The following is a 144,179-nucleotide window of genomic DNA, read 5'->3' on the forward strand; positions in this document are numbered from 1 at the left end:
GAGAAAGTGAGTTTATGTAAATGGATATTATTATTTTATTTTTAATTTTTTTTTGTTACAATCTATTTTTTTCTTTATTTCTTTCTTTTTGCTAATAATGTGTCATTTAATTAAGATTTTATTCTTTTTTTTTAAAGCACTACTATTATCAATTTTTAAATCTCTTATTTATTGACTATTGTGTTTAATTTTTTTTTTTAGTGTAGATGTTAGATTGAAAATGAACACATCAAAATTTATTGGATATGGGTTTATATTTTAAATGTATTCATAAGTTGATTTTTTATTGTTGATTATCCTGTTAAAATAACTCATGACTAAATTTATTTTCAGAAATTCATTTCCTTTGAAAACTAAACAAAAAATTTCTTCTTTTTTTTTTTTTTATTATTCAGATTCAGAGTTTGAATAAATGGAAAAGATCTCATATTAAAAATGGTAATTTTTTTTGAATAATTTAAATATTTATATTCTTTATGTTTGTCAATTCAACTTTAATGCATTTCCAAATCTTATTTTATTTTATTTATTTATTTTTATAATCATTCCAAACCTATTTATGTTTAATGAATCAATATAACCAAAAAAAACAAATAACATGTGAAAAAAATTTAACCACTACTGAATATAATGAGAATTAAAATTAATTTTATTTTAATTCATTTTACTATGTGGGATGATTAATGTAAAATTAGCGTTACCTTTATTTAATATTAATCATTTTGTTAAATTATAATATGCCTTTGTTACTCTACTTTTGGTTGTTTGAAGTAATTCTTAGATAAATTAGCTATTATTTATGTGATAATTTACTTAATGTATGATAGTTTTTTAAAAAAATTCAATAATGTGAAATATTAAATATTTTTAATGATGTGAAGTAAGATTTATAGACACACACTAAATAAAAATATTAAAAAATATAATCAAATAGTAAATTTTATATGGTGATTATTGATTTTATAAAATTCCGTGCATCGCACGGGTGATTACTAGTATATATATACACACTTGTTTCTAAGGCTTAAACTAAAATATTTGTTAAAAGATCATATTTATTTTGCCATTAGATTTTGTTAACGTTTCAAATTCAAATAATAATTAAAAATATCTAAATAATTGAATATCTTTTCAAGACAAAAAAAAAATAATATCTTATACCTATTAGGTTAAGTGGACGAGTTTATGATATGAATTTTTTTAGGGCTTAATTTAGGATGGCTAGCTTAGATTCGATGTTAGGTCAAGCTAAACTTGTGACAACACATATTCTCTTACTAAAGGGAGATTCTATTTACACACCATTAATCTTCTCAGTACTCATCATTAACAAATTAAATTTATATACCAATAACATCCTCAAATAAAAAGACCATTAAAGACAACATGGGGGTCTATTCTACCCATTTAAAAATACAAAATACTATACACACACCATCATCACCTATAGAGTGTAGGATTTAAACATATAAACACTGTATATCTTCATCATCTTCACTATTAGCACACTGCACTCATGATATCATTTGTTATCAATTAGCTCACTTCATTCTCTTCTCTATTATACTTATTTTCCAAACTCAAAACATTATTGCCTTTGAAGATTTAGGGTTTAAAAAATATTGAAATCAGTTAGTTTTGAAATTTTGCACACCATGAATGATACTAAGATGGTTGATTCCGATATAAACATTGAAAATGTTGATTTGAACATTGAAAGTGTTAGTTTATGACTTAACTTTTTGATTTTTTGTTTATCTCGTTCGTATGTTGGGAAGATGAATTTGTTCATTATATGTTCGGATAACTAGAGTTGAACTTTTGCACAATGTTCGATTATTTATATTTGAACAAAACAATTTTGTTCAAAATTTTGAGATTGACCAAATATTAAATGTTCATACATAAAAAGTTAAACATTTTAAGTTAGTTCGATTAAAATAAATTAAACTTTTATTATTTGTTCAAATATAAAATTTTGAACACATTAAGTTTGTTCAATTTTGTATTCATAAACCAGCACTAATTTTTTTGGTTAAATTTTTTACAAAATTTTATACCTACCCAATGTAGCAATGTTGAAACTGATTGTGTTATTGACTACACAAGTGAATCAAGGGTGAGAATGACAACCTAAAACGACGATGAGAGTTCAACACCAATGATGAAGATCAACATCGGCAAAGATGGAAGCCAAAACCTTCCATCAGGGATTTGAAATGACGAAAAGAGACACGATGGGAGTTCAACACCGACGGTGGACATAAGCACCAACGAAGATGGAGGCTAAATGAAACACTCCGTCGACGATGGAGTTCAACAGCAATGATGGAGATCAACACCGGCAAAGGTGGTCTCTGTTTTGAAGATGGAGAGTTTTTGGTGTGTGTAGTGATGTGTATTGAAACAGACAAGTTGTGTCTTACCATAGGGTAGTAATGAAAAATTAAGTTGTGAATTAAGATATTTTTAAACCCAGAAAATTATTTTGTATGTGTACTAAGTAATAGAATGTAGTGAGAATATTAGTGGTATGTAAATAGAATTACCCCTTACTAAATAGTGCAAGTCCGGCCCAGACTGATGTTTGTTAACCCTTAGTTGATATCACAAGGTATTATAACCAAATCACTTTCAATCATAATTAAATGGAACACAATGGATTATAACCAAATACTTTAAAGACTTGTTAAGTTCTAACCAAAATGCTAACAAAAATATATCATAAATAAGTCATAACAAACATTACAATGGATTATAACCGAACACCACTTTAAGTATAATATGAAGACCTCTTCAATCATAGTAGAAATAATCATTATAACTAATGTTGTTATGAATCATAATTACAAAAATAACAATCGAAATCTGTGGTACACCTTAAGTGTGTATTACAAAAATTTTCAAAGAACATAAAGTAACAATAATAACGACAACTTCTTACAAAAATTAATCCTGATTGCTCTTTCAATCTTATCTAATACCTCTCATTATTACATTTTCATGTAATGCAATAATTGCAAATATAGGTCATGTTTGAATTACAAAACTAATAGTGAAGTATTAATAATTTTATTAAATTAGTGTGGTATTCACTATCCAATTGGATTAATATCCATTGGATTAATATCCATTGGATTAATAATCTCACCCCTACCCCATTACTAATAATCCTACAAATTTGTTGGATTAATTATCCATTGGATTAATTATCCTAAACCAAAATGTTAAAACAAACATAGGATAATTGGACCAACGGATTAATAATCTCAATCTCATACTCTAATCCACCCAATCAAACATACCCATAATTTACAGCATCAATAAGTCTATATACACAGAAATCATTCATAGAAGAGGATACAGACCTCTCACAAAGGATAGAACCTATACATGTGGGCCCTACCCCTTGCGAGAGATCTGTGTCTCATTCTATAAATGGTTTGTGTGTTCCTAATATTACTGATATTTGAAGGTCACTTTTTCACCATCTGTATGAATTTGACCTCCTTATAAATTGAGTAATTATTCAAGCTTTTAAAAGAAGTTCAAGAGGTACTCCAAATAAATAGTTTATTTTTTTTATATAAATTATAAGATATGTGATTTTAGGATAGAATTTTGAGAAATAATGTACAAAATTGTCAATTAATAAATAAAACAAAATATTAGTCATAAAGAATGTTAAATAATTTATCATGGGAATTCAATTTATCGAGGCATTTCCCTAAATAAGCTAAAATAGTAAATCAATTCCCAAACTAAGCCTAGTTTTCAAAGAATTTCCAAAATAAGCTAACTTGCGGTTCACAATCGCGATTTCAACATATTCCGCCTGTTTCGCGTGAAAGTTGGGAAATCTTAAATTCGTAGTTACGAAAAGCGATTTTGATTAAGAAATCGCGGTTACAAAACGCAATTTTAATTATTTTTTTTTTCTTTTGAACTTGCTGTTACAAACCACGATTTCATCAAAAAAAAATTTGTTCTGAATTCGCTGTTTGTAACCACGCTTTTAGAAAAAAAAAATTTGTGAACTCGTGGTTTGTAACCACGAGTTTAGAGCTGCTACTCAACACATCACTCACACTCTACACATCACTCACACTCAATATATATATATATATATATATATATTTTTTAATATATATTTATAAGTTAATATATATATATATATATAAATTTTATTTCATAAAATTGAAACTAATATAAAATAATTATTTTTTATTTTAATTCTTAATTTTTTTTTAATTTTACTGTTCAGGGATAAAATTTATTTTTTTTTGATTTTTGGGTTTAAGGTTTAATTCTTAAAATTTATTTATTTTTATTTTAGGGTTTAGGATTTATAAAAAAAATAAATTTTAAGAATTAAATTCTAAATTCTAAACCCTAAATTCTAAACTCTAAAATAAAAATAAATAAATTTTAAGAATTAAACCCTAAACCTTAAAATAAAAAATAAATAAATTTTATCCCTATACACTAAGGTAGCGTTGGTAACATTTACGTTTTTTGTTTATGTTTACAAAAATTTTATAAACTGGTTTCTGTTTATTTTTAGAAAAACATAAATTACAAACGTGTTTGGTTTGAACAAAATGTTTAAAAAAAATTTAAAACATAAACTAAAAATATGTTTGTTCAAATCTAAAATATTTATATTTATACTTATTATTTATGACAGTGGGATCACACATATTATAATTGAAAAAAATTAATTAAAAAAATAATTATACTTATTGAAAAATAATTAAAAAAATTAATTAAAAAAATTAAAAAAAAATAATTAAAAAATTTTATATGTGTGATTCCACTGTCATAAATTATATGCGTGATCCCACTGTCATAAATTTTTTTAATTATTTTTTTTAAAAATTTTTTAATTAATTTTTTTTAAATTTTTTAATTAATTTTTTTAATTAATTATACTTTTTTAAGGTTTAATTTTTTTTTTCAATTAGAATTTAGGGTTTAGAATTTAGAATTTAATTCTTAAAATTTATTTTTTTTATAAATCCTAAACCCTAAAATAAAAATAAATAAATTTTAAGAATTAAACCTTAAACCCAAAAATCAAAAAAAATAAATTTTATCCCTGAACAGTAAAATTAAAAAAAAAATTAAGAATTAAAATAAAAAAATAATTATTTTATATTAGTTTCAATTTTATGAAATAAAATTTATATATATATATATATTAAATTATAAATATATATTTAAAAAAATATATATATATATATGTATATTGAGTGTGAGTGATGTGTAGAGTCGCAGTTCTAAACTTGTGGTTACAAACCACGAGTTCACAAAATTTTTTTCCTAAAAGCGTGGTTACAAATAGCGAATTCAAAATAAAATTTTTTTTGGATGAAATCGTGGTTTGTAACAGCGAGTTCAAAAGAAAAAAAAAATAATTAAAATCGCGTTTTGTAACCGCGATTTCTTAATCAAAATCGCTTTTCGTAACCACGAATTTAAGATTTCCCAACTTTCACGCGAAACAGGCGAAATATGTTGAAATCGAGATTGTGAGCCGCGAGTTAGCTTATTTTGGAAATTCTTTGAAAATTAGGCTTAGTTTGAAAATTGATTTACTATTTTAACTTATTTAGGGAAATGCCCCCAATTTATCTCTTACATCCACCCAGTGCAGTCTAAGAAGTGAGATTACTGTCAGGAAAGAAAAGTCGAAAAACTTATTATTGAATGGAAAGTGGATATTCTTAAATTACTCACCATGTGGTTAAATAAAATAGTCAATAATTTTCTGTTGTTAAATTTATTAATTTTTTATATCAAAACTCTAGAGTTGGACATTTATAATAAAATAAACTTTTAATGTTTAATTTTATGAATATAAATTCTAATCTTTTGCTTTATTTTTAATTTAAATCATTCACATATTCCGTTAAGTAAAATAGATAGAAAAATGATATTTTAGTCATTAAACATAATATAGGTGTACATAAAATTTCTAAAATATTTTTTTGGTTGATTTTTATGACTAAAATACTAATTATTTCATTGATTTTATTTAATGAAATTAAGTTGATGGTTTAAATTGAAAGTAAATCAAAATATTAAGATTTCAATTAATAAAATTAAAATCTTAGATTTTTTTATTACAAGGGTCAAATCTTTTTCTTTTTTTTTTTTGTAATATTCATTATTTATAATTATATTGAACCATTTCAAAATACAAGAATTGTAAAAAATAATCAGCAATTATAAATGTTTTGCAACAAGAAAACATACAAATTTAAGAATAGGAAATCCGATACCAACTGAGACTGTTTATGCTGGAATTTTGAGTCATTAGTTCAAAAGGGTAATCAAGTAATGGATTTCTCTGTGTCTTTTGAATATATATCATTATGCATCATATACCAGCTAGAGATAAAATAAAACCCACAAAATTTTAGATATAATTATGCCAAACAAATAATTTTATGATGATCAAACTTATATCAAATGGTCTGTCATTAATGCATTTATATTAAAACTTTATGAGCAAAATTTATTTTGCCCGCTTGTGGTTGAAGGCCGGAGCACTTTACTCTTTATGATTCAATAATAGGCAAAGAGCTCTCACATAGTTTTGACCATTTTGCACTTTGCCTCCTTACCGTTATAAATTCTGTCTGAAATGACCGAAAGTGTTCCACATTTGTCAAAATTGAGAATTGGCAATGAAAAAAATAGAAGTCAAAGTCAAGATTCAATAATAAAAGAAAAAATGTTTGGTGGCCCAAATTTTTGTGCCTTGAATGTGTCAAAACGACATCGTTTTACACTCAAAACGACATCGTTTTGGGTGTTTCGAGTCATGTTGTTTCGGGCCACCTAGCATTGTCGTAATAAAAGATAAGCATGCCCTTCACTTCATCTTCCTCCCCAAATAATATTAAGAAACACAAACCCTAACCCTAACACCCCCTCTTTATTTTATTAAAAACATAATTTTAATTTAATCATGTTTTAATTAATAAAACCACCTCTTAACTCTAAAATTCAATTTATTTAATCTAACTATTTACTCATTATATATTCCTAATTATTTAACCTAATTGAATTCCTAACTATATCAACACGTGTACTGTATTGTATATGTATATAGACAAAGTGTTGTCCCAAATTTGAATGAATGAAAAAACAAATTGAATGATCTAATCGAGTAGTTTCTTGTTGTAAGATAAATTGATAGAGAGAGAATAAATTGTATGTATTATGATTGATGTGTTTTACAAGGAGCAGATCACTCTCTTTTATAGAGAGGAAAGTGTGGTACATAGGATGCTAACACCGAAAGCAAAAAGTATACAACATCATTGGTATGACAGCTATATATTACACTATATTACACTAACACTATAATACACTAACAGCCCCCCTCAAACTCAAGAAGGATATGTACTAACCAACTTGAGTTTGGAGAGAGTAACAAAACAGGAAAGTAAACTGATAAATAAAATAAAATAGGATAGGAGACACTGTATGGTTGTGTCAAATCGTTGTTGAAGACACGGTATGGTCGTGTCACACCGTTGGAGAAGACACTGTATGGTCGTGTCGGACCGTTGTAGCAGATAATGTCTGGACAGTTTACGAGGTCATGCCAGACCGATGTAGAAGCTAACCGGAATCAATGTCGAGACAGTTTACGAGGTCATGTCGGACCGATGTAGAAGCTAACCGGAATCAATGTCGGGACAGTTTACGGGGTCATGCCGGACGTTGTAGAAGATTGTGGTGGTGCACCAAGGAGGTGACGTAGGGAGTGCGCCATGGGGTGGCTTGGGTGGTTCCCATGGTATATAACCATGCTCACCATGATATATGTATAACCCTTCCTCAAACTCAAATAGGTGTGAAGATAGAAACCTATTTGAGGTTGAAACAAAGGGATTGATAAAGTGGAGTAAAATAGCTCAACACAGAGTGAAGATGTTAAAAAAAAAAAATGATAGAAAGGGTGTTTTTGTTTTTTTTTTTTTTTGGTGTAGAATGGTGAGCGGGGGGAATCCCTGATATGAATAAAACAAGGGGTTGATGAAAGGATGAGTATGGTGATGAAGAATACAATCTATTATATTATATTATATATATATATATATATATATATATATTAGATGGTCATGGGCAATTCGGTGGGTGGCCAAACAATGATGACAGAGAGATGGAATATATTATAGAGGGATTATGAGGATGGTTTTGTGTGGAGGCATACACTTGCTTTATTTGAAAGACAAAATGTAGTGGATGTCAATAAAAATAAAAAGAAAGGAAAAGAGAGGGTTTAAAGTGAGAGAGAGAAAATCTGTTTCTATGGGTGGAGGCATACACTTGCTTTTACTGAAAGACAAAATGTAGTGGATGTCAATATTAAAATAAAAAGAAAGGAAAAGAGAGGGTTTAAAGTGAGAGAGAGAGAGAAAATCTGTTTGCCGGATTGAGAGAGTGGGTGTAAAGTGAGAGAGAGAGAGAGGAGAGGTCAATGGCCCTCTCTCTATCACCTGTGGCAGTGCAGGTGGATCGGTGCAGAGGTGGTGGCTGAGAAGATGAAGCAAAGCCGAGCATGAGCTCATCTCATATATTGCGAGACGGATCGTGGATGATAGTGTGCATGTCACACGTTCAACTTGGCGAGTGTATTGGATGCTTTTGCGTGCCAAAAGCTTCCGAGGACTGCTGCTGCTATGCGTGAGCCTCAATTGATGCAGATTTGATGTCATCTGCGAGCATGTACACTGTAGAGGGGGGTGTCTCATAGGGGCCAAGGTTTCTTTTGTAGAGCTCTCGGCAGAGAGCATGTATAGAGAGAGAAAAGGTGACCAAACAAGTTAGTAGGGAGAAAGATGGGAACATCAGTTCAGGTGAAGCCACTGTGTGGAGTATACAGAGAGAACCCACTGTGTGGCGTCGCGGTTGGTATCACGCCAACATCGGCTGTGGCCGCCGACGGTATGCAAGGTGGCGTGGGTCTTCGATAACAGAGACTGCGGCGTTGCTTGAAGCTGTGATGAAGATGAGTGTTGGGGATGCCCTTGATGACTGGGAATCGACGGCCGGTCTTGGGGCAGAGGAGGGCGCCCTCTTCGAGGTGGAGCTTGAGGAGGGAGTGATGGAAGCGCCGGAGAAAGTCGTCGGAGTCGAGCATGGCGGCGTTAGCGGAGTCGGGAAGGTCAGGGTAGCCCATGGTCTGAGAGGCTCCGACGAGAGCATTCTAGTCGATCTTGGGGAACATGTGTCGAAGAAAATCGGGGTTGAAATCCACAGGCTTTTCGATCACTTTCTGGACTTCGATTCGGAGAGGGAAGCCATTGGTGACCCCCTTGATGTTGGATGATAGCATGTTGTGGGTTAGCAGCCTCATCTCAGTGTGTGTGTCATGCCCATCATTGTTGCAGACATGGTGTTCGACGAAATGTCCCAGAGGGATTTTGGGTTTGCTTCGGCGAGGTGGTGAAGAAGAGTGAAGGTATGTGTAGAAAATTCTAGCGGATTAGGTTGAGGTCCGGCGGGCAGCCAAGGCGAGGTTACCGCCCGCCGGTGAAGCGAAAAATACTAAGTTCTTAACCTAGCTCTGATACCATGTAAGATAAATTGATAGAGAGAGAATAAATTGTATGTATTATGATTGATGTGTTTTACAAGGAGCAGATCACTCTCTTTTATAGAGAGGAAAGTGTGGTACATAGGATGCTAACATCGAAAGCAGAAAGTATACAACATCATTAGTATGACAGCTATATATTACACTATATTACACTAACACTATAATACACTAACACTTGTAATGAATCTATTCTTTTTCTTGTAATGAATCTATTCTTTTAATGCAAACTGGAAATCTCATTTTGGGCAAGGGATATGCGGTGTTGGCATGAGTTGGAGAGGGAAGAGAGACTGTCAGAGACTGGCTGGGAAGGAAAACAGACCGACGGTGGTTGTCGAGGTCGCAATAGTGACTAGAAAAGGAAAACAGAGCTCCGAGATGGGTTACGAAGGTAAAAGGGTTGCTAGAGGCAGCTGGAGAAGGGGAATGGGAAATGAAGAGGGATTGGCTGGAAGTGATGGGAATAAGAAGATGAAGATAAATGGTTTCAATTAGGGTGCAACTCAGGCAGGTTCAGTTGGGTTGGGAGGTTGTCCAAGGTCAGTCTAAGTTGAGCTTAGATCTGTCCAGGCCCGCCTAGGTCTAAATTATAACCCGAGGTTGCATGCCCAAGTCTAACCCGAGTTAAATCCGAATTGTCCGAGTTGTCCGAATTGTAAATCAATTTCAGTTCTTTTTTTTTTATTTATAGAAAATCATTAATACTATCAAAACAAATAATTTATATAATGTAAGAAAGATGTCGCTATAGTAGTCTTTACAATTTATGAGTGAAAATAAAAAAAATAAGATTTTATACTATTTGTATATATAATATATATTCAATATGATTTAATAATCTAAATTATTTTAATATTATGTAATGGCTAATAATTTATATATATATATTTATTTAATATTTTTATATATCTAAATATGTATAATTCGAGTTTTGGATTGTTCAGGTTGTTTGATATCTTTGCCCAAACTTGCCCAAATTTAATTCGGGCTTCTAAATATTTGTCCAAGTCTGTACTGAATTTAAAACTATCTTGTTTAAGCCTGGGTTTTCGGGTTGCTCGGGTTGAGCCCACCCAAATTGCACCCCTAGTTTCAATGGAGAAGATTAATGTTGATAGGAAGTGATGAGGATGAACAGATGAAAGGGTTTTGTCTCGCTCCAAAAATCGGGGATATCAAGAAATATATTAACAAATAAATTCAGGATTTTTCTAAAGTTACGAGTCTAGAAAATGTCACTAATGAATCATTTGGTTAATAACCAAGTAAGATTCCAAGAAAGATCGGAGGAATTAATATAACCTCTCTTCAAAGTCCAATCTCTTTAGATAGTAAAGCTACTTTTTTGACATATCTTAATAAGGTATTAACACAAGATCTAAATGAGTTAACGGAAGACAATGATAAATTACAATAGATATAAGTAAAATAATAATTACAAGATCTTGTCTTAATTACATCAAAGGTTTAAACATTACAATTCCAAAAGCAAGATTACAATACAGGATTTAACAAAATTAGTTTCTAATTCTTCTAGGGTAGCCATACATCTTCAAACGTTTCAACTTCACCTTCGATTGGGTAATAATCTTCAATACCTGACATGAAACGCCATAAGTTTTCAATGCCTAGTAAATGTACACACAATCCGTCCATTTTTCCCAATCCGATACACAAGTACAATTATAACAAGTAATGAAGTATAATATTCAAGTAAACAAGCAAAGGGTTACAAAGTTAGATGTTAGCAATTTAGAAATCTCCCAAAGAGATTTCATCCTCCCAACTGCAAGAATTGAATTCGAATTCAAATTAATTGGTATGTTTCCTCTTTTGCTGCTTTTCAGACCTTATCCCGGATGGCTATAACGATTATATACTGCGTAACGCCAATCGAGAACTTCAAAAGAGATGGTAAAAATGAAGGTCTTGCTTATAACCTCCTTCAACCTCATCCATTATAAATACCTAGAGTCCGAATACAACCGATCCATTCAAAGGTTCCGAAACAACTACTTACGCAAGACTTAACTTTCAATTGGGGAACACTTCTCATCAATCTATACTTGAAATTAACACATTATCATCTCATCATTATTTAAGTGACCCAATACCACCCCATTTATTTTCTCTTTGAGTTAGATGTCTTAAGTTAAGATTAGAACAAGCTATTGAGATAATAATTTCTATATAGATATGAGCATCATCAAAGCACCATGGTAAAGAAATATAGACATAATAATGTAAAAATCATACTAAGGCATACTAAGGCCAAAGAACTCTTTAGTGATATTTTCTAGACTCATAACCTTAGAAAAATCTTATATTTATTTGTTAATATATTCTTTGATGTCTCTAATTTTTCGGGCATCACAGGTTTGATTCAAAATTCAAAACAATAAATATGAGAAATGATTCTTGATTTTGGTTATATGATTCTTGATTCAATTAATCATCTTCCAAAGTTTATTGTTATACAAATATATGTATGTATTGTGCATGTGTATATAGACGTATCAGTTTTAATATATATATACACACATATATATCAGTTTGTATGTAAAATATAATCAAATTATAATTAAGTAATTTCAAATTGAGTTAGGTTTTTTTTTTTTAATTGAAGTAATTAATGTTAATGTGTGATTTAATTATATTAATTTAGTTTTTTTTCCCTTCACATGGGAAGCTAATGGTGTTAAGTTAGAAATTATTTGTATAACAGAAGAGACAGAGAGAAAATAAAAGAAATGGGATGAGGCAAAGTTTAGAGGGGTATTAAAACCATTTTACAGATATTATTAACAGAGTTAAAGTTGCAATTTACTCTAAAATCAAATAGGGGTTGTTTGCCTATATTTCAATCATACGGGGACAAAGTGCTCCAGGCTTAAATTACAGAAGTGTAATGAATTTTGCCCAAACTTTATTAATATGTATCTTTAGGGTTGTTTGGGGAGTGACTTTTTAGTTAAAATAGCTAAAAAGTCAAACCACACTATCAAATTATTTTATTTATTTTTTTACACATCTTTTTTATAAAAGGTAAAATAGTTAATTCCCAAACGAACTCTTAAAATACATATTAAAAAAAAGGGTAAATTATGCAAATAGTCAATGTATTTTGCACGACGTGTCAATTTGCTCCATGTAGTTTCAATTTGCTCGATTTTACCCTTTAATTTAACAGATTGTGTCATTTTAATCCAATAAATAACAGTTGTTAATTTAATTTAACGGAAGGTCAAATAATGTGTCAATTTAATTCCTGTACTTTACACGATGTATCAATTTAGTCCCTGTAGTTTCAATTTTCTCGATTTTGACAGAGACTAAATTGACACATTGTGAAAAATACAGGGACCAAATTGGTATATTGTTTGACTTTCTGTTAAATTAACTTAACAATCGTTATTTATTGGACTAAAATGACACAATCCGTTAAATTAAGAGACAAAATCGAGCAAATTGAAATTATAGGGACCAAATTGACATATCGTGTAAAGTACAGGGACTATTTACATAATTTTCCATAAAAAAAGTATAGAAATATTGTATATTTTTTCTCGCATGTATATTTTTTAATTTTAGGTAATAATCTTGCATGTATATTTTATACATATGGCAAATTACACTAACAGTCCCTATAGTTTGGGACTCGTGTCACTTTGATCCCTAACTTTCAATTGTGACACATTTGACCCTGAATTTTAAATCTTGTTCCATATAAGGACAATTGAAGATACCATTGTTTAATTTTAAGGGCAAAACTGTCAATTTAATAAAATATAAATTAATTTGATAAAAATAAATGTCAAAAAAATATTTCTAATTTTTTTAAAATTATTTTTATCCACCAATGATAAAATTATATAAAATTGATAAAAATTAATAAAAATTACATGATTAATTTTTAAAAATTAATTTTATATGATCATCATCCAAACACATAATAAAAATTAATTTGGTAAAAAAAAAAATATCTAAAAGATTTATCAATTTTACATAATTTAATTTTTAGTGGGTAGAAATAATTTTTAAAAATTCAAAAATATTTGTTTGACATTTATTTTTGTCAAATTAGTTTATATTTTATCAAATTGACGATTTTACCCTTGAAAATCTAATGATATCTTTAATTGTTCTTATTTGGAACAAGATTCAAAATTTAGGATTAAATGTGTCACAATTGAAAAGTTAAGGACCAAAGTGACACAAACCCCAAACTATAGGGACTATTAGTATAATTCACTCACTCTTATACATAATATGTAAAATTTTAAATTTATTAATATGCATATAAAGAGAACAATTTAACATAATCTGAAATATTGTATACTTACAGCTTTGCCCACCACAAGTTGCCCACCACAAGTTGCCCATTGCCTTGGCCTGCGAGTTTGTTTGGGCCAAAACCATTGTGTAAAACTTAGCTTAGTATTTTGGGTTGCAAGTCAAATCGTTAAAAAAAATTCCGTTGAGATTAATCGGTGCCCAATTTGCTTTGATCCTAACCCTTACCCAAGGGGTCATCAAATAATTCATGGATAAAAAATTTAGTATCATTTAATTTGTCCAATCCATCTCATGGCCTGTTTCAGTCTGCTTGACTGTCTAGTTCGTCCCATTTTATAGAAGATAATTTAAGATTTTGAATAAATGTTTGAAATCCAAGCTTGCCCATGAACCCTGACCCGTACAAACATGCATGGATAAATCTAGTCTGACCATTCCATCGGTCCAACTCAAACTATCACATCCAAAATATATATATGTATATATATATTATCCAAAAAAAAAACCTGTTAAATTTAATTTTAATCTATTAAAATCAATAAAGTTCCATTTAAAAAAAAAAAAGATTTGATAACCCATATTATCCTTATAAATTGTACTTTAAAAAATACACAAAACACAATTTGTTAAAATTGAATTTGATAGTGATCGGTGATATCTTCCTAATTCTTTACATATAACATTGTCATAATTTGTTAATTTGGTGAATTTAAACTTTAATTTGATTATTTTAATAGTATTAATTAATTTGATCATATGAATTATTAAAAAAGAAAAAATAAATGTGTAAAACTTAATAATATAAATCTAATTAAAATATGTAATTCGGTTCAGTTTGATTTTAACCCGCAAGATTTGAGCTTACAGATGAGATGTAATTTTTACTAGGACTGGACTCTCCTCCAATCCATGTGATAATTTTTACTAGGACTAGGCTCTTCTCCCATCCATAAACTGGATTAGAGGGTCTTGTCCAAATTCCTGGGGCATTCTGATTCGAATAATTTATTTTATAGGGTTTTTTGTGTATCTCATCTACAAAAAAAAAATTAGTAGATTGATTCTCTTTTGTTGATAAAAATAAATTAGATTGATTTGATATTCGTAAACTATTCAATTTATCACATTTGTAAAAAATATCGCGTTTGAGCCTACCAAATTCAAACGCTTTCTCAAGTTGGCCTCTTAATTTGAGAGAATATTTGAACTTGGTAGACCCATTTTAAAGATCGGTTTTGGCGATTCGAATCATTTACTTTTTAGGATTGATTTAGTAAAATATTTATGCAAAAAATAAAGATGATTGGATATTGGTAGCTATATATTTGAATCATATTTGTTTTAAAAAAATGGACGATAAATGTGATTTAAAATATAGCCATCTATTTTTTATAATACAAATTTGATTCAAACATATAGTTATCAATGTTCGATCATCATAAGTTTTTGCATGAATATTTTACTCAATAAATTTTAAAAGTGAATGTTTCGAATCACCGAAATCGGTTAACAAATGAGTCTACTAATTTCAAATATTTTCTCATATTGACATGAGCTCCTTGAAAGAAGCCAAACCCTTTAAAAACATACTAGTCAAACTTTTTTGGAGACTGCGATAAATTGAAGGTTTCAATTATTGGATCAACCTAATTTTTGTGCGAATAATAAACATGAAGTGCTCTACAAAATTAACGGTTTGAATTATAAAAAAAGAACCCATGGTGAATCCAAATGACTAAAAACACCTTTTAATTCAGATTATAGACTAGAGCGAGCTTGATCCTTTTTACAAACAAAAAAACTAGGATCCTAGAATTTACCTAAAATAAATATGAATAGTAGAAATTAAATTGATGAAATGCAATATTCATAAGTGAAATAAATTCAAATCATTAATTATTATTTTTAGATAAATTCTAAATAGATAATTCTGAATCGGTATGTGGTTTTACAAAATAAGGCCCATAGGTTGATAGAATGTTTGAAAATTGATATTTTTATTATTTTTTAATTTTTTTTTATGAAAAAAGAAATTAATAATAAAAAGTAAAAATGATAATTTAACAATTTTATAGTAATAAATTTTTGAATAAAAATGTAAGGTGTGAAACCTAGCCTAAAGATAGATATGGGTAAGCACATCATCCAGTCCACACAATAATAATTGAACTTTATTAATTAGGTAGCGTTTGGTAACGTTTACGTTTTCAGTTTATATTTACAAAAATTTTATAAACTGGTTTTTGTTTATTTTTTGAAAAACATAAATAATAAACTCGTTTGGTTTGGACAAAATGTTTGAAAATTTTTGAAAACATAAACTAAAAAACATGTTTGTTAAGGCCTAATTTTTTTTTTATTTAATTTTTTTTTAATTTTTTTAATTTTTTAATTTTTTTTTTAAATTTTTTTTTGACAATAGGATCATACACATTATCCATAATAATCATATTGATACAATACCAACCATAGATAAATTTAATAACCATAATAAACCATAATGTTCATAACAACTTACAAACCATAATAATAACATCTCAATTCTTCCACAAACCATAAAAAAAACATCTTCCACAATCTATTATACGCATAAATAATATTTCAATTGTTTCCGAGAGATTCCCAAATTTGACCAGCAATTTGATTCCTTGCATCAGACATGTGACGTAATTGAGGTTGACTAATGTCTAAGTCAATTGGTTGCTGAGAACTACTTCCTGCATGTGTCGAGCTGCTACTATCACCTCCACTAGGCCCATTATCTTCAACGATACGATCTGGATTGGCCCATTCAGCGAACAATGTGTCATTTTGAGAATGTGTCCTTATCCAGTTGTGTATTGTACAGCATGCAATGGGGATGTATCTCTGCGTCTTAGTTGAATACGGAGGCATGTCTCTCAAAATTGGAAAACGAGCCTTCAAGACACCGAAGCATCTCTCAATCACATTGCGCAGTGAGGAGTGTCGGTAATTGAACATTTGCTTCTTGTTTCTTGGTTGTCGACGTTGATTACGAAACTCATTTAGATGGTACCTCTCACCACGGTATGGCGATAAAAAGCCAGGCATATTTGTATAACCCGAGTCGACAACATAGTATTTATCTGTTCAACATGTATGTATCTATTATTATGGGTTGACAAAAGAATATTCATTATAAATTAACAAAATGCCATATAATACGTACCTGTTGGTGGCATTGGAAATAAATTTGTTGGATCATGTACGGTTTCAATGAACACTCTTGAATCATTTGCAGTGCCCTCCCAACCGGCCAATACATACGTAAATCGCATATCAAATGAGCAAACACACATTACATTTTGTGTTGTAACTGTATGCTTACCCCGATATGGTATTTGCTCTGATGCTGGCACCCTTGCAGATATGTGGGTACCATCAATTGCTCCAACACAATCCTATTTGACAAATGACTTTAATAATGCAGGATATTTTACTAAAATTTATATTTCAAATATTCTGTTAGTGATTACCTTAAAAAAAGGATAGAAGCGTGGATTATGTCGAATTTCTGCAGGCACCTCATCAAAATCTGGAGGCCTTATAACTTGTTTACCAAGCCTACACACTGCCTTCAAGACTCGGTTGAAGTATTTGGAGATGGTTTGGCCAGAATGTTGGAATCGCTCTTGGACAACACGATTTCGTTCGTTGTGACCAATTGTTAGCAAAAATATACAAACTTGCTCTTGGACAGTCAGATAACGTGAGTGTTCCAGTTTACCATATACCTTAAGTGCCTCGCACAAATTAATAAATACATCTGGTTCCATTCTGAAATTTTCCTTGGACCTTCTTTCATGGCCATTCAATATTTCTAATACGTAGTCATGTCCTTGTAATATGGACGTTCGGCATGGTCTAGGTTGAAGGTAAGTATTACAATACTCATGTAGTGCTACACACACCAGAAATTGTATATTTTCATCGTCACTGTCTGAGTCAAAACTCAAATCAAGAGCATGCATCGGCTCCATATATATCACTGTGATATAGTGCTGACCCCTTAAAAACAAAAGTATTAGTGATAATGAAAATACATGACATAATGGTCACACAATAATTTTTTCTTTCATTGAATTTTTTTCGGTTTGGTAACCATTTTGTTTGGTCCAATTCAAATGTTGGCTCCATATATTTTAATTTCATATCACTTTAAAATAATTAAAATAACCCACATCTAGTGATGTCCAATTCAAATGTTGGCTCCAATTTATTGGTTATAAAATTGACACGTGCAGCTCACATGCCATTTTTTGTCCTCTTTTCATAACAAAGATAGAAGGCTGGGATAGAAACAAATCAGAACATCAAAGGGGTGGAATGCAGCAATTTTAGTTGAGGGGTAAAGTGACAATAAGCATAGTTAAGGGGGTTAAAGTATAATTTTTCCTAAAATAAAAGTAGACAACATAACAATAAAACTGAAACCAAGTTGCATAAATAATGACAAATAAAATGTACTGAGACATTACCAAAACAGAGATCAATAACACATCACTCACTTCTAACAGTGAGGGGGGTGGGTTCTAACAATAGTATATTCAGAAAAGAAGAAAAGCTCCTCCCTTCAATCAAAAATCAAGGGAAAAAAAAAAACAAAAGAAAATTGATTGCTCACTTTTGATGTGTGTTGTTTGAGACAATCCTGCAAACAAATTGATATTCAAACAATATAATTTAAGTCGAAGAGAGTGGACTGAAAAAAATTGAATATGGTATTCAAATGGTGACGTACTTTAAGCTTGGATAATGACAGAGAACCGATGCACCAATCGGTTCTTGGTTTATCTCTGCTTTGCTCTCATCCATTCAACAAAGTTGTCCAGAATTAAGGGCCATGCAAGTTCAGCATCATAATTACTATGGTCCGGAATTAAGGGCCATGCAAGTTCAGCATCTATATATCTTAATACATGCTTTTTTAACATATATTGAGGTTATTAAAGACTACTCATTAATCAACTATCATTAGCAAAAAAAACTTTTTATAAAAACATGTGAATGATGTTAATAATCCACATCTAGTGATGTTTCATATGACTTCAAAATTGGACCAGATGTTTCATATGACTTCAAAATAATTCATGCCAGAAACCCACATCTAGTGATGTTTCATATGACTTCAAAATTTAGTGAATAATCTAGACACATTGACACATTTCATCGAACAGGTAATGGAAAAAACAATGTTGACAGTACAATGACATAAGAATTTTATATAGAAGAAGATCATACATACCTTGCAATGCAGTGTTGAGAATGCAGTGATACAATGTTGACAATGCTTCCTATGTAATGTTGACAATGCAGTAAAAAGAGCATACTAGTAACAAACATTATATAGGAGAAAGAGCATTCAATACTTTAACCAACCATAAACTACCATAATAAAAATAGCCTGCATACTAGTACAATATTGTAGCAATAATGGAAAGCCTGCATACTAGTACAATATTGTAGCAATAATGGAAAGCCTGCATACCATTTACTCAATTTGATATCTACTCATCTACCCATCTCTTTGCAGTACAATATTAAAAACACCAATAGAATACACCTAACTCTGTTTCCATAATAAATTATTCTGAAAAAAATAAAAAAAAAACTACAATACATCAGTTATCCAACAATACAAGCTTGTTCACAGAATACACTAAGTCTGTTACAGCACAAAAGATTATCCAACAATTCAACAGTTACAGTACCAAATATAAACTTCCATAATAAGTCTGTTTCCATAATAAACTACCAAATAAATTAAACAACACAAACACATACCACACTAAATCTGCATTCTCTCAAAGATTAAGGACCCAATCCCTCATCCTACTAGCAGGCATATCAACAAATACCTCCCTCATTATGGGATCCGATGCAAGCTTGTTCACAGCTTTGGTGTAAGCAGCAGCAGGAATTTCCTCCATACCATGCAATAGTGCCATGCACTCTTTCAGTAATGAACGTGATGGAGTAGAGCCACCTTCAATTGAACCACTGTCATCGCCAACATTAGTAACTGAAGCACTTGTGAAACGCTTTTCCATTAGGTCCACCTTCCTCTTGCTATTTTCACTCATTTCTTTGAGTGCTTCAGAAATATTAGCTTGAAAAGAGCTCCTCTTCTTACTCTTTTTACCTCCCATTTTGCTCTTGCCTTTGCCCTTGCCCTTGCCCTTGCCCTTGCCTTGGCCATCTCCATTTTCATTATCACTATCAATTTGCAATGCATCTAACTCCTCATTCTTTACCTTAAATTCAGGATCAGAACTGGCACTACTTTCAGAAGGTGATTTGGTGGAAGGAAAAGCTAGTTTACCAGTTGCGGATGTGTCTCCTAAGATACGAGACAACTCATGGTAGTAAACCATCCCTTTCTTCCTAAACCTCTTTGCATGGGTATTAACCTACAAATCAATGAATTTGAAGTTAACATGAAGAATTCTCTAATTACATGTAGTAAAGAAAATGCAAAAAGTTAATTAAACCTTGTAAAGGGCTTCCCAAACGTCATCCGGTGCAGTGATAGTAAGTCGCTGGCTATCCCAACCAACACCAGTATGCTTCAGTAATGATGTAAATTTGTTGAACATAATACGCAGCTGATTGTATTTGTTCCGAAGCTGGTCTGTGTTATACTTGTATTGGGTTTTCGCGTTCATTTGATCTCTCAACCTATTCCAAGCTTGTTTCGTGAATGTTCCAGTTATTTTACTCTTCTTGGTTTTCACCTCCTCATCCATAAGGGTAACGAAAAGAGCCTCATTTGCCTGAGGCCATGGACTACTGTTTTCTCTACCAACTTCAACAACATCATCATCATCAATGGGGAGATCATAATGTATTGTTGATGCCATTACCTAAATATTTATATTTATTCATAGATAAACAAATTTCAAAAAAATATGAGTCAAATAAAATGAAGACACATTGAAGAATAAACAGCAGTTTAAACAAATTTCAAAAAAATATAAGTCAAATAAAATGAAGAGACATTGAAGAATAAATAGCAGTTTAAATATCCTTGTGGCATATGCACAAATTTCAAAAAAATATAAGTCAAATAAAATGAAGAGACACAAATAAAAACATCAAGGGGGCATGGCATATGCACATAGGACATATACAAGAGAAAACTAGAGCCTCTATCCAATTCAACCTTATATATGACGTACAAAGTCCAAAAATTGATTTAATGGATGTGTAACTGTCCTAACAATTCAAAAATATACTACAGAAGAAAAACACACAATATTTAACATGGTTTGGTAGAATTTGTTCTATAGTAATGGTATCTAGAAGATGAGAGGAACGGTACTTGAAAAACATCTAAAAACCTGAGTTGAGAAATAATCCCCGTCTTTGCTTACAGATATCCTCTTAAAGTAATCTTCACTTCCATGCTCACTTCTGGTGGTTGAGCCCAAAACAATCTGTTTTTTCTACCCATTAGTATTATTCTTGTCTGTTTGTTTCACATCTCTGCAATTGTTGATCCAACAATTTCATTAGTCCCTTTCTCTCAGTCTCAGTTAAATACGTAATTTTATATTTATATCTTGTAGAGTTCCCAAAATCCACGTCCCTGATAAGGAATAACAACTAAGTTTTTTCACTACTAGAACAGGACCAACAGGTTATAGAAATGCTTTCTCCATGGCATTCATGGCCTTTTCTGTCCTACGGGTTTTGTGTTGTAAGTGTCAGAAAATAACTTGCAAAAGTGGGATTGGTTGGTTGAATTGTCATTATTGAGTTCTGCAGTTGCCTTTTTTTTTTATTTTGTAAATGAGAATTTATATTGAAATATGTGCATCTCTTGTTCATGCCAGGAGACTATAGCTGCACCACTTTTGGCTCTTATCAGCTGTTGACTCTTGATTTTGGCTCCCAAGTGTGTTTACTTTTAACATTCAAGGCTTATAATCTGGCCTTTTTTTCTTTCAAATTTGAATTTGAGCTTTCAGATCTGTTTTTCAACATTACCCACGCTAATCAGATTATGCATTATTGATTCTTCATTCTCGATTCTTTTAAGTTTTGGATGTGTCCCAAATGGGGTTTTTAATTTTGAGAACTCTAGAAATATATTTTCAGTTCTAATGCTCAAGTCTTGACAACAATCTGATTTCATGTCTATGGCACAGGTTAATCAGGGCTCCTTCCAAGGTCCTACAGATTAGGTTTTCCCAAAGCAGAATAGATTTCTAGTTCAGAAAAAAAAAAAAAGATTTGTAGCACAGATCTACAACCAACAAAAAAAAAAAAAGAGATTTCTGCAGAACATATTTCTGGTTCGGGAAAAAAATTGCAGAACAAATTATAGTACAGATCTACGAAATGTAGCACAGATCTACAACCAACCATGAAAGAGAAACTGACCTGAGAGTGAGATCGATGTGGTTCGGAGATTTTGCAAAAAATCTGCAAAATAAATTTGTCGTTTCAGAAAAAAAAAAAAAAAACCACCATGGTCTCTCAAAAATCTGAGATCATTTTGTTGCCATCGAAGCTGCCATCAAATCGATTTCATGACAGATCTATTAACCTACAAACCATAGCAAGAGAGAGAGAAGAAACATACCTAAGATCAATTTGTTGACAGATCTACAAAGATCTGCATGTTTGCAACATAATGTTTTAGAAAAGAAAACAAAAATCGAAGAGAAGAGAGGGGAGACAGAGAGAGAAGAGAGGAGAGGGGAGACAGACAAAGCTCGGTGAACACAGAGAAGAGAGGGGAGACAGAGAGAGAAGAGAGAGAGAAGAGAGGGGAGAGAGACAAACCTGATCTGTGAAGTTCGTGAACATAAATGAGGTGGATGAAGATGAGATATTACCGTTGGACAAAATAAATGAATGAGGTGGAGGAAGATGATATATTTTAACGTTGGTGCTGCGGAGATTTGAGCCGAGATCAAGACGCCCACAATTAAGTTACTGTAGCTCCGCTACAGTAACTTCCGCTACAGTGCCAGTTTATTAAATTAGCCAAAACATGTTTTTTCTGTTTTCGTTTTTTGGGTAAGATTTATAAACTGGAAGCCGAATTATAAATCAAATTTTTTACCAAACGAGTTTTTATCATAATTTTTTAAATTTTTGTAAATATAAACTGTAAACTGAAAATAAAATGGTTACCAAACATACCCTTAATAATTGTTATGATAGTATTTAGGTCAAATAATTTATTTTTATTTTTTATAAAAATAAATAAATAAAACAATATAATAATTTTTTAAATTTTTAATTAAAATATGTAATTCCCGATACGTAGCACGACTGCTAAATTAATACTGACATCACCAGCAGCTCCACAGGCAATCAGCTAGTCAGGTACGCCGTCCGACTCCATTCCATGCCATAAGCTTCCTATCAAAACTCTCTCTTCTCTCTCTACCTCCCGAATTTCCACCTCTCTCTCTCTCTCTCTCTCTCTGTTCCTTGTATATATATACACATATATATTCGAAATTGGAAAGCGTTTGTATAAAGAGAAGAGATCTTCGATTTGGGGATTAAAAGATTAGGGTTTTAACTATATGATATGAGGTATGTTTTTTTTGCTATCCCCCAATTGAATGTCTCGCGGTGGTTGTGTTTTTGGTTTGTTTACAGATACATACTTACATTGCTTGTTTCTGCTCCTAAATACGGATCTCTATGTTAGTCACGCCCGCTTCGATCCCAATCAATGCCCATATACGTATTCATATACGCATATTTTTTCTGTCTATATGTCGCTGGAATTGTGTGGTAGATTAATGTCAATGAAACTCTTGACCACTGTGGACATAAGGGTGTTTGTTAGTGATATAATCAAAGTGAGGAACCTTGGGCCAAAAAAATAAAAAATAAAAAAGGCAGTTTCTCTTGCATTTCTATGGTATTTTCTTTAATGATGTTGCTATGAAGCATGGATACTTTAAAAAGAGAATGTATCCATGTCGCATACCGATACTCTTTGGATATTTGCGGATATGTATTGGATATTTAATTATTTTTTTATTAGTTTTAGAGTATCGGATGCTTAATTTTGAAGTATTGGATACTCCAAGTTATGTATTACTTCTTTTACGAAATTAGAATGGTAGCATTTCTTACATAGCATTATAATATAATATAATTGTAAGGATAAATACAAGAATATTTATATATATTTTTAATAATTTGTTTAGTTCTTTGATAAGAAGAACATAGTGAGTTGAAGTAATAGAATTTGTCAAATTGAGCCTTGAGGTATCCGTATTGTTTCATGCATGTTCCCTATAACTACATAGAAAGTAAGGATTAACGATAGAAACAATAGTAAAATTAAATATCAATAAATAAATAAGTAACTTGAATATATTTTTTACTAATGCAAAAGGGAAAAGCACAAGGACAAGTTGTGGATTGTTTTATTATTGTAATATAAACATATTATACTTGATATTGAAATGAAATATTTACAAAACTCATTGAAAATTTAAAAAGAAAACTAGGTACTGGCTTAAATTAATACCTAATTCTTAAAAGATAAGGGTCATGTTTGGTTGTCTCTCAAAACATGTTTTTGGAGAAAAAAAAAAATCCAAAAACATGTTTGGTTGAAATTTTAAAAAAGAAAATTTCAAAATCACTTTTCTTTCTACTACACAACAATCAATTACTTTTGCTCTCTCCTCTCTCCTCTCTCTTTCTCTATCACTTTTTCTCTCACACCCATCTATTCAATTATAAAAAAAAAATCAAATCATCCCAAACTCCAAAACTATTTTCAAAATATACAACCAAACAAAATTTTAAATTTTCTAAACTCTCTCTAGAAAATTATTTTTGAATAATATCTTAAAACACAAACCAACCAAGGCCAAGTATTTTGCATTATGAAATTACAATGTGGCTTCTCAACATTTTTTAGCTTATGTGTTAGTTTTAGGCCAAGTTTGGCTACAAAGAAAAAAGTGCACTTATTTCATCTTTTTATCTTTTTTGGGTCACATCAATCAACATCTCCTCTCTACTTTTTCTACACATAATACAAAAAAAGTCAAAAAGTGCACTTATTTAGTCTTTCCAAACTAGGCCTTAGTCTAATCAAAAATTTAAAAATAATTATGTATATATCGCTTTGAGGACTCAACTTGTTTAGATCCAAGCTTTTTTTCTTGAATGCTTTTCCAATACTCTAACTACCCTGTGGCATTTTTATTAGCTTCTAGAAATTCCAAATTACATGGGATATTGGACCTAAAGTTTTAAAAGGCTTTTTTTGAGGCTCGCCTTCGGGCAAAATACATCAAAGCTTTGATTTTTAGGCTATGCTCTCCAAAGGATAGCATATATAGTATAAGACATGCGCCTGGTATGCCTTTTGTGTACAAGCATGTGAGGAATGAGTTTGTCTTAGGCTCTTGTTAAACTCCATTTAGTAGATGGTTTAAATATAAAACATAAAAAAAAATAAAAGAACCTTTTTGCAACTATATTCCATGGGAAAATCAAGTAAATGACCAATCAAGAAAAAACACAAACTTAAGGTTCAAGTGAGAAGCTCAATTGCTAAAGCTAAAAATGCCAATTTCACTTTCAATGAGGGCTAGTTTCCTTCTTTGCAATGAAATGTTTGATGCTCTTAAGAAAAAAACATCTACACCTCTATATTTAATTTTTAATATTTTACTATTTTAAAATAAATAATTTATTTATTAACCTTGAGGTTATGCTAAAGGTTAGATGTGTACTCAATCTTTTCGCTCCCAAACACACATTAATGTGTACTAATTGGGTGTTGTTTTAATTTATTTATTAAATATAAAAATTCAAAGTTTGAAATGGTTCTAGCTTAATGCCTTAAGGCTTATATCTTGCCTCAAGAGGGATAAAATGCCTCGCATCATGCATTCGCCTTTCAAAACTTTGATTAGACCAAGGCAATGACATGAAGATAGATCACGTGTAGTTGCATGTTCACAAATCTGTCACAAGCATTGACAGTTTCTTTAGCTTATAATTCCTTGTAATTGAAGGCTTTCCATGATGACCATTTCTTTCAGGTCTGGGTGGCTAGTGGTTACTGACTTTGGAAAGAAGACATAGCTATGAATTTACATTTCAACATTGTCTAACCAGAATGCCAGGCATACCTTTAGTGGCTCGTGAAACGACGTACGTTCCTTTTTAGCCCATTATGTTAGTAGTACTGCCTCAATAATCAAGTAACCTGTCCTAATTATACAATAAGGGATCATCCTTGAAGTGGTTATTCAATTATTTTTTTACTTTAAATTGACAATATATATGTATAGTTTTTTTAAAAGCTTTTGATATATATATATATATATATTTTTGAGCATTAAAAGATAGATATTACCAACCAAAAGAAAAAAATTGAATTGATGGACTCTTATTTGGTATTTTTTGTAAAATATGAGGGAGTTATGTGATAATAATTGGAGTGTGAATAGAACTCTTCATTTATACCAGTTCATGGAACAGGAATTCTCTTTGCAATTGCAGCTACACTAGAAGTGCAGATCAGATGTGCCGCCAAGATTCTCGCGTGCATTTGTCTGCAGAGGAGGAAGTTGCAGCTGAGGAGAGCCTTTCAATATACTGCAAGCCTGTAGAACTTTACAATATTCTTCAACGCCGTGCTATTAGAAATGTAATGTGCTTCATTGCCAATGTTTCTCTCTTTATTGCTGTTTTTGATTTGCTTGGTCTGGCATCATGATTGGTGCTAGGGTCCTTGTACATCAGTGTTCAAACCCATAATTGGATGTAGTGGTGGTGATGGATGTCTTCACAATTTACACTATTGTATTTACTAGAATCTCCTTAGATGATGTGCTTCAAGCTTTCAATATCTTGTTAATTATGCCTTTTTTCTATCTTATGTTTCTGACTGAAGGAACATTATTATGCAGCCTTCATTTCTTCAAAGATGCTTGCAGTACAAAATACAAGCGAAGCACAAAAAAAGGTACAACCTTTTAAACATTATATGGCACATACTTGTAACCAGGGTTTTACACATCGGTTGTTAGCTATTGTATCGGCTGATACATAATGGGATTTTGGACTTGATACTATTATTCACTAATATATCAGCTGATACTGTCAGATATTGGCCAATATATGACCGTATTGCCGATATCAATACATATCTTGATATTGTTATTTAAAACCATTGTAACAATTTTCATTGGTTGTTATTCGCCACTTGCTCAATGATTGTTAGAGGTTACTAAACCTCTACCAAAAAAGAAAGGCACAATCTGTGTGAATGATAATATTCATTGTTGGCTTGCAATAGATCATGACTGCATCTTCCAAATTATGAGTACAAAATCCAATAAAGATGATAAATGTTGATACAATCATATGGATTGACAATTTGATTGTTATTATTATTATTATTATTATTTTTCTTGAGGGTGTTTTATCAACAAATTGGTTCTAATTTAGTAATACATTAACATTATAATTCCAAAGCTACCGTAAGGTTTAGAGGAAACATATCAAGGTTCTCTTCTGCTTTCTTTTGACTTCTACAGAACATATACTTCATATGCCATATATTTATGTCTTCCTTTATGCTTGAGTTACCTTAGTTGTTGGGGATGTAAACTCAACCGAGCCAAGTTGTTGGTCTGGTGGCCTCAACATGTTATAATGTGAGAAATGAAAGTGACTCCTTGCCGGTGCATCTACTAGCAAAACTGTCCGGGTTTCTTCATGTTGGTGATATACCAAAGGATGTTTTGTGAATGAAGTTACCAAGCTTAGTAGGCATGGCTAAAGTTGTTTATCTTCTTCTAACCAGCTTGCTGATATAATTTGGGAGAAGGGCAATAATAAATGTAGAGACATGAAAGCAACCCAAACAATGCAGCATATATTTTGCAAAGCAGGTAGTAGAAATCGTGGGCATAAGTATCAGTATGTTTGCATTATTTTCAAGTCACCTTGAAAGTTATAACTCATGAAAGCAATTATAGACAAAGTCATTCTTCACTCTATATCTGGTCGTTTGTTGGTTGTTGCTGCAACCAGTGGCATACAAATTGAGTACATTTTTCTTCCCTCCTTTGAAAAGTTTTGTCCATTGATCAACAAGTTTGCTGGAAAGTCTGGAAGATTATTTGAAGGAACTGAAGTTTTTTCCAACCCAAATAACACGACGTCATTGATGATATGTTGGACATATTCAGCTTGAGCAACTTCAATGTATATCATTCCTCTGCTATTTTTCTCTCTTCAACGGTGAGGCTTCATTGGTTTCTTGTCGGGGGAGACTCCTAGAAAAGCCTCAGAGTGATTATAAAGACTCTTGTCATCTTTTTCTTCTTTGTTTCATTTTTTCAGCAACTCTAACAAGCATAGCCAGCCCTTCTAAATCCCTAATTTAATTCCCAAAGCCCTATCCCATGGTTCTCTAAACCCTAATTCCAATTACATACCATATAACAGTCTTACAACTTTTTGTCTGGAAAATTCAGCAAGTTTAACTCCGTTGTTTTTTTGGTTCAAAACAATCTTAGACCTTGACCACTTCAACCCAAAATCTGATCGTTCACTCTAATTTTTCCTTTAATCCTAACCTGAATAGTAAGGCCCCAGCCTACCTTTTGATTGTAGGGCAGCTTTCATTGGGGCTCCGTCTTGGATCATTGGCTGTTTGTGGTTGGTTCAGGTAGGACGAGCTGGTGTTTAGGCTTAGCTCAAACTTCTGTGCACTTTGCTTATACTTGTTCAACTTTGATGTAGGACAGTGCTGGATTTTGAAAACAGAGGTTATTTGACGGCCTAAACAGTGAATAATTTAGGGGTTTAAGGGTTAAATTGAAGGCTAATAGGTAGGGGAAGGGATTAGGGTTGATTTGGGGGTGATTGGATGGGATTTTGAGATTGAAAAGTGCACTTTTAGAGGGCTGTGAATAATGATTCGATAATAGTAAATTGAAACAGAAAAGAAAAAGAAAGAAGAAGATAGGTCTAGGAATCACTCATAGAATTTCTTAGATGTCACACCTAGGGTTTGATTGTATCACACAATCCATAAAGAAGTTTCAAAAGCTTTTGAAATTCTTTAAAATATTAACTCTATTGAATTAGAAGTATTACATGACTTTATATAGTATTTTAGAGACTTCCTATTCCAACTATAACCATAAAAAGAAACTACTAAAATATCTTGCTTTTAAAATCAATTTAAAACCAAATAAGAAATATAAACAAAAATTAGTTAAATAATTGACTCACAAGGCGACTAATGGGCGAGACCCCTACAACCCATACCTAGGAATTCAATAAATTATCAAAATACCCCTAAATAATCATAAAATAAGACTAATAATACTAGAAATACGATTATATGTGGTTACTATTGGTTTCTCTTTAAAATTATGCAAAGTTTCAAATATCGTCATTATTTTGAGTTTACTCTTTCTTGAGTTTCTTAAACTCTGCATCAAACTTGCTCCCATTTTTTTCCTTGGTCGACAACAACCCATCGTCTCTTGCTTCTTTCTTCTCTCTTTTCTCCTCTGTCCTCTCTCCCTCCCACGTCCCACGCTCCAATAATGATATTATTAATTTATTACTATGCATATCAAAATTAGCGCTTGAAGCTATGGTTGTGACAATTACATGACACCAGTGCCAAGAATATCAAAGTTCTTATATTATGAAGATTAATTAAGACACATGTATAAGGTGACAATGTAAGCGACACTCAATTTTGTTCAGGATCAACTTGACTAATCTTGAAATTTAGGGCCAAATTGAGCCCATTATCTTTGATGAGCATGTTTGGATGAACCTTTGCTGAGCTGAGCCTTGAGCTATTCATGACTAGTTAGGTTCATTCGCAGCCTTTTTTTTTTTTTTTTGATTATCCGGTATTCAGACCAGTTTACACGCATCTCGACTAATTTCGAAAAACCAATCCTACCGCCTACTTGCTGGGCCCCCATTTAAAGCCAGAGCGAACGCCCTGTATGGACTGGCCCCAAAGAGCTTATGGGGGTTAGTGAGTATTGAATTTGAGACTTAGAGGGATCACATCCCTAGGCCCTAAATTGTGTCCACTAGACCAACTCCTTAAGGTTCATTTGCAACCCTTCTAGCCCTTAGTATTATATAGTGTTATTAAACGTGCGCCTAGGCATGTGCCTAGACCCACGTCCCATCTAGGCCCAAGATTTACGCCTTGCAGTGTTTTAGGCTAAGCGACTTGGATAAGTCACGCTTAATGCGTGCGACTGGGCCAAGGCACAGAAAAGCCCATGGCCTGCTGCACCTTGAGGGCTTTATTTATTTATTTATTATTATTGTTGTTTTGATTGATTTTGTTTAAAATCTGACCATTGATTTAACATGGTGCAACTATAAAAGATCCTTATTCTTAAGTACACATGCCACTACATTTTCAGCCCCAAATCAACGATAGAAGATAAATTAGTCCTAATTCCTAATATCCGAAGAACACTTTTTTGCTGCCTGCTTTCGTTATCCAGTCCAACAGCTCTAAAAATTATTCTTCACGTTGCTATCTTCTTCTTATTCTTTTCTTCGTACATTTCTCTCTTATTCTTTTCTCTTCTCTTCTTCTCTACATTGTTGTTTTCTTCACTTCTCTTCTCTACGTTTCTTCTTCTTAAATTGTTTTCTTATATTAAATTATATATGTTTTTACGTACAAGGTGTGCCTCACTTCGGTAAAGCCTACGTCTCACCTTGGGCCTTGTGCCTAGGCCCCAAGAGACCTTGGCCCCTCGGTGCGCCTACCTTTAATAACACTGGTATTATATGTAGACTTACATAAAGAGCAACTTGCTTCACTTTTTACCTTACATATACATATTAAAATGTTTATAAATATAATTGAATTTTGGAGTTTGAAGAAAAATATGAAAATTTTGCATGGAAGGCAAGTGTCATAAGTTGGGAATGCTAAGTTGAGCGTTTTACTGAAATTAAACATCTTGTTCTTTTAGAAAACATGCCGTAAGGTCTCTAAAACAATGACTAGAGTCAGGCTATGAAGCATGTGTACACCCACATGTATCGGTATTGGTATAGTGTTAGCACCTTAGGACTTGGACACGTAGGTTGGCATGCGGTGGCACCTTGCACCTATGTCAACCATCCAAGTTAGGCATGAGGGAGGCATGACTAAGTCATGGTAACAAGGTGGCAGTGGCAATGCCACAAGACTCAAAGACAAGTGATGCTTCATGTGGGCAAATGCAAGGCTAGACTTAGCCCAAATGCTGTTGGTAGCGTGGGCTTGTTGGGTCAAACATATCAGTGGGCTTGACACCTAGTGGCAGACCAAGACTCACAAATTCGTGGGTCAAACTCAGGAGGGTTCAAAGGCTGACATGGATGGCAGTTCATGGTAGTTACGTTGGCATGATGCAAGGCTGACAGACATGGCGGTCGGTTATTGGCAGTTATGCTTGCAAGGAGTCATGACAAAGAAGGCTGAAATTAAGGATCTGGTTACCAACAGTTATTTTCTGCAGCAGCCTTGCTGGTTTGAATTTACTCTAGTAGTTAGGGGTGTCAATGTGAATTATGTAGTTTATATTATTCATTAAGGATAGTTTAGTACTTTAGATTATTAGGGATTATTAGGGTTTCGTTTATATATTTTGTAATTCTTTTGATTAATCCATATACACAAGTTTTGTCATCTGTTATCATGGTATCAGAGCAAGGTTACAAACAGTAGCATATCTCGCAGGTCATCATCGACCATCGTAGCTCTGTCTCTCATCGCACATCGCAGCTCTCTCTCCTTCAATCGCAAGGCCATCGCAGCTCTGTCTCTCTCTTCGCAAGGTCATCGAAGCAGCTCTTCTCGCAGCTCTGCCTCTTTCTTCGCAAGGTCGTCATCGAAACAGCTCGTCTCACTTGCTGGTTTTGGTTCTGGTTCAATCGAAACCCTAGGAAGCTTCCATTGCTGGTCCCTGGTTCATTCGGAGACCTAGGTTGGGTATCTCGCTGATCTTCTCTCTATTTCGACCTAGCTCTCGTAAACGGTGAACCTCCATCACTGCTCTCTGGTGTATAGGTTGCCGTGGTTATGAGAAGAGTGCATTGCTACTCTTGACAGGTCATTCATCTCTCTCTCTCTCTCTCTCTCTCTCTCTCTCTTCTCTGCTGCCTTTCACTCTGTTTTGAATGCACTGTAGTTTGGGTATACAATATGGCTGATGATAAATTGCAAGCTATTACTACTAAATTAGATGGTACCAATTATTCTTATTGGTCTCATGTGATGAAAAATTTTATAATGGGTAAAGGTATGTGGAATTATGTTATTGGTACGACTATTAGACCTGTGGAATCTCAAGAAACTGAGGCCGATGTTGCTAAATGGGATAAGGAAAATGCACAAATTCTTACTTGGTTTCATAATTCAGTTCAAACTACCATTGGTATGAATTTTTCCAAGTATTCTACTTCTAAACAAGTTTGGGACTATTTGAAGACTATGTACCTTGAGTCTAACTTTGCAAAGCAGTATGAACTTGAGATGTCTATTCGCAGTGCTAGTCAGAAAGATAAGTCTATTCAGGAGTTCTACAATGAGATGACTACTTATTGGGATTAGCTTGCTTTGATGGAACCGTCCGATTTGCAGTTACTTGACAGTTATATCAAGTATCGGGAGAAACAACATCTTGTTCAATTTCTCATGGCCCTTCGTGATCAATTTGAGCCACTTCGGGGAGCTATTCTTCATCGGTCTCCTTTGCCTTCTGTGGATGGTGCTGTCCGTGAGCTTATTGCAGAAGAAACTCGGTTTAAGGTGGCTCATGGTACTCCTGCTTCCCAGTCAGTTTTTGCCACTCCTCTGCTTTTGCCCACCCCATCTTCTCATTTATTTCAAGTTACTGGTAAGCCCAAGCCTCGGGTTTCCATGGATGAGTGCAGCTTCTGTCATCAAAAAGGCCATTGGAAACATGCATGTCCTAAACTTTTGCAGCCCAAGGGTCGTTCATCTGGTTCACCATTCGCTAAGCCGACATTTTCAGGATCTCGCTCATCTGCCGCCTTTTCTGCACCAGTTTCTGAGAATGATCCATCTTCCAATATGCAGTCTATGTTTGAGCAGTTCAAGTCTTTCATGGTGGCCAATCCAAATCTTTCGTCCCAAGCCTCCGCTATGACTACCACTCAGTTCGGTTTGTCTGGTTAATCCTCTTCAGGTAATATCCATACTTCGTGGATCTTTGATTCTGGTTGTTCACATCATATGACCCCTGCTGCATCTCTCCTCAGTAATTGTGTCTCTCCTTCTTCTATCACTATTGCTACTGCTAATGGTTCTTCTATGCCTGTACACTCTGTTGGTTCTATTTCCTGCTCCCATTTGTCTCTTTCTCCTGTATTTTATGTGCCTCACCTCTCACTCAGTCTTATTTCTATTAGTCAATTATCTGATTCCGGTTTTGATGTTGTTTTCTCTTCTTCTCATTGTGTTGTACAGGACCGGGTATCCAATAGGCAGATTGGGATCGGGCGTAGAGTTGGAGAACTATATATCTTGGAGAGTTTGCATGTTCCTCTAGAAGTGTCTTCTACTGCATTGTCTTCTTTTTGTTTAAACAATAAGTCATCTTTGTTTTATATTTGGCATTCTAGGTTAGGTCATCTGTCGAGTGATCGGTTGAGGATGTTAGTTAGGTCTGGACATTTAGGCAATTTTCCCATTAGTGATATTTCTGAGTGTCGTGGTTGTAAACTGGCTAAAATGTCTGCTCTTCCTTTTAATAAAAGTAGTTCTATTTCATCTTCTCCTTTTCAATTGGTCCATACTGATGTTTGGGGTCCTTCCCCTATAGTTACCAAAGGTGGTTCGCAATATTATGTAGCTTTTGTGGATGATTACAGTCGGTTTACTTGGGTTTATTTGATGACTTGAAAATCTGATTTTTACAAAATATATTCTAATTTTCACTCCATGATTCGCACTCAATTTTCTACCACCATTAAAATTCTTCGTTCTGATTTGGGGGGTGAGTATTACTTGTCTGAGTTTGAGGAGTATTTAGCTACTCATGGAACTATTCATCAGTCTTCATGTTCTGACACTCCTGCACAAAATGGTCGAGCTGAGCGCAAACATCGTCATCTCCTTGATACAGCTCGCTCTTTGTTGCTCTCATCTTTTGTCCCTTCTGTTTTCTGGGGAGAAGCTGTGCTCACTGCTGCATATCTTCTCAATCGGATGCCTACTCTTCTCTCAGGCTCATCTCTGTATGAGCGTCTTTTTGGTGTTACTCCCAATTATTCTCTTCTTCGTATTTTTGGTTCTGCATGCTTTGTGCTCCTTCCTAAACGGGCGCGCTCCAAGCTTAGTTCTCGTTGTGTCCTATGTGTCTCTTTAGGGTATGGCATTAATCAGAAAGGTTATCGGTGCTATGATCCTGCCACCAAAAAGCTATATGTGTCTAGGCATGTCACTTTTTTAGAAAAACTACCCTACTATACTATACCTTCCACCCCTGTTCCTATTACTAAGGATGAATTGGTTCATGTTGACCCATTTCCTCCTAATGTTTCTCCTGATGAGTTTGTTTCTGACCTTGAGGTCTCTACTTTGCCTCTTACTAGCACTTCTAATACCTCTCCAGCTACCTCATCTCCAGCTCCCGCTTCTCCTGCTCCTCTTATTGTTTATCAACGCCGCAAAGCACTTCCGAGCTCACCTGTCTCTAGCTCTACTGTCCCTCCAGCTGTTTCTTTGGATCCTGCTCCTTCTGCACATCGCTTCCCAAAGCGAGATCGTCATCCTCCGAACTGGTATGGTTTTGGTAATACATGTTTTTCCCTTTCCTATCAGTCTTTTCTTTCTTGTCTTCATACATATTTTGAGCCCAGGTCTTACAAGGAAGCTTGTCATGATCCCAATTGGATTGCTGCCATGAATGATGAGTTAACTGCTTTGGCTAACACTCAGACTTGGGATTTGGTTCCATTACCTGCTGACAAGAATGTTGTAGGCTGTAAATGGGTCTATAAGGTCAAAACCCTTTCTGATGGGTCTTTGGAACGGTACAAAGCTCGTCTAGTTGCCCAAGGCTTTTCTCAGGAGTATGGAATTGATTACGATGAGACTTTTGCCCCCGTTGCCAAGATGACTACTGTTCGTACTCTTATCTCTGTTGCTGCTGCCCATCATTGGCCCCTGTTTCAACTAGATGTCAAAAATGCTTTTCTGAATGGGCATCTTGCTGAAGAAGTGTATATGCGCCCTCCACCGGGTCTCTCTCACCCTCCTGGTGTTGTTTGTCGTCTTCGCTGTGCTCTATATGGTCTCAAGCAGTCTCCTCGTGCTTGATATGAGCGATTTCACTCTGTTGCCCTTCAGCTTGGTTTTCGCCCTAGTCATCATGATTGCGCTCTCTTTGTTCGACCCACTTCTGTTGGGCTTGTTCTCCTTCTCTTATATGTGGATGATATGATCATCACTGGCTCTGATTACAGTACTATTGAAGAGGTTAAGCATCAGTTGTTTCAGGAGTTCGAGATGAAGGATTTGGGATTTCTTTGGTATTTTCTTGGTATTGAGGTTGCTACTTCTCCTACTGGTTATCTTCTCTCTCAGACTAAATATGCCCGTGATATTCTTTCTCGTGCCAATCTCACTGATGAGAAAATTGTTGACACTCCTCTTGAGTTGCATGCTAAGTTTTCTGCTTCTGATGGCGTTCCTCTTGAGGATCCCACTTTGTATCGCGAGTTGGTTGGGTGCCTTGTTTATCTCACCGTTACTTGTCCGGATGTCTCCTATGCTGTGCACATTCTCAGTCAGTTTGTTTCTGCTCCTCGTTCCACACACTGGGCTGCCTTACTTCGTACTTTGCGCTACCTTCGTGGCACTTTGTTGCAATGTTTTCTGTTATCTGCCTCTTCGGACTTGACTCTTCGTGCCTATGCTGACGCTGATTGGGCAGGTGACATCTCTGATCGCAAATCCACTTCTGGTCTTTGTGTTTTCCTTGGCGATTCCCTCATATCCTGGAAGAGTAAGAAACAATCTGTTGTTGCTCGTTCCACTGCTGAGGCTGAGTATCGTGCCATGGCTTATGCTACTTCCGAGATCGTTTGGCTTCGCTGGCTTCTTTCTGATATGGGTGTCTCTCTTTCTGATCCGACTCCGTTGTATTGTGATAATCAGAGTGCTGTCCAGATTGCCCATAATTCAGTCTTTCATGAGCGGACAAAGCATGTTGAAATAGATTGTCACTTTGTCAGACAGCATCTTCAGGCTGGCACTATTACTCTCCCTTTTGTTCCCTCATCTCTTCAGTTGGCCGATTTTTTTACGAAGACTCATACTGTTGCTCGTTTTCGTTTTCTTCTTGGCAAACTTTCGATGCTTTCTGCGCTCGCATCCTCAGTTTGAGGGGGGGTGTGAATTATGTAGTTTATATTATTCATTAAGGATAGTTTAGTACTTTAGATTATTAGGGATTATTAGGGTTTCGTTTATATATTTTGTAATTCTTTTGATTAATCCATATACACAAGTTTTGTCATCTGTTATCAGTCAATTGCTCGTAATTGATATGTAAATGCCTTTAAAATGCCAATGCATTGAGAGTTTCAGGCAGAGTGTGTAATTTGTACAAATGCTCTTGTATCCTTATATTATCTGGTGGTAATAAAGGTTGGGAATGATTTCTGTAATGTGCTTGTGTATGCTTGTTTGTTTACAAACCTCATTGTGAGTAATTCGTGCATGTTAGGTTGAGACTAAATGCTGTAACTTAGTGCCATTGCAGGCTGAAAATTTAACTCAAAAATTGACCCTGGAACATATAGTATAGTGGTACGTTTGTAATTTTTTTATTTTTATTTTTATATTTGGAAATTAGTCAAATAGTTTAGTTGGTTAAGATTCATTCTACAATTTACATTTAATGCTAAAAGTAAGGTATAAACTAAAATTAAAGGTCATTATATTAAATAAGTTACAAACCAATGCTTAATTTTAAAATCATGCTAAGCATAAAAAAAAGGTTAATGAAACTGACTTAAATTAGAAGAAATATGAGGTACGGTTTAGTTATATATTTGGTACCTCTGGGGTATGGCAAAAATTAACAAGAAACAATTTGGGTATGTGTTTTGTGTACCTGGTACGCTTGCAGCAGTACCAGTACTCGGCAAGTATCTAGTACGGGTATGGCATGTTTGTGAAAGTATCCATGCTTCATCGGTGTTTGGTCTTTAGGTAAAGACTAAAGAGGCAGATGCTCTTCTACACTAAGGAGCTTTAGGCAGTGAATTATAAGATTTTGTGTTGAATCAATGTTGTTTTGGGTTTAGGAAGGGAAGGAGCTATTATAGAGGTTGTTAGGAAATAATAGTGAAACTGATACTATCATGTTTTGGGAATTAAAGGAGGACCTTGGATAGAATGTTGGCTGGAGGTCTTTGGGATCCTAGATATAAACAGTGTGCTTGTATGCCTTCATTAGCCTCTCCACTCCAGGTGGAAAAGTTTTACTTATCTTGTTCTATGTTGGCGAAGAAAGGAATATTCTATGGGATCATCTTAGACTTGGAGGAAAATTATCTCTTCAATGAACTTTCATTCGCTGGTTTCTGTTTACCAGCCAAGTCTGAGGACCGAGTCATTGGAAACATGCCTTTTATAATGATTTTATTTAGAAGATACAATTGCTGTTCCTTCAAGTTTTAGCGTACAGTTTTACAGTAGATGTAGAACACTAATTGATTGCTTCTGTTTAAATCTGTAGGATTCAAATGACAATTTCCTTGTCAGGGACTTCAAATGATGGATTGGAAACTCAAAATTATTTTCCTCTGTACATATTATTGGCAAGGCCAGTTAATAACTTTGCAGTTGCAGAGGTACTAGTGTTTCTAGTTAGTCTTTAGTTAAATAAGTCCTTCCCTTTCCTTTTTACTTGAGTATTTGTTTTGCTTTCGCTGATGTCATTTGGGGACAGAATTCTGCAGTTTATCGCTTTAGTCGGGCATGCATCTTGACCATTTCTACTGGAGCTGAGGGGAAGAATCAAGCTCAAGCAAATTTTATTCTTCCTGAGTTTAACAAGCTGGCAGCGGATGTCAAATCTGGCTCTCTTGTTGTTTTGTTTGTCAGCTTTGGTACACTATAATCTGTATAATTTGATTAGTTTATGATGATAAAATGTAAGTATGCTTTCTGTCGTAACAGTAACTATTGTATTATTTTGCAGCTGAAGTCACGAATTCTGTGTGCGCTACTGATCCAACCAAGAGCCATATGGCCATGACATCTTTTCCATGTAAGATGTGCTTTAGTTAACTTCTTTGTGTCATGCCTCATGATAAATGTTCTGCAAATGCTTAAGAAATTGTAGGTTTCTTTCTTCACTAAACTCCTTGGTGATGTTTGGTACAAGGATATGAACAAGGAGGATTGGACTATTTGTCCTTGCGGCCTGCTTATCTGATGCTTGAGTCGACAAAAGTGGGGTTTGATAACTTATGTCCACCACCATGGGAGTTAAAATAACCCCATTGTTTTTTTTTCCCCTTTTTTTCTTTTCAAGTACATTTGGGATGGGGTGGCTGTGGGGTTGGGAATGGTGAATTAAGGTTTGGCACAATATCTAATGGTTGAAAATCAAGGGGCTCACCTTTTCCCATTTGTTATCTCACCGCCGATCAAACTCTGGACGAGTCCAGATCTAAGTTACTTTTAGAATGGATTGTTCTGGTATGGAGGACGGGAACCAGAACTAATGTGATTACTGTAAGATTTTGAGAGAATTTGTATATTCCATTGTGTTATAATATAAAGAATACATTTGATCATATAGTAATCCTAACCCTAAGACTAAAAAGGAAAAGGAAACATTGCCATATAGGAAAAGGAAACACTGCGATATATATACACAATATACACTACCATATATATAAACCTAACCTAATATATAGGAAAGGAAACACTGCCATATATATACATAATATACACTACCATATATATAAACCTAACCTAATATTCTCATACCCCCACTCAAACTCAATGTGTTTTAGTAGAAAATACTGATGTTGTGTTTAGTTGGGGGGATTTGAGGAGGGATTTGGAAAGGAAAATGGAAAAAGTATGTAAAATGTGAAAAAAGCATACCTATATTTCACCTAGTTTCACACACTTTTTTCCTTTTCCTTTTCCTTTTCCTTTCCAAATCCTTCCCTAATTCCCCCAACCAAATACAGCGTGAGAGTTTGCCAAGAAGAAACTGAAACCGAGCAGTGGTGTGAGTCTTGATAAAGAAGTCGGCAAGTTGCAAAGTCGAAAAAACGGAAGGAAGCGAGATAGAGTTAGATTGCAGATGCTGACTGACAAAGTGACAATTAATCTCAATGCGCTTTGTTCGCTCATGGAAGACAGTGTTATGGGCAATTTGAATAGCACTACGGTTATCACAATAGAGGGAGGTCAGAGAAGAGTAAGGGATGCGCAAGTCAGAGAGAAGACAACGAAGCCAATTTCAACAGTAGCATGAGCCATAACGGGCAACAACAGCTTGTTTCTTGCTTTTTAAAAAAATCAAGGAATCACCAAGAAATATATATGGAAACCAGAAGTGGACTTACGATCTGTAATATCACCAGCCCAATTAGCATCAGCATATGCTACTAAAGCTAAGGAAGAAGTAGAGGACAACAAGAATCCTTAGAAGATAGTACCGCGAAGATAGCGAAGAATCCGAACCAAAGCAGCCAATGTGTAGAACGAGGAGCAGAAACGAACTGACTAGCCACATGAACAACATAGGCAAGATCAGGGCGAGTAATCATCAGATAGACTAAGCATTCCACGAGTTCTCGATATAAAGTAGGATCAGACAGAGGAATACTATCAGTAGTGTTAAGTTTCACATTAAGCTCAATGAGGGTATCAACAATCTTACTGTCAGGAAGACCATCACAGTGAATAACTTCATTAGCATACTTGGCCTATGACAGAAAGTAGCTCTTGGGAGAAGAAGCCAACTCAATACCAAGAAGATACCGCAATGGGCCCAAATTCTTCATTTCTAAGGTGCGGAAGAGATTCTGCTTGACCTCAAAGATAGCAGAAGAATCAGAGCCAGTAATAATTATATCATCCACATACAGTAATAAAGCAACAACACTTGCAGAGGTGTGGAGGAGAAACAAAGCAGAGTCCTGGGTAGAAGGATGAAACCCAAGCTTAGTAACAACAGTCTGAAAGCGATGATACCAAGCATGAGGAGATTGCTTTAGACCATACAGAGTACGCCGAATACAACATACTTGTCCAAAGGAATGTTGAAGGTTAGGGGAAGGACGCATGTAAACTTCCTCAGTGAGATGACCATTAAGAAAGGCATTCTTAACATCCATCTTATTACCCAAAAAATAACCTAAGAGGGGAGGGGGTGAATTAGGTTTCTACAAATTAAAATTAACACAACAGATAAATATAGCTAATGAAACAAAGATGACTTTGACAATTACAATGAGAGAATATCAATTAAGTAGTTTAAGCAAAAATACAGTGTTTGATTTTTCCCTTGATAGATTGTGATTTAGATAAGTAAGCAATTATAACTAACACTTAATGGAAGAAAACTAATAGATAGCTATATGCAATGAATGAAGAGATTTGATGGTTAACACAAGTGTTCTAATAGCTATATCAGTTAATGAATTTAGCACAGTGAGTATATGAGATATAGCTATAACAGTTCAACAAAATAAAGAGATAAGAGAGAGGGAGGCAAACAAATTTATAGTGGTTCAGCTTCAACCAAGCCTACATCTACTTCTCAAGCTTCACTTGAGATTTTCCACTATCCTCTAGCTTCACAAGGATATTAGAAACCTCTTCACAAATGGAGCAATCCTCCACAGATTTTACATAGACTTTCCAAGTCCAAACCCTTGCTCTCTTTAGCTGATTCTCAATCACATTCAAAGAGTCAAGAACACTAAGTGTACTATAATCTTACAAGACTGAAATGGAGTTGTTTTTGCTTTCAAAGAAAGTTATAAGAGTTATCTCTCAAAGATAGATATACAAGTTGAAGTTCTGATTTCTCTGTAAACCTTACACAGGTAAGATAAGCTTAACGCTATAAAGCTCAGTGTATAATTTCTGAGAGAAAAATGTAAACCAAAAATGAAGAACACTTCTTTGAGAATAGATGAAAGATGAGAGTGATGAAAGATCATAAATGATTTCTTGCTTGTGTTTTTGTTTTTTTTTTGTTCAGCAGCAGGAGCACTTCTATTTATTGAGAAGAAATTGATCGACCGTTGTCTGTTGCGTGTGTTGAGAAGATTGAGTGAGATTTTGTTTAAGTCTACTCTACTCAAACTTGCATTCCCCATACAAGATTAGTTGTTGAAGGAGTTGAAACACGGGTCTGATTGTTGGCAAGTATTTTTTGAAAAATAGTCATTGTAGCACAGAGTGGTCGTCCACCCGGATGTCCCAGATGAAGTTTTGTTCTTGGTGGTCATTGGCCCAGATGTTCGCCCGGATGTCCCATGAGGTCCGGTTGTCAAGGTTGTCATCCACGGTCGTCGAGTGTACTGCTAGTCTAACGTCCGGAGCGAATAGAGCTGAAACAGAAGCAAACTGGGCCAAAAAATTCACCGCAGGTCGTCCGCTTGGACATCTGGCCAGTCGTCCCCTTGGACGTCCGGAATGAAATCCGGCCGGGTCACAAAACCACGGCCGGGCTCAATAACCCACAACTGGGTGGTTCTGTAATGTGGTCGGGTGTGCTTCTACTGCTCTGGTGCAATGGTTTGGTACCTATTTTAGCCTCATTTTGTACTCAAGAAGGGCATGATTAGTATATAAGCAAGGATCAAAATATCATGGAATACATTATACTAATTCAATCTATTTCCTTCTTTCAAATAAATCAAAACAAAGTTAAAATATAAACAAAAACAATCATCAAAATACAAAAGGTCTAATACATCTGATAGAGAGGCTAATGACGAACTGTAGCAACAGAAATCAAAGTACGAATAGTAGTCATCTTGGCAACAGTGGCAAATGTCTCCTTATAACCAATACCATACTCTGGGAGAAATCTTTGGCAACCAGGCGAGCTTTGTAGCGCTCAAGAGAACCATCAGAGTGAGTCTTGACTTTGTAGACCCATTTGCAACCAACTAGATTTTTGCCAGTAGGCAATGGAACTAACTCCCAAGTAGTAGTCTTGTACAAAGCAGACAGCTCATCTGCCATAGCTTGAACCCAATTAGGATCTTAATAGGCCTCCTTGTAAGACTGTGGTTTTGAAAAAAAGTAAATAGTAGACAAAAAGGTGCAGTATGAAGGAGAAAAATATGTTTTAGCAAAACCAAGTTTAACTATTTGTTTACGGATGCGAAGATGATACTTACAATTAGCAAGATCAGAGTCGTCAGAAGCGGGGGGATCAGCAGCAGGAGCAAATACAACTGGTAGAGGAAGAGCCTTGCGATACTACTACTACTACTACTACTACTCTGAGGAGGAGGAGGAGGAGGAAATAGACTCATGGGGGTCAGGGGAGAGGGACTCATCAGGTGAGGTAGGACAAGGAGAAGAGAGAACAAGCTCATGGGGAACAGTAGCGATGTACTCATTAGAAGGGACCTTAGAAGAAAATGGATCAATATGAACCAAATCCTCTTTAGAAACTGGGGCTGTGAGAGGAGGAAGTTGAAAGTAAGGTAGATGTTCAAGAAAGGCAACATGGCGGGAGACATATAGGCGACGGGAAACAAGGTTATAACAACGATAACCTTTAAGTGAGACTGTAACGCAAAAAGATGCACAAGACGGAATGGGCACTCAGTTTGATCCTATCTTTACAGGGTAAAAGGACAAAACAAGCAGATCCAAACACACGAATGAGGGAGTAATTGGGAAGTTGAGAAAACAGAGCCTCATAAAGAGACCAACTAGAGAGAAAGGGCGTAGGCATACGATTGAGAAGAAAAGCAGCAGAAAGAACTGCCTCACCCCAAAACAAAGCCGGGACAGAGGCAAAGAGAAGGATAGACCTAGCTGTCTCAAGGAGATGACGATGTTTACGTTCAGTGCGACCATTTTGGGCAGGTGTATCAATACAAGAAGTTTGGTGAATGGTACCTAAATTGGCTAAATACTCACAGAACTCAGTTTTAAAATATTCCCCACCCAAGTCAGACCGTAATAATTTAATAGTAGATCTAAATTATGTAGTGACCATAGACTGAAAAGTACGGTCTATCTGGTAGACGTTAGATTTATGAGTTATAAGATAAACCAAATGTCCTAAATTGTGGTATAGTAGGGACGTACATGTATAGGTAGCATTATTAGAATATAAAGTATCTTCATTGTTAGAGAGGTTTTTTTTTTTTTAAGCAATAAACATGTAATAAAATATGGGAGCTGCTATTCCTACTCCACTTTCTTCCAAATACATTCACTTCTTTGTCCTTATTATACATAATTACGTTAATACCCTTTCACACAAAATACACTCCTTGAAAAAACCAAAATTTCAAGAGGATTAATGTAATTATGTATAATAAGGACAAAGAAAGGAGTCTATTGGGAGCAAGGTGAAGTGGGAATATCGGCTCCCTAAAATATAGTCTATTATTTTTTAAATTAAACATGTTAAAATATATTAGTAAGTGCATCATAACTCATTTATTTACATTTTTTTTTTTTTTTGTGAATAACTCAACTCTCTCTAGATTTTAGTTTATTATATTTGATCTTTTGCTCATAAAGAAAATATCAAAGAAATAGTTAGGAAAAACTTTGGCAATCGCTTTGGATTACTATGTTTGGATTGAGTGATTTGGAGAGAAAAGAAAAGAAAAGAAATGGAGAGATATGTATTTCTCTTACTTGTTTGGATAACTTAAGTGGAGAGAAATGAGGAGAAATAGAGAGAAACGGAAAGAAACTAATTTCTCTTGTAACCCTTATTTTTAATCTTCTCAAAAGTGGAGAGATTGGGAGAAAAAAGAAACCAATGAGTGTGTTTGGTTTTAGTTTTCTGAATTCAGTTTTTTGAAAACTGAGTTTTTTGTTTTTCGTATTTTTTTGTTTTTAGTGAATATTTTTTAAATTTTAAGTAATTTTTTTACTTTTTAGATACACTTTACTTAGATGTATCTAAATAGTAAAATATTTGTGAAAAAATATTTTAAAAAATTAATAAATACACAAACATATGAAAATGTACTAAATTTTTGTTTTTTTTTTTTTGGTATTTAGTGTATTTTTTAAAGATTTTTTTCACAAATATTATACTTTTTAAGTGTGTTTATGTTAGGTGTGTCTAAAAATTAAAAAAAAAAATTGCTTAAAATATTAAAAAAATTCATTGAAAACATTAAAATACAAAAAATAAAAAAGTAGAATTTTCTGAAAAATATTTTTTGAAAACTGGAATCGAACAATATTTTCATAATAATAATTTTGTCCTTGTAAAAATAAAAGAAATAAAATGATTGAAAATATAAAAAGGTTATTTTGGTAATATAACATAAAATAATTTTTTTCTTCTCTCTTATGAAATCTAACCAAACAAGAAGAAGATAAATCACAATCATTTTTTTTTTTTTATTTCTTACTTATCCAAGCAAAAAGGAGAGATATTACAATCATTTCATTTCTTTTCTTTTCTCTTATAACTTAAGTAATCCTTTCTTTTCTTCTCTCCTAGGTTCCCCAAACATAGTGTAAATTCACCATTTTGGAATGAAAGGGGTACCATGTTCGAAATGTGTGTTCCAAAGCATAAACTGCTAAAGTATTAGAGTTTTCTTGTAACCCAGGTCCAAATACAAGGTATATGGTCCTAGGGTGGTTGGATGCCTGGGGGCTAATTGTCCTGGGACATCCAATTCCTTTCTAATCATAACAGTATACCAAACACGATCTTTAGACATATATATCTATTTCATCTACGTATGCATGTATTCTCATTCAATAATAGCATTATTTTGTGCATGCTAGTTTGTTTTACTTGAATGTTGTTGGCATTACTGCTGGTGAGTATATACATCATGAAAGACTAGCTAAAGTTCAATTCTCGAACATCAGTTAACATCTGTGATTTAGGTACACTTTTGTATCAGAGTTCCATTTGTGGTGGATATTTGAAAGGTTTTTCATGAAGACTCTATCTAACCACAGTAGTATAGGATAAATGAAGTTAGATTGACATTCTAACAAGAGAACCTAAATTTTGATCAACGTATTTGATTTATGTCTCTAGCCTTTGCTGTGAGATAAGTTAGCCTCTAGGTGCTGTGCGCCAAGTATCAGAATTTTTAATCTATCTTTCTTTAATGGTCGAAGTCTATATTTATGATACTTCAAAGTCATTTAGAAATGTTACTGTCATTTACTGAAGAAATGCATTGACAACATCTGTTAAGAGTCTTAAGACCGAGTTTTCTTTTGTACCCTAAGAATCCATCACAAATTGATTTTGTGTTATTAAGTACATCAGATTCCCTCATGCAACACAATATTTTCACAAAGTTTCGGACATCTTCCATTTAGCTAATGTTTCTTGAACTTGGGTGCATTTGATTGATGTGAATTTGTTTTCTTAACTGTCTGACTACATTAAGCCTGAATATGGCAGGAATGTCAGTGAACTATTGAAGTTTTTCAGTTCTGTATATTTTGCACAACATGAGTTGCCAAATGAGCCTTTCAGATTCAGTAAAGTTGCCAAAAGGGGCACGACATCTGTTCATAGTTTGTATGCAATAGCAGGAAAAGAACTATATAGACCATCATCAAAACAAAACTTGTAAATCTCTCTTTGCTGAGTGGCATAGTAACATGTTTGGAGAGTGTATCAAGGAACTTCTAGCAACCCAGTAATGTATTCTTTACCTTTGGTTGATCATGTTCAAAAGTTGTAGCTAGTGATATTCAATGATGAAACAGCCAAATTCCCTTTTGTTTACTGGTCCTTGAGCTCAGGTGGTGTTCCTATCCTTTAACAATCACAAGTTGAGAGGTTTCATTCTGTTTTCTCTTTAAGAAAACATATAATGATGTTTTTTAATTGATCAGGATGGAAAAGGATTAAAGAGAAATCCTCTTCTATTGGGGCTATTTCCATGGAATAGGTTTATTACACAGACTGCCCCTCAACTATCACTGAATATTAGTCTATCCGCCTCCTTCAAAATCATACATTTTGACCCCCCCGTCAACTCTAAAATTGTATCATTGTCACCCCTTTAGAAGAGGGGCATTTGTATGATTTTTTTTTTATAGTTGACGGGTCTAAATGTACAGATTTGAAGTTGAGGGAGTAAAGTGAAATTCTGTGAGAGTTAAGGAGGTGTAATGAACCCTAGTTTTTATTACAACTTGTAGGTGTTCAAGTCTCAAGTTGAAAAGACCATTGACATTAATGGCTGATTGTGATATTTAGTGAGCCAATACCTTGAAGGTAATGAAGAAAAATATTATTTACCTTCACAATTGCTATGCTTGTTTCTATGAATTTTGATGGTTATAAGGACATGTTTTTACATTGTCTTAAGGTATACTGTTGGTTGTATTTTACCTCTTTAGTTCGGAATATTTCTGTATGAACTTGAAGTCCACTTTTTCTTTACAAGCACCTTTTTTTGTTGCCTCATTTGGTTCTATATGTGCATGACAGCAAATGTTGAAGGATTGTGCTTACTGGGGAAGATGCCGATGGAGTTACTTTATTTGTCATGGGAGAAATCTCCAAACTTGAGTTTGGGGGAGAGAGCTGAGATGATGTCAACTGTTGATTTGCACTCTTGTTTTGCGAAGGTATGCCCTCTTGTAAGGACTTTGCACGTATCTCATCACTAGGGACACTGGCATTGTGAACATTATTGCATAATAAAGTGACATCATCTTATCCTTTGAAAAACAAACTAAACAAGGGTTATTCGAGATCAGAAATCTGGTTCGATGCTTTTATTTTTACAGTTCGTATTGTTGCTCAAAGAGTTCGTACAGTACAATACCTTGTTGGGGTAAAATTTATACTGACTTGAATTCCTGGCAAATACAACTGGTGAATTACTTAAAGAGAGTAATATTCATATGGACTGGAATGTACAACTCATGTTGCTTGTACAATACGCTGTGGTTAGACAAGTTCAGTGTTCCAAAAAGGAGATCTTTTAAGTTTAAAGTTAACTCAATTTATGAGATTCATTCTGTTGGAACAATTGTCAAAGCACCTAGCTGACCTTAGGGATGCGGCTGGCCTGTGGCTATTATGCTGTCATCAACTTGCTAACTTGATACAAAAGTCATTTGCTATTCTATAGAATATATACTTTGCTTAAATTGTAATGTCCTATATTATTTTCAATTAATCGATATCAAACGAATTAAGAATATTACCTTTCCATTGAAGGGACTAATAGCTTGTGTAGTAGCAAATTGATGAATGGAATTTGGATTCAGAAACTCTATTTGTTGAAGCACTTCTATTAATGCTCTTAGTGTCTGATTTGATAAAGTGCGTATGTAACTTGCCTTCTGCTATAGTTTAAGTAATGTTACAGAAGCTTTTTGATTAATTTCTGCTGAGTTTTGAAAGTTCACGACCTTTCTATCTTTGGTTGTTTACATGCTACCAAACAAACGGAGTTTTGAACCATTGAATTATCATGCATAGAATTGAGTTTTAAAAATATAGGGTCGGTCTAGTCTTGTTTTAGACAGTTGTTTTCTGTTATTTGAAAATATATATATACGGAAGATGCGTTTGGCAAAACTATTTCCCGTGACTGTTTATTGAATAAAAAACATGAAAACAGTCAATTTATTTGTAATGTTTCTGTGTTCTCCAAAAACTGGATTCACGTCTTTTTTCTTTTAGAAAACTTGGAAAACAAAATTTGAAAAGGAAATGAGAAAAATGAAAATGATATCATTGAGATTGCATGTAATAGTTGATAGACAACGCTAGAACAAAATGAAGACTGTATTATTAAGCATAGAGAAAAAAGGTTAGAAAGTGAGCCATATATATCTAAGGTAAACAAACCCTAAAAATTCCAAAGACTAAACTACCCTTAATAATAAATAATAATACCAAAATACAAATATGCTTAACACCCCTTCTCAAACTCATGATGTGACAATAAGAAGCATTGAGAGTTTGTTAAGCAGAAAAGGAAGCGCAAAGTCGCATGAGACTTGGTGAAAAAATTGGCCAACTGCACAGTAGATGGCACAAATGGTAAAGATAGTACGAAGCTGGAGATGATGACACACAAAACGACAATCAATCTTAATATGCTTAGTCTGCTCATGGAAGATTGAGTTATGAGCAATGTGAATGGCACTTTGATTATCACAATACATAGGAGTAAAAGCAAAATGCCAAAATCAACAAGCAACCATCACGATTGTACTCAGCCTCAGCAGAAGTAGCCATAGAACAGTACTCAGCCTCAGCAGAAGAATGAGAAACAATTGTTTGCTTCTTGCTCTTCCAAGAGCTAAGAGAAGTACCAAAAAACACACGAACACCAATAGTGGACTTACGATCTATAGCATCACCAACCCAATCAGTATTAGAATAGGCACGATGATCCAATGACGAGGTAGAAGAAAAAAGCAAACTCTGATGCAGAGTCCTACGAAGATACTGCAAAATATGAAGAATCACAGCCCAATGAACTGCAGTAGGAGAGGCAACAAATTGAGTAACAATATGGACAACATAGGCAATATTAGGACGGGTAACAGTATGATAGACAAGTTGCGAACAAGAACACGATACAAAGTAGGATTAGGCAAACCCATCAGTCGAAGTATAATGCAAATTAAGCTCAAGTGGAGTGTCAACAGTGTGAGTATCAGTCAACATAGCACGCTGAATGACCTCTAAGGCATATTTGGACTGAGAGAAAAGATAGCCTTTAGGATAAGAAGCCACCTCAATCCCTAAGAAATACTGAAGAGGACCAAGATCCTTTATCTCAAAATGATGACTGAGGTGACCTCTGAGAGCAGAAATGCCAACGAGATCATCATCAATGATGATCATGCCATCCACATACAAGAGAAGAATAATCCTACTAGCTGAGGTAGAGCAAAGAAAGAGAGTTGAATCATGATCACCAGTGTGAAAACCCAAAGCAGATACAACAGTAGCAAATTTCTCAAACGAAGTACGAGGCGCCTGTTTGAGGCTATACAGTGCTTTGCGCAGTTTACACACAGAGCCAGAAGGATAAGGCAGCCCAGGTGGGAAGCCATATAGATATCTTCAGTCAGATCACCATTCAAGAAAGCATTCTTGACATCCATTTGGGAAGAGACCAGTGGCGAACAGTCACATCAACAATCAACGTAAGAATAGTGGTCATCTTGGCAACATGAGAAAATGTCTCCTCATAATCAATTCCATACTCTTGAGAAAACCCTTTAGCAACTAAATGGGCCTTATACTGCTCAATGGAAGCATTAGCCTTGGTTTTAATTTTATAAACCCAGCGACAACCCACAACATGTTGACTAGAAAGAAAAGGAACAAGATCCCAAGTGCCAGTAGCATGCAATGCAAAAAACTCCTCATTTATAGTCTGCTACCAAAGAGGATTAGAAACAACCTCTTTATAGGAGTAGGCTTAGAAATAGAGTGAATGAAAGCCAAAAAAGAAAGAATTCAGAAGAATAACAAGAGTTAGAGAAACCAAAATGATTAGGACACTTACGATTTCTTTGAGGAAAGTGAGGAGTAGGAGCCTCATCATCAGTAGTCGATAGGTCCTCAACCAAAGGAGGGAGAGCAGTGGTACCTGTAGATAAGTCACGCCTTTTTCAACGAACATAAGTGTGAATGATAGGAGGAGGACAATGAACATTAGAAGACAACTGAGGAGAAGAGGAAGACAAAGAGGGAAGATCGGAAGGAAAGAGGTTACTAACATACGAATCAGAAGGAATATTATCAGTAAAAGGATCAAGATAAATAAGATCAGACTGAGAGACAGAAGCCAACGCACACGGGATGGAAAAGAAGGAAATATTTTCTAGAAAGACAACATGGCGAGAAACATCAGATGCCTAGAAGAAGGATCATAGCAGCGGTATCCTTTTTGGCCCTCACCATAGCCAAGAAAAGCACATGTAAGGGGTGTTTGGGAAGCCAATTTTAGGCTTTTTGTTAGCTAAAATCCACAAAAAGACAAAATAGGCTGAAATAACTAATAAGACAAAATGTCACATCAAATCCATAATCATTGTACTTTTTCTCTCACAAATATCACATCCAACTACAAACAAATCTAACACTCTTCCCAAACACAAATATTTTAGCCTACTAAAATAGTCAAAAGGTGTTGTTTGGGATGTGGGTTTTTTTGGTTTTTTAGCTAAATTAGTTACAAAAAGACAAAATAGGCTAAAAAGTCAATAAGATAAAATGTTACATCTAAACCATAATTATTTCATTTTTTCTCTCACAAAAGTCAAAAAAGGCAACCCAAACGAACTTTTTAGTTGGGGATAAAATAGCCAAAAAGCCAACCTAACTTCCCAAACGAAGCCCAAAATAGCCGAGTAAAATAGCTAACTTCCCAAACGAGGTAGTAGAATGTGTAGACAACTTAGTGTGTTCAACACGAGGAAGAAGGACAAAACAAGTATAGCCAAACACATGAAGAGAAAAATAATCGTAATCGGGCAGTTTACTATGTAATCATGCAAATGGAGAGATACCAGAGGTCACTTGGGAGGGGATGTGATTAATAAGATGAACAACAATAAGAATAGCCTCACTCCAAAAGGAACTAGGAACAGAAGATGAAAGCAATAAAGAATGAGTAGTCTTCATGATATGATGATGCTTTCGGCTACACCATTTTGTTCAGGTGTTTTAGTACATGAAGACTACTGAAGAATACATCAGATTATAATAATTGAAGAAAACTAGTATCCCGATATTCTCCACCCTAGTCACAACGAAAACATTTAATAACAATAGAGTATTGTGTATGAATCATGGCATGAAAAGTAGAAAAAATAGAAGAAAATTCGGACCGATGTTTCATAAGATAAATCCAACAACGACAAGTGTAATCATCAATAAATGACACATAGTATTTAGAACCCCCTTTAGTAGGAATAGGAGCATGACCCTACATATCAGAATGTACAAGATCAAAGGGAGCAGAAGAAATAGTAGTACTTTTATTAAAAGGTAAAGCAGTATTTTTTGCAAGTTTGCAACCACTACAATCTGAAATATTCTGAGTACTACAATTTCCCAAAACACCTGTCGAAACTAAATATTGTGAATGAAAGCAAGAAATGTGACCAAGGCGAGAATGCCATAAATAAACCCCAGAGGATTGAGAACTAAGACAGAAAAAGGACAAATCAACAGAAGTTGCAGCAAGTGATGGAACATAAAGCTACTCAAGAACATATAGCCCTCCCTACTTACGGCCGGTCCCAATCTACTATCTGGAATGAGGATCCTGCACAACACAACCAGAAAAAGAGAAGTGAACATGATAACCAAGCTCACAAAGTTGGCTAACATAAATGAGATTTAAAGTCTATTGAGGAGTGCAATAGATATACGACAGAGAGATAATTAATCAAAATCGAACCAACGTCTGGCATGGGAGTGTCATTAGCAGTCATAATAGTAGTAGTGGAAATAAAATAAAATAAGGAGGAATCATTTGCCATGTGATGAGTAGCACTAGAGTTAAAGACCCAAGTGGAGCGAGAAATACTCGAAGAAGAAGTGGGAGGCAAACCTAAAGAGGAAGAGACTGAGAGGGTGTTAGGCGTAGTGGCAGAGAGTAGTTTCTGCATGGCATGAACCTGCTCGGCAAGGGAAGTCAATGAAGGACCATAATCCTCTACGGAAGGAACTGTAGCTGCTGTATGTGAGTTCCAACCCTTTTTCCAAGGCACTGGTGACATAGAAGAGCGATCCCTTCTTCCAAGATGAGGTTGAACTAGAATGAGAACATTCAGTAAGTCGAGGACACTGAGCCTTCCAATTACCTTTCTGATGACAAAAACTACATTCATCTAGTGGCGTGCGAACAAAAGAGCAACTCTGATTACTAGTAGGGATGGCTAGCACAATCTGACTCAGTAAGGGAAGTAAACCTTTGTTTGAAATTCCCTTGAAACAAGTTTCTTCAGCTAACAATTCATTCACAACAAAGTCAACAATGGGAATAGGACTACGATGAAGAATGGTACCACACAACCCCTCAAATCTGCTCTAAGTGCCATAAGAAACTGAACCAAATGCTGCTCCTCACGATAGGTACAATATTCTGTATGAGTCCCATAACCCAGTCATAATAGAATAAAACTCTTGGATACTCTTATCCCCTTGAGAAGTAGCCCTAATCTCATGTTCTAACTGATGCCGTTTTGCAAAATTGGATTGAAAATAGAGACAAGAGAGATGATCCCAAATTTCTTTGGCTATAGTAAACTTTCTAAAATGAATACCAATCGATTGATCCACAGAGTTGTTGGTCCAAGTAATGACCTTTGCATTAGTGACTTGCCATGTAGAGAGGAGCGCATTAAAGTTTCCAAGTTTAACATCAGAGGGCATGGAGGAATCACCAGTAACATAGGTCCAGGCATTTTTACCAAGAAGGAAAATTTTCATAACATAGGCCCAATATGTGTAATTATCACCTATTAACAATGGCTTGGAGAGAATTAGAAGTACCACTAGGCTTGATGAAAGAAAGCAAAGAAGGCCTTTCCAGCCAAAAACCAGAGGAGATGGGGCTCTGAATAAGACAACCAACAAACCCGAAACTACCAGACAGGGCAGAGAAGGCTCCAGAACCAGCAACGAAACAGACAGGGCAGAGAAGCCACCAAACGAACTCTTGAAGAGGGACGAAACAGCAAAAGCAGTCAAGAAGAAGAAGAAACATCACCAAACGAAGCAGCAGAACCACTTGATTGGCAATATCGGCAACCAGAAGCTACTTTGAACACACCCAGAAGCAATCCAGCAGTCGTGGTTGTGAAGCAAATAGAGGCACAAATCAATTGGGGAAAAGAGAAGTTGATGGGTGCAGTCAAATACGTGCCTACGAGTTCGGGGGCAATCACGGTGAAGATTTTCAGCGACTTAAGAAATTACGAAGAAGAGAAACAAGTTCGTAGAAAACTTCGCTGGAGGATTTCAGTGACCTGAGACCAACTCCACAACAACAGCAGCAAACGACAACTGTCAGGCATGAATAATCAGCAGTGTAAGGTTGAAGCTTAACCCCTTACTTTGATACCATGATAAACACTGTTAGAACAAAATAAAGACTGTATTATTAAGTGTAGAGAAAAAGGGTTACAAAGTGAGACATATATATCTAAGCTAAACAAACCCTAAAAATGACAAAGACTAAACTCCCCTTAATAATAAATAACAATACCAAAATACAAATATGCTTAACAATAGTATGCCTTCTTTGTACGTTTTTTGTCATTGTTCTTTCAGAAGGTTTTATGACATGCTTTGTGTTCTTAGCATAGTTCTGCTTACATGTAATAGAAAAATAAATGCTGTTTCGTAATTTCTGTTGTCTATATGAAAATTACAGCAAAATACTATATCTATTGTCTATATGAAATTACAGTCGAATGAATGACCTAAATGTTTTTTGCCCTATTGTTGTTTGTGTTTCCATCTGCAGTTAAGTTGTATGGATGAAGACAAATCTATTGCCATTCAGATGCCCCATAGTTCTGGAACTGTGGTTTGTTCTGTGCCTAATCTTTGCTTGATTCTGCTGGGAAATTTGATATTAATTTTTTTATTTTTTTCTTTTGGATAATCATTGTTCTATTGTTGATTACTATTGTCTTTTCTACACTGTATGATTTACTTTAGAATACGCCACTGCAAGTGGAAGTCATCATTTCTGCAGAAGAGATTGGGGCAAAAGAAAAATCTCCATATAGTTCATACTCCTGTAATGACATGGCTACTTCTTCATTTTCTCATATTATACGGTAGGTCACTTTTTCTTTCTGCATTTATGTATGCATTTGACTCATTCTTCCTTCTGGTTTTCAACATTTAGTTTTATCTTTTTGCTCACTGTTTGGAAACTATTTGTGTGTTATTATTTCAATATGTTATTCAAATCTCATTCTAGTTGGCAACTGTTTGCTATTACTATTAATATGGTTCATATGTATTCAATTATTATTATTATTATGGTTCTTGTTTGTTATTATTTGTTACCTCTCCTTGACCCCTTGTGAGCAGGTGCCTTGTGCACTGGGTATGCCATTTAAAAAGAAAAATAAATTTTTGTATCTATTGGGTTCTACAGAGTAGACAGTGTATCCAAGTAGTATGATAAATGATATTTAACCATATGCTGTCTTTGTGTTGGTATGTACGTGAGCACAATTCCTATAAACTTTTTGAATATTTTATAGCATTAGGATTAGTTGAGCCAGCTAACTTTTGGAACATTGGGTCACTTGATGTTATCTGTCCCTTGACACAGTTCTTTATTTGACCATGAATCACTGACAAGAACCAACTTTTCGACCATGAGTTCTTTTTATTATCTATCACTTAATATATTTTAATTAATATTATTATTAAATTTATTGCAAGTGAATAATTGGAATGGCTCAAGGATTGGGAATGTCCCATCTAATGTAATATTTGCATGTTCTTACTTCTGTGGTAAAGAAGTATTGGAGTGTTCTCATTCTCTATACTTCTATAGGAAAATGTCTTAGCAGTTGTCTTAGTGATTATTGTTTTATCTTTTGATGCACTTTCATTGTTAAAATTAATATTGACCTTTCGTTATGTTTTCTGAACACTTCCATTGTGTTCTTGATATTGAACTTAATATTAGGTGGACACTTCAACTTTGCAAACTATTTGTAAAGAAAGAGTTACATATTGGATCTGTAGTGTCTCTTTTAGTGGTTAATCAGTCTTTTTTGGAAAGGGTATGGTCCTTATATGTTTTGCATGCATCAAAAGTAGAATTTTTTTTGTTTTTCTTTTCTTAAATAGAACTCAAGGCAGTTACATGATGTTCTCTATATTGGAAAGAAATTTTTCTTAATTTATTTGTGTTTTGTATGCTGCTGTTTCTTTCCATACTTTCTTAATTCACAAGTAATTTGTTTGCTATTGAAACTGCATTTTTCTTTTTATTGTCTTCTTTATAAGCATTGCATATGGAAATAGTAATTTTGGCTGCTTGTATTTGTTTAGGTTGAGAACTGGAAATGTCATTTTCAACTACAGGTACTATAATAATAAGTTGCAGAGGACCGAAGGTATTTTGTGTTTATTTATTTATTTCTTTCTTTTTTGGGTGGTAAATGCATTTTTTTTTGGCGGGGGGGGGGGGGGGGGGGGGTGTAAATTGCGCTAACCTCCCTTCTGTTTTACTTTTTTATGCCACTTTTCTCCCTTCTGTTAATTGACCGTGAATAGGCTATTTGCTTACCTCTGCAAGTATTTCATGTTTTAGTTCCCATTTTGCCCTTGTTTCCTTTGTGCAGACACCTGTTCCTTTTATAATTACATGTAAAAGACTAATCAACATTCTTTGTTTGATTATAAACTTCATCTTTAACTAAGAGCAAATACTCCCCACTAAAATCAACCTTTTTCGGCGAACTTTTTTTTTCTCTTCTCAATTGATAGAAACTGGAGCTTAAATAATTTAGAGTAATCCCTAATTTTATTCCCACCACTAGTGCCCCTCTCAACTGCATTTTCTTTATGGAGACTGAATAAAAATCAACGAACCCAGAAAATATTGGGTCATCATTTGCAGCTCCATTCTTGTCACCATCATCATTATGATTATAATCTTGGATAAAACTTCGGTGAGTTGATACCCTCCTTTGATCATCATTATATTTAACAGTTTCATTTTTTATTCATCAACTAATCTATGCAAGAATCCACAACATAAAATCACATAAAGAATCTAGACACAGATTACGAAGATGAAACTGAAATTAATAGTTTCAGCAATGATTGGTACATCAAACAAATCTATTTACACCTCACCATTGAGGTGATCTGTGGATGGAAACTTTGCCATGAATATTGACTCTCAATGGTTTTTCTTCTACTGTAGAAAAATTGGGTTTGGGTTCATCAAGCGCAAACAACCATGACCAAACTAGACCCTAGATAGATGTCCATCGATGAAGCCCCCTCCCAGCATAGAGACGGGTTCAGCCCAGTGACACTCAACCCAAACCAAATACCTGCCATCTCTTTCCTTCCTTCCAGTGCCGCCTCCAACCCCACTCCTACCATCTTTTCCCTTCTCTCAGTGCTGCTGCCGAATTCCTCTCTTTACACTCTCAACGACAAACTCCCACCAATCACCGTCCGACACCCCCACCTCCCTTCCTTTCCCCTCTGATCTGAAGCGATTGTGTGCGGCTTTAGTGGGTTTTGGACTAGGGTTATAAGTATGGAAAGGGGTATGTTATAGTGTGGTCAAGTGCATGGTACGAGTGTTGAGAGAAGGATTTTGACCCCAAAAAAAAAAATGTGAGGGTTAAAAATGTAAAATACCACTTTTAGTTAACTCTGTCTATTGGCAAATCTAGTAAGGGAGGCGGGTGTCATTTTAAGAGGTTTCTGTAATTGTCATAAACCTCAGGGGAGGTCAGTGTAATTTACCCTTTATTTATTTTATTTTTTTATATGTTTTTTGTTTCTAAGCATCTATTCAAGTTGTAATGGATATAGTTGATAAATGAGAATGTGCACTATCTGACACCTTTGTGGCTGGTTTTTATATAGACATAGTTGGTAAAATGAACTTTGCAACAAATTGTTTTATATGACACTGTTGTGGTTGGTTCTCTATAAGAGAATTGTGGTATAGACAAGTGCCTAGCTGACAAAGTATGCTCATATCTTTTACCTGGTGGGTGTTACCTATGAAGCATGGATATGGATATGATGTGGAAACAGTGTTATGAAAAAAACATTAAAAAAATAGGATACGAGTACAGCCAAGATACGTTTGTAAAAAAATATTTTTATAATTTTTAGTATTGTATTATACATAAGCTCAAAGCATGGTGATAAACCATTCTTTACAAATTAGGTATTAGTTTAAGAGCTAATGACCAACCACTCTTACTTTTTTTAGTAGGTCTTAATGAAAATTTTATTTCAATATCAAGTCTAAATCTTTTTTTTATTGTTCTCGTACTTTTTCCTTTCATAATTAAATGCGTTATATGCGAAAGTGTTAACTGTTTCTAAAAAGTATAGATGTGGATATGGGATAAGGATATATTGATTTGATAAATTCTGAAAAAGTTGGGTATTACTTTAATTTATCTATTTTCTTCTTCTCTAAGAAGTATGTGAAGTGTCGAGAAGTTATTCATGTATTTATCCTAACAATTATAGTTTAATGTTACGCAAGAATTTTTACAGTCTTATTTTCATGATAGTTCGGATACATGATATAGAGCTAAGAAGTATGGACACGGACACAGTGACACGACACGAATACGACAATGACACGCCGACACGTTAATTTTAAAAAAATGCAGGACACAACACGTGGAGGACACGCATGAAATATATAATTTTATATATTTATTATATGTTATATATATGAATATATCATTCAAAGATAATAAAAAATGCAATATAACACTAATTCTTATAAATTTATATGGTTTTTGTTTTATTATTGTATCTTAAGTTGTTTTGTTCAAACTTATAATTAGTTTCACATATGTATAATCAATAGACACATGTGTTTAAACAATTGACACGTGTGTCTTCCAGGTGTCCAAAGAGTGTCCGGGTCTTTAAAAATATTTAAAAAATAGGACATGTTTTGAAGAGTATCGGACACGTGTCCTAAGAGTGTCCAAAGAGTGTCGGTGTCCGACACGGACACGACACGGATACTTCACCTTCTTAGAAGTGTCCATGCTTCTTAGATATAGAGTATCCAAAAAGTATCTGATCCTTCTCAAAATCAAAGAAACAATTATTAAGTATCAGATATGTATCTACAAGTATCTGAGACGTATCGGTATCCGATATGTATACGAATCCTTGTAGAAGTGTCCATGCTTCATAGGTGATTACCTTTGTTGAAACCCTTAGCACTCACATTACTGGAACATGTAATGGCCTTGGGATACATTCTTATTTTCTGGTTTGTGCTTCTTGGGACCTATTGTAATAAAGGAGTATATTTGGCATCAGCAGCCTGCTTCTGGGGCATGTTCTTTGATAGTCTTTGTTGTCATTTTTGTTTATTTTCATTGTTCTTTTTGAAATCCTCTGTTTGTCATTGTTTGGGAGGATCTTTTTATGCTCCTTTTTCCTGCATTCTTTTCCTTGTTCCAGAAAAAGATTTGATCAAGATCAACCAATTCTAGTAGGCTATATCTTCAGTACAGGAATAAACAAGTGCACCGTGGCGGATATAAAGAGTGACTATAACCTCAGAAATTATTCCTATGATGTTAATTCAAAATCAACAAGTCTTTAAATGATGAGTCAGACCAACTAGCATCAAAACTCTACATATCAGTATGTACTTATGCCGACCCTGGCTGTATAGACAATGTAATCATCAATTGTTGATGGCTCCTGTCTAAATTACTGGTACTTGATTTTTGGATTGTAGCAGTAAGATGAGTCAGACAAACAAGTAAGAGAACCTCATCTGCAATCCATAATGTACCAACACCAGCAGCATGTATCAGCGAGAGTCATTAAGTTACCTGCAGATTCCTTGTCTTCCTTGAGAAATCGATCACCACTAGGTTAGATATCTTGGATTAACATCTTGACTATAGATCTCATTTCTGGCCATTGGAGCTGCATTGATCAACAGATAATGATGCTACACAAATCAAATTTATTTTATATTAAGCGAGATAGATATTCATCCTTACTGGAAACATACACAACATGATCTTTTTAGCAGGAATTGGTTTGATATAATTAGGATTGGCAAATTTCTTAGTCCACTAAAACAGTATGCCTGACATAAAACATGGTGTGCCACAATCCTGAAAAGTTGGAGACGAAAGGTTTGTACCTGTTCCAGTAGAACTTGTCTTAATCGATATGATAAGACACAGAGGTAAGTGGCATGGCTATATAGTTGCTTACATGATTACCTCCAAATAATGCATTTTTTTTTTTTTCCTTTGAAATGCATTTTAGTTTGGTGTCCAGTTGGTTACTTGATCAAGGTTCCCCTGGTGCTTCGTACCTACTGACATGCATGTTTCTCTAGGACCATTTTCAATCCTGCATGTATGCCTACCATCTCGTTGGTGTACAATTAGTGACAAGATCAAGGTCTAAGAAGCACATACATACACAGGTCACAGGTGTGACACGATACAGTCACACTGACATGACAATTTAAATAACAAAAAAATGGTACAGCACAGCAGGAACATGGCAACAAATAAATATATCAATTGGATTCCAAGTAATTTCTTTATACTTGCAATGTGTTTTATGTGTGCCTAAGTAATGTACACGTGTCTCCTAAGGATTCAAATGGTGTTCAGTTCTGAAAAATGATATGATATGTTTGGACTCATGTCCAACATTTGTCAGGGATTGTCCAATGATTGTCATGCGAAACCTTTTTAGAAGTGTCTATGCTTGTTAGATCATGGATCTCTCTCTGCCCAATGGCAGTGCTTACTTCAGCTGCTGATCCCTAAAAACCTTGTGCGTCTATTATGGTTGATTTTTTTGCCTGTTACTTTGGCAACTGTACTGTAGTTGGAGCTTACATAGCATGGAATGATTGCTTGAAGTTTGAGTTTTGGATCTGATATGTACTCTTAACTTGCAGTGACAGAAGATTTCTCCTGCCCATTCTGCTTGGTAAAATGTGCAAGCTTTAAGGTAAACAGATGTTGATTTCTATTCTTACTCCCCCCTGTTTGGATTGAACTGAACAAAGAATATCCAGATTTATGGGTTCATTCTAACAAATATATCAACTTCTGTACAGGGTCTGCGATATCACTTGCCCTCATCCCATGATCTATTCAACTTTGAGTTTTGGGTTGGTAAATTTCAGTAATCTATGATAGCATTCAATCATTTAGTTCTTTCAAACCATAACTATTGACAGCATTGATATTCTCTAGGTCACTGAAGATTATCAGGCTGTAAACGTTTCTGTAAAAACAGATATATGGAGACCTGAGGTCAGATGCTATTTCTTTAATGAAAAGTATCTATTGGAGATTGGTTTTAGTATTTAATCAATTGTTGACATCTGCATAGATGTTTCAGTGCATACAACTATAGATGTGCATATATTTTATATATAAGGGGGCATGTTCTGGCCAGAGTTGCATACTTTTCTTGTTGAGAAAAGGTTAGTAAGGTACAAATCTGCAGTTGCATCATCCGCCGTACTTCCTGGTGAAGTCTCTCTTAGGGAAGTTTCAATTAATTTTTCAGTACATTAGCTTCCAGATATACTATCGAAGGATTTTAGATGTAGGTGGCTGGTCTAAATTCCTCTACATGGTCATCTTGCTGCTGACTTTGGTGATAAAAGCTTTTTCATCTTTTTTTTTTTTTTTTTTTTTTTATTATTTTTTTTTAATAGCTTAACTGAATGCATGTCCACTACTTTACCTTTATTTGTTGACACGTGCATTGTGGCCAAAATCAGGCAAATGTTTTATTATGATGTGAGCTTGAAAGGAATTTACTATGTTTATTGATTTTTTTTTCCCATTATGTTCTGCTCAGATTGTTGCAGATGGTGTCAATCCTAAGCAACAAACATTTTTCTTTTGGTAAGTTATCTATAAATATAAAATTTTGTTGTTTAACTATTGTATTGATAAATTGCTTCTGCTATTGATTTATTTATTTGTTTTTTAAAATAAGAATGATAAGTTGCTTGTTTTGCTTTTATTAGTTTGAGTGCCAATGACCTTAAATGAATGAACATAATTTGTATACAGTTCAAAGCCACTGAGACGCAGAAAACCAAAAAACTTAGTTCAAAATGCAAAGCATGTGCATCCACTCGTCTTGGATTCTGACTTTCCTGCAGCATTGAATGAGCTTCTGGACAAAACTGATGGTACATGAGCTTTTCTTATGGTTATAACTTTAGTTTTATTGACTGGCAAGCCTTCTGAAGTTGTATTAGGAAACTGGAGTATGGATTCTTATGTATGGCTTATGTGAATCAATTGTTTCTAAATAATAATTTTTCATGGACTTGCCTTTGGGGCTGAAATGACAAATAAGCTGTTCATTTGCTGTAAATGTGGACACTCTGAGTAGTTGTGATGCATGGTTTTCATTCTTCTTTGCCAAGAGTTCTTAGGTGTATCCATTCAACTTGATTTTGATGCACTTCATAATCATGGTAGAAAAAGGGGGTTTCCATCTGGTAAGAAATACTTGTGGTGCTTATATCATATCCTCAAAAGTTATGTTACATGGACTCTTTTAAATTTGGGAAGTATTGCATTGGACACTGGGAACTTGAGTAAAGGAATGAGATATGCATCCATTAAATATGCCTAAGTGGCCGAGTTTACTTGTAACAAGTTATAAGACTCCCTTGTATGCATAAAATACCATATGTTAGTTTGTAACACCATTTTATCCCAAAGATAAAAGACGTATTTAAGAAATATAAATCTGGTCTTGTCCTAGTGTTCTTGGATATGAGAATTAAATGAATCTGACATTTACACACATGCCATGTCCTAGTGTTGTTGGATATTATGAATCCGACACACGCATGCCTGCACCTACGCAACACACCACCCAAGGCCATGTAACATTGCTCAAAAGATAGTGAGAAATGTAGACTAATTCTCTTCAACTTTGATATTTGTTGGAAACGAGCAAACCTTTTACTTTTTGACCTAGTCAGAAAGAAGAGGGGAAACAAATAATCAATGTGATGTACATGAGCATATTTTCTCATGTTTTATTTTAAGATTATTTAACAATCAACCTGTTGTCAGAATCGTACTTTCTTTAAGGATAATAAGCTCATATTTCTAGTGTGTATGATTTGTATGATGCTATTTTAGGCCTTGCTGAGTGTGTGGAACGTGATACATCCAGCCCTAATGCGACTGGGGTTTCTACTGCAACAGCTCACTCATATGCAGATCCAGAATGTGTCCAATCTGTACCTGGAAGCAACCTTGCACCTCCTGCCATGCTACAATTTGCAAAGACAAGAAAGCTATCTGTTGAACGTTCTGACCCTAGAAAGTACGTTTTTCAGTCTTATTTTTTAGCATGTTTGTGTGTAATTTTGAAGAATTTGTACTCTTCTTGCAATGAAAGGATGCATAATCTGTACATAAAAAGTTGAACTCAGTCAATCATAGTCAAAGCATAAATTGATGTAGTGCTTGCCACTTGCATATTAGCCCCCCTTAATAGTTGGAGGCAGGCACATGTCTGAGGATATGAAAGTAGATTCCCCAGCAACGCCACCATGAGCCCAAGTTAGTATTGGACTGCATTTGTGGACTTCAGGCCTAGAATTACCTAGATTAGAAGATTTTTGTCATCCATCTGTGAGCTTGCCTGAATGGTCAGCAATAAACTGGGAGGCTTTCAAAGGATATGCAAACTGCTGTGCAGAAACTTGCAATGTCATCTTTGGGCAATAAACTGATTGCTACCTTGAATTTGTTTTGTTGTCATATGTGTTGGCTTGGGCCACCTTCATTCAACTTTCTTTCATACGCCGAACCTAAATCGGTATTGTGGTACACCCTTACTTTCTCACTAAATTGTTGTTAATAAACAGAACTTTACTTCTGTCCAAACTCTAAAGCCTATGTCTAGTTGATAATGTGGGGCATAAACTTGTAATAGATTTTGCAAAGACTAGGTAGTGTTTGGTTCATTGGAATGAACCGGAATGGAATTCCATCAAAATATTCATTCTCATGTTTGATTAGATTAAAAATATAATAGCAAATGCATTACGAATGGAATCATCTTTCACTATGTTAATGGGATGATCATTTTGTAAGAATGTTTAAGGAATCACCATTCCATTACATTCCATCTCATTCCAATGAACCAAATAGAGCGTAAGGGTTGAGGTGGTGGTCTTTAGCAAATTAATTGGATGTGTTGGATTTAGTGTTGAGAGCACATGTGCTATCATGAGTGTCATCTATATATTTTTAGAAAGGATAGCTAGTGTAATTAGTACTTAATGACATAATTAATGGAAAAAAAAAAAACTAATTTAGTTATTAAAATAGTGAATTAATTTATTTTAGTGTGAAATTGTTTTGTTGTTGATCTACTGTATTTTTGTTCTGCATATTGGTTCATATATCAGTTCTGAATCTGCTTGCGGACAGATATTTCATGTTTCCTTTTTACTGGCTGATTTTATGTTGTTTCCTTCTTTCATTGCTATTATGAGTTCTAGATAGGGTGATGTATTTGATTGCATGAGTTTAGATTTGATATGGGTGTATTTGGTTTTCCTTGCAGTCGTTTCCTCCTGCAGAAGCGACAGTTCTTTCACTCACATAGAGCGCAGGTGACTAGTCATTTTAATGCTAATTTATGATTTAGTTTCCTTTTGTGCTTTATTATCTCTGCATGCGCTTATGGGTTCATTCTACATAAGCCACTAATTGTTTTCTGGCAAAAAGTGTAAGTTGGTTGGACCGCAAATTGGAATCAATAATATTTTGGAGGTGTAGCCATTTAGTTAATGTTATAAGGAGATTGAAGGATATATTTTCATTTATATTTGAATTGAATGGGTTTCAAAAAAATGAAGTTTGTAATAACATTAACATCTCTAGGCGATTGTGTATTCTTTGTTCTACTAGTTTCTTGTGTAATATACATGATAAACCATTCCCAGGTATTACAATTACTTTTTCAGAAGATTTTGATCTTGTTTCTCATGCTATTTCCAATACACTGTTCCCTCAAAAAAATTGATTGTGGGGTTTAAATCCTTAATGTTGTTTCCCACGAAAAGATCAACATGTGAGCAGGAAAAAAAATCAAAGAATGAAAGACAGGAGAAAGGTGGAAAATAGGAGGAAAAAAATATAAAGAAAGAACTAATGTTGAAATTTTCATTATGTTGTGTTAACGGCATTAATGTTCTTAAATTTCCAAAATTAATGAATTGACTTAAGACTCCCTAAACTGAATACAGGCGCACACACACATACACACTCATTTCTTTCCTGGGACCTGAAAGTATTCCTGTTTGCGCAAATGCTCATTTCATGGTATGGTGGATATATTCTCATTTTATGGTATGGTGGTATTTTGGCTATGTAACGTGGTGAATGAAACTTGCTTGAGTTAGTTAAGTACAACTATGTTTTTAAGTCATTCAAGATTCATAATTCAATTTTAAACTTACTATGGAAAGTGTTTTTGCTTTTCTTTCCTTGCTCTTTTTTTTAGAATGAATTTGCTTTAAAAAACACATTTCTATGGGGAATCTTCATCTGCTTGGGTGGATTAGAATTTTTTATTTTTTGGATAAACAATAATTTCAGTAGAAGAAATTGAAAAGCTCAGCCCACACTTTTTTTAGAACTCAGGTATTAACTGAAACCTTATAATTAGTACAGATGGGGCAACTCCAGGTGATGTGGGACACATTCCAACACACTCTCCTGGACCACAACATACACTAGCCGAACAAACGGCACACTAGTTACAGGCCCAACAAAGCTTTGATATTAAATTGAAAAGTCCAGCCCACACTTCTCCTTAAAATCCAGGTATTAAAGAGAGAGAAACTGGAGTCTTATAACCAGGACAGATGAGATAACTCCAACCGATGTGGGACACATTCCAATACACCTTCTTGCACCACAACATATAAAAGTCAAACAAACAGCATACCAATCACAGGCTCAACTAAGTTCTGATCCCAAATTGAAAAGGCCAGCTCACACTTCTCCTTAAAACCCAAGTATTAAGAAGAGGGAAACTAAAACCTTATAATTAGCACAGATATGGAAACTCCAGGCGATATGGGATACATTCCAATAGAAGATGCCATCAAGGGACTGTTACCTATTTATGAAATAGATGAAGAGAAAGCTAGAAAAAACTTATACGTCTTGTGTATCAAAAGGTTCTATAAAATCCAAGAATTGGTCAAGAGTGGGGCTACTTGAGAGGTAGTATGGATTATCAAGCATTGGGACATGGAAGGGTTTTATGAGATGGAGGTTATCAAGATTGGGGTGCTTTTAGGTAAAATCTTTTGACGAGGCATTTGTTGGTCATGACGGATCCTCTTTCCTTGGCAAGATATTTGGGTTCCTTGGCCTCTGAGGGTGGCCTTGCTCGTTTTCTGTGTAGCTCATGGCAAATCTTCACCATTAATATAGTGATTTAGAAAAACACGTGATTTTGAATTGGTGTTGTATATGTAAATAGGATGGTGAATTGGCTAATCATCTTCTTATCCATTGCAAAGTGGCAAGAGAGTTCTAGACTTTGGTTTTGTCTTGGTTGAGTTGGAGTAGTTGTTCCCTTGTGGAATAGTTGTTGAGCTCCTTTGTAGGTGTGGGGATAGTGTGGGGAAAAGGAAGAAGTTATGGCTTTTGATTCCCTTGTATCATCTGGGGTGAGCAAAATCATTGATCTTTTGATGGTACAGAGGTTCCATTCTATGGCTTGAAGTGTACATTTGTACTTTTTGTATAATTGGGTGGCAGGTGTTGTTTGCTGGACTAGAACTCTAAATGTAACATGCTGTGAAAAAAAAAAAAAAAAAAAATCTAAGTTGTGAAAAGATTTATCTTTTTAAAACTAACTTCTACTACTACAATAACATTGTTTATCAAATTGTCTGTGGACTATGTTTGAAGGGACCTTGTAAAGTGCCTTGAGTATCATGTGAAATATTTTGACTTCTTTATGATTGAATGGGAAAGAATTTTATGAATCAAGTGGAATCCATAGAAAAGGAAAATCCAAAAAATCATGAGTTCTAATGGAAGCATCGGAAGTGTATATGTGGACTACGGCGACTCTGGATTGCTGTCCTGGGGAGTGAATAATATAATATCGAAGTTCAGAGGAAAGAGAGGTCTTCAGATCATTCCAGTGGAGTGATTAAAAGCGTCTTTGGAATGAATTCCTTTGAAGTGGTACCCAGTGGACCAAACGAAATGGCACTGAAAGGGGGGCCCCTTCATACAAGTTTGCTGCTAGGCGTTTTTACCAGATGATAAGAATGTCTCTGAGATTCAATGTACCAAAGTAATAGAGAAAAGCCAATTCATGAGATGGAAGTGGATTGGGGGGTCGTCATATGGCCGGAGCAGTTCCATATGTTGCATTGCCTTCCGCTTTACCACTTTAGGGGAAAGGGTACAGGGATTTTTCAGCTTTGGTGCACAAGGGTTCACCCCTATTCCCTCTAAAGCTTCTCTTAGTCCACTCTTCCCTGGCCTTTCCACCATTAATGCCCGTGTTTGAAAAACTAGACTCTGATATTGCTGTACTAATTCAGTTTGAGTTGTTATGTTGCACGTGTTTTAGGTTCCATATCTGAAAATGCAACATCATGATTTTATAAATCCGTCTTTTTGGCCTAAGATTCATAGTTGTTGGAATCTATGCTTAAATGTCTTTGAACTGAAACTTCTTTGTGATTGTAGCCGATGGAATTGGAGCAAGTTTTGTCGGACCGGGACAGCGAGGATGAAGTTGATGATGATGTTGCAGATTTTGAAGATAGAAGGGTGTGTTTGGTCATTATATGACCTTTATTTAACACTTTAGTTTTTTTTTTATCTATTTGTTTGTTTGCATGCATGCACCTTTGGATGTGCACTTAATATCAATTTTGGATGAAGCATCTTGGACCCAATAGTTCTTTGTATTGCATATACAACAAGATGATGTGTTCTTAATCGTATTCTGTATTTTATATTATCATTTGTGCGCTCTGATATGTAGCAGATGCTTGATGATTTTGTGGATGTAACCAAAGATGAGAAGCAAATGATGCATCTCTGGAACTCATTTGTCAGGAAGCAGCGGTAATCTTCATTCTCCAGTTCCTCTTGGAATGCCCTTTTATTGCATCCCTTGTGAGTGTCTTTGTGCTGATCTGATAACATTGCCCATGCTTTTAACCGCATGGCATGTGTTGGTGTCTGCTGTCTGAAGTCATCCAACCACCTCATACGTTCTTCAACCTCGGGAAAAATTAATAGGCTCTTATCTTGTAGGCTTCTGCTTAATTGTTTTTGGGATTTTTCAAAATATCTCCAATAATTTACCAGAGTGGTTTGTTATTGTGAGTTTTTAAGCTTACATGGTCATCTATTTTGTTTGTCACTATGGCAGGGTGCTCGCAGATGGTCATATTGCCTGGGCATGTGAGGCATTTTCAAAATTGCATGGTCAAGACCTTATCCAGGCACCAGCACTTCTTTGGTATCTCCTTATCTCATTTTTATGTTGTGGCAATGCGTTCTTCAATTCAACCCCTCAGTTAAAATAATTTTGTCTTTCTCTCACTTGTGCTTATATCTGTCTACCTTTGTATGCAGATGCTTGTTAAAGATATTCTAGTATGTATAGTGTGGTGCAGTAATTACCTATTAGCTCATGACTAGGCTCTAAACATGCTGTGTAGGACTTGCAAATATTACTGCTACATGTGACTGCTGGTTATCAGAATACACTTCATCTATGTGCATTTCATTACATGTATATTTGCTGGATGAATCCACATAAAATCTATCTGAAGGTGTTATTTTGTGAAGCTAGTAACTTTCTGTAAATAAGGTATGGCCCTGCTTGGGAAGAAGGTTTTGGATTAAAATAGCCAATAAAGACCAAATAAGCTAAAATAGCTAATAAGATAAATGTCACATCCAAACTAGTCATTTCACTTTTTCTCTCACAACTATCAAATCAACTACAAAAAAAAGTCAACAATCTTCTCAAATACAACTTTTTTAGCCCGGTTAAAATAGCCAAAAAGTCAAATAAAATAGCTAACTTCCCAAACGAGCTTCTATACTTTCATAAGAGGTTGCCCTACATTTATGGTCCTGTCATGCTCTTGTCTTGATGTTGCTCTCTCTCTCTCTCTCTCTCTCTCTCTTTCTCTCTCTCCCCAGCTTCGGCTCTTTGCCAGCCCACCTCTGGCTAAGGGTAGGAATTCCCGACACGACATGATAACATGACTTGAACCGTATACAAAGTTAGTTGGTTAGGGTTGATCATTTTCTGACATGAACATGTATATGACACGACCCGTGAATCCGTATAATAAACAGGTCATGTTCGGGTTGAACTCGCGAAACCCGAAAATGACATGTCTAATCCATTTATTTTAGCGTGTAGCCCGTTAACATGAACACGACCGGCGACTTGAAAATGACCTCTTTAAGACCCATGACCCACGAACTAGATATACACATTTTATAATTATAAATATAAATTGATCAAATTCTATCTCAACCATTCATTTAATTTTCATGGTGATTGTGGAAGTAAAATTTTGAGCAAAAATTTAATTGGATAAGTGGGTTTTTCGTGTTGGGTCAATCGTGTTATATGTCGTGTCGTGTCCTGGTAAATAGGTTTAAAAATTAATCGTGTCAATCGTGTCACCCACTGGTTGACATGATTATTTACATATTGTGTTAGTGTTTGCATATATGACACATTTATTAAACAGGTAGTATTCTTTTTGTTTTTTTTTGTTTTTTTTGAACTAGCAGGTCATGTTCGTGTTCGTGTTCGTGTTCATGTTCATGTTCATACTTTTGACATGCGAACCTAATATGACACGACTCGAACACGATACGATATGACACGATGCCCGCCCTTACCTCTAGCGGCCTAACACTATGTCAACGATGCCTACACTTTCTAAAGGGCCTTCCATCAGCGTACATAAACTCCATCAGCGTACATTTTCCTAAAACTTATTCCAAGGACTCCCTCATATTCAACATTAACTATCAGATCTATGAAAGGTTTAGAGTTGGGCCAGCTGGCTTTTAACTGTTCTTGGGGTAATATTATAAAAGGATGTGGGTTCTTTGTCTCTTCCAATTTTTTAAAGTTCTGCAAGTGGCTAACAATTTTAGGTTTCTTGTTGCTATACAATCTGATGGAAAAGTTGTGAAATTAACATTTCTTACACAGAAATGGAGGATTAAATAATAGATGCAACTTAAAATATCATCCAAAAAAGTGTTCTTTGTGCATTTATACAGGATCTATCTCTTACTAGTTTAGGTTCATCCGAGTATAAGCTATATTTCTTATGCTAATGTGAATGTGCTTCTGAGTTGTTTGTATACTTGTGGGCTCGGCAGGTGTTGGAGATTATTTATGATCAAACTGTGGAATCACGGTGTGCTTGACGCACGCACATTGAACAATTGTAATATAATACTTGAACGATGCCAAAGCCAAGATGCAGATCATATGAAAAGCTAAATTTATTCGCGTCGTCGGTAAAGGCTCTATTTGATTTTAATGGGGATGTTCTTCCTCACTAATTTACTGATTTGAGCTCCGTCACATTTCTAACATTTGTTGTACCACCTATTCAGGTTATTTAACTTTTGCTTATCGGGCTACTAAAGTCCTCTTCTTCTTTTTGTCTTATTGACAAACCCTATATCTTTTTATTTATAGATCATGTATAAGATTCATGTGTAATCAATCACCTTACAGTTCTACAAAGGAAAATGAAAGAAAAATGCTTCTCCTTTCTATCTTTCGAAGATTTAGTGGATGCCTTTTCTGCTCCCAAAGAACTGATTTTTTCTTTTTTTTTCCCCCCCTCCAGTTGGTGGTGGTTTGTGAGGGTGCTGAATTGATGATGATGATGATTATTATTATTATTTGTTGAGCAATCTTCAGATCAAAGGGGGTTGAGTTTTTAACTTAAAAACTAAGAGAGGGTGTGTTGAAAAAAGTCTGCAGCAAATCGGTAATGTAATATTAAGTTAAACATGAAAATTATGTAAAATGAAAATTAATTAAGACTAGCTTAATTAGTCAGAATCATTGAACATCACTAATGCTGTGTTTGGTTGGGAGATTTGAAAAAGAAAATGGGAAAGTTAAGTGAAATATAAATAAAATATATTTATATTTTACTTAGTTTCATACATTTTTTTCTTTTTTCCTTTTCAAATCTCATAATCAAACACAACATAAGTGTACAAGGGTTCCTCGGGTACGACCTTCAATGCAACCAACAACACAAAAAAAGAAAAAAGAAAAAAGAAAAAAATGAATTGGTCTTTAATTGCACAAAGTGAATTTATACCTTTGATTCAACAAATTAAAAATGAAACTGATCTGTAGTTGCACTGAGTGAATTTATCAACTAGTGGCAAGTCGAGGTTCTCTTGAAATTAAAATGTATTATATTTTTAAAATGTTCTATTATACTATCTTCCTCATTTTTGTAGACTCTTAGCTAAACAAGTCAAAATTAGAATTGAATCAATTAATAATTTATTTTTTGTTATGAAATTTATTTAGTTGGTTATTTCTTTTTATTAGTTGAGTTGGTAGTGTTAAACTTATTAATAATAAATTTAGTTGTTTGTTTGTCCTTATTGTTGGGTTAATAGAATTTAGTTGTTGATTATGAATTTATAAGTCACGTTAATATAAATTTCATAATAATTGTAATATTATATCTTATTGATTGACAAAACATAAATCAAAAAGTGTATAAGTTTAATAATATTTTGTTATTACTTGTTATAAAGAGAAAAAAAATTAATATTATGATTAATATATGTCCTCTCTACTTTGAATTTCTAACTCCACCGCTAACTAAGACACATGCTTATTAGGAAGTAGTCATAAAAGTCCAAAGATAATCTAATATCTTCAGCTTCTTTTATCTCTCTCTCTCTCTCTCTCTCTCTCTCTCTCTCTCTCTATATATATATATATATTTAAGGGAAAAAAAACTTCAAAGAGATAGCTATCATTTCCTTGACAAACATTCTAGATTGATCATTCTATTGCATATATCATCATTTGAGTTCGAATAATTTTAGATTTTTTTTCTTCTTCATATAATTGAGTGTTCAAACCAATTTACACGCATTTCAAATAATTTTGATTTTTCATGTAGCCTCTATTCTATTCACATAAAAGCTCATCAATTCCATAATAGGATTTAATCAAGTTAAACTCGAGTCATTAAATTCTAATCTGACACGTTGATACCCTAATTTCGATACAAATGTACGACTATAGATTTCTCAACCTCTCATTCTCTTAGTTATAAATTCATTGCATAGTAACCTACTAATTACAAATTTTATCACGCCAATTTTTGAGCCTTCACAAAATCTACTCGTCTGAACTTCGATCTCATCCAAATCGACCTCAAAAACCCAACAGGAAAGCAAATGTTCTCCTAAGATTTGAAGCAATAGAAGGTACATCTCGATTCCTTTTCCAGTCTTCATTATTTCCAAAAATAAAAAATAAAAATCAAGAAATGTATTGTTATTTACTATTTATTTTTTAATTTTATCATCTTTCAAGTTATATGTTAGGGCATAAGCATTTGATATTTATATGCCACAAAATTTTTATATAATTTAATGATTGTGAGTGCATTATGACAGTGAAATTAAAAAATTTGTGAATGGAATATCTAATAATCAATCAAATCATTATTTGAGATATAAAATTTTATTAAATCCATTTTAGATATCTAATGATCTAATGGAATTTTATGGCTTACATTGATTGATGAATCTAGGAAGCTGACTTCGAGTGATCATTGGGGATTAAAACTTGTTTATTTGAACTGAATTATGTGCATCTATGATAGTTGCGTTAGAATTTTAGATTTACATAGAAATTTATAGGAAAAGAAAGGAAGAAAAGAAATCGGAAAAAGAAGAAGATTCATTTGGCGAACTTTTTCCAAAAGTTATTTTCAAGAGTTTCTGCTTTCTATTTAAAAAATCCCACCTTTCAAAAAGTATGAAAAAATTATTTCAAATTTAAAAAAATTATTTTATAACGAAAAGAAAAACGATATGAAACCAATTGATATTTTCGAAATTTTCATTCTATTTTCCAAAACACAAAAATTGAAACACAATTAAGTAGGCTCTTGTCTTTTTAGGTAGATTACATACTCGGTAACATTTGCTCAGTGGATAGCTGGATGCTTTTCTGCAGTCATTATATGTAATCTTTTCTCTCGTACTGTTTTATTAGCATAATAAACCATAAGTTTAAGTGTACAGAGAATCAAATACAGAATGAGATATAGATGTCTCATAAAGAGTGTGTTTTACATGATATGACACCCATATATAAAATTCATTCTTTATGAGAAATCTTAACATTGATTCATAATAAAAAAGAAAAGAAAAAAAAGAACGGTACTTAATTAATTCATTCAATATACACATTAGATTTTCTTTTGACTATGTGAAAGATATAAAAGTACTTGCATAAATTCATTCAATGAGAAAGTAGTTTTATCAGTTCAAAAAAAAAAAAAAAAAAAAAAAAGAAGCTTAACTTCTCGAATCAGCGTTGTAGATATATCATCCATAATTGCTCTTTGTTTTACTCAAGTATTTTTTATTTCTAAATTTCTAAATTTTATGTTTTAATCTATTAATTATTATAGATCATATTTCTACAACATTGATTTGAGAAGTAAAGCAACTTTCTCATTAAATGAATTTATGCAAGTACTTTTGAGCAAGGTTAGAGATACAAAATAAATAAATAAACAAATAATAATAATAATAATAATAATAATAATAATAATAATAATCAAAAAATCTACCAATACTTACATGGAGAACTGACACCCATGTGAATGTTTGATAAATTATTTGATAAAATATTTAATATCTTTAATATTATGAAGTACTTTTATATTTTAAAATATGATTTAGTGATTTTTTTTTTTTTTTGATTCAAAAAAAAGTTTAGGAGGAGGGGAGGCTACCCCATTCCAGGGCCGGGAACAAGCCTTACCAACTAAACCAACCCTTGTTGGTATTTAGTGATTGAGATGCATAAAACAGAAGGATAGAAACATTTGATATGTAGAAAATTACTTACATAAAGTTGAAGTGGCACGTGTGAGCATTGTTTACACATGAATTGGCATACGTGAGTATTATTTACTCAAAAAAATAAAAAAATAAAAAAATAAAACTCTATAAATCAAGTATTTTTTTTTTGTTTTTAAATTTTTAAATTTTAATTTATTTTTGATTATTATATTATATAAAAATTTTAAAATATTTATATCGTGAGACACGATTGGATAATTAAAAATGTATTAAAAGAAAAGAAGATAAATATTTGAGACAAAATTTAATGGCCTTTTGCCATATTTAAGGGTTTTGAATTTTTGTGCATGTTAGATGAGGACAAATTTGTGTAACAAACTTGCGAGTGAATTGGACACGTGTGAGGATTGTTTATAAATGAATTGGCACTTGTGAGTTCATTTACACAAACTAATATTTGTGTCAGCAATGTCTACACCTACCAATGGGGTGTTTGTTTAAGTTTTTTTTAACCAACTTATAATTTTTAATTTTTGAAAATTTATTTTGAACTGTTTGGTTAAACTTATTTAAAATAGTTTCTGATTCTAACAATTTATTTTAATTCAAAAAAGTTGATTCTGAGAAGCTGCTCACCCCTTGTTTCTGATTATCAGCTTTTGCTGTGGACATATTAATTTACGGTTATACTATTAAATTTTTTTATTTTTAATTTTTTTAAAAAAAGAAAATGACCCAAATGGACTATAAATTATTATTATTATTTTTTATGAGAAATGTGGACAAGTAATGAATAATAAAAAATAAAAGTTAATTGAAAAAGTTACTTCACAGCTTATTTAACAAATACTACTCAGCAATTTAAATCTATAATCCAACAACTACGCCAAACAAATTAACAGCTTCTGATTAAAGTCATAATTTATAATCTGTTAAGTTATAATCTATAATCTGTTTTAACAGTTACACCAAACAGGGCCCATATCTCTAGCAATTGGCAAGGGTGTGTAGTGACTGACTCACTTGGTCCTCCGCCCCATTTATAAAAAATTTATACCATGATATGGGGATAAATTTACATGATATTTTAATTTTATATTTATTAGTTAAAATTATAGGATTCGATATTTTTTGTTAAGATTTTAAGAAATAATTTAACAAATATCAAATAATAAGTGGTGTAGAGTAACACTCTATGATCACTAAATAATTACTCCCATTTTTTACAAGTGGCCAAGAATATGGCAATTTTTTTTTTTCAAAGAGTAGGCCACATATGAATAAAATTGTAAAATACTAAAATTACAAATTCAGAAAATATGATTAGAAAATTACTTAAAATTTAATATTTATGATTAAGATTCTTTCAAAATGTAGCTTCATAGCAAATACAATATTTTAAATATATGCAAATGATCTAAAATCCATATATATTTAAAATGCTTGTTGTGAAGCCACAACTTAAAAGAATCTTGGTCATAAATATTAAATTTTAATAATTTTTTAATTATATTTTTTGAATTTATAGTATTAAAACGTTGCAATTTTGTCCATATCTCGCATACTCTTTAATAAAAAACCTGCCATATTCTTGGCCATTTCGGACAAACCAGAGTAATTACTTCATCATCATAAAATATTATTTTATATTATTTATTATTTAACACTCATCAAATTATTTTTTAAAATCTTAACAAGAAGTTTCGAACTTTATAATTTTAATCAATAAATATTAAATTAAAACACCATGTGAATTTGTTCCAATATCACCACATACCTTTTTGGATAAATTATAAATACACTTTTTAAAATTTGTTTAAAGTACAGATTATCTATTGTGATTCGAAAAATTACAAATATTTCCTTATTAAAAATTTTTATTTAACAATTAACTTAAAAAATAAAATTTATAATTACTCTCCTACACAATAATAAAATTACTTAAATTATTAATTGAAACATATTTATAATATCATTAAAAACTGTTAAATGACTTGATGATTTATTAATAAAATGGACGATTTATTATGAAATTAAAATTTTAAAAAAATAAAATATAATTTCTAAAATTAAAAAAAGACAATTCGTATTAATTTTAAAGGATTTATTCCTTATTTTTGTTTACAAATGGGGCTAAGAACCAAGTGAGTTACCACACAGCGTTGCATGCTCCGCAACTTCCACGTGTCCTTTCACACGTGTTGGCAATGGGCTCTCCAAATTTCGTCACTATGTAGCACGTCTTCTAATTAGCCCAACACGTATGGGGTGTCATGCAGACTCGCCAAATTTAACGGTAGATTTTTTATTACCGTCCGTTACTTTTCTATTTATGACGTGGACTTAACGTCTGTCAGGTCAGTGTGGAGAAGGCAATGTTTGTGTGTAGTCACGATTATTTTACAGTCGTTGCAATCGGATAGATTCCAGCAATATATTCACGTAAATTGCTATTGCCAGAACAGGTTTGTTTGCTTTGACCAGATTTACGCACTGCTGTGGGGTACATTGCCTTACTGAACCGGTACGTTTAATTTGCATATGATTAGGTGAGATAAATGATCAGATATAAGCTTTTGATAAATGTACGAGTAAGAAATAATTTTTTCGTATAATGTTGTTAATTAAGTCTGTGTTCTTTCAAACGACGTCGCTTAACTCCCTGAAAACACAAACATGAGCTAGTCGACGGGTGTGTGTCGGATACCTCTCCGATGCCTAAGTCAGCAAAATAGACAAATAGACAAAAGTTTTGTGTATTCGGGAATTAAAATTGTGTTACCTCTCCATAGGTGATGTCGTGAGCTTTTATAGATTCCGTGTGGCACAATCCAAGCAGAACTCTTACTCCTCCATGTAGAGTCCACCTAGGAATCACCTTCTTGAAAGATAATGCTTATCTTTCAACACCCTCCTCACTGCTTAAACCAAGTGACACGGTTGGATGTCAATACGACCGAGATAACATGGCCATGCTAAATCCGCAGACTAGACCGAGCTCCTACTTAGCTCAGTTCTTCCTTTTACTGCGTGTACCTCGGTTTGACATATTCCAACTGTGTTGTCTGAGACCGGACTAATCACATCGAGCTTGGACCGAGCTAACCAATAGCAAGGTTCTGAGGAAAGTTCAACATACTTCGGCATAATATAGTACGACTAAGCTAACTGTCATCGCATCGACCGTGGTGATCGAGCTAACCACCAAGCTCCTTCGGACCGGGCTATCTGCAAGGCTCATTTGGACCGGACTAATTACAAGCCCCTTTTACTCAGTCAATCTTACTGTGGCCCATAGAATGGCCCATTACCCAGCTCGGCCCAATTTATATATAAATTACCCTCTCAATTGCCGCTTAATTCCATTTGCGCAGCATGATAGGGATTACCTGTTACCAGCCGAGCTTAAAAAAAAACTTTAGCCTTCCAACCGAGCTAAAAAACCTTAGCCTTCCAACCGAGCTAAATTTACATCGTGCTACCAACCTGTCCGGTTAAAACGTCTCTTTAGTCTCTAACTGAATCGATTTCTATTCCAAGGACACATGGCAGACTCTGATTAGCCAAATGCAGTTGTCACGTTGTCTTCGTACTCCGCGCTTTTTGAATAGTCCCGCCTTTTTGTCTTTCCCTCTACACAAAACAAACCCTTCGTTTTGAATCTATCACTCCACTATTCATTACTTTCTCTCTCTTCGACCTTCTTCTCCCTTATTCTCTTGCAACTGTGGAGCTCGTGTTCTTGCTGATACTACCTCCATCTTCAGTGTCTTCACCTTGAACTGGTAAGTGATTCGAATCTTCTTCCTTTCTGTTGATTTCGCACCTCTTTTTGCAACACAAAGCATGTTTATGTTTTTCAAAGCATATGTTCCATTTTTGCTTCCATTTTCTGAAAAAACCTTTGTAATATAACCACTGGTACTCACGAATAAACTAAAGAACGATGTATTTGATCCAAAATCACACATCAACCGAACTAGGATACTGTTTGTATTAGATGCAAGCCTAGCCACAACCAACAATCGCACTAAAACTTATGCCATACTTGTGGTTTCCATAAGTTGGGGACCTTCTGTTTCTTTTAACCGAGCTATCGCACCGTACTAGGTTTGCGCAATACCACGCTAGAAAGCCTCAACCAGCGACCGAACTAAATCTTGGGCTAAATCAGCTCCCTTAGTTCAAACCGAACTAAGAATGTTGCCCCAATGGCTCGACTGGGCTAAAGCCCCTTGCTTAAACCGAGCTAAGACTGGATAGCATTCCATGTAACCGAGCTAGGACTTCATTTATCTTGCCTATATTTCTTGTAGCACGATCCCACGATCTGTGCTTAACACCTTTCTTTTTCACTTTGCAGACTCTAACTAGGTTGCCCAGGCACTCCTTTGTACGTCCAACCGAGATACCCATTATCTGCTTGGCGCCGAGCCAATACTCCCGGCTAATTTATACATAATTTAAATCCTTATGGGTAAATATAGGTTTTTAGTGAACTCACCAGGTGCTATAGCCGAGTTCCGAAGGGACTACCATTTCCTTGATGATGTTCATCTCACTTTAGCCGAACTAGATACCATACCCTGGGAAAACCCTGGCTTTGTTCCCTTTACACTTCTTTCCATTATAGAAACCGGACTAAGATTCCCTGTACAGCCCCTTCTTTGCGAGTTTCTCAGACAAACCAACCTCTGTCCTACCCAACTTTCCACAAATTCATACCGCATAATAAATGGCATCGCCGAGCTAAACTGCCGGGCTGGCCTTAACCTCGGTTTAGCCGAACTTTTCCACCAATACTCCATAGGATCAAATGAAGATGGCTGAGTTTACTATTTAAGAATAAGATGCCGACGTGAAAAGATAATAAAAGATACCCCGGATAAGGATGTTAACGACGATGATTTTTTCTGGGTTTCTGGGAATTTTGAAGATCATGAGGCCCAGATCCCAGGCGACCGAATAAACTGGGACAAAGAAGTTGCCGGTACAATTACCTCGGCTTAGTTTTATGCTTCTTTTACCTCGGTTTTCATACGCTGAACCGCACTGACTGTTGTCTTTTTTACTTCTTGCAGATTTGAATTTTCTCAAGTCCTAGTACAGTTACCCCAACTTAAACACACTTCGCGCCGCGCTGAGATATCCCAATAGAAATTGGGCCGAACTACTGGAATTTGAACCGACGTATGGACACAGTAGTAACAGAAGACCAGGGTGACTAATTTCTTGTTAGAAGCCTTTCCTGAACCAGACCCAACCTTGTCTCAAATCAACTTGATCCGACTAACTACTGAACAAGAAATGGCCAAGAAAAGAGCCGTAAGAGCCCTTCTGACCGAGATAAACCAGCTCGAGATACCCCCAACTGGTTAAACACAAGAGACCGTGGTAGCCCTACCATCCCACCAGCCTTCATCGTCTCGGTCTCGCAAGGGCGCTCGGTCTTCCACTACCGAGCCATGCCTTGTTGATGAGGACGAGCCTGTGCCTCCCTCCACCGAAGTACCGAGCCCACAACCTGAGAGCCCAGACCGGGCTAACTCTTCTAATTGGGCACCGAGATTAACATATCAGAATCGAGCCATCAGACCAACAGATTCAGTGGTGGCAGATAAAGATCACATGCTGGCCTTCAACCTGGCTAAAAGCATGTGTCTGCCCCCTGATATGGATCACCACGCCCACCTTACCGAGATAAAAGCTATCCGTTCGGCCACCAAATCAATGGTGCTGGTGAGTACTCTTTCCTTTGTTTTCCTGTTTTGTGCAACTGTTAGCTCGGTTCTTACTCCAATTTGCTTACCATATTTGTGCAGGCCATGCAGAAGAACCAGATTGCTCATAAGCGTGTGCTAGAGCTATGCAAAACAACAAGGCAAGCTTTGGCAGAGGCTGACAAGAAGACAGCCGAGCTAAATGAGGCCAAACAAAAAATGGCCGAGCTTCAATCTGAGGTCGCCCGCCTCACCGATACAGTTGACTCAGCCGAAGTAGAGAAACAAAAAGCTTTGACCGAGCTGAAAGACTACTACCTGCGTGAGCTTGCCACAATTGAGGAGAAAAAGACGGCCGAGTTAACTGAACTTGAGAAGAAGATCGACGATGCAGAAGACCGCGACTTCAAAGAAGGTAAAGCAACCTACATTTTGCAGTGCGAAGCTGCCAAGGAACTATTTTTTAAGTGCGGGTGGAAAGCGGCAGTGGAACAGCTCGGTCACGGTCCAAAGACTGAGGTTTTCCTAAACCCTCCATCGTACTTTATACCGAGCTGTATGGCGGAGTATGCAGTCGCCATTCAACAAAAATTCCTTGAATCTGAGGATGGTGATGAAGAGACCGTGCCTAATGATGCCCCGGTCATCAATGATCCTGCCATCCAGTCAGCTCGGGTGGAACCACCGGTGGAAGACCTGACAATCGAGCTACCAACTGAAACCGGGCTCCGAGTTGAACTGGATGCTGATCTTGACGATTTGTTTGCTTAACTCTATATTTTCTTCTTTTTTTACTTTTTGGAAAGAAAACTGTAACCGGGCTGAAATCCCCCCTTTTGTAACTCTTGATTTGCATTCTCAATGAAATCGTCTCTTGTTTTCTTCAACTGTCTTTTCGGTTTACGTCTATGATATAATCTGAATGAAGTAAATTCCTTGGCCGAGATATTTTATCGCAGTCTTAACTTTGTAATCTAGCTATCCATATCTGCCAACCTCTTTAGCCTAGATTCTTATCTCAGCTGAAGAACAACAAGTGTTTGTTTTTCCCAGCCAGTTTCTTTAACTTAGATCCTTACCTCGGTTGAAGAACAATAAGTGTTGGTTTTTCCAGCCAACCTCTTCAGCCTAGATCCTTATCTCGGCTGAAGAACAATAAGTGTTGGTTTTTTCCATCCAAACTCTTCAACTTAGATCCTTATTTCGGTTGAAGAACAATAAGTGTTGGTTTTTCCTGCCAACCTCTTCAGTCTAGATCTTTATCTCTGTTGAAGAACAATAAATGTTGGTTTTTCCAGCCAACTTCTTCAGCCTAGATCCTTATCTCGGCTGAAGAACAATAAGTGTTGGTTTTTCCAGCCAACCTAGAGTAAAGTGTTTGGTTATTCCGACCAAACGTCCTGCAGCCTGGATCCTTATCCTAGGCTTAGGAGGGGTGTTGGTTTTTCCAGCCAACCTCTAAGTTGGTTATTCCAGCCAACCTAGAGTAAAGTGTTTGGTTATTCCGACCAAACGTCCTGCAGCCTGGATCCTTATCCTGGACTTAAGAGGGGTGTTGGTTTTTCCGACCAACCTCTAAGTTGGTTATTCTTGCCAACCTAGAGTAAAGTATTTGGTTATTCTGACCAAATGTCCTGCAGCTTGGATCCTTGTCCTGGGCTTAGGAGGGGTGTTGGTTTTTCCAGCCAACCTCTACGTTGGTTATTCCTGTCAACCTAGAGTAAAGTGTTTGGTTATTCCGACCAAACGTCCTGCAGCCTGGATCCTTATCCTGGGCTTAGGAGGGGTGTTGGTTTTTCCAGCCAACCTCTTCAGCCTAGATCCTAATCTTAGCTGAAAAGAGTGCAAAGTTGGTTATTCCGGCCAACTATGCTTTCTGTGTGCCTAACTCACTAAAACAATCTTTTACAAAAGGAAACAACTATACTGAAAAGGAACTACTTGTTTTATTGAGAAAGAAAAAATTACAAATACTTGAAAGAAGAGCTAAAAATAAAATAGTTTGAGATTAACAGTGTTCTATGGCCTGGGAATGGCTTTGCCGTCCTCGTCTTCGAAGTGGTATGCCCTTTTGCCAGCTAATCCAACCACTTTGTAAGGTCCTTTCCAATTGGGCCCTAACTTGGCGTCTCCGGGTACCAGGGTGTTTCTCATTACTTTGCGCAGTACTCAATCTCCGATCTTGAATTACCTTGGATGTACGGTCTTGTTGTATTTCCTGGATAACTCCTGTTGGTATGAGGCGATGTGAACCAGTGCTCTTTCTCTTCTTTCTTCTGCAAGGTCGAGCTCTAATGTGATGGCTTTTCCATTTCAGTCTGGATCAAAATTTTCGCTTCGAATGGTGGGGAGGCCAACTTCTAGTGGGATTACTACTTTCATGCCGTACGCTAAGAAGAATGGTATTTCTCCCATTGATCGTTGAGGTGTGGTATGGTAAGCCCATAAAACATGAGGAAGCTCCTTAGCCCACTTTCCTTTTGCTTTCTCTAACCTTTTCTTCAATCCATCCAAGACAACTTTGTTTGATGCTTCTGCCTGGCCATTTTCTTGGGGATATGCTGGTGTAGAGTTGTAGAATTCTATCTTGTACTCCTCACAAAAGCCTTTAAAAATTTTACCGTCGAACTGGGTGCCGTTGTCTGATATCAACGCCTTGGGTATGTCGAACCGAGTGATGATATTCTGCCAGACGAACTTCTTCACATCTTTCTCCTTTATTGATGTTAGTGCTTCTGCTTCCACCTACTTTGTGAAGTAGTCATTGCTGCGAGGAAGAACTTTCTGTTGCTGGGGGCTGTTGGAAATGGTCCTACTATGTCCAAGCCCCACATTGCGAAAGGCCATGGACTAGTTAAAAGTAGAAGCTCTCTGGCTGGCTAATGTATTTGGTGTGCGAACTTCTGACATTTCTCACACTTCTTGACATACTTCTCCGAATCTGCTTGCATGTAAGGCCACCAATATCCCTGTGAAATTGCTCTGTACGCCAATGATCTCCCCCTCTTGATGGCTTCTGTATATGCCTTCATGAATCTCGAACAGGAATGCTTCGACCTTGCTAGGATGGACACACTTCAGGTAAGGTCCTGTGAAGGATTTCTTGTACAAGGCCATTGATGGGAAGAGCCAAAATCGCTGTGACTTTGCTCTTATCTTGTTGGCCTCCTTCTTCTCTTCGGGTAAGATGCCGTCTTTTAGGAACACTATGATGGGATCCATCCATAAAGGGCCCAGTTCGGCGCAACATACTTCTTCTACTTCAGGTTCTTCAATGCTTGGTCTGGATAGGAAGTTGATCAGTAATGGAAGCGGGATGGATGTGTCTGCCATTGAAGCAAAGACTGCTAGTTCATCTGCTCCGCTGTTTTCTTCTCTGCCAATCTGCTCTATCCGCACTACTTCGAACTTCATGATCTCTTTTCTGACTAACTCTTGGTACTTGGCCATTCTTTCATCCTTTGCTTCGCAGTCACATGAAATTTGGTTCACTACCAGCTGTGAGTCACTGTAAACCATTAGCTCGATGGCCTTCATGTAGAATGCTGATTTTAGTCCTGCCAGAAGCACTTCATACTCCGTTTCGTTGTTTGATGCTGGGAAGCCAAGGTTGACTGCCTGTTCCACTACTAGGCCATCTGGTAAGATGAGGACTATGCCGAGTCCTGCTCCGTGCCTGTTGGATGCTCCATCCACAAAGAGCTTCCACATCTCTCCAATGAATAGTTTCCAGCAGGTAGAGGGATCAGATGATGCTTTGGGGTCCTGAGTATTGCTGGTGTTTTCTTCAAAGTCCATACTTACTATTTGCCCCTCGCTATCTGATTGTACCAAGTCTTTATTTGTTGATGGGTCTTTGCTTGGTGCAGCATGGTTTGTTTCTCCCTCATTTTGTTCACTTTGGTCTGTCCTGGGAGGTGGCTGGGTATCCTGTATTAGGGATTGCGCTATTCCGGCACCGCTTTCCATCCCTATTTCAGTTGTACCCGTTAAGTCAACTGGGCAGACGTGATGACTTCTCGGTGTGAATTCTGCGACAAAGTCTGCCAAAGTTTGGGCTTTTTCGCGGTTCTGGGTTGAAACTTGATGTCAAACTGTCCCAACTCTACCGCCCACTTTAGGATTCGCCCAGAAAAGTTCGCCCTCTCAAACAAAGCTTTTAATGGAAAAGCTGTGAGGACAATTATGGTGTGGGCGTGAAAGTAGTGCGATAACTTCCTTGAGGCCATCATCAGGGCTAAGGCCAGTTTTTCCAATGGTAAGTACCTGGTTTCTGTGCCCAGCAATGTCTTGCTGACATAAAAGATGGGCAGATGTTGGATTCCTTCTGCTCGGACCAATACTGCGCTAATTGCGTGCTATGAAACTGCCAGGTACAAAAATAGTTCTTCTCTAGGTATTGGGGTCATTAGTAGCGGTGGAGAAGTCATGTATTCCTTCAAACTTTCTAGGGCGCGGTCGTATTCTTCATCCCATTCAAACTTGGCCTTTACTGCTTGAAAGAATGGTCGACATCTGTCTGACGACCGACTTATGAACCGGTTTAGCGCGGCTGCCATACCGGTGAGATGTTGTACTTGTTTTACTGAGTTGGGTCTCTCTAGTTCCTGAATTGCTTTGATCTGAGAGGGGTCTGCTTCTATACCTCGGTTGGTCACTAGGAAGCCCAAGAATTTGCCTGATCCTACACCAAACGTGCATTTAGATGCATAAAGGCGCAATTTGTGCTTCTTTAGGATCTGAAACATCTCACCTAGGTCCCTGAGATGGTCATTCTCATCCTTGCTTTTGACTACCATATCATCGATGTAAGCCTCCATTGTTTTGCCTAACAATGGTTCGAACATCTTGGTGATCATCCGCTGGAATGTTGCCCCTGCGTTTTTTAGGCCAAAGGGCATGACCTTGTAACAATACAGTCCTCTTGGTGTTGTAAAAGATGTGACCTCCTGGTCTGACTCATACATAGCAATCTGATGGTAACCTCTGTACGCATCAAGAAAGTTAAGACGGTTGTGTCCTGCCGTCAGATCTACCAGTTGGTCTATCCGTGGTAAAGGAAAGCTGTCTTTTGGACATGCCTTGTTGACTGTTTTGTAGTCCACACAGACACGCCATTTTCCATTCTTCTTTGGCACCACTACTGTGCTGGATATCCACTTAGGATAGTGCACCTCTCTGATAGCTCCTACCTCTAGAAGGTTTCTCACTTCTTCCGCCACTATCTCGGCGTGGTGGAGTGCTGATCTGTAAGAGCGCTGTATGATTGGTCTTGCAGTTGGGTGGACATTCAATTGGTGACAGATGAAGTTTGGGTCGATGCCAGCATGTCATACGGCGTCCAGGCAAACACTTCGATGTTAGAGGTCAAGAATTCCATGACCTCTATTCTCTCGGTGCTGGTCATAGATGAGCCAAGCAAAAAGAACTTTTTCGGGTCCTTTTCATCTATTCTTACCTGTACCAAGTCTTCCACTACCTTCTGTTCGGCGGCTTTGCCAACATCCGCAAACAAGTCATTGCTCTCAGGTTCTTCCACCATCTGAACAAACCCTTTGGCAGCTCAGCTGCCATTTACTGTGACGAAGCATTGCTTGGACATAATTTGGTCTCCATAGACCTCTTCAATTACTCCGGCTTCGTTGGGGAATCGCATTACTTGATGGCAGGTTGATGCTACCGATTGCATGGCGTGTAACTATGTTCTCCCCAAGATTATGTTGTAAGTGGAAGGGACTTTCAATACCCAGAATTCCACTTGTTTCGTCATGCTTCCTGCTCTGACTGGGAGGATAATCTTGCCAACTGGCCACTCTGGCATTGAGTTGAATCCAATCAGGGGAGATACGGCAGGTGCCAAATCTTTGTTCTCCAGTTTTAACTGTTTGAAAGTTTCGTAGTACATTATCTCATATGAGCCCCCTTGGTTGATTTAAATTCGCTTGACGTCATAATCCTTGACGCGGAGAGTGACGACCAGTGTATCATTGTGAGGGCAATATATCCTTGCCGAGTCTCTGTCTGAAAAAGACATGACGTTTGTGGCCTCTGTTTTTCCCTTTTTGATGGTGGACTGCGCACTTAATATCTCCCTTAAGTGCTCTGCCGTCTTTATCATTCCCCTGAGCTCACATACTCGCTCAGGTTCGAATACCCCATGTATTACCTTTATCATGCCTTGAGGTAGGGTGTCAATCGGTGTTCCGTCTGGGTGATCGTGGTTTTGGGGGACTGGCTGCGTCCTTCCTTCTATGTACCGGTCCAAGTGACCAGCTGCCACTAACTCCTCCAGATGTTGTCTCAACAACGTACAATTTTCAGTGTGGTGTCCCTTTTCCTTATGGAAGGTGCACCGAGATCTTTCGTCGTAGTTCTTTTGCGCTTCTTCCAGCTTAGCTGGCCATCTGATGAAAGGTTCATCACGTATCTCGCTGAGAATTCGGTAGATTGGTTTCTTGAATACTGTGATAATGGCAGTGCGGACTCTCAACCATCTTTTATCTTGGTCTTCTCCGTTGTCTTGCCTGCCTCGCCCGTTCTTGCTTGGACGTTCTATCGCGTTGACTTTTGCCGAAGTCTTTTTATCTGGTATTGTGGCTGTACCAGACTTTGTTTTAGCACGGGCGCCATCCTCCTCCACCTGAATGTGCTGGTGTACCCTCTCCATTAAGGCCTCCATTGTGAGGGGTGGCATCATGGTAATTGAGTCCCTCAGCCTGTTTCTGATTGGAAGTCATCTTTTGTATTGCGCGATGGCGAGATTTATGGGACAATCTCCTATCTGGTTGAAGGTCTCCCAATAACGACTGTTGTAGGATCTCAACGTCTCATTGTCGCCCATGTCAATGGAGAGTAGCTGATCAATCTCTACTGGCGTCTTGGTGTTCGTTCTGAACCTTGTCACGAATGCCTCTGCTAACTGTGCCCAGGAGGCTATGCTGCCTTCTGGTAGCCTTTCGAACCAGGTTAAACCTACGTCGCCAAGGCTGGATGGAAATAGGATACACATCAAAACCTCGTTCTGCCGGTATACTGCCATGACCTGGCAAAAAGTGGCTTAGGTGTATGTAAGGGTCTGTCTTCCCCTCGTACGTCGTAAATTTAGGCTGGATGAAGCCTGAAGGTAATGGTGCTTTCTCAATCGCCGGAACGAACGGCGAGCTATGTAGCCTTGCTAATGCTTTATCTGTTGGTTCGTAGGCAAGGTGCGGTATTGGCATTCCTACCTCGACGCTTCCATGCGTCCAAGGAGCCAATCGCTGAAGGGATGAAACTCTGTGTGGGTCGCATGCCCTGGCATCCTCCTTCCGTCGTGCCCTTTCTTCAAGCACAGTCCGTAAGTCGGATGATCTAGGCAACTTTGTTTGCCTAGATGATGTCCGGTGCGTATGTGAGGGTCGATAGGTGCTTCCCTCAGTGTAAGACCTCAATGATCTCGTTCTCTCAGACCTGGAGTAACGAGTTCTGGAAGTCCTTGATTGAGTATCGCCTGTTTTGAGGCTCTTACTCTCTTCGTGCGATGGTGTGGTATGCCTACCACGATCTTCAGAGTGGCGAGGGGGCGTATTGCTTTTGTGCCCCTCTCTTGTCGCCACCCCATTCCCTTTTATCTGGCGCTTCATCAATTCCATGTCCGCCGCCATCTTCTTGATTAACTCGTCCTGCGCCTTCACCCGATCCTCTAAAACTTGAGGGTCGATCCTCCGCCTCTGTCTGTTAGGACTTGATGAGCGACGGGAGCTGTTACACCGCCTTTCCCTCGCATCCCTCCGGGGATTCTGTTGCTGGGGCTCCAGATTTTCCATGGGAGGGATGGAAGGCAAACCTTCGCGCCTCCCACCTCCCTCTGGGGTTTGCCCGTTAATGGCGAACTGTGGCAAATCTTCATTGTGTGCCATTGTGTCTAATTTAGTGAGGAACACTTTGATCAAGAGGTTTTGTTCTTCCTGTGATTCCCACAGATGACGCCAATTGTATGAGAAAGAAATAATCTTCTTGTATAATCCTGTTGATAAAGTCTATGCTCCTCCAAACGACGTCGCTTTACTCCCTGAAAACACAAATGTGAGCTAGCCGGCGGGTGTGTGCCGGACACCTCTCCGATGCCTAAGTTAGCAAAATAGACAAAAGCTCTGTGTATTCGGGAATCAAAGTTGTGTTACCTCTCCATAGGTGATGTCGTGAGCTTTTATAGGTTCCGTATGGCACAATCCAAGCAGGACTCTTACTCCTCCATGTAGAGTCCTCCTAGGAATCACCTTCTTGAAAGATAATGCTTATCCTTCAACACCCCTCTCACTGCTTAAACCAAGTGAGATGGTTCTACCACGGTTGGATGTCAATACGACCGAGATAACATGGCCATGCTAAATCCGCAGACTAGACCGAGCTCCTACTTAGCTCGGTTTTTCCTTTTACTGCGTGTACCTCGGTTTGACATATTCCAACTGTGTTGTCTGAGATTGGACTAATCACGTCGAGCTTGGATCGAGCTAACCAATAGTAAGGTTCTGCGGAAAGCTCAACATACTTCGGCATAATATAGTACGACCGAGCTAACTGTCATTGCACTGACTGTGGTGACCGAGCTAACCACCAAACTCCTTCGGACTAGGCTATCTGCAAGGCTCCTCTGGACCGGACTAATTACAAGCTCCTTTTACTCAGCCCTTCTTACTGTGGCCCACAGAATGGCCCATTACCCAGCTCGGCCCAATTTATATATAAATTACCCTCTCAATAAATAAGTTATATGATAGAATAAATAAATAGGATAAGAGCATTGTTATTGAACATAAAAAATTAGACTCAACTTTTAAGTTCAGTAATGTGACAATTAATTAAGATATTAAATGTAACATTTTCACTCATATTTTTTCTAATTATCAACAAATCATATTATTTACATATCATTAAATTTAAAAAATAATTTTAAAAAGTGAATTTTTATATCATTTCTCATAGGTTAAATGATTTGATAAAAGAAGCGATTATGTCTAGTTAGAATAAAATAAAAATATATACTAATTATTTTTTATTATTTGATGAAAGATGGAAATAATATGAAGATCCCTAATCTAATACCCCGTAAATGAAAAGAAACCAAACTCGTGACCTCGGCTTGTTTGATTTGGCTGATTATACCATATGATTGAGATTATGGATCTTTGAGATTCACATTTCATTGTTTAGTTGTAAATCCTATTATTCTAATTAGATTTCAATGACCATTTTGTCTAACAAAATTGATCGAATTCTTAATCTTACTACTAATAATGCAAAACATACATATAATTGAAATTATATATTTCCATATTTATTGCGAAACAAACATAGGTAAGAGGGAATTGTGTATCTCACTAATCATCTGGATAATCAATTTTACACTAATCTTATAGATTGTTAATACTCTCACTATTAATCCTGCTAATGAAACATATGCCTATAAAGAAGTATAAGAGTTTTGGCTAACAAATTAATCCAATTGATTATCCTTAAGCTTATTTTATTTTCAATATTTTACTTTCTAGAGACATCTAAAAGTAGTTAACAATAATGATAGAAACCCCCACAAAACACAACCCCCAAAATGATTTGGACCATTCATGTCATTATCAGAGATAGAAAAAAAAATAAAAATTCAAACACATCAATGGTCAATACATCAGTGGGGGTTGTGGGGGTCCTCATTTGTGGGAGTCGCAAACATTTTCCATTAAAGTTTTAATGTTTTGGGTGAATTAATATTCCAAATTTATGTCTGAATATTTCCAAATTTAGTTTGTCCCCGCGTTCGAAGGTTTCTCATTCATTATTTGTCAAATTACACTACAAGAATTTACACATTTGGCGACCACTTTTGCCGACTAAAAAAATTTTAGTCGCAAAAAAATGACATTTGGCGACCAAATATTTATTAGTCGCGAATGATCATTGTTTTTGGCGACCAAATATTATTGGTCGCAGAAGGTTATATTTTGGCGACCAAAAAATGAGTTGGTCGCAGAAAGTGGTATACTTTTCCCGACTAACTACAAATTTGGTCGCGGAAGGTCACATATTTTTCGGCGACCAAATTCTTGGTCGCCAAAAATTTATTTTCAGCAACCAAAAAAAATTAGTCGCCAAATTTGTATTTTTAGCGACCAATATTTTAGTCGCCGTTGATTGAGATTTGGCGACTAAAAAAGTTTGTCGGCGAAGGTACTTTTTCTGCGACTAATTTGGTCTTTTGGTCGCCACAAGTTTGGGAGGGAAATTTGAACAACCAGGAGGGGGGAAATGAAATTTTTTGGACACACCTAACATAAATACAATTAAAAAGTATAATTTTTGTGATTTTTTTTAAAATTCACTAAATATCAAAAATTAAAAAAAAAACAAAATTTAGTATATTTTTTGTATTTTTTAATTTTTTAAAATATTTTTTCACAAATATTTTACTTTTTAGATAAATCTAAGTAAGGTGCATCTAAAAAAGTTTTAAAAAAATAATTAAAATTTAAAAATATTAACTAAAAAAAAACTCAATTTTTAAAAAATTAAATTCAGAAAACTGAAACCAAATAAACACAAAAGTACTTATCAATGTTATATAATTTTATAAAGTATATGAATAATTTTTAATTTTAAAATATAGTATATGAATAATTTTTAATTTTAAAATATATTTAAAAAGAGTAGAAAGCTTGTTTTGGATGAGTAAAAACAACAATAATAATAAAATAGAAAGTTGAACTCAAACCAAACAAGACCTTGTTTTTTACCTTCCCTCCCAATTTCCCCTCTGTTTTTTTTTTTTTTTTGCTGCTAGGTAAAACCCCTATTCTATCTCCATGATTTTCACCTTGCACAGCCATTCTCTCACGATTGGAAATTCTCTCCCTCTCACAATCGCACACTCGCATAGGTATTTGTCGACCGTCAGGTTTTCGCCATTTACCGTTGCTGTGCTACACCATCGCCTCTTCATTCTAGCTCAGGTAGATTTGTCCGCTCTTTGCTCTATATTCTATTTCTCTCTCTCTCAATTTGTTATCTGAATCTCTGTTCTATTTCCTTTGTACTTCCTTCGTTTCAGTTATTTGTTTCTTTGTCAAAGGTTCCTAGCATAACCTGCAATTCTATCTGCTTTCTATTGAGTTTTGAACTAGGGGAGGAGAACCATTATATCTCTAGCTTCTAGTTGGATTGCTAGGGCTTTTTAAAGATTTTTTTTCTTGCTTATTTGACGTTATTTCTTATTAGATTGCACTGTAGGAACAATGTTTCTGATTGAATTGATAAGATTGATTCTTTTCAATTCATATTATTATTCTTTGATGCTATCTTTTTTTCTGCTTTGTATTTCTTTTTTTTTCTTGTGTTTTTTTTTTCTTAACTTATTCTGATTATTTTTTTGCATGTTTGTTGTTTTTCTCTGTTGGGTTGTTTGCAATTTTTGAGATTCATTAAAACCCTAGGATTAAATTGGTAATTTTTGTTCTTATGGTTGGGTTTTCGAATGTTTTTGATTTTTCTCTGTTGGGGTTGCTTGGAATTAGAAGAAAATATATATTTAATTTAGTATGGTTTAATTTGTTTTTGCTTTCCAACTCAACCATGCACAGTTGCCTTAAGCCTCAGCTCTACTTTGTTGTATTATCTGGACCCTAGAATCAAATGGATGATTTCAATTATTGTGGGTTTTGATTGTTTTATAGTGAATTTTGGTGATGCAATATGAATATAAAAATAATAAAAAAAAAAGAAAAGAATTCAGGTCACATCAATACAAGTAAAGAAAAAAAAAGACCAAATAATTTAGAATATATGATGATGGTTCATAATCACTGCCCATTGATAACTTTTGCCGACCAAAAATAGACTTTTAGCGACCATCAGCATTTGGACGTGGATTTCCTTGTGATTATTCTATCTGAAAAATTCTTGCAAATTTCATATACGGGAGGCTAATAAATTTTACTTCCCTCTTTTCTTTTCTTTTAAACAAATTGAGATTGTCACATTCCTGGGCTTACACCAGTATGTGTCTGAATTCCCCTCTATTAACTCATGGCAGATAGTGACTAAACAAAGTCAAAGTTTGACCCTAAATCTTCATAATAAAAATGGGCAAAGAGGTCTGAAAATCTTGGGGACACTTACTGTCCATGCTGAGGAAACTGTTGCTTCAAGGAATGCTGTTGAGATAACATTTCGCTGTTCGCACTTGGACAACAAGGACCTGTTTTCCAAAAGTGTATGTATATGAAGCAGCTATGCATATGAGTTCTATTTTTACTCTTAGGTTTTTTGGCTCTTATTTGTTTCTTTCCTTTTACTCCTTTCAGGATCCTTTCTTAAGAATATCTAGGATTGTTGAGAGTGGAGGTGCTGTTCCGATTTGCAAAACAGAAGTTGTCAACAACAACTTGAATCCAATTTGGAAGCCCGTATGTCTGACTATGCAGCAATTTGGAAGCAAGGTAAGCTTGTGAGCCTCTTCTGATCAGTGGCTAGGCCTTGTTTTAGGTTTGATATCTGTGGTTTTCTTGTGTCTTTGTTCCAATAAGGAACTTAAGAACTGCCTGAATGGAACGACCCTTAGGATTTTGCATTATTGACTTGGAAATGAAATGCCCACCAGAGATCATTCTAACCAAAAAGAAAACTGTGTTCAGAATCCACTTATATTAACCAATATGCTATGATGATGCAAATACAGGTAACGATTAATTTTTCTTTCCTAAATGTTGATTGGTGACAATTCACTTGGTGCAGGATAACCCATTAGTTATTGAGTGTTTTGATTTCAATAGCAATGGCAATCATGTACTTATCGGGTAACTATTCCAATTCTCTCTTTCCAATTAAGTTTCTTGTTTTATATATTTTCGTTTAGTCATTCTGGCTGGGTCATACATACTAAATCTGCAGTTTGTTGTTGACAGTAAACTTCAGAAATCGGTGGCAGATCTAGAAAAACTTCAAAAAGAAAAAATTGGTGCGAATTTTATTTTTCCATCTTCTCATAACCGTGCTCATGACAAGGTATTTGTTTCTTACTTGGAAATAGTTTTTAGCTACACATTACATGTACCTGATGCCCAAAAGCCCTGGTATTTATCTATGTATAGGTTCTAAAGGGCCAACTGTTTGTTGATGGCTTTTGTGAGAAGAAACTGTACAGTTTTCTTGATTATATTTCTAGTGGATTTGAGCTGAACTTCATGGTAGCTGTTGATTTTACTGGTAATCAACTTTCAACATTCTATAAAACTACTTTATGGAGCCCGAAGAAGAAGAAAATAATTACTTTGTACTGCAAGTTGCTTGTTTCATACACTGAAGTTTATATTTTTTCCAGCTTCGAATGGAAATCCTCGAATTCCAGATTCCTTGCACTACATTAATCCTACTGGGCGGTTGAATGCTTACCAGCAGGTAAGGTCGTGTGACCATGGATGTTCTCAAATCTGGGATATCTTTTTTTCTTCATATAACTGGCATAATTAGTCCAACCAAGCAGGATAATTTAGTCAGATCGGAGATATCTTATAGTGTGATCTTAGCATAAGTTGCATAACTGATATTTTTATGGCTGTTGTACTCAATAGAATTAAAATAGACTCTTGAATTTTTCCAATGGGGATAACCACCACACCTTGTGGTGCGAGAGGTGACAGTGCCAGCCCAAAATGATTGGTCAAGGGGTTGACTCCCATACCCCTTCCTACAATGATTTAAGGATTGGCTCAAGCAACCTATCTTACTAATAAGAAAGGCACTATAAGTAGTGATCCTTTCTTTCAAGTGGATTCCCTTGTGTGGAATATAGGTGCCGACATTCTTGTAATGAGTCAATATTATACAGAAATGGTAGGGACCCATAAAATTTATCCAGAAAAAGTGCATTATGTGGTTGAGATTCATTTTAAGTGTGGATCCCACTATACAAAAATTGAATCTGGACCACACATCACTTTTTGGGGTAAATTTTTTGGCATAATATACAAAGAGGGGATGCCTCAAATATACGAGGGGGAAGAAGAAAATACAACAGTACAATCCACTCTAATAGAAAATTATATAATGATATTACAAATATTATAAATAAATAAATATTGTAACATCCAAAGTATCACACTTGCATTTGTGTTTCATGCAGTCTTTTGTTTTTGAATTTAGTAGAAATACATCTTGGTTGTATATTGTATTGACTGAACTCCTTATAGGCCATAATGGAGGTTGGGGAGGTCATACAATTTTATGATTCTGATAGACGCTTTCCTGCTTGGGGCTTTGGTGGAAGAACATATGACGGTTCTATATCTCATTGTTTTAACTTAAATGGAGGTGCAAGTGGCTTTGAGGTAAAATTCTCTTTGCAAGGAATTAAGAGTTATTGTACTGTCCTTGTCTTTTAATTACTGCTTGATGTTATATCTTCAGAAAGTCTTCCTATGTTTATTCCCCTTGTTCTTTTTTTGATTAACTACTAGTCCAGTTTTTATGCTAAAGAACCAAGTGTAGTGAACCAATGTTTTTGAAACTCTGGTATTGATTCAAGAATAAATGAATTGGGATGTTTTTTGAAGGCCAACAAGTATACTAGTCATTATGTTGTTTAATTTTTCAAGTTAATAGTAATAGCCAGAACAAAGAAGGTATGAAGCAGGTATGAAGCAGTTAATATGATGTCTATTGTAAGAAGAAAAGTTATGGCAATCAATTTCATGTTTGTTGATGAGGTTTTTTGATATCTTCTCTGATTTCACACGTCAATAAGATTCTTTGATATCTTCTCTAATTTCATGTTAAGGTAGATCCTTAGTGTGTCCAGCCTACCAAAGAGATTGTGGATTGGAGTATTATTTCTTTCGTTCTTATCATGCGTCTTACATAGTTCTCAACTATTCAGCTCTGAAGTGAAAATGTTATGGCATCAACTTTTGTCCCTGTATTTTATGTGGTGTATTCAATTGGAAATATTTATGACCTGTTGTGCTGGTCAATATCACTTTAACACAGACCATTTATACAGACTTTAGAAATATGGGAATCAAATAAATAAATAAAAAAAGGCCATCCCCTCTAGTGTTTTTTTATTTTTATAAATTAAATTATTTTGGACAAAATATAATAAAAGAAATTAATTTCTCATAACAAGTGTCTATTACAAGTCCTAACATGTAGAGAGGAGAATAATGTGGTGGTGAAATCAACAATATACTCGACCGCATTCATTTAGAAAGGCGTTAGGTTTTTAATGTCGATTCTATTATACATGATTTGAATGACATGAAAGAGTGTCAAACACAATTTAGTATGTCTTGCTTTAGCATTTAAATTGTCTGTTACATATGATTTTAATGACATAAAAGAGCTTCGAACACAATTTAGTATTGTCTCACTTTAGCATATAAATTGTCTTACAATTGTTATCTTTTGTAACTCTATGTAGATACAAACAAAAATAAAATAAAAATAGGGAAGCTTATGTTATATTCATTTTTATCTGCTGCTAGAGACTAAAGGAAAGGATACCACTTTTTGAATTGCTATGTTGAGCAGATTTGTCATGCTGTTTCATTTTTCTTTGACTTGTATGTTTCATATGTTGTAATACCAGACCCACACATGGGGAGGTAATCTTAATTTTCAGTGGCAGTATGCTACTTGCACTTCTCTTCCCAGCTATTGATTTATGTGGATAATGATGCTATTGTCCATAATGAAATCATAAAAATCTGTGAGGCCTGCCGTTTATATATACAGAGGTGATGGTCAATTCCGTCTTCTTTTTACAGGTTGAAGGAATAGAAGGCATCATGGCTGCTTATGGTAGTGCTTTGAGGAACGTTGCACTTGCTGGACCCACTTTATTCGGTCAAGTGATCAACACTGCTGCAGAAATAGCTGGTCGTTCGCTCTCTCAGGACAGCAGTAAGTATTTTGTCTTGCTTATTATAACGGTGAATGATAAATTTTCATTTTCTGTTTTTTCCTTTTTTCTTATTCTTTATTTTTGCAATAAAATAATTTTGAAACAATTCTACAGGATGGAGTCCTTACTGACCTCCAAGAAACTAAAGATGCTTTGGTAATGGCATCTGATCTACCCCTATCCATTCTTATTGTTGGAGTGGGTGGTGCAGATTTCAAACAAATGGAGGTATATTCTTGTTTTCTGTAACAAATTATTTGCATTACATACTCCTGGACTCTTTTCTATTAGTAATTACAGTACCGTACTCGTTTCTTGAAAATGTGAAATGTTGTTCCTCAGAAATTCTCTCCAATGTTTGGTGTGGTATAATTTCTCATTATTTGACAGATCCTTGATGCTGACAATGGACATCGATTGGAGAGTTCTACAGGGAGGATAGCTACACGAGACATTGTATAGTTTGTTCCAATGCGTGATGTACATGGTGAGTTCTTACTTAATTTGATTTACTATTTCAAAGTCTGTAGAATATTTTGGTTTAGAGTTTTGGCCACATTTGGGCAGGACACATACTGGAATCTAGCACAATTGGCTTTTTAGTGCTCATGAGAGTTTAGTATTTGTGGTATTCTATGAAGCACGGGTACTTCAAAAATAGTGCCGTACGAGTACCCGGTACTTACCGGGTGCGGGTACGCGTACCGGTACGGCGGTACGCGTACCGGGTACGGCAAAAGAGGGTCCGGTACGTTTGGCTTATTCAGGTACGGCATGGGTACGGCACGGGTACGCCATGGGTACGGCACGGGTACGCCATGGGTACGACACGGGTACGCCATGGGTACGCCAAGGCCATATTTTTTTTTTTTTTTTCTGCCCTTGCAAATTAGCAATTATTATTATTATTTTTTATTTTTTTTGGTGCCCTTGCAGATCAGTAATTTTGATGTTTCTCTGTTGTCCTGTTTGTCTGTATAAATTGTAGAAGCATATCAACAAATGATTTTAATGTTTTTAAAAAGCAATTTGAACCAAAAAAAATAACAAGGCCTATAAAGGGTAGTTCTGTGTATGACTATGCATTATGTTTTTGCTTTAGATCCTCCTAGAATTTCTTTATAAAATCTTTAATCATAACAAACTTTTAAAGTTTATGCACAAAACATTAAAAATTGATACTGTATTAGTTGATTAGTAGTTGTTGGGAATGATGCAATTTTATGTATTATGCAAATTGCAATTGACAACCTGCACCAATTGAGAATTTTTTTCCTTTATTGTTGGTAATTAACTTTAAATCTTTCTTTGGTCTCCTGTTATTTCTTTGGTCTCACCCTATAAAAATAGCAAATTGATGAGCAAAAAGAAAGATTTTAAAAATAAATTATGATCACAAATTCACAGTGCATAACATATCAAAGTGAGAGATTTCACAAATATTATTTTTAACGCTTAATGGTTTTAAATTATAGGAAAATGAGTAGTTCTTTTTTTAGTTTTGATATTTAATTTTAATTTGTAGGTTGGATCCTTTAATCAAAATTATATTTAAAAAAAATAAAAAAATATCGGCGTATCGTAGCCATACCCGTATCGTACTTTTTTTGAGTTTTGCCGAATCGGCGTACCCGCACTCGTACCCGTACCGTACTCGTACCCGCACCCGTGCTTCCTTGGTGGTATTTATTTTCTTTTGTTAAGCTTGGAACACCTCTAGGATAGGTTTGGATGACAAAGTTTGAGAGGGGGAATGGGAATATTATTCCAGATTCCCATGATTCTAGTGTTTGGAACACATCAAAATGGGAAAATGATTATTAATTATCAATTTCAACAAGTATCACACTCCCCAATTTAATAGGAATCTGATTCCCCCACTTTCCTATGGGAAATCTCACATTCCTAGACGAATGTTGACCATTTAAGAGTACAAAATAATAATTGGGCTCACAATATTTAAAATTTTATTATTCTCATTGAGGATTCCTAATGAAACCAAATACTTGAATAGCATTGATGCAATGACACAAGATTTTTATTAGTAGCAATCATATTACTATTAATGAGATTCTCATTCCCTCTCAAAATTTTTGTTTATGAAGTGCTTCTAAAATATTGTTGTACAAGTTCAAGGTAGTTACCTGGTATGGGTAAGCGTATGCAAAATACATATCCGGTGGGCAAAATACTTTGGGTGTATGGTTTTTTTGTTGGTACTTCAGGCCATAAATGTAATTTAAGATATAGAAATACTGTATTGCGCCTATTTTTTCAAAAAACTAAAATGTAAGGTAATTTTGTAAATTATTTGTAAAAAAATATGAGATACGTAAGAGTAAAAAGGAGAAACCTGAACTGGGTTTTGAAACTCAGATGATGACGGAAGTCAGCTCCATTTCTGTTCCTAAAAGGGACCTTAGTGCAATTCACAAGATGCAAGGTTTCCATACCAACATCTAATATAACCTGTTTCTTCTTCTCTCTCTCATTTTGGAGGTTTTCGCCATGCACCAGTAATTTCTTTTCTGGTCTTTTGCCAGTTGTGCCTCTATTATCACTTTATCTTGTAAATTTTGTTGTGTTTCTGCAGGTGGACAGATATCAATTGTTCAGAGTATATTGGAAGAGCTACCTGGTCAGTTCTTGACTTACATGCGGTGTAGAGACATCAAACCGCACACTGTTAATCTCCCTCAAGCTCCTTTTCAAGATCATCCTGTCTAGAGCTCTAAAAAGAACTTTGAAGAAGTGGAGTAAATATCTCTTTTTTCTCTTCATGCTTATGAATATATGGTATATAAATATAATAGAATAGAGAAAAAATTGTACATGTTTGGTAAGGGCAAAATACTCTTTTGGTTTAGCAAGCAGTGTTTTGAATTCTTTTAAGCATGTGGTATAAGAAATAAGATAGGCAAATGGTGGTTTATATTCATTTTAGTGTTTTCAGATTGTTTTGTGTATTGTTAAGGTTCTCAAGGTTGGGGTTTTAAAAATGGTCCGTATATTGGATATCATATATTCATGTTGGCCAAGAATTGGTCTTGTCCTTTTGAAATGGTCATTCCTTAACAATAAGTATTCATTTATAATGATAAATACTGCTTCTATTTGCAAATATATTTTATAGTTTTTATTGAACCAAATATGAGAATAACATTATGATGAAATGACAATTTCATTCTAGTTGATTCTAACAAACCGTACAAAGCATAATGACCGTCGTCATCTTTTCTTTTTCTTTTTCTGTTTTTATATGGCGTGTTAGGGTTGAGTGGTGAACAAAGCTCTAATTTGGGGGAATTAAAATCTTAGGACTGTAACGTTTATCTTTATAGTTCTTTGTTTAATGTCTACAAAAAATAAAAAACAAAAAATATATGTTAATATATGTTAATATAATTTTTACACATATATGAACATTAATCACCATCCAATGGCGATGGTTAGCATTTCCTATTAAGTATTCTATTATGACAATCCAAGTTCACATATGCGCACGGAAATTTTTATTTTTTTATTTTTTAGAAATATAGGCAAACAAATTCAATATGTGATAGATTCATTAAGGGTGACCTAAATGAATGTCACTCAGAATGAATTTAGATCAAACAATTCTATATATATATTTTGTGAGTTGGAGGTCATAGTCCAGGAAGGAGAAATCTTCCTTGACTCTTAACAAGGCAATTAACAAGGCACAAAAGTTTGATCAACCCAATTAGATCCACTTGGTTCACAAAATTAATTTTTGTATGTTTCTTTTTTACCTTATATATGCGTAACTGTTTTAAATCACATATAGTAGGTTTAACATATATGACTCTTGGGACATGCACGAGGAAATGATAACGAACTCAGAAGAGTTTTACAAGACGGTATAGAGCTTTCCTGCCCTCAGAATTGTAGGGGAATGATGTGTATAATTTTTGGTTATTTCTTCGTTATATTCATTTTTTTTTAATCTGGAGATGCTTGATAATGTTTCTTATAGTACTCATATAGATTATCTTGCCAGGTTTTGTAATGTCATGTAAGATGAGTGATTTTGGAATTGGTTGTTTTGTTTGGTTAATGCTAAAAAGTCTGCCACTTGACGCCAAAGAAATTCGAGGGTCCTATATATGGGCTCCTGCTAATGACGAATTGATTTTTCTCTATTTAATTATGCAAAAATTCTTTCCTACAAGTATGACATAATTCTCTCTATTGCAGCTAAAACTACCCTATCAAATTGTGGCTATTGTTTCCGGTGCTTTGAATGATACAGCTGCAAAGAAGTATGATTTGGAAGGATGGTTTCCTGCATCCAGCACTTACAGAGAACTTGTTTCCTATTCAAACTGCACTGACTATCAGTCCAGGAGATTAGAGATTCGATATGGGTAGAAAAAGGGTAGACTAGTAGTTATATTTTTGGATACACTAGTAGTTATATTTTTGGATGGGTGTGTATAGAAAATATTTAGTAGACTACTAGTTATATTTTTCGGTTGATGTACATGGATAAAAATTTTAAACATAATAACAAGTATTTGTTATGTCTTAAATTTTTATGTTAGATGAAATATGTAGTTTGGAATTATTTGTGGATGAAAACTTATAATAGTTGCTGATTTTAATTAAATAGGTTCAGAAATGGTTGATCTATGTATTTTGTTGAATGTTCATGATTCAATTTATTTGTTGGTTTGAATGATTTTTGCAAATTACAGATTATATTGAATAAATTGGATGGATTATTATAAATTACAGGTTTATTTTGTTGGATGTTGGCGACCAAATGTGACAATTGGTGACCAAACTAATTTTGGTCGCAGAATGTCACAATTGGCGACCAAACTAATTTTGGTCGTGAAATGTCACAATTGGTGACCAAAAATTTTGGTCGCGAAATGTCACAATTGGCGACCAAACTATTTTTGGTCGCAGAATGTCACAATTGGCGACCAAAAATTTTTGGTCGCGAAATGCCACAATTGGCGACCAAACTAATTTTGGTCGCAAAATGTCACAATTGGCGACCAAAATTTTTGGTTGCGAAATGTCACAATTGGCGACCAAACTAATTTTGGTCGTGGAATGTGACAATTGGCGACCAAGAAATTTGGTTGGCAAAAGGCAACTTTTCGCGACCAAAATGTTTTAGCGACAAAATGGATTAGTCGCAGTAAATAAATATTTAGCGACCAAAAATTTAGTCGGCAAATGTAACTTTTCCTGACCAACGAAAATTTTGGTCGCGAATTACTTTTGCCGACCCTCAATTGGCGACCAAACTAGCGACAAAAAAAATTGGTCGCGGATAACTTTTGCCGACCAAAAATAGACTTTTAGCGACCAATTTTTTTGTTGCCAAAAGTGTTAATTCTTGTAGTGTTACATAGCTATTATATCATAGTTTCTAAATCAAGTTCTTTAGTGATGATAGACTAGTGATGGTTCCAATTTTGAACTTCCGGTTGATAGTCTTATTGTTTTAGTGACAATCAACATATCAGTCATTTGTAAGGAATTTTTTATAGGTGGGTCTATATAGATTAAACAATTATGCATTGTATACTATTAAATAAAGTATGAGTAGTGTCAGTTAGATCCATTAAATTATGATATATACAGAAACATGACAAGGTCATTGACACATCTCTAATATTACATATTTTTTGTCATGATAGGTGCACTAAAAAAGTACGAGTTAAACTATATGTGTAGAGATCAGTTTAGACCCAATTATAATTCCATTATTTATGATGGGTTAATATGGAATTGGGGCTTTATAAATATGTGGTTGATGTCTACACTCCAACCCTAGCCTCCATATCATATTTTCCCATCAGCGTGTGAGAGAAACATGAGTAGGGTTTTAGAGTGTAAGATAATAACCACCAAGAAGTCTACCGCTTGAATTACTTTTATCAATGGTGTCAGGTAGATAGTTGTTATTGTTTTCTTCTATTGATTTGACTTGAGATCTTGGATTTAGATTTCTATTAAGAAATCTCATAAGTAGTATCAGAGTCTTTTGTCAGATCATTGAAGAATATAGAATTTTATTTTCCTTGATTTATCAAATAAGTTTTTTATTTTTTATTTTTTATTATGGTGAGATATTGATCTGTATATCTATATTTTGTTTTCGCTTCCGCATTGTGATATTATCCGATTAATAAACAAAACAATTTATATTACTATGATATTACGTGCCTGACATGAATCATGGCCCTAAAGTATATTGGCTTAAAAGCATAGTTTTGTTTTGTAATTTTCTATGTTATTGAAATATAACCTATGTGCTGGTTGTGTGTAGGCTTGACCCTGAGATTTTCGGGGCCCAAAGCCAATAATGAACTAATAAATATCACTAGATCATTTGAAGCCCTTCACATTTTTTTTTATTCAACCAAATTTTTTTTTGAAGGTAAAGAACAAAAGATTTGTATCAAAAGAGTTAGGGTTAGGAATTAGATAGGGAGAGAGTGGGCACTTTTAATTTTGATTGGACTTTTTAATTTTTCAATGTGTTAATTTATTTTAAATTAGTTTGAGCCTTATTTAATTTTGTTTAGACTTAAAACATATCTAATATATTATACTAAACTATAATAGGAGGGGGTCCCTTTTTTGGGTGTATTTTAAAAGGCCCTAAGCCATGGCCTGGTGGGCCTATGCCTAGGGCCGGACCTGGTTGTGTGTCGCGTGTTGGATGCAGTATCTCGAGTTTTTTTATTATTCAAAGTATGTTCATATTATTATGATATTTTTAATAATAATATTGTTTCGTAGTTGTGGCTCAACAAATTAATTCATTCAGGAATTAATTAAAGTTGTTTTTGGGACATATAGTTTTTTCGCAATTCATACCTAAAACTTAAGATAATTAAAGGGACACGTGCAAGAGAAAGTGATGTTAAAACAAGAAAATGAGTTAAATAACACGGAACTTTTTGCGACGACAATGATCTCGTTGCAAAAAATGATCTTTTGCGATGGTATTTTCAATCGTCGCCAATAAATACCTTTTGCAACAGTAGTGACCCGTTGCGAATAAACATACAAGAAAAGGTGTGTTTAAAAGTGAAAGTATTTGCGACGCCTTGCGTCCCGTCACAAAACCAACCTTTTTGAGACGGAAAAAATTTACTGTCGCAAATAGAGGACAAATGTGATTGTAATTGTCCATCACAAAAAAAACTCTTAATAAAACGACGGCATTTTATTTGTTAAATTTATTATTTGTGACGGTTGAAATATGCCGTTGCAAAAAGTAATGAAATTTTTTTATATCCCGTTCTTTAGCCCATTTGCGCTCATTTTCCCCAAAATCCCTATTCGAGCTCGTTTCCCCCCAAAATCCCTAAAACCTTTGAAGCAAAAAACCCAAGTGAGCAACGACGGTGGAATTTTGCTACCTTTGAGGCGTATTGATTGCGACGAAGGTGGAATTTTGCTCCGAGCAGCGAGTAGCGACGACAGCGAGCGACGACGGCGACGACGGCTAGCAGCAGTCAGTCTTAATCGCACCTCTCTCACTCACTCAGCCAGTGACGACGCCTGTATGCTCTCTCTCTCTCTCTCTCTCATTCTTTTCCATTGCATCAATCGTCCTCTCCTTTTCCATTTTCCTTCCAATTCTTCGCAAACAAGGTGTCATTATCGCCATTGTTCCTCCACATTTGTAGAGAGAAAATGGAAACAGATGAAGCTCAAAGGGTTCTTCCATTTCAGCTTCAGTTTGACAAACCACTCCCTTCTCAGGTATCTTATCTCTCTCCCTCTCTCTCTCTCTCTATATATATATATATATATGCAAGTGTAAAGTATATGATTACAAGTATATTGTATAGTCTGTGACACCCAGTTGTTTATTTTTCAATTAATCCATTTGTGAATTGACAGATTAAAATAGCAGAATGGAACCCAGAAAAGGAGTAAATCTCACCATGGTTACTGAGGACTCTAAAATTCTTCCCCATCGTTTCAATTGGCAACGTTGGACTGTATCCCCAGGTGAACCCTTTCTCTCTCTCTCTCTCTCTCTCTCTCTCTCTCTGTGTATATATATATATGTGGTTATGTTTGTGTTGTCATTGTGCTTTTTAGACCAAGTAGAAATGTTTAATGTTGGAGAGAAATCAAATGTCAACAACTTTATGTTTTGTATGGAATGTAAGTGGTGTGCAATCAAGGAGTGTTGAGTTGAGATCAATAGATTTACACTTTGGGATGCTTGGTAGCTAGTTAGAATGTAGGGAACAGGGATAGGGTTCAAATGCCTGCTTTGGGAGTGGGATTGTCGTAGTGTTGTGTTCGAGGTGGCATTGTGTGCAAGATGTTTGATGACATGACAATATGGGCATTTGGGATAACAAACAAATGTTGGGTGGGTTGTTTGTGAAGACAAGCAGGGGAGAGAATATTAGGGCAGAGCCAACACTCCAAAGATGGAAGGTATGGGGTGGGTTAGGTTGGGTTTAAACTATTTAAATAATTATTTCAAAAGTGTTTTTTGTTTTGTTTTGTTTTGTTTTTTAACTTCTTATGGACTTGAAAGAATTATTATATATTTTATGTAGGAAAATGCATAATATCCTTGTGTTGGCGTCCCGAATCTGATGAAGACCAAGAAGCATCAAGTTTCCACTAAAGGTCAAGATTTCTCATTTGAAACCCAATAGCAGCTTCTTTCAATCTTCCCATTGTAAGGAATAATACCATCTGCAATTTATTTCAACAGGTTGTTGACATCTGATATGTGTTTCTGCTCCCATTGTGACAAAATCATTTTCAAACTTCCTCACTTTACCCTTTCAACCATCAAAAACTCTCATAGTAAGTCTTTGTTAAAAAACAGGGCAATTATATGTAAACTTTGTAGGGGAAAGCAAGTGCTTATGTTAACATCTAAGGATCACCTTTGTGAAGGTAGTCAACTAAATGAGTCATAGACGAGGGCATGGAAGATCCATTTGCAATGCTATAGATATCCAGAATTTTCGACTCCACCATGGCTGTATTGGACCAATTTTTAAAGAGTTCACTTCTTTAATGAAAATTGAGATCAGTAGACAAATGATAGACATCTTGTTTAGTGTGTGGGTTACATGTGCATTAGAGAGAGACATAGAGCTGAAAAGTTTGAGAAGTTTTGTTTGGGGTAGCGTTGCAAATGAAGGTTAATTGATAGCTGACACAGATAACATACCAGAAAGAAAGTTCAGCTTACAGAATGAAGCTGCAAATATTATATTCTGAGTGCTAATCGCATCCTCCTAAGTCCAAAATATTGACAAAATGTTCTAAAGTCATTTTTTTTTTTCTTGTTTAGAGAAGTGATGCTAGTTTATAATATGTGAGCCTTTTAAATGTTGCTAAAGCACAACCTTTAAGATGCATATTTTGGGTAATACAGATGATATTGATACTTTTTTTTGTTGACTCTTGTGCTTGTTTCTGTATGACTTTTGTTGTAGTGATGAAAGTTTTCCCTTTTGAACCTCAAGAATTTTAATGTATGTCTGATTATGAGTTTTGATTTATCTGATCGAGAAAATGTACATAGTCAGTGCTTGCTTCTCCAATACTTTTACTAGGACTCTGAAATTCAAGGCAAGTTAACCTCTGTAGTATACATGTTTTTTTTTAAATGTCTTTTATTCACTGCAGAATGGAAAGCTGTTGCAAAGCATAAAGTCCCATACTGTTGCTGTTGTGTGTCTTAACTGGGAGGAAGATGGAATGGAGTATGCATTTCCTTAACTTTTGTCCATATGGCTTTTGTAGAGCATGTAACCATTATGTATACATAAAGTAATACTACATTTCTATTATCTACTTATAGTATAAACATTTTACAAAGAGAAATTGAACTGATTTGTTCCTGTAAGATTATGTAGGATTTGGCCTTAATTGATGGAAATTCATGGATCGTTAAGATCAGAGAAAGGAACTTTAATGTAGAAATTTATTACATCAGCTTTTAGATATTTTCAGTCAATTGAGCCTTATAATTGTTTGTTGGAAAATTAAGATTGTTTAAACTGCAGCTTCTTGTGATGAGAATCATGAGATATCAACTATGCAAGGTAGCTTGGCTTCCTAAAACAAATTAAATTGGCATTCTCATTCCCTTTGTCTGTAGCTTTTTGATCCTGAATGCATTTTGATTGCGCTCCTACTCACAGGTAATATAGTAGTCAATTTGAGAGAACAAACGATAAGTGTTTTTACAATTGACAAAATACATGAAAAACTTAATTCGAGTTTACATATATGAGTTTTAGCATTCTCATGTCTCTATTCCCTTTCCATTATGTACCATTCCTATTTTTTGGGCAAGTGTGCCATTCTACTGGATAACGCTCTGGAAATATAGCTTCTATTTAAGTTTCATGAGTGGAGATATAGAATAATATCTCTCTTAATTTCTTGGCAGATTGAATGATCATGTGCCATAGGGTTTTATTGAATGTTTTCTTTATGTTTGGTGTCATTTATTCAATAGCATTTATGAAATTCTGAGGTACATGTTGAATTTTTTCATCTTTTTTAAGCCGTGGCTAGAAGAAGAATGAGTAAATCTTTTGAAACATGAATAGATCTTTTAGCAACTTCTGTAATAGAGGGCTTAGAATTGTTATGATATTGTTCACTTTGAGCCATGGATAATTATTTTTCCAGGAGGGAGGATGGTTGCGGTGGTCATGGGGGTAACAGACTCACGCGGAGGAAGAGGCTACGATAGTGGCTAGGAGGGAGAAGGGCTGCAGTAGTGGTGGGGAGGAAGGGCGCGGAGTTGATACAGTGGCAGGGAGAGAGGGGGCTGCAATGGTGGTGGGGCTGGTAATTGTTTGGTGGTGTTGGTTAGGAAAATCGTGGGCAAAAAAGACTTTTTATCATATTTTTGACTGAATTGTAAATAAGTTCCTAAGATAAAGACTAGAGAAGAAACTTAAACTTCTCTAAATTTAAATACCAGTGAAACTTCACTAGATTAACGTTTGTAGACTAGGACCAAATGAGCTAAGAAACTTCATTTTATTTCTACTTCATCATCTTGATGTCAGATTTCGGTTTCGACAAACTAGTTTCTTAAAAAACTTAGAATTTGACAAAATCACCAAACGGTGTCGGATTAGCACGAAACTTTGCACACACGACCGCCTAGCACAAGAGACTTGTGGGAGAAGACGATACTCGAATCGGGTGCACGGTTTGGGAGTTAGAGCTGGATTTCGGTCTCGGCAAACTAGTTTCTTAAGAAACTTAGAATTCGAGGTGTTGAAGCCTCAAAATCACCATACGGCGTCGAATTACCACGAGACTTAGCACATACGACCGCCTAGGAAAGAGAGACTTGTGGGAGAAGATTGGACTCAAATCGGATTTTCGGTTTGGGAATTAGAGTCGAATTTCGGTCTCGACAAACTAGTTCCCTAAGAAACTTAGAATTCGAGGTGTTGACGCCCCAAAATAGCCAAACGGCGTCGGATTAGCACGAAACTTAGCACATACGACCTCCTAGGCACGAGAGACTTGTGAGAGAAGACGAGACTCAAATCGGATTTCTGGTTTGGGAGTTAGAGCCGGATTTCGGTCTTGACAAACTAGTTTCTTAAGAAATTTAGAATTCGAGGTGTTGACGCTCCAAAATCACCAAATGGCGTTGGATTAGCACAAAACTTGGCACACACAACCGCCTAGGCACGAGAGACTTGTGGGAGAAGACGGGACTCGAATTGGATTTTCGATTTGGGAGTTAGAGCTGGATTTTGGTCTCGGCAAACTAGTTCATTAAGAAACTTAGAATTTGAGATGTTGACGCGCAAAAATCACCAAATGGCGTTGGATTAGCATGAAACTTAGCACACACGACCGCCTAGGCATGAGAGACTTGTGGGAGAAGATGAGACTCGAATCGGGTTCTTGGTTTGGGAGTTAGAGCCGAATTTCGGTTTCGGCGAACTAGTTCTTTAAGAAACTTAGAATTCGAGGTGTTGACGTCCCAAAATCACCAAGTGAAGTTGGATTAGCACAAAACTTAGCACACGACCACCTAAGTATGAGAGACTTGTGGGAGAAGACGAGACTCTAATCGGGTTCCCAGTTTAGGAGTTAGAGTCGGATTTCGGTCTCGGCAAACTAGTTCCCTAAGAAACTTAAAATTCGAGGTGTTGACGCCCCAAAATCATCAAACGGAATCGGATTAGGACAAAATTTGGCACACACGATCGCCTAGGCACGAGGACTTGTAGGAGAAGACGAGACTCGAATTGGGTTCCCGGTTTGGGAGTTAGAGCCGGATTTCGGTCTCGGCAAACTAGTTCATTAAGAAACTTAGAATTCGAGGTGTTTATGTTCCAAAATCATCAAACGGCATCAGATTAGCATGAAACTTGGCACACATGACCATCTCGGCATGAGAGACTTGTGAGAGAAGACAGGACTCAAATCGGGTTCCTGGTTTGAGAGTTATAATCGGATTTCGGTCTGGGCAAATTTGTTTACTTAATTATCTTTGTAACTGTATAGTTGTTAAATTTTTATGTTTTTTTACTTCTTTTAGAATGTATGCCTGTGAAGAATGCGATTAACTTTTGTTTTTGTTACCCACAGAAAATGATGAGGAACACTTTTATTTTTGGTTTATATTATTTTGAATTGTGAACAACATTATTGTGGAGAAGTGGTTTGGAAATACTCTTCAAATCCTGGGAGACGCTAGTGATCCTCAGCTAGTCACCTAAAAAGATACAAACACTCCGGTCGGGGGTGCCGGAATTAGCACTCCGACGGACAAGTCAGTTCAGACACTCAAGATAGCTTGTTTACTAAGTTAAGTGAAGTGATTCTTACATACCTTTCTCAATCCATTGTTCTTGTATTTATACCTGTTCCTTTTGATCCTCGGAGCCAGGGCCTACTTTTTAATCATTGTCTTTTCTCTTATTCGGCTCTAAGGATCTACACCTATTCGGCACATATATTATATTCGGCTTCCCATTCTCGTAGGATACAGCCGATTAATATCAGTCTTTTAAGGTACGCACCTTCTGATTTTGCCATTATTCGGCTCCCACAATTGCTCCCCGAACTCCCCATTGACGGTAGTTAATCGGCGTGTTTGGTCTTGAATTGGAAAAGTCAAAATAGGTCAGGCGGCTTCGCGTACCCCAATACAGATGTCAGAATGCGCACACCTTTTCGGTCATCATTACACTTTCCCGCCTCATTCGTGCATCTCGCATTTATTGCGATTTGAAATTTCAGTCCTTTCGAGTGCACATTTCGTCGAGTATTCGAGACTCTTTGACCGCCAGCGGGTATCCCTTCTCTGACTCGCATTTTCTGCAACTCTTCTCTGTCTACCCTCGTCCCCCTTGCTCCTTGTAAGTCTTCTTCTCTTTTCTTTGCAATCCTACTTTCTGTTTGTTATTTTAATTTTGGCGAATCCTTGATTCCCCGCGAAAATGGCTAAACACTTGAAAGACCTCCTTTCTGAGGGTCGTGTTTTCGGATTCGGGCGACACTTTTCCATCCCTGACGATGTTTATCTGTCTCTAGTGACGGACAATACTCTGGATATGGAGAGAGAGGATCGAAATTCAATCGTCTTTCCTCTCTTATCCATTGCAGAGGGCGGGGTCCGTTTTCCCTTACATCCATTCCTTAGGGCCGTCCTCCGCCATTGGGGTCTGATTCCTTTTCAGCCCAACGTGAACTTTTTTCGAATCATAATGGGGATTGTAGAGTTGAACCAGCGCCTCAGGACCGATCTTGGCATTTCGGCCATTCGGCACTGCTATGCTTTAGCCAAATCTTCCGGTCGGCTTGGGCGGTACTTTCTTAAGGCCAAGGATACTGACCATCATTTGGTAACCATGCTTGTCAGTTCTGGTAAGCGTGTGGACGACGTAATGGTCAATGTTCGAGGGAATTGGGAATTTGGCGAAGGCGAGGGTCGCATAGACCCTATTTCCAGACGGCGGGGTGAACCAGGTTGCCGTGTGTCTTCTTGCGTTTATTGAACTTTTCTTTCACTCGGCATTCTCTCCATGTTTAACCCTTTGTCTTTGCAGGCAGTAAATTGAAGAAGATTCTGGTTTCTACTGACGATGCAGTCCTTGCGCAGATTGCGATTGCACTCGGATACTTCGGCCGTCCAAACGTATAGAAGCAAGGGAGAGAGCGGCCCACATACTTCTTCGATACGAGCCTACTTACACTACTTTTTCGGCCGTTGACAACATTCCGATTCCATCCGGCGATCAACACCTTGCGGCTCTTATCTTCCCTAGCTTCAGGACCCTTAGGCAAGTTGGTCTCGAAGCTTCTGATTCGGGGCAAGACGTGGAGCCGGTGGTAGAGGTAGTCGCCGAACCAGCCAGAGAGTTCGTTGAGGAGGCCGAAGAGGTTGACGAGGCTCTAAACTCGGCGTTTGAGGTAGCCAGACTTAGTTAGCCTACCTCGTCGTCCACTTCGGGTCGGGCGGAGTTTTCTTCTGGAGATATTTTTGGAAGTTTGGGAGACCTACCTGGCGATTTTTTTGAAGGTATGGCTGGGGAAAACCTCACGCAAATGGCTCGAAAGAAAAATGCCGAGCGAATGGCCGCCCGTTCTGGACTTGCCTTGATTGAGTCTTTCGAACCCGTTATTCAAGAGCTGGCTCATATTGTTGCGGCCGAAATGGCAAAAGAGGTTGAACAATCGGTCATTGAAGAATGGTTGATTCCGGAAGAGCGGGGCAAGAAGCGTAGCGCCGAGGGATGGGCCGGTTCGGAAGATAGTCCTGCTGACAAAAGGCCTCGCTTAGAAGAATCGGACGTGGTTGTTCATTTCATTGTTCAGCCAAAGATCAGAGATACGCCGATTTCCTCTGATGCATCCATCATTATCGACCCAGCGGTAGCTTTGAGCTTGGCGGCTTCAGTCTCCCTACCAGCTGATAAGGCATCCTTCCATGCCGTGCCGGATTTGGTGGCCGTAGCCCTATCTGCGCAGTCGACCCTTTTGGTAGGTGAACTTGACTTGTTTTGATTTTGGTTGCCTATGGCATCTAACGATCCCAACTCGTTTTGCAGACGGTCGGCAGGATCGCCGACTTGGGTTGTCGCCTACATGATGTCCTTGAGAGGATTGACCGTTTGCAGTTAGAAGTGGGCGATCAAAAGAGCAGGGCCGAGTTTGAGATGATGAGAACCGCAATGGAGACTGCGCGAGCCGAAGCCGAAGTAGGAAGGGCTTGGATTGCCGATCATCTCCGTTCTGATGCCGAAGATAGGGCGAACGCGAGCAAAGATTTGCTTAGGCTATCCGAGGAGGCGCTTAACAAGGTGGAGACTGAGTTAGCAGAGTTGAAGGCAACTAAGGAAAAGGCAGAATCTGAGGCTTCTGCTGCATTCGAAGCAGGAAAAAGCACTGCCTTCGAGGAATACGTAGATGAAGTCCCCAAGTTTGAGAATCGGGAATTCAAACATGGGTGGCTTAAGGCTCTTGATGCCGCTGGGGTTACATTGGCCTTGCCAATTCCTTATGAGCAGGTGGACGTTGAGCCACTTGAGTCTGACCCAGATGATTGATCTAGGAGTCATTCGAATTTTATGAAATGCTTTCCCTTTTGATGTATGTTTTTATTTTAAGGACTTTTGTTGGTTCCGAGTAGTTTTCATGTATAAATTGGTTACTGTCTGCGCTCAATTTATTAATGAAAATTACCTTGTCGTTTCACTACTACTTATGCTCAGTTTGTGATGTTATGTTGGTGAAGAATTTTTGCCTTTCACTACTTTAGATAAAATGATTACTCTGTTGAGCTTTCTACGATTGAATATCTTGGCAATATTGACTTATCATTCGTATGCCAAATAGTTCGTGGGTATTACGCTGGTGAACCGATTCATGGGCCGGTTGGGGCACTTAATCTGAATAGATTGATTAATCTGCCCTTACCCAGGCAGTGCATGATCATTCGGGCGTCGGATGAGACGACCTCAGGAGTTTTGAAGTCGATTCATGGGCCGGCTGGATCACTTAAGCCGAATATATTGATAAATCTATCTGCCTTTGCCCCAGGCGGTGCATGATCACTCAGGAGTTTTGAAGTCGATTCATGGGCCGGCTGGAGCACTTGAGCCGAATATATTTGATAAACTTAATCCGAATAGATTGATTAATTGCCCTTACCCCAGGCAGTGCATGATTATTCAGGCGCCGGATGAAACGAACTCAAGAGTTTTGAAGTCGATTCATGGGCCGGCTAGATCACTTAAGCCGAATATATTCGATCACTTAAGCCGAATATATTGATAAATCTATCTGCCCTTGCCCCAGGCGGTGCATGATCACTCAGGAGTTTTGAAGTCGATTCATGGACCGGCAGGAGCACTTGAGCCGAATATATTTGATAAACTTAATCCGAATAGATTGATTAATTTGCCCTTGCCCCAAGCGGTGCATGATTATTCGGGCGCTGGATGAGACGAACTCAGGAGTTTTGAAGTCGATTCATGGGCTGGCTGGATCACTTAAGTAGAATATATTTGATCACATAAGCCGAATATATTGATAAATCTATCTGCCCTTGCCCCAGGCGGTGCATGATCACTCAGGAGTTTTGAAGTCGATTCATGGGCCGGTTGGAGCACTTGAGCCGAATATATTGATAAATCTATCTGCCCTTGCCCCAGGCGGTGCATGATCACTTAGGAGTTTTGAAGTCGATTCATGGGCCGGCTGGATCACTTAAGCCGAATATATTCGATCACTTAAGCCGAATATATTGATAAATCTATCTGCCCTTGCCTCAGGCGGTGCATGATCACTCAGGAGTTTTGAAGTCGATTCATGGGCTGGCTGGAGCACTTGAGCCGAATATATTGATAAATCTATCTGCCCTTGCCCCAGGCGGGTTGATCCAGTCGGCGTCGGGCGATTGAGGTTTTCACAATTAATGAGATTGTCTCGAGGGTGCTGCCTCTGTAAAGGATAAATGATTAAAGGTACAACTTTTATGAGCACAATAAGCAACTGACTCTAGCTTTTGAAGGTATCGTGTGAATGTCGAACAGACTCTTCTTTAATAGCAGAGGGGAAGCGAGGACACTAGCTGAGCTGGGTGGAGACATGAATCGAGGTGATGACCCTTTGTGCACAGGGAGTAAGAGTTCCAGGGATCGAGAGAGGCGTCAGTCTCCTTGATGTCGAAGCAGGTTGCCCAGGCGGGACAAGCAGTCGCAGGGCAGATCTCCTTAACCTCGAGTCGAGAGGGGATTTGATGCGAATTTGTGCCCATTAAGCTTTGCAGTATTTGTGGAGAATAGACCCATGATAGAGGCGGACTCGATCGTTCGAGACCCAAATGTAGCGGTCGAGTTTGCTCGACAAATTTTTCCTCCTGAGGTTCAGCAATCGATGGTAGGTCGACAGGACTACGAAATATTTCGTGAAGGCATTCACAGGGCGGTGAAGGGGCTTTACACTGCCTATGAAATCGGCATGCGGCTGCGCGCTGCCCGCCGAGAAATGGAGAAGAAGGAGGAACGTATTCGAAGTTTGGAGGCTCGCGTAGAGGCGGCTAAGCGCGAGTTAAGGAAGACCAAGGCGGCTCAAGCACAACCCGCCGGGCAGGGAAACCCAATCGTGGAAGAAAGGGTTACCAGTCGGCTCATCAGTACCGCGCTCGTTGATCCTGAGACGACGAGTATGTTCGCAATGGAGACCGCGAAGGGGAGGGCCTATGAAAAAGGTTTTCATGAAGGCCGAAAAGTTGGAATCGAAAAGACCAAAGAGAAACTTGCCGAAGAAGTTTGCCGATGTGAAAATCGTGGATTTAGGCACGGTTGGATCAAGGCATCTCAAGCCGCGGAAGCTCTTCAAGCGTTGGGCATTGATTCGGCATCGCCACTCTACCACAGTAAACATTTTTCGTTTTCCGCTTTTGAAGTCGAGAAGAGTGAGGATGAGGGTGACGCCGTATAAATATACCTATTGTAAGGTTGAAACGCAGATCACGTTCAAAACTATGTAATTTATTGTTTGTTTGATTGAATAGAAACGTTTTATTATAAATATTTCGTTGCAGTTCGTATTCGGTATGTACGTGTTTCGTTTTATTGTATACATGTTTGAATGAATGTATAAACGTTGATCGGTCCGAGTATTTGTTATCTGTCCAGTGATACGCCGGTTCATAGGCAGGGTCGATCCATACGTGATAGCCGTTTATTCCTGAATGAGGCCATTGTAACTTGAGGAAGTCGAAAACCAGTGAGTAGAGTGGCTGCGGCAAATTTGACTCGGCTCGGGGCCTAGATTTTTGGCCAGTGCATGTGTTTCAAAAAGTCGTTTGGATAACTAGGCCGTGGCGAATGTCAATCGACGTTTGTCTCATGGAGTTTAGCGTTAATGAAATCGCCTCGGGATTGGGGCCTCGAGATCGTTGCCAGTATTGAAGATAAAAGGAGTGGGCGCTTCGCGCAGATAAACAATCACTTATTATGTGAGGTGAGATAAGTGGGGATGTTAGTTAGAGAGGCTCGGAGTTCAGTCGAGCTTGGTTTTGCAATGGAGCGCGGCAGAAGACCCATCCGTATGGGAGGTAGGGCGTCCAAAAGTTGACATGAGTCTTCAAGTCGTCGAAGCAGATCACCCCGAAAGGAAAGGCAACGACCGTTGGGTTTATCCTTTCTTGTCCGGGATCTTTGCCTTGACATTGTCAATGGTATCAGGGGAAGTTTGGCAATGTGCAAGTCATGGGCTTGGGCACAATTGGCTCAAGGCATTGCAAACCGTGGAGGACTACCGGGTGACGGGAGTTGATTCGGCGCTGCCGCTTCACCAATGTGTCTTTTCCCCATTTTAGCTTTTGAGGTTGAAAATGGGTATTGTAATGCTCAAATGCGGGTTGCGTTTATGTAACAACTGTTTGATCAAATAAAAAGTTTTATTTTAAACATTTGCGTCTTATTCTGAATTTTTTATATGCTTAGTTAAGCACTTTATTTCGGATGTTGGCGTGTTTTGTTTTGTTCGTACCGAAGGGTACCCCGAATACGGAGACTTAATCGGCCTTAAGGTGTCATGCACCAAAGAGGGCTCCAAATCGGGAGACTTAATCGGCCCTAAGGTGTCATGCACCAAAGGGGGCTCCAAATCCGGAGACTTAATGTGGCCAATCGTGATATCCACGAAGGGCGCTCCGAATCCGGAGTCTTAATCGGCCCTAAGGTGTCATGCACCAAAGGGGGCTTCGAATCCGGAGTCTTAATCGGCCCTAAGGTGTCATGCACCAAAGGGAGCTCCGAATCCGGAGACTTAATGTGGCCAATCGTGATATTCACGAAGGGCGCTCCGAATCCGGGGTCTTAATCGGCCCTAAGGTGTCATGCACCAAAGGGGGCTCCGAATCTGGAGACTTAATATGGCCAATCGTGATATCCACGAAGGGCGCTCCGAATCTGGAGTCTTAATCGGCCCTAAGGTGTCATGCACCAAAGGGGCTTCGAATCCGGAGGCTTAATCGGCCCTAAGGTGTCATGCACCAAAGGGGACTCCGAATCCGGAGACTTAATCGGCCCTAAGGTGTCATGTACCAAAGGGGGCTCTGAATCCAGAGACTTAATGTGGCCAATCGTGATATCCACGAAGGGCGCTCCGAATCCGGAGTCTTAATCGGCCCTAAGGTGTCATGCACCAAAGGGGCTCCGAATCCGGAAGCTTAATCGGCCCTAAGGTGTCATGCACCAAAGGGGGCTTCGAATCCGGAGACTTAATCGGCCCTAAGGTGTCATGCATCAAAGGGGGCTCCGAATCTGGAGACTTAATGTGGCCAATCGTGATATCCACGAAGGGCGCTCCAAATCCGGAGTCTTAATCGGCCCTAAGGTGTCATGCACCAAAAGGGCTCTGCATCCGGAGGCTTAATCGGTCCTAAGGTGTCATGCACCAAAGGGGGCTTCGAATCTGGAGACTTAATCGGCCCTAAGGTGTCATGCACTAAAGGGGGCTTTGAATCGCCGACATGACGAGCGCTACAATGGGGTTTGAGAAATGAATTGAGCGACGAAGAAAAATGGTTTGCATTGCAGAAGTTATATATATACAAGTATCAAAGCTCACAGGTCGGGTCAGTGATAGGGTTTTCATAAAATCTCTGCTTGTGCTGATCGCGGGGAGCCACAAATTTCTTCAATGCCATGGGCTGTCGAGAAGCGCACAAGCTGATGATAAGTGCTTGGAACGGCCTTCATAATATGTAACCAGGTTCGCCCCATGATGACATTATACGGCGAAGGGAGCTTTATGACCAGGAATTCTACTTCGACCATTCTGGAGCCCGCTCGAACAGGTAGTATGATCTTCCCTAACGGGTACTCAGGATTCGTATTAAAGCCGAACAATGGGTGAGGCGCCGGAGACAGATCTGACTCGTTGAAGCCGAGTTTGATGAAAGTTTTGTAATACATAACCTCTGAAGTATTCCCTGGATCTATGAGAATGCGTTCAATGGTGAACTGATTTACGCGTAATTTGATGACCAACGGATCGATGTGGGAGGCTGTTGTGCCACTAAGATCGGAGTCATTGAAAGTAATTGTCGGAGCTTTTCTGGGCCATTCGGTCGGAATACGTTGCTTTTGGGGGATTAGATGTGATTGAAAGTGTGCACGGTTGGGGATGCAGGCAGGCTGTAGATTATATGGATTACGCCAAGTGGAGGTGAGTCCTGCCTCAAGGCTAATGCCTTGATTGGCTTTCCCTTTCTCACGTACTGTTGCAGTCGGCTGTCTTGCACCAGTTCTTCCAGGTGATCCTTTAATGCGTAACAACTCTCGGTTTCGTGGCTGTGATCTTTGTGATACTCGCACCGTCTATCCTTTCTTCGTGTGTTGGGTGGCCCTACCATCTTTGACGGCCATTTGAAGAATGGAAGGTATTGGACTTTAGTCATTATTGCAGTGATTGGTTCTGACAACTCTGTGTACTTCTTGTCAGCATGCCTCGAGCGCCTGCTGTCGACTTGCAGTTGTTCATTCGTTCGGTGGGAGCATTGATCGCTTGATCGGCGAGAGTCTCGCCTTTTGTCTCGTTTAGCGCATTGCCGTGGCTCAGGGCTCGGAGGTGGCACGGAACTTATTGGTTGAGCAATTTCAAGGGGGGCCGTTTTGTTGGACATTTGTCTGGCTTTTATTCTCAAGGCATCATCTTCCACTTTGCAATACTCTTCAACTTTCTTCATCAACGCCCAGACTATTTTGGGGGGTCTTCTGGTCAGGGAACTGCGAAGAGCGCTATCAGGATGCAGTCCCATTTTGAAGGCGGTGATGGCCATGGAGTCGTTGCAAGCGTCGTCGACGAGGTTGAAGCATTTCCAAAAGCGCGTCGAATACGCTCTGAGCGTTTCTCCTGACTGGATCTACATAGCCCAGAGAGAGTTGGCTTGTTTCGGCTGTACCTCGTTGGTGATGAACCTAGCCCTGAAGGATTTCTGTGATTGATGGAAGCTTTTGATCGAAACCGGCTCCAGCTTGTAATACCATCTGACAGCTAATGGCCCCAGGCTGCTGGGGAATATTCGGGACATGAGGGCTTCGTTGTCTGCATTCAATGTCATGGCTTACTTATAGTGACGGATATGATCAGTGGGGTCTGATTTTCCATCGTAAAGAGTGAATGACGGAGCTTTGAACTTCTTGGGCAGGGCCGCTCTTGGACAAAAGGATCGTGCTGGTCCTCTTCGTCTGAATTGCTTCTTCTGCGCTTGTTCCTTGTATGTAGACTCTTTTCGGAGGAGCTAGAAGTTTCGGATCGTCCCTTCTTGTTGAGCTCCGTGGATAATGAGTTGGAGTCGCTATCGGTATCCTTTGGTCGGGCTCGAGGTTGTTGTCCACCTGTCCTCGAAGGTCGTTCGGGATCTTAGCGCACGGCTTCTCTGGATTTTGCTACTTCCAGGGCCAAATCTTGACGGAGACGTTCATTTTCAGCGATCATGTTCTCCAGCCTTTGTTCATTTTGCTTTGCTTGTTTCATGATCGCTTGGATTGTCTCTTGCGCTGAAGTCGTTGGTGAGTTGAAGTTCAAGGCGCGTCTTGCAGCGATGGTTTCCTTTCCGAGCATATTTGTTGGAGTGAGGTCATCTCTCTGTGCGGTCTCGTCAGTGGCTATCGGAGGATCTTTAGTCACGCCTGCCATGGATGTATTTGAGTATTCCCATAGACGGCGCCAATTGTGGAGAAATGGTTTGAAAATACTCTTCAAATCTTGAGAGACGCTAATGATCCTCAGCTAGTCACCTGAAAAGATACAAACACTCCGGTTGGGGTGCCAGAATTAGCACTTCGACGGACAAGTCAGTTCAAACACTCAAGATAGCTTGTTTACTAAGTTAAGTGAAGTGATATTTACATACCTTTCTCAATCCATTGTTCCTGTATTTATACCTGTTCCTTTTGATCCTCGGGGCCAGGGCCTACTTTTTAATCATTGTCCTTTCTCTTATTCGGCTTTAAGGATCTACACCTATTCGGCACATATATTATATTTGGCTTCCCATTCTCGTGAGATACAGCCGATTAATATCAGTCTTCTAAGGTACGCACCTTCTGATTTTGCCATTATTCGGCTCCTACAATTATGTAATTAAACATCATATATGTATTATTGAACATTATGTAGTGGGGTAATTTGCTGATGTTTAGTTATGAATGCAAGAATATTTTTATTATGGTGAAATTGTTATTTCTATACAGGAATTTTTATATTATTATGCAATTATTTGTTTTTTTTTTCAATTTTTTTTCATTTAATACAGGTAATTTTAATATTTTTAATAATTTTATTGTAATTTTTTTATTTTTTATTTTTTGCGACAGCACCATACCGTTGCAAAAACATTAGACCTAAAGCATAATTTTTTTGGCGACATAGGCAATGCCGTCGCAAAATAGTTTTTGGCGACAGAGGTAATGCCGTCTAAAAAAAAAAAAAAATTTCACGACAGCTTCTTTTGCCGTCTCAAATAAAAGTTTTAGCGTCGGTAAAAGCATTGCCGTCACAAAAAGGTCTAATTTTTTACATAATATAGGCGATAGTAAAACGCCGTCGCGAAAGCCAATATTTGCCGTTGCGAAAAAAAGGCAACGGTGACATGCCATCACTAAAACTTTTTTGCAATACCCTCTGTTGTGACCCCCCTTTGCCGTCGCTAAAAGTTTTTTGAGATAGCATTAGGTGTATTAGCGACGGCATTTTGCTGTCGCAAAAAATCGAAATTTTTGTAGAGCTTGATAATTTTTCTCATGGCAATTCGGGCACTAAGAAAAAAAAAAAAAGAAAAAAAAAAGAAGAGATAATAAAGTAAGGAAACTGCGAATGTTGGGACTTGACAGGCAAAAGTGCAATAGAAATAGAATAAGGTTCTTTACTATTCCTTTTGCAAGAAAGTTGGTCATGTGAAGAATGATTGTCCCAAATACCATTAGTAGCTTGCAAATAAATGTGACAATTTCTATTTTTTGTTTGTTGTGAATTTAATTTAGCTAAAGTATCAATCCACACTTGGTGAATAGACACGGGAACTACTATTCACATTAGTGTTATTATGCAGAGTTGCTTAAGGAGTTGTCTGGTTAGTGAATGCTAAAAGGTTCTTTTACATGGAAGATGATAATAAATTATTTGTTGAGGCAATTAAAGTTTATAGATTAAATTAGAATTTGATTTTTATTTTAATTTAGATGAGATTGTTTATATGCCGCCATTTAGACGGATTTTGATTTTTTTTTCCTGTTTGAACAAATCCAGTTATACTTGTTCATTTGGAAAAGAAAGATTATTTTTCGAAATTCAAATTTTATTAGTAATGATTATTTGATTGATAATCTCTATAGGTTAGACTTAGATGCCTCTCACTTAAAGCAAAGTTGACCTATGTGGCCTAAGTGAGAGATATTAAGGAATTTTTTGTAGGTGGGCCTACATAGATCAAATAATTATATATTATATATTGTTAAATAAAGTATAAGTGGTGTTGGTTAGTCCCATTAAATTATGATACATACAGAAACATGACCGGGTCATTGATACATTTCTAATAGCACATATTTTTTTGTCATGATAGGTGCACTAAAGAAATATGGGCTAAACTATGTGTGTAGAGATCAGTTTAGGGTCACTTATAATTCCATTATTTATGATGGGCTAATATGGAATTGGGGCTTTATAAATATGTGGTTGAGATCGTTACTCCAATCTTAGCCTCCATCTCATATTTTTCCATCGGTGTGTGAGAGAAACAGGAGTAGGGTTCTGGAGCAGAAGATAACAATCACCAAAAAGTCTATCGCTAGAATTATTTTCATCAATGATATTAGGTACGCAATGGTTATTATTTTCTCCACTCCAATCCTAGCCTCCATCTCATATTTTTCCATCAGTGTGTGAGAGAAACAGGAGTACGGTTCTGGAGCAGAAGATAATAATCACCAAAAAGTCTACCGTTGGAATTATTTTCATTAATGATGTTAGGTACGCAACAGTTATTATTTTCTCCTCTTAATTTGACTTGAGATCTTGAATTTAGATTTCTATTATAGGATCCAATGACTTGTGGGCTTCAAAAACATAAATTGAAAATTGTGAAATATCGGAATATTATAGGATCCAATGACTTGCGGGCTTCAAAAACAACAGTATTGACTATTGATCATTAGCTTGGTCTTTTTGATAAGTGAGCAACAGATAAATATTTTGAAGTCATTGCATTTGCATTTACTTGGTCTACTTTGATAACTAGACACAGAATACAGATTACTCTTTTATCACTTGATACTTGTTAAGTGATTTTTAAAACACTTAACAAAAAATATTGACTCTTAATCAATAAATATCAAATTAAAACACTACATAAATTTATCTAAAAAGAACCAAATAATTTTCCCCAATAATGAGCTCATGAAATATCATAATATTATAGGATCCAATGACTTGCGGGCTTCAAAAACAACCGTATTTGACTATTGATCATTAGTTTGGTCCTTTTGGTAAATGAGAAGTAGATAAATATTTTGAAGTCATTGTATTTGCATTCACCTTGAGAGGGTAATTTATAAGTAAATTGGGTCGAGCTGAGTAATGGGCCGTTTTATGGGCTGTGGTAGAAAAGGGCTTGGCAAGTGGACCGAAGTGTTAGCACGGTCCAAATGGAATGACAATCACCACGGTCGGAGTGGAGTTAGCTCGGTCTTAGCATTTGGAGCCGAGGTATGATGGCTTCTCACGGTGGACCTCGCTTTGGTTAGCGCAGTCGTAGCTTGCCATAGATTAGCCCGGTTTCAACAGGCAACCGAGGTACAACTGAACGAGAGCCGAGCTACCTTGGCGTTGTGCATTGGAGCACCAAGCTTGATTAGCTCGGTCTTAAGTTAACAGCCTGGTTGGAGTATGCCTAACCAGGATACAGGCACTGAAGGAAAGATCTAAGCTGGGTTAGCTCGGTCGTACTGTCATCCAACCGGGGTAAAACCATCTCACTTGGTTTAAGCAGTGAGGGGGGTGTTGAAGGATAAGCATTATCTTTTAGGAGTGTGATTCCTAGGAGGACTTTACATGGAGAGGTAAGAGTCCTACCAGGATTGTGCCACATGGAACTTATAAAAGCTCATAACAGAACCTATGGACGAGGTAACACAACTTTGATTCCTGAATTCACAGAGCTTTTGTGTCTATTGTCTATTGTGTTGACTTAGGCATCGGAGGGGTTTTCGGTACACACCCGCCGGTTAGCTTACGTTTGTGTTCTCAGGTGACAAAGCGACGACGTTTCGAGGAGCGCAAGCTTGATCAACAGGATTATACGAGAAGAATTATTTCGTACTCGTTCAATTGGCGCCGTTTGTGAGAAGTCCACAAAGAACAAAGCCTCTTGATCAAGCTTTCCTCTCTAGTTGAGATCAATGGCGCACAATGAAGACTTACTGCAGTCCGCTATCGACGGACAAACCCCAGAGGGGGTGGGAAGCGTGAAGGTTTGCCTTCTATCCCTCCCATGGCGGATTTAGAGCCCCAACGACAGAACCCCCGGAGGGATGCAAGGGGAAGGCGAGGTAACAGCCCTCGTCACTCTCAAAGCCCCGAAAGGCAGAGGCGATGGATTGACCCTCAGGTTCTGGAGGATCGCGTAAAGGAACAGGATGAGTTGATACGAAGGATGACGGTGGACATGGAGTTGATGAAGCGCCAGATAAAAGGAAAATAGGTGGCGATAGGAGATGGACGCAAAGGTAGTACGCCCCCTCGCCACTCGGAAGGTCGCGGAAGACACACCACGCCATCACAAGCAGAGAGTAGGAGCCTTAGAACAGGTGACACTCAAATAAGGACGTCTAGGACTCATTACTCCAGGTCTGAGAGAACGAGAACTGAGAGGTCATATACTGAAGGAAGCACATATCGGCCCTCGTACACGCACCAGACGTCATCCAGGCAGACGGAGTTGCCTAGATCGTCTAATTTGCGAACTGTGCTTGAAGAAAGGGCACGGTGGAAGGAGGATGTCAGGGCACGCGACTCGCGCAGAGTTTCAGCCCTTCAGCGGTTGGCTCCTCGGACGCATGGAAGCGTCAAGGTAGGAATGCCAATACCGCGCCCTACCTACGAACCAACGGACAAAGCATTAGCAAAGTTGCATAGCTCGCCGTTCGTTCCAGCAATTGAGAACGCGCCACTACCTTCCGGCTTCCTCCAGCCTAAGTTTACGACTTATGAAGAGAAGACAGATCCCTACATGCACCTAAGCCACTTTCGCCAGGTTATGGCAATGTACCGGCGGAACGAGGCTTTGATGTGCATACTATTCCCATCTAGCCTTGGCGACCTAGGCTTAACCTGGTTCGAAAGGCTACCAGAAGGCAGTATCGCCTCCTGGGCGCAATTGGCTGAGGCGTTCGTGACTAGGTTCAGAACGAACACCAAAACACTAGTAGAGATCGATCAGCTACTCTCCATTGACATGGGCGACAAAGAGACGCCGAGATCCTACAACAGTCGTTACTGGGAGACCTTCAACCAGATAGGAGATTGCCCTACCAATCTTGCCATCGCGTAGTACAAAAGGGGGCTACCAGTCGGAAACAAGTTGAGGGATTTAATAACTATAGCGCCACCCCTCACAATGGAGGCCTTGATAGAGCGAGTGCACCAGCATATTCGGGTGGAAGAGGATGGCGCCCGTGCTAAAACAAAATCTGGCACAACAGCGATATCAGATAAAAAGACTGCGGCAAAAGTCAATACGATAGAACGCCCCAGCAGGAATGGGCGAGGCAGGCGGGCCAATAGAGAGGACTCAGACAAAAGATGGTTAAGAGTCCGCACTGCCATCACAATGGTGTTCAAAAAGCTGATCTACCGGATTCTCAGTGAGATACGCGATGAACCTTTCATCAGATGGCCAGCTAAGTTGGGAGAAGCACAGAAGAACTATGACGAAAGGTCTCGGTGCACCTTCCATGATGAAAAGGGGCACTGCACTGAAAATTGCACACCGTTGAGACAGCACTTGGAGGAGTTAGTGGCAGCTGGGCACCTGGACCAGTAAATAGAAGGAGGGACACAGCCAGCCCCCCAGAACCACGACAACCCAAACGGAATGCCGATCGACACCCCACCTCAAGGTGTGATTAACGTAATACATGGGGTATTCGAACTTGAGCGAGTATGTGAGTTCAGGGGAATGATCAAGAAGGCTGAGCACTTAAGGGAGGTACTAAGTGCACAATCTGCCACCAAAAAGGGGAGAACAGAGGCCACGAATGTCATGTCTTTTTCAGACAGAGACTTGGCAATGATATATTGCCCTCATAACGATGCACTAGTTGTCACTTTCCGCGTCAAGGATTTCGACGTCAAACGGATTTTGATTGACCAAGGGAGCTCATGTGAGATAATGTATTACGAAACCTTCAAACAACTGAAACTAGAGGATAAAGACTTGGCACCCGTCGTATTCCCCCTTATCGGATTCAATTCAATGCCAGAGTGGCCAGTTGGCAAGATAATCCTCCCAGTCAGAGCAGGAAGCATGACGAAACATGTGGAATTTTGGGTATTGAAAGTCCCTTCCGTTTACAACATAATCTTGGAAAGGACATGGCTGCATGCCATGCGATCGGTAGCGTCAACTTACCATTAAGTAATGCGGTTCCCCAACGAAGCCGAAGTAATTAAAGAGGTCTTTGGAGACCAAATTATGTCCAAACAATGTTTCGTCACAGTAAATGGCAGCCGCGCTGCCAAGGGGTATGTACAGATGGTGGAAGAACCTGAGAGCAATAAGTTGTTCGCGGATGTTGGCAAAGCCTCTGAACAGCAGGTAGTGGAAGACTTGGTACATGTAAGGATAGATGAAAAGAACCCGAAAAAGTTCTTCTTGCTCGGTTCATCTATGTCCAGCACTGAAAGAATAGAGGTCATGGAATTCTTGACCTCTAACATCGAAGTGTTTGCCTGGACACTGTATGACATGCCGGGCATCGACCCAAACTTCATCTGTCACCAATTGAACGTCCATCCATCTGCTAGACCAGTTATACAGCGCACTCGCAGATCAGCACTCCACCATGCCGAGATAGTGGCGGAGGAAGTGGGGAACTTGCTAGAAGCAGGAGCTATCAGAGAGGTGCACTACCCCAGATGGATATCCAATACAGTGGTGGTTCCAAAGAAGAATGAAAAATAGCGTGTCTGCGTGGACTACAAAACAGTCAACAAGGCATGTCCAAAAGATAGCTTTTCCCTACCCAGAATAGACCAACTGGTAGACTTGACGGCAGGCCATAATCGACTTAGCTTCCTTGATGAGTATAGAGGTTACTATCAGATCGCTATGTATGAGCCTGACCAAGAGGTTACATCTTTTACAACGCCCAGAGGATTGTATTATTATAAGGTCATGCCCTTTGACCTAAAAAACGTAGGGGCAACATTCCAACGGATGGTTACCAAGATGTTTGACCCATTGTTAGGCAGAATAATGGAGGCTTACATCGACGACATGGTGGTCAAAAGCAAGGATGAGAAGGACCATCTCAGGGACTTAGGTAAAATGTTCCAGATCCTTAAGAAGAACAAGTTGCGCCTTAATGCTTCCAAGTGTGCGTTCGGCGTAAGATCAGGCAAATTCCTAGGCTTCTTGGTGACCAACCGAGGTATAGAGGCAGACCCCTCTCAGATCAAAGCAATCCAGGATCTAGAGAGGCCCAAAACAGTCAAGGAAGTGCAGCATCTCACTAGCATGGCAGCTACACTCAACCGGCTCATAAGTCGATCGTTAGACAAATGTCGACCATTTTTCCAAGTATTAAAAGCCAAGTTTGAGTGAGATGAAGAATGCGACCGCGCCCTAGAGAGCTTGAATGAATACATGTTTTCTTCACCGCTGCTAGTAACCCCAATACCTGGAGAAGAGCTCTTTTTGTACCTAACCGTTTCACAGCACGCAGTTAGCGCGGTGTTGGTCAGAGCGGAGGGAATCCAACACCTACCCATCTTTTATGTTAGCAAGACATTGCTGGGCGCGGAAACCAGGTACTTACCATTGGAAAAACTAGCCTTAGCCTTGGTGATGGCATCAAGGAAGTTGTCGCATTATTTTCATGCCCACACCATAATTGTCCTTACAGCTTTTCCATTAAAAGCTTTGTTTGAGAGGGCGGACTTTTTTGGACGAATCTTGAAGTGGGTGATGGAACTGGGACAGTATGATATCAAGTTTCAACCCAGAATCGCAATAAAAGCCCAAGCATTGGCAGACTTTGTGGCAGAATTCACCCCAGGAAGCCATCACATCTGCCCAGTTGACTTGATTGGTGCAACCGAAATGGGGATGGAAAGCGCCGCAGGAAGCACGCAACCCCTGAATCAGGATGCCTAGCCACACCCCAAAATAGATCAGAGTAATGACGAACAGGAAGAGGCGAATCATGCTGCACCAGGCAAAAACTCATCAGCAAACAAAAACTTGGTACAATCAGAAAATGAGGGGCAAACAGCAGGTGTGGACTTGGAAGAAAACATCAGCAACACTCACGACCCAAAGACATCATCCGACCCCTCAACTTGCTAGAAGCTATTCGTTGGAGAGATGTGGAAGCTCTTTGTGGATGGAGCATCTAACAGGCACGGTGCAAGACTTGGCATAGTTCTCATCTCATCAGATGGCCTATTAGTGGAACAGGTAGTCAACCTTGGCTTCCCAGCATCAAACAACGAAGCGGAATATGAAGCACTTCTGGCAGGACTAAGATCAGCACTCTACATGAAGGCCACCGAGTTAATGATTTACAATGACTCACAGCTGGTGGTAAACCAAATTTCAGGCGACTACGAAACAAATGATGAAAGGATGGCTAAGTACCAAGAGTTAGTTAGAAAAGAGATCGTGAAGTTTGAAGTAGTGCGGATAGAGCAGATTGGCAGAGAAGAAAATAGCAGAGTAGATGAATTAGCAGGCTTTGCTTCGATGGCAGACACATCCATCCCACATCCATTGCTGATTGACTTCCTATGAAGACCAAGCATTGAAGAACCCGAAGAAGCTGAAGTATGTTGTGCCGAATTAGGTCCTTCTTGGATGGATCCCATTATAGTGTTCTTAAAGAACAGCATCTTACCTGAAAAGAAGAAAGAAGCCAACAAAATAAGAGCAAAGTCGCAGCGATTTTGACTCTCCCCGTCAATGGCCTTATACAAAAAATCCTTTACAGGACCTTACTTGAAATGCGTACATCCTAGCAAAGTTGAGGCATTCTTGTTCGAGATACACGAAGGCGTATGCGGAAGCCACCAAGGAGGAAGATCATTGGCTTACAGAGCAATTTCGCAGGGATATTGGTGGCCTTACATGCAAGCAGATTCAGAAAAGTATGTCAAGAAGTGCGAGAAATGTCAGAAGTTCGCACATCAAATACATCAGCCAGCCAGAGAGCTTTTACTTTTAACTAGCCTATGGCCTTTCGCAATGTGGGGCTTAGACATAGTGGGGCCACTTCCAATGGCACCCAGCAACATAAAGTTCTTTCTTGCAGCAACAAACTACTTCACAAGGTGAGTGGAGGCAGAAGCACTCACATTGATAAAGAAGAAAGATGTGAATAAGTTCGTCTAGCAGAATATCATCACTCGATTTGGCATACCCAAGGCTCTAATATCGGACAACGGCACTCAGTTTGATGGCAAAATCTTCAGAGGCTTTTATGAGGAGTACAAAATAGAATTCTACAATTCTACACCAGCATACCCCCAAGCAAACGGCCAGGCAGAAGCATCAAACAAAGTCGTCTTGGATGGATTGAAGAAAAGATTAGAGAAAGCAAAAGGAAAGTGGGTTGAGGAGCTTTCTTATGTTTTATGGGCTTACCGCACCACACCTCGGCGATCAACTGGCGAAACGCCATTCTCCTTAGCCTACGACATGGAAGCTGTAATCCCACTGGAAATTGGCCTCCCTACCATCAGAAGCGAAAATTTTGACCCATAGTTAAATGGAGAAGCCATAGCATTGGAGTTCGACCTTGCAGAAGAAAGAAGAGAAAAAGCACTGGTTCACATTACCTCATACCAGCTAGAGTTATCCAGAAAATATAACAAGACAGTACATCCAAGGCAATTCAAGATCGGAGATTGAGTACTGCGCAAAGCAATAAGAAATACCCTGGTATCCGGAGATGGCAAGTTAGGGCCCAATTGGGAAGGACCTTACAAAGTGGTTGGATTAGCTGGCAAAAGGGCATACCACTTAGAGGATGGAGACGACAAGACCATTCCCAAGCCATGGAACACTGCCAATCTCAAACTCTTTTATTTTTAGCTTTTCTTTTAAGTACATGTAATTTTCCCTTTTTTTAATAAAACAAGTAGTTTCTTTTCAGTACAATTGTTTTCTACTGTAAAAGTTGTTTTAGTGAGCTAGGGGCATTGTAAGCAGAGTTGGCCGGAATAACCAACTTTGCACTCTCTTCAGCCAAGATAAGGATCTAAGCTGAAGAGGTTGGCTGGAAAAACCAACACTTTTCCTAAGCCCAGGATAAGGATCCAGGCTGCAGGACGTTTGGCTAGAAAAACCAAATACTTCACTCAAGGTTGGCAGGAATAACCGACTTTGAGCTCTCTTTAGCCAAGATAAGGATCTGAGCTGAAGAGATTGGCTGGAAAAACCAACACCTCTCCTAAGTCCAGGATAAGGATCCAGGCTGCAGGACGCTTGGCTGGAAAAACCAAACACTTCACTCAAGATTGGCAGGAATAACCGACTTCGAACTCTCTTCAGCCAAGATAAGGATTTGAGCTGAAGAGGTTGGCTGGAAAAACCAACACCTCTCCTAAGCCGAGAATAAGGATCTAGGCTGCAGGACGTTTGGCTGGAAAAACCAAACACTTCGTTCTACGTTGGTCGGAATAACCAACCTTGAACTCTCTTTAGCTAAGATAAGGATCTGGGTTGAAGAGGTTGGCTGGAAAAACCAACACTTAGTACTCTTCAGTCGAGATAAGGATCTAGGCAGAAGAGTGGTTGGCTGGAAAAACCAACACTTAGTATTCCTCAGCCGAGATAAGGATCACGGCTGAAGAGTGGTTGGCTGGAAAAACCAACATTTAGTATTCCTCAGCCGAGATAAGGATCAAGGCTGAAGAGTGGTTGGCTGGAATAACCAACTCTTAGTACTCTTCAGCCGAGATAAGGATCTAGGCTTACGAGCGGTTGGCTGCAAAAACCAACTCCTGGTACTCTTCAGCCGAGATAAGGATCTAGGCAGAAAAGTGGTTGGCTGGAAAAACCAACACTTAGTATTCCTCAGCCGAGATAAGGTTCAAGGCTGAAAAGTGGTTGGCTGGAATAAACAACTTTTGGTAATCTTCAGCCGAGGTAAAAACCTAAGCTAAAGAGGTTGGCAGGTATTATCGAAGATTTCAAGGTAAAGACTGAGATAGGCATCTCGGCAAGAAAATGTTATACTGCATTAAAGATTACATTACAATTGAAAAGTAAATGCAAGCATAGGAGTTAACCGAACTAACAGTTGAAACAATTGAAGATTTCATTCCAAATTCAAGTCAAAGGTACAAAAGTGGGGCCTCAGCCTGGTCACAAACTTCATTAGCAGCAAAAGAAGAAAAATAGAAAAATCAGGAGAAAAGGTTTTCTAAGTCGGCGTCCAAATCAACCCGGTCTTCACCCAAAGGTAGCTCGGTGGAGACAAGCACACCTTGGTTGAGCTCGGTCGAAGGCACCGCGGCAGTCACGACAGTTGAAGGTGGGATGTAGTCTACTGGAGTAGGAGAGATAGATTGGTGACCGAGCTGGGTGTTGGCTTTAGGAACTTGATCCTCGTCGTCCTCCCTTTCTTGAAGAATTTTTTGTTGAATGGCTTGAGCGTACCCCGCCATGTAGCTCGGTATAAAGTGCGAAGGAGGGTTCAGGAAGACCTCGATTTCAGGACCGTGACCGAACTGTGCCACGGCCGCTTTCCACGCACACTTGAAGAATATATCCTTAGCAGCTTCGCACTGCAGGATGTAGGTGGCTTCACCTTCTTTGTAGCTGCGATCTTCTGCGTCTTCCACCTTCTTTTCCAACTTTTTTATCTCGGCATTTTTCTTGTCCTCAAGCTTGACCAGCTCACGTAGATATTTATCTTTTATCACGGCCGCAGCCTTCTGCTTGTCTGCCTCAGCCGAACTGACAAAACCGGTCAGGCGGGCCACTTCGGTTTGTAGCTCGGCCATTTTATTCTTGGCCTCCTTTAGCTCTGCCGTTTTAGCATTGGCCTCTGCCATGGCCTCTCTAGTGGTCTTTCGAAGTTCCAGCACACGCTTGTGTGCGACGTGGTTCTTCTGTAAGGCCTGCAAGAAGGGAGAAACAATTTTGAGATAAACCGAGCGAAAATATGTTGAAATTTGGAGAAGGAAAGGGAGAACTTACCAACACCATTGATTTTGAAGCCAAGCGAATGGCCTTTAGCTCGGTAAGATGGTCGTGGTGATCCATATCGGTTGGAAGGCAGACACTCTTGGCCAGATTAAAGGCCAGCATATGGTTTTTTTCCGTAACCACTAAGTCGGAGTCAGTGATAGCGCGGTTCTTGTACGTGACCTTAGGCACCCACTTGGAGGAGCTAGCTCGGTCAGAGCGCTCCGGTTGTGGGCTTGGTGGTATGGATTGAGGAAGGATGGTTTCATCTTCGTCGACAAGGCGTGGCTTGGTTGTGGAAGTCCGAGCTTGCTTGCTTGCGCGGGATGATGAAGGCTGATGGGATGGTTAGGGCTACCACGGTTTCCTGAGTCTAACCGGCTTGTGGTACCTCGGGCTGGTTCATCTCGGTGATGAGGGCTCTTATAGCTCTCTCTTTTGCCATCTCTTGCTCCGCTGTTAATGGAATGAGGTTGATTTGTGGAAGGGAAGGATCAGGCTCAGGTAAAGGCTCCAACCAGAAGTCTGTCACTCTGGTCTTCCTCCTGCTACTATATCGATATGTCGGTTCGAAGTTGAGCAGCTCGGCCCAACCTCGATCGGGATGTCTTAGTGCGGCGCGGAGTGCACCAAGGTTAGGGTAGCTGTACTGCGACTTTAGAAAGTTTAAATCTATATACAGGAAAATTACAAGGATTAGTGTGGTTCAAAACTAACAAACGGAGTAAGGAAGGCAAAAAGTGAGCCGGGGTAATTATACCGGCGACTCCTTTGTTCCAGTTTATTCAGTCTCCTGGGATCTGGGCCTCATGGTCTTGAAAATTCCCAGAAATCCAGAAAAAATCATCGTCGTTTACGTCTTTGTCTGGGGTATTCTTTATTATCTTTTCACGGCGGCGCCTTATTCTTAAGTAGTAAACCCAGTTGCCCTCATTTTGGCCTAAAGAGTACCAGTGAAATAACTCGGCCAAACTGAGGTTGAGGCCAAGCTGGCGGTTTAGCTCGGCGATGCCATTTATTATACGGTACGAATTTGTGGAAAGCTGGGTAGGGCAGAGGTTTGTTTGTCTAAGGAATTCGCAAAGAAGAGGCTGTACAGGGAATCTAAGTCCGGTTTCTACAATGGAAAGAAAGGTAAGGGAACAAAGCCAGGGTTTTCCCAGGGTGTGGTATCTAGTTCGGCTAAGGTAAGATGGACATCATCAGGTATATGGTAGTCCCTTCGGAACTCGGCCATAGCACCTGGTGAGTTTACTAAGAACCTATACTTTCCCATATGGGTTTAAATTATGTATAAATTAAACTTAAGTGTTAGCTCGGTGCTGAGATGATATGGAATATCTCGGCTGAAGCGTTCAAGGGAGTGCCTGGCCAACCTAAGTCTGCAAGGTTAAAAGGAAAAGTGTTAAGCACAGACCAGTGGACCGTGCTAAAAGTAAACAAAAGTAAAATAAATGTTGTCTTAGCCCAGCTACGTGGGATGCTATCATTTTTAGCTCGGTTTGAGCGAGGGATGTTAGACCGATTGGAGCTTATGGTGCAACATTTAGTTCGGTTTTTTACTAAGTCAGTGAGCTGGTTTAGCCCCAAGATATAGCTCGGTCCGTGGTTGAGGTTTTCTAGCGTGGTATTGCGCAAACCTAATACAGTTCGATAGCTCGGCTAATTGAAACAGATGATACATAAGACTAGTGAAACTACAGGCATGGTGTGAAGTATTAGTTCGGTTGTTCAGTCTGGCTAGGTTCGCACCTAATACAAACAACTTCCTAGTTCGGTTGATGTTTTATTTTGGATCAAAAGCATTGTTTCCCAGATTGTTCGTGAATCTAAGTGGATCTATTACATGGTTCTTGGGCAAAAGTGGCCATATCCCATGGAAACTACAAAGTGTTTCGAGAAACATACATACTACACTATGTATTACAAAAACAATGTGAAATAAACGGAAAGGAAACAGATTTGAGCCACATATCAGTCAAGAATGGAGGAATTGGAGATGGAAATGGCACCAGCAGCAAAACACGAGCTTTTGCAGATGTAGTATTGAGGAAATTTCATAAAGTAGAGAGAGAAGAAGGTGAATAGTGTTACGTTTGAAGAGTAGGGTTTTTGTGAAGAGTAAGAGAAAAGGCGGGATTGTTCAAATTTCTCGGAGTACGAAGATGGCGTGATAGTTACACTGGGCCAATGAACATTCACGACGTGTCCTCGGAATGGGAAGCGATTAAGTTACAGCGGTTGAAAAGACATTTTGACCGGACAGATTAGTAGCTCGGTGTGAATTTAGCCCGGTTGAAGACCACTTTTTAGCTCGGCGGGAAGAAGAGCAATCCCAATCATGTTGCGCAGATGGAATTAAGGGGCAATTGAGAGGGTAATTTATAAGTAAATTGCGCCGAGCTAAGTAATGGGCTGTTTTATGGGCCGCGGTAGAAAAGGGCTTGGCAAGTGGACCGAAGTGTTAGCACGGTCAAATGGAATGACAATCACCACGGTCGGAGTGGAGTTAGCTCGGTCTTAGCGTTTGGAGCCGAGATATGATGGCTTCTCACGGTGGACCTCGCTCTGGTTAGCGCGGTCGTAGCTTGCCGTAGATTAGCTCGGTTTCAACAGGCAACTGAGGTACAACTGAACGAGAGCCGAGCTAGCTTGGCGTTGTGCATTGGAGCACCAAGCTTGATTAGCCCGGTCTTAAGTTAACAACTCGGTTGGAGTATGTCTAACCAGGATACAGGCACTGAAGGAAAGATCTGAGCTGGGTTAGCTCGGTCGTACTGTCATCCAACCAGGGTAAAACCATCTCACTTGGTTTAAGCAGTGAGGGGGGTGTTGAAGGATACACATTATCTTTCAAGAGTGTGATTCCTAGGAGGACTTTACATGGTGAGGTAAGAGTCCTACCAGGATTGTGTCACACGGAACTTATAAAAACTCATAACAGAACCTATGAACGAGGTAATACAACTTTGATTCATGAATTCACAGAGCTTTTGTGTCTATTGTCTATTGTGCTGACTTAGGTATCGGAGTGGTTTCCGGCACACACCCGCCGGTTAGCTCACGTTTGTGTTCTCAAGTGACAAAGCGACGGCGTTTCGAGGAGCGCAAGCTTGATCAACAGGTTCATACGAGAATAATTATTTCGTGCTCGTACACACTTGATCTACTTTGATAATTAGACACAGAATAAAACCATTACTTTACATTATTTATCACTTGATACTTGTTAAGTAATTTTAAAAAATTTAACAAAATCAATAAATATTAAATTAAAAGAGTGTATAAATTTATCTAAAAAGCACCAAATAATTTTCCCCATTAGTGAGCTCATGAACTCAACTACACCGGCCTAGTCAGCATGAATGGTATTGTCGGGACATATGCAATCACTATTCACTTCACTAGTGTGAACTCGTTTGTATATGGATGTTTTCTTGGAAATAATTGCTCCATCTTATGCTTACTTGAAGAGCTCTTAGAGCTTATAATAAAGGTTTTGTTTGTTTGCATAGATTAGATTAGATGAGATGAGATTACTTAAAGATTGTTAGTCTTAACACGTTAGATTATCAATTTTAAGGGATTGACCTAGTGGGCATGATTTGGGATTTGATGGTGTATTCTCTCCAGGTCTCAGGTTCAACACTCACTAGTCTCAATAAGTTCGTTGAGGTTAGTCCATATAGAACGTTTGTTTTGACTTTAAATAGGACCCTCACAAGTGATAGTGAGATTTGTTCCCTAAAATTAATCGAGGTGCCCGTAAACTAACCCACACACATGATTATCAAAAAATCGTTGGATTATCAATTTTTAAAAATTATGTATTCTATTACATGTTTGAATTGCCTGAGAATTATAAGGAAAAACTGGCAAATTTTTTTCAATTTTACAATTTAATAAATTAATTTGAACTTTTCATTAGCTTCCCATTTTGTATTCCATCATCCTCTTAGGATTCAATCGGGAAATTATTGAATAATTCTATAAATATTAACACTTTTATTAAAAAATTTATAATTATGATTGGTTGTCAAAAAAATAATGAAACTTTGACATCCAATATTTGAACACATACACTTGAAAGAATTTTAGTACATACAGCATTGCTTTAAATTATTGCTTCGAACTCTAATTTTCTTAACAAATATCAAATTATATATTGAAAAATGATATCCAAACTCACTTTTTATATCCACTTTTTAGATTCAGTGATTTGTAAAAGAGATGATTGTCTAATAATTAGAGAATATATGAGAGAAATAATTGTTTTAGGCATTTTAATTGATTGCCACAATATTGAATTTGAAAAGTAAGTCAAACTTTTGAATTAAAATAACAATGCTCTTACATATTTTATTAGATTATTAATCCAATTTTAAAATCAATACTGTCCAAACAAACATCACTTAAGTGTTTTGTTCAATGGTTTTGATAAGGATTTGGAAAGAAAAAGAAAAAATATTGGTGAAACATACTTTTTCTATTTTTCTTTTCAAATTTTATCCAAATTCATGAACCAAATACAATTTAAATGAATTGTTTCTGAATTGGAAACAATATAGCATTGCTGTGGAAACAAAACACCATTCTGAATTGTTTCTGAAAGAGAAAATGTAGGTTCTGGGATCTCATCGGTTAAGCATAAGATGAGCAATTATTTCCTAGCAAACCGCTCAAACCATTGCTGAGGGGCTCACCGCAAACCTATTAGAAGGAGAAGTGACGGAGAAGTTATTTGGTGTTTTAGGTACACACTCATGTAGTGCTCCAAATCAACTGGATTAGTGGAAAGAGTGTGACTTATTGATTTCCGTTGATTGGAGAGAAATATTATTAAGTGATAGAGATACCATCATGAGTTATTTTTGACTGTTCATATCTAATATTAACGGATGTATAGTGAGAAAATTATTAGGTCAGGATACTATGTGTTTCTACTGTCAACTAATTATCTAATGTTAATTCTCATATCTCAATACAAAGATAGCATTTAATTTACTAGAATGAAACGGAATGAAATAGTCATTCCATTAAAATGTTCATTTTAATATTTGATTGACTAACAAAATAGTGATAAAATGCATTATAAATAGAATTATCATTCACCATTTTAAGAGAATAATAATTTCGTATAAGAGTTTAAGGAATGATCATTCTATTCCATTCCTATTCATTCTAGTGAATCAAATGGAGCCAAAGTTGTGAATTTTATCTTATCCATTAATCACAACACTTCTACGACAGCACTCGATCATGTCCTATGACCGAAAAAGTTTTGTATACCGATAAGATATCAAGTGACACTTTCCTTTCATCAATTACAAATATATATGTTTCTTAGTGTTCTCCAAACACTTATAATATGGCCAATATTCTACTACATTTCACCAATCATAATAGTAAAAAGTTCCACGTGAATATACCCGATTTATATACAAAAATAACTTCTCATGACCATTGAATAGCTTCTCAATAAAAGAGCGATAAAATAATAATTGATGATTGATTAAAAATAAGAACACATATACGCCTAAACACCTTAATAATTTTCTCACTACACATTCGTTAGTATTAGATATGGAAGGCCAAAAATAACTCATGGTGGTTAACTTTTAACCCTAGTCGAGTTAATTCCTCAAATTATAAATAGGCACAACTTTCATAGACGTTTTCTCATTCAGCAATGTTAGGTATCATGAAAAAATTTTCATGAACATAATCATGAAAGTTTTGTGACCCTTAGATAACATTTAGAATAAAGCACCACACACTAATCAAGATAATCCAAAAATCATAAATTTTTCATGATCATTTTCATCATCCGTAACTTTTCCCTTTCTCATTGCCTCCTCCTATGAGAACTGCCTGTTTCTGTTAACATACAGTAATAGCTTTTCCCTCTGCTTCTGTTCTCCCATTCACACTCTCTCTCAACTTTATAGCACAAAGATTCTGAACAACCTTCCTCAATAATTGACTGTCTTTGTTTCTCCAACCTCTGAACCTCTCAGAAAGTTGGTTTATTCATTTTTTATTCTATATTTTATATATAGAATCAACTACCCACTTTCTTGCCCAAAAAATTCCTTCAACTCAATGAACCCAGCTTACTACGAATTCTCGGAGCAATAACTGGGCCGAATCAACCCGACCCATTACCCAGATCTCTTCCACCAGACCTTTTACGTGTCCGTTGAGTTTCGCATGTATGGTTTCAAGATCAACATGTGTTCCACACCGCACAGCCACGACTGGAATGAGTGCCCCTTCGCACACAAAGGCGAGAAGGCGAGGCGTCGAGACCCGCGTGAGTACAATTACGCGGCCATCTCCTGCCCCGCTTTTCGCAAAGGTGATAGTCCAACGGGCGATTTGTGTCCATTCGCGCACGGCGTGTTCGAGTACTGGCTCCACCCAGCCAAGTACCGAACCCAAGCTTGCAACTCCGGCTACTCATGCGGCCGGAGGGTCTGTTTCTTTGCCCACTCGCCGGAGGAACTCCGAGAAGAGACCACTTACCAGCTCGTGTACCCCGTGCCAACAATCAATGGTGAGGATGCAATGATCATCAGGAATGCACCGTGCTACTGCCACTACAAAAAAATTGAAGTTTTAAAAACTAAAATTTAAGAATAATTATTTTTAAAGACTAATATTTTTGTTGCAAAAAGTGTCATTATTTTATTTTTAGCAACAATAATTAGAGTGATGAATTATTATCCTTTTGGGACCAATTTTTGTCTTAAAAAATAAATCATTTTGACATTTTAAAATTTTGTCGCTAAAAGCCTTATTTTGGACTTTTGGGATGGACTTTTTGGGATGATCTTTTAGCGACTATCCTCATGACGGTAGAAATTGATCTTTAAATGTCTTTTGTAACAAAATTTTCACTTTTAGAGACCAAAACATTTGATCTATAAAATTCTTATTTGTTGTAGTGTGCTGTTGCTGTGTAGGGGCCACCACAACAGCCGTAGGGGTGCCGGCAATGCCATTGTTTCCAGTGAGTCTCGGGACTTGTTGGGGTAGTGGTGGAAGCTCTGATTTTCTGGCGAGTTTCAGCGGATTGACGATCAACCAAGGCGATGAGATGGAAATGAGTGTTTTTGGGTGGAATGCACTGCCGCCATTGGTGGCATCACAGGGTGAGGAGGAGGTGGAGTCTAATGTGATGGATATCGATTGGATCATGGAGATGATAGAGTAAGTGCCAAAGGTGACAGTAATGTTAGGAATTAAGAATTCAGACATAGAAAAACACTCAAGAAAATAGTGTGGTTTAGATCGACTCTAAATGTGAAACTCCACTTCGTTTCTTGATATTTTTCTGTGTCTTTAGATTTTTATTCTCTAACATTATCAGCAAGGGTGGTAAAGAAATCTCAAGATTATCTTTATCATGATGGAGTAAGTATTGTATATATATATATATATATATATTTGTGTGTCTGTATCTATGTGTTTGTGTCATACTACATTGTAACTTTTAAATTTATGTAATGCTTTTGTGTGTGTTGTTGCATGAATGTATGGGTTTGTAATATAAGTCGCAATCATATGCGAGTGTTTTAGTACTGGTTATGTAGTCTTTATGTCTTGTTTCAATATGTAAATTTAATAAAGAAGCATCGAGTACGTTATTGTGTAAAAATTTGATCTAGTTTTTTGTTTGAGCATTTGTATTGTATGTAATGTGTGACAAGGTTGAGGTAATAATCTCACTATCTTTCTCTACCAACAATAGTAAAAACTTAAAAAAAGTATTCAGAAAAATATATTTATCAAAAATTATCTAAACACCTACTTTAAAAATTATCAAAAATAAATTTGCATAAAATTATCTAAACACCTATTAACTCCATCACAATTGGGGATGTGGTTATTGAGGATCCAGTTTCTGTCAAGAATGAGGTTTGGCTTCACTTTTCAAACCTTTTCAAAGATGATTGGAAAATGAGACCAACCTTGTCAGGTGAATTTAAAAACATTAGGCTCAGTACCCACTTCCATGTGCTTGAAGCAGATTTTTCTGAAGATGAAGTTTGGGCAGCAGTAAGTGACTGTAATGGGAACAAAGCACCAGGACCTGATGGATTTAATCTGATGTTTTTCTAGAAATTTTGGAAGGTGCTTAAAGGTGAAGTCCTCAATTTTATGCAAGAGTTTCATGCCAGTGGCAGATTATTCCCAGGTTTGAATAGCTCATTCATTTCTGTTGTCCCAAAGAAGGAGAAAACTTTAACACTAAATGAATTCAAACCTATTAGTTTGATTGGTTCCATCTACAAAATTCTATCTAAAGTCCTAACTAGTAGATTGAAGCTAGTTATGCCTTGGATTATAGGTGATATCAATCTGCTTTTCTGCGAGGTAGAAACATCTTGGATGGCGTTTTGATTGCAAATGAAGTTGTGGATAGTTGGGTCAAATCCAAGAAAGCTGGGCTGCTACTTAAAATAGATTTTGAGAAGGCTTGTGACTCCATCAACTGGAATTTCCTTTTTTCAATATTAGCAAAATTTGGGTTTGGTGAAAAATGGATCTCTTAGATTCAGGAGTGTATCACTACTGCTAGAATTTTAATCATTGTTAATGGATCTCCAACCAAGGAGTTTAACCCCCAAAAAGGGCTCAGGCAAGGTGACCCCTTATCACCATTCCTTTTCAATTTGGTTGTTGAGGCATTAAAATATCCTTCTTCAGAGAGCTATGGAGCTGAGATTGCTTAAAGGGGTAACAGTTGGGGCCAATGATGAGGTGCAACTATCACACCTCCAATTTGCAAACGATTCCCTCTTGTTTTGTGAAGTTGAGCTATCAGAGGTGCTAAATTTGAAAAGAATTCTTCGATGCTTTGAAGTGGCTTCATGACTTAAAATTAATTACCATAAAAGTATGGTTTGTGGGATTGGCATCTCTGGATCTGCCCTTACTGAGTTTGCTTCCCTCTTGAACTGTAAGTCCCAAAATCTACCATTAAAGTATCTAGGTCTACCCTTGGGTGCAAACCCTAGAAGGAAGAAAACTTGGAAACCAGTAGTTGAAAAGGTAAAACTAAGGCTAGCTAGTTGGAAAAGGAGGCTACTATCTTATGCAGGTAGATTAACCTTGGTGAAAGCTGTGTTATCAAGTATACCTGTGTACTACTTATCACTATTCAAGCTACCTGAGGGAATTGCAAAGGAGTTAGACAAAATTCAAGCATCATTCTTATAGGGTGAGCCAGATTTGAAGCGCAAAATTCATTTAGTAAAATGGTCAGAGTTTACCAAGAGTATAAAGCAAGGTGGCATGGGGGTTCAAAGAATCAGAGATGTGAATGTGTGTCTACTTCTAAAATGGTGGTGAAGATTTGCTTTTGAACCAGCGTCACTTTGGTATAAGGTTATTTGCAGTAAATATCGGTTCCTTGGTGGGAATTGGGTTCCAAGCCCAAGTTTTAACACCTCATCCTCATATATTTGGAACGGCATAGTGGCAGCAGGTGAACAAAACCAGTCTCTTGCACTTTTCTATGCTAGCAACCTCCAGTTAAAGGTGGGGAATGGCTATCGCACAAGTTTCTGGGTTGATCCTTGGTGTGGGAATCTCTGTCTAAAAGATGAGTTCCCTCGCCTCTTCAGTTTATCTTTACAAAAGGATGGTCTTCTAAAGGATTTTGTGGAAGTATTTGGCGCAATTAAGAATTGGTTATTCACATTTAGGAGGCCCCTCTTTGTTTGGGAAAAGAATGAATTGCTAAGGCTCTATGGCATTGTAGGTTCAGTCCCTCCTCTTCAATTGGAGACTCAAGACAGTGCTGTTTGGGGAGCAGCCAAGCCAGGGCAATCTTTTGTGTCTAACCTATACAATCATACCAGTAGTGCTTATGGAGGGTTTGAGGGTTTCAGTCGTTTGGTGTGGATCAAGTTTCTTCCTCCTAAGGTCCAGTTCTTTGGTTGGCTCGTATGGAAACACAAGATCAAAACTTCTGTTTTCTTGCAGCGGATTGGAGTCTTGCCTAGCTCTACTTCTTCATTGTGCGTATTTTGTAAATCACAGCAGGAATCTTTGGAGCATTTTCTCATACTTTGCCCATTTGTTTAGAGAGTTTGGTCAGGTCTTCTGCAGTGGTGGGGTGTCTCTTGGGTTATTCCTCACTCTGTCATTGGTCTGCTGCAATGGTGGTTAGGGTACCCTTGCAGGAAAGCTGAGTTGCGGATTTGGCGTGCCATACCTCTGGTAACACTCTGGTCAATCTGCAAGCATAGGAATGATTGTTCCTTTAATGCGTCTCATCCAAATCTACAGGAGCTGCAAGAGCTGATTCTCATTAGGCTTGCTTTCTGGCTTAACGCTGCTTCAAAGGAGCTCCATTTCTCAATTTCAGATTTCCTTTACAATTTCTCAGGGGTGAGACAAGGTTTGTTATAGTTTGGTGAGGCCAGTGATGTGACCTTCTGGGCTCTCTGCAAATTTTGATTTCAGTTTGCTGTGTTGCTTTGTTGTCTTTTATCTGGTTCCTGTGTTTGTTGAGTTTGTTGAGTTTGACTGGAGGTGCCCTGTGGTGATCTGTTCCTTTGGTGATCTGTTTTGATGGCTGCTGGTGATCTGTTCTAATGGCTGTTGTAGACCTTTGCTGCTGGTGTTTTGTCACCTGTATTTGTTTGCTCTGTTCTGATCTGCTGCTACTGGTGATCTGTTGATGTTCTGATCTGTTCTGATCTGCAAGCTGCTGGTGTTCAGTCCTAAGGGTGATTTGTTGTTGCTGGTGATCTGTTCTAATGGCTGGAGTTATGTCACCTGTATTTGTTTTGATCTGTTCCTTTGTTCTGATGGTTGTTTTGATCTGTTCTGATTTGTTGGTATTCAGTTGGTGATTTGTTTTACTGGTTTGGTATGTCCCTTTCGTTGGTTCCTCACCAACTTAGGGCTCTTCTTTTTCTCTTTATTAGTATAATTTGTTTTGTACCTTGTACTACATTTTCATCAATGAAGTCTTTTTTTTTGCCGTTCAAAAAAAAAAAAAAAAAAATCTACTGTCATTTGCAAAAGTAAAATTCGAAATACAATTTCATAGTATATAGCATTTTCCCTTTTGTATTAACATTGCCAATGAATTTATGCATAAGAGTCTAAATCAAGGTAAGGATGAGACCCAAGTTGGGATTCTCTACAATTATTGTAATTTGCAATAATGCTAGTTGAGGAGGCCAAAACATAATCATTAGGTGGTTTAAATGTGATTTAATCTGCATTAAAAGATTATCATTTTCCTCATGAAATCCCTTCTCGATTTGTCTCTATTTTTAACCCTAACTACCACCCTACAAATAGAGGAGCTTGCTCAGGTTTTGTTGCTGTCTGTTTTTGCTATCTGTTGTTGTTAGATTCTGGTGTTTCAAACAGAGGTGTTGCCACATAGTCTTGGTTCTATCTGTTGGTCTACTGTGCACTGTGGGTTGTTCTGCTATTTTGATTAGGACCTGTATTTCTTTTGATCATGTTTGTCTTTGTTTTTGCTTTGTTTGTTGGTTCCTCACTAACTAGGAGGTTAGAGCTTTATCTAGCTTCAAGTTCTTCTTTATTGGTGTATTTTACCGTACTTCGTATGTGTTTCATTAATAAAGTTCTCTTTGCCAATAATAATAATAAAAAAAAATAATAAAAAAAAAACTACCACCCTACATAGAGGGGTGAGGGACTGGGGCAAGGTAAAGGAGGAGATGATCAGGGTAGTAGGTCAGTGGTGGCGGTAGGTGCTGACTAGTGTTGGTTAAAGGTTAAGAGTTTGAAGGTCGAAGAAAGGAGATATTTTTTACGTAAGGGTTATGTATTGAGCAAAATATCAAATTTCAAGATTTAGTGTATTGAAAGAGGATGTCTAGCAAGAATTTCTGATGTGTAAAAATATAACGTCTTGCAAATTTTTAGAAAGTTATTGATTTAATTACGAATTGCAGAGAGCTCTTTGTTGGGATAATCAGTTTAAACAAGAATCGGATTGCACTTTCCCAACACAAATCCACCTTAGTGACTTAACAAAAGTAACAATAAAAACAAATAAAAAAGTTAAAATAGTTTAGAATGTAATATCGATATATATATATATATATATATATATTAACATTAGTCTATTTTATAAGCATTAACTCCAAAGGAAAGTATTATCCCCCTCTACTGATGAGTCCTATCTAGCAATTGTTTGGTTTACCATTAAGACTGTGGGATATTTTAATGACTTAATTTTTATTTGTTTTTTAGCTATTAAGGTTGCAAACAAACTAAGTACTAAGTTGTTCAAGTTTAATTAAACATAATGAGATTAAAAAACATGTTTAAATTTGATTTGTACTTTTTAAAATAGATCTAAAATGAGTTTTAATCAAACCGAGTTGAAGTAGTTTGGTTTTTGTATAGTACATATAATTAACATTATCAAACCAGGTCGGATCAAAGCTAAAAAATTAACGAACTTAAAAAATGTATTAAATTAATAAATTTTAAAATGTGTTAAAGTTTGATTTGTTTATAACAAGTTGATTATAAAAGAAAAAAAAAAATTTAACAAGTACATGAATCAAATTTCAGTAATTTGGTCTGTTTTATAGCATACATGGGATTTTTTTGTTATTTATTCTTTTTCTAGTTTGAATTTTGATTGGTTTGTCTTTAATTTTGGGTGTTTTAATTTATCTAATAATTTTGATTGGTGATATACCTGAGTAGTGAGATTAATTCATTATTGTTAGGTTTTATTTTTGGCAACCCCTTTTGACAAAACTCCTTTCAGTTGTATTTGTTTTCGCATTTTTATTTCAGTAAGGCTATGAGTTTATTAAATACGAATCCAACCCGAATTGTGCCGTTCAGAGAAGTTTGTGATGTTAATACTTTCAAGATTGCCACTTCGCTGATTATGACGAGGGTCGAGCTGCCCGGTCAGCTCGCGGCCAAAGCAAAATACAAAAATACATTCAATTTTGGTCTCCCCGCTCGAGGGACGCTCGAGCGGGGTTTACAAGCTCACAGCATCTCTGCTATGCCTGAAAAAGTACTGGAAGGTGTGATTCGATACTCGAGCGTCGAAACTGACGCTCGAGCGTGAAGCCTATATGAATTGCTGAATATGAAGTTTCTGCTCAAGCGGACCGCGCGAACACAGTTTTTCGGATTTCGATAAGGATTTGGTTTTCTTCCAAAAACTAGGATTACTTGGGATTCTATAAGTAGTTGGTTTTCTTCTAACACTTGAACAAGTCCTCCGGATTTTCTTTTTGGATTCTACAGTTTATATCTAGGGATATTTTGCTAGTTTTCTTTGATGTTTTGATTGAGTATTCAACTCATGGTTTAAAGAGAGTACATCAAAGGTTTTGTTTGTTCTACAAAAGAGAGAGTTGTTCTTCGGTGGATTCTGAAGAATTCGAGCCTGAAGCTTTGGTGGATTCCGAGGTGGCTCATCGTAAAGACAATTCCGAGGTGAAGACGGGTTGGAAGAGGCACATAGAGGTTGGTTCAATTAGGCGTGGATTCGCTAGGTAATTGTGAGTATACTTGTGTAATTCCTTTAAATCTTCTTAATTGATTGTTTTGTGACTATTGCCCGTGGTGTTTTTTATCACAGTTAGAGGTGTCCAATTGTGGTTTTTTCACGTAAAATCGTTGTGTCTCTGTGTCTTGATTGTTTGACTGAGACTGTTATATTCTGCTTAAAATTGATACATAATCACAAATCAACATCTAGGAGGTTTCTAGATTTTTCAATTGGTATCAAAGCAGGTCGTTCTATTTTTTTTTAAATATATTCTTTTAGAACGAGATCTTGTTTGATTTGTGATAATGGATTCAATTCGTGAGGGAAATTCTATGGTTCGACCACCCCTACTTGACGGATCCAATTATTCTTTTTGGAAAGCTCGGATGAGATCCTTTTTGAAATCTATAAATGAAAAATTTTGGCAATTTGTCATGAATGGGTGGACCGAACCAAAAATTACCGTTGATGGAATAACTTTTCCCAAACCAATTGAAAAGTGGGACACAATTGATTACCAAAATAGTAGCTGGAATAGTAAAGCTATCAATTCTCTCTTTTGCGTTGTCACACCTGAAGAGTTTAGTCGTATTTGTAATTGTGAAGTCGCAAAAGAGGCTTGGGATATCTTACAAACTATTTGTAGACGTCCTCGAACGCCCCGGGAGGAACGAGTCCCCGTTCCGTTCGATATTGGGCTCACTACAGTTCAGGACTCAAATGTCACGGTTCTTAATCTGAACCAAAGAGTCCAAATCCGGCAAATCGTTTTGAGAAAACAGATTTTTAGAAAAGAAGTGCCAAACATGGGCTGCTTTGCTAGATACAGAGTCACCACCTAAATATTTTATTTTGGAAAATTTAGGAAACCCTGACTCGTTGCCTAAGGCCACGTGTCCGTCATCACCAAAGTTGCCTCGGCTCGGGAACTTGGGTATGATTGGGGAAGGTCACTTCGTGAGCACCCCCGCTCGCCCGATCAAAGATCGGCCTCTACTAACCATGATATCTATTTTTGAAAATATTATGTGTTCTTATTCCGGTTATTAGCCTATATTACTATGTGATGCGCACAGCATACAAGTATAGACTGGATCGCCTGAATTGGAACAAAACATTTCATGTTTATTTGTTTGAAAATGGTTTGATGGTGCTACCCGCAAGTAGGCTAAGACGTGGATTTGCCACCCTCAAGTGGGCTTAGAAAACATGATTTTGCCACTATCTAGTGGGCTTAAAACACACATTTGATAAATTGTTCCAATTCAAATAACCCAACCTTCACCCACAGGCATTCAAGCAGGTATATCACATAAGAATATAGCCTCATGGTAAGCATGCTATCATGGCAGTCACTCACACGCATGCAAGGATGCTAAAGCATAAAACTTACTGAGTACTCCAAGCCAAAACAGAAGCTAATTAGAAATCCATGCATGATCCTAATTATACAGAAATACCTAATGCAACACATGCAAAAGTGCAACTATAGCAGGCTCGGCTATTCTAAACATGGCATATGAAATGCTACAGCTAACATGTATTCAGCTTGGAATTGAAAATACAATGCAGTTAGTATGATGCGCCGAGCCTGGTGCATGCAAAACAGATGAATGAATGCAAACATGCTATCATACTGTATACTAATTGAAACATGCCCTAATCTAACCATCATAAGCGGGTAAATAAAAGGGAGAAAGACGTGGGGTTAGAAGACATACATCACACTTACGCACACTTATTACAACATTGCCCTCGCGCAGAGGGTCCGAATAAATAATATACAGGCCCAAATGAATAATACAGTCCAAATAAGTACAAAACCCTAATTAATTAACAAATTTAACTAGGAAAGCAATAAATTGGCATGCAAGCTAGGGACTGCCTCAACTCTGATCCGGATGATGAATGATGCATGTTCGGGTTGCCTTGCACGGAAATCCATTGCGATGCCCCAATTAGCCTCTGTTTGTAATTGTTC

The 144,179-nt window shown here is 37.1% G+C and overlaps 4 protein-coding genes and 1 long non-coding RNA gene across 16 annotated transcripts; 3 read left to right on the top strand and 2 right to left on the bottom strand.

Annotated features, from left to right (window-relative positions):
- Positions 1–16,392: 16,392 nt before the first annotated feature.
- On the bottom strand, positions 16,393–19,233 carry LOC114318158 (protein ALP1-like). The gene is made up of 4 exons (XM_082878656.1): positions 19,182–19,233; positions 17,413–17,944; positions 17,106–17,337; positions 16,393–17,022 (listed from the first exon to the last, which is right to left on the bottom strand). Exons 2-4 carry the CDS (start codon positions 17,914–17,916, stop codon positions 16,517–16,519), a joined length of 1,242 nt encoding a protein of 413 aa, XP_082734782.1. The 5' UTR covers positions 17,917–17,944; positions 19,182–19,233; the 3' UTR covers positions 16,393–16,516.
- Positions 19,234–19,571: 338 nt separating this feature from the next.
- On the bottom strand, positions 19,572–22,800 carry LOC145795193 (uncharacterized). 4 transcript variants are annotated; one of them, XM_082878693.1, is made up of 6 exons: positions 22,727–22,800; positions 22,524–22,556; positions 22,322–22,363; positions 21,277–21,421; positions 20,428–20,799; positions 19,572–20,346 (listed from the first exon to the last, which is right to left on the bottom strand). In XM_082878693.1, the coding sequence occupies exons 5-6, from the start codon at positions 20,794–20,796 to the stop codon at positions 19,741–19,743; spliced, it is 975 nt and encodes a 324-aa protein (XP_082734819.1). In that variant the 5' UTR covers positions 20,797–20,799; positions 21,277–21,421; positions 22,322–22,363; positions 22,524–22,556; positions 22,727–22,800; the 3' UTR covers positions 19,572–19,740. The 4 variants fall into 4 exon arrangements, with proteins under 4 accessions (XP_082734819.1, XP_082734830.1, XP_082734796.1 ...); XM_082878704.1 differs by lacking the exon at positions 21,277–21,421; XM_082878670.1 differs by lacking the exon at positions 22,727–22,800 and having other exon boundaries at positions 22,524–22,716.
- A 356-nt stretch (positions 22,801–23,156) lies between these two features.
- LOC114310035 (polycomb group protein EMBRYONIC FLOWER 2) lies at positions 23,157–69,757 on the top strand. 8 transcript variants are annotated; one of them, XM_028255944.2, is made up of 22 exons: positions 23,157–23,275; positions 25,978–26,089; positions 26,420–26,588; positions 26,851–26,906; positions 37,711–37,825; positions 37,924–38,083; positions 38,176–38,244; positions 46,639–46,778; positions 53,666–53,728; positions 53,863–53,984; positions 55,222–55,286; positions 59,840–59,892; positions 60,002–60,055; positions 60,141–60,200; positions 60,757–60,803; positions 60,975–61,096; positions 62,067–62,253; positions 63,505–63,553; positions 66,666–66,749; positions 66,970–67,049; positions 67,360–67,449; positions 69,351–69,757. In XM_028255944.2, the coding sequence occupies exons 2-22, from the start codon at positions 26,055–26,057 to the stop codon at positions 69,472–69,474; spliced, it is 1,944 nt and encodes a 647-aa protein (XP_028111745.2). In that variant the 5' UTR covers positions 23,157–23,275; positions 25,978–26,054; the 3' UTR covers positions 69,475–69,757. The 8 variants fall into 8 exon arrangements, with proteins under 8 accessions (XP_028111745.2, XP_028111747.2, XP_028111746.2 ...); XM_028255946.2 differs by having other exon boundaries at positions 26,441–26,588; XM_028255945.2 differs by having other exon boundaries at positions 23,227–23,491; positions 26,441–26,588.
- A 19,761-nt stretch (positions 69,758–89,518) lies between these two features.
- On the top strand, positions 89,519–99,342 carry LOC145789345 (protein BONZAI 3-like). 2 transcript variants are annotated; one of them, XM_082878814.1, is made up of 13 exons: positions 89,519–89,766; positions 90,846–91,025; positions 91,117–91,251; positions 91,547–91,608; positions 91,717–91,816; positions 91,903–92,017; positions 92,133–92,209; positions 93,001–93,138; positions 94,576–94,740; positions 94,827–94,940; positions 95,103–95,199; positions 97,306–97,468; positions 98,931–99,342. In XM_082878814.1, the coding sequence occupies exons 1-11, from the start codon at positions 89,620–89,622 to the stop codon at positions 95,172–95,174; spliced, it is 1,305 nt and encodes a 434-aa protein (XP_082734940.1). In that variant the 5' UTR covers positions 89,519–89,619; the 3' UTR covers positions 95,175–95,199; positions 97,306–97,468; positions 98,931–99,342. The 2 variants fall into 2 exon arrangements, with proteins under 2 accessions (XP_082734940.1, XP_082734944.1); XM_082878818.1 differs by having other exon boundaries at positions 89,530–89,766; positions 97,306–97,463.
- Positions 99,343–102,024: 2,682 nt separating this feature from the next.
- On the top strand, positions 102,025–104,651 carry LOC114310000 (uncharacterized). Its single transcript, XR_003645955.2, has 5 exons — positions 102,025–102,268; positions 102,395–102,470; positions 102,612–102,722; positions 103,289–103,361; positions 104,379–104,651. It is a non-coding gene; the product is annotated as an uncharacterized LOC114310000 (long non-coding RNA).
- The last annotated feature ends 39,528 nt before the right edge of the window (positions 104,652–144,179 follow it).

The sequence above is a fragment of the Camellia sinensis genome, chromosome 1 (assembly GCF_055761805.1).
Source record: "Camellia sinensis isolate YWXY chromosome 1, ASM5576180v1, whole genome shotgun sequence".
Classification (NCBI taxonomy): Eukaryota; Viridiplantae; Streptophyta; class Magnoliopsida; order Ericales; family Theaceae; genus Camellia; species Camellia sinensis.

Excerpts from the sequence above, each read along its gene's own strand:
- LOC114318158 (XM_082878656.1), bottom strand. The coding sequence starts at position 17,916 with ATGGAGCCGATGCATGCTCTTGATTTGAGTTTTGACTCAGACAGTGAC. Across the intron at positions 17,338-17,412 it reads GCTTCTATCCTTTTTTTAAG|GATTGTGTTGGAGCAATTGA; the intron begins GTAATCACTAAC and ends TTTGTCAAATAG. Across the intron at positions 17,023-17,105 it reads ATTTCCAATGCCACCAACAG|ATAAATACTATGTTGTCGAC; the intron begins GTACGTATTATA and ends CATGTTGAACAG.
- LOC145795193 (XM_082878704.1), bottom strand. The coding sequence starts at position 20,796 with ATGGCATCAACAATACATTATGATCTCCCCATTGATGATGATGATGTT. Across the intron at positions 20,347-20,427 it reads TTTGGGAAGCCCTTTACAAG|GTTAATACCCATGCAAAGAG; the intron begins GTTTAATTAACT and ends ATTGATTTGTAG.
- LOC114310035 (XM_028255944.2), top strand. The coding sequence starts at position 26,055 with ATGCCAGGCATACCTTTAGTGGCTCGTGAAACGAC. Across the intron at positions 38,084-38,175 it reads TGTTTTGTTTGTCAGCTTTG|CTGAAGTCACGAATTCTGTG; the intron begins GTACACTATAAT and ends ATTATTTTGCAG. Across the intron at positions 55,287-59,839 it reads TAAGTTGCAGAGGACCGAAG|TGACAGAAGATTTCTCCTGC; the intron begins GTATTTTGTGTT and ends CTTAACTTGCAG.
- LOC145789345 (XM_082878814.1), top strand. The coding sequence starts at position 89,620 with ATGATTTTCACCTTGCACAGCCATTCTCTCACGATTGGAAATTCTCTC. Across the intron at positions 91,609-91,716 it reads GGCAATCATGTACTTATCGG|TAAACTTCAGAAATCGGTGG; the intron begins GTAACTATTCCA and ends TGTTGTTGACAG. Across the intron at positions 92,210-93,000 it reads GGTTGAATGCTTACCAGCAG|GCCATAATGGAGGTTGGGGA; the intron begins GTAAGGTCGTGT and ends AACTCCTTATAG.